Source organism: Odontesthes bonariensis, chromosome 8 (assembly GCF_027942865.1).
Source record: "Odontesthes bonariensis isolate fOdoBon6 chromosome 8, fOdoBon6.hap1, whole genome shotgun sequence".
Taxonomy (NCBI): domain Eukaryota; kingdom Metazoa; phylum Chordata; class Actinopteri; order Atheriniformes; family Atherinopsidae; genus Odontesthes; species Odontesthes bonariensis.
In genome coordinates, this window is record NC_134513.1 from 18,036,702 (window position 1) to 18,180,880 (window position 144,179).

At 40.0% G+C, this 144,179-nt stretch overlaps 1 protein-coding gene across 2 annotated transcripts; it reads right to left on the reverse strand.

The window, feature by feature from the left end:
• Positions 1-12,956: 12,956 nt before the first annotated feature.
• lmo3 (LIM domain only 3) lies at positions 12,957-69,014 on the reverse strand. 2 transcript variants are annotated; one of them, XM_075471996.1, is made up of 4 exons: positions 68,864-69,014; positions 61,442-61,655; positions 17,773-17,898; positions 12,957-14,841 (listed from the first exon to the last, which is right to left on the reverse strand). In XM_075471996.1, the coding sequence occupies exons 2-4, from the start codon at positions 61,645-61,647 to the stop codon at positions 14,736-14,738; spliced, it is 438 nt and encodes a 145-aa protein (XP_075328111.1). In that variant the 5' UTR covers positions 61,648-61,655; positions 68,864-69,014; the 3' UTR covers positions 12,957-14,735. The 2 variants fall into 2 exon arrangements, with proteins under 2 accessions (XP_075328111.1, XP_075328109.1); XM_075471994.1 differs by lacking the exon at positions 68,864-69,014 and adding an exon at positions 66,271-66,574.
• Positions 69,015-144,179: the final 75,165 nt, after the last annotated feature.

Here is a 144,179-nt window from a genome sequence, read left to right on the forward strand (position 1 = left end):
CCTCGGGAATTTCCGTGCATGCTGAAATGTACATGTTTCTGTGACGTTCTGTTCAATAAATACCCCGTAAAAGGCTGACCACGACGATTCCGACTACTCTTTTCTCCACAACAGTAGCTAAGTGTCTCAGGCAGCAGAAATCCAATAAGGGAGAGGTGGAACCATCAAGGAAGGATAAGCCCTGCCACGACACATACAACTGATAGATTGAGTGGCTAACATGAAAAAATCATAGCCGCCAGTTGAGGTATGTGGTCCCCCTTCCAAAAGTTTGGTTCAGTTGGTGGTCTGGTCACCACCTGCAGAACCACTCCTTAATAGGGTTTGTCTTGCTAATTGCCTCTCATTTCCACCTGTTGTCTGTTCCATTTGCACAACTGCAGGTAAAATTGATTCATAATCATTGTTGCTTCCTGACTGGACAGGTTGATTTCACAGAAGTGTGAAGTGTACTGGGGGTGGAGCTCCCCCATCTGTGTCTTTGAACAAACATACAAATACACAGGAATGTTGATGGGTCTCCTAGCAATTGAGCATCACTAAGAATGCTACACTTATGAGACAAATTAGTTTATTTTTTTTTACTTTCTATCTTTTTATATATATACACACCTGCCTGTACCAGTATATATATATTTAAATATATATGTACTGGATATATGGCCACCCTTAACTCTAAGCTTTATAAAAAATAAAAGTTTTAGGCCTAATCTTTAAGGCAGAAAAGGTGTCTGCTTCCTGAACCCATACTGTCAACTGGTTCTATAAGAGAGGGTCCTGAGTCGGCCTCCCATTCTACTTTTGGAAACCCTAGGAACCACAACGCAGACTCACCTACAGCTCGTTTGTCCCTCCTGAAACTGCTCCTTATAGAGTTTCAGGCTCTGTGGGAGTCCCTGGAGTTCAGCAGCTGAGAACGCTGCTCTCAAGGAGTCGGTCCTTACAGCGGAAATGACCCGACTCCGAGAGGAAAACAAACAGATCAAAGAGACAGTGATCTCCAGGCCCACAGCATGAGAGACAATCTTGCTTTTTTAAGATATCCTGGAGAAGGCTGAGGAAGATCCAGAAACAACCATAAAAAAATAAAAAAAAAACCCATCCAGAATCACCTTAAACTTCCGAAGGATACAATACCGTCAAAAATATCAATTTTTTCAAGCTCTCTCTTTTCCTCTCTCTTCAATCCCTCTCTTTCTATAATTTCTCCTGTCAAAAAAAAAAAAAAATGGTGCTAGAAGCTATGATGAGAACACTGGCACAGTGGGCTTTGGCTTTTCTGATGACTTGTGCAGCAAAAAAAACCCAAAAAACTCCAGAATGGTTTTTGAGAGGTTTTTCTGCACTGGTTTAAAGCTGTGCTGCTCTAGTGGATTTTCCTTGTATTTGTGACAATTTTCAACATGTTTTATGATGAATTATAATTATGATTATAATCTATTATGATGAGTTAACATGCCAAATGGGAGCGGATGGGTGTTGACAATGCCATCATCTACCTGGGTCAGCAAGTCCACTCTCATCTGGACAAAGTATACGAAACCATGAGGATTGTGTTCTTTGATTTCTCTTGTGCTTTTAATACAATTCAGCCTCTTTATGTAAGAAGCTGCAGAAAATACAAGTGGATGGCTTCACAACCACTAGGATTATTGACTACCTTACAAACAGAACACAGTTTGTGAGACTGAAGGGTTGTGTGGGACTGAACTCTCACTATTTCTTCTTCTAGAGTCCCGAAGAATTGCTCAGATGACTCTGCAGTTATTGAGTGTATCAGTGATGGACAAGAGGACAATCTGCTTTGCTTCTATCTGTTGGGGCAGCAGCATCAGACCCAGAGACTTAAAGAAACTTAACAAACTGCTAAAGAAAATGGACTCTGTGCCAGAGACTGATCCGGAGTCCCTGGACCTGATTGGACAAAGAAGAATGCTGCACAAGTTAACGAATAATCAAATTATAAATTAAATTACACAAATAACACTCTCCACAACACAGTGTTATAGAATGTGATCACTAGGCTTCTTCAGCTATGCTGTCACACAGAGAAATCAGTCGTGCCAGCAACAGTAACAATACAGAATGAAAGCTTATAATCATTGTTAAAAAATAAACAAACAAACAAAAAAACTCACTGCAACAATATCATTTTTCTGTAGGATAAATAAAGTATTTTTCGTTCCATTGAATTCATTTAATTTCAAGATCAAGGTGATGATTAAAAGTGAGAAGGTGTGTGTACATTTTGAAAAAAGCCTAGTGAATCCAATATAGAATTAAAGGCAATAGTTAGTGTGTTATTTTAAACATCTACATGAATGTAAAAGTCACCCACTACAATGATTTGATCTCTAATCGGCACTGAGATAAAAAAAAAAAAAGGAAAATTCTGACAAAAAACAGGTGGATTTCCACTGATTTCCACTTTAGGTTTAAAAAAAGGTGAGTCAATCTTAATCTAGGTTTCATTAGTAACCCAAATTCAAAGATAGACTGCCTGGACTTCTTTTTTATAAGATTATGCGGCTGTAGATGTTTAGAGACCCCAGTTATTTGCATTTGTTTTATTTGAAATGTATCATTATCATTATTATTATTATTATTATTATTATTATTATTTTGAGTTGGATTTAGTAAATTGGATATTCTAAAATTATCATCACAAATGGGCAGTTTTACCAGATAAGGTATACTTCCTTTACTATTTAAAGCAACTCTAGAGAATTAAGCAATTTCGTTGCTCTTTGGCTCCCCCTACAGTTGTGAGATATAACACCATCCACTATCTCCCGCTTATTCAAGTTCTGCTCACAGAGGAAACAGGTCCAGGATGAAAACCCTGACATCTCTCTCCCCAGCGACACTCTACAGGCTCCTTCTGAGGGTTCGATTACCACTGACACCACTATTGCCTTTACCTCTTCCTTTTTTTTAACTTCTTCTTTTAGCCCTGGTCATTTTCAAGCATCTTGTGTCCCTTCTTCTTGATGTTGCTGTTGCTTTGGATCGCTACATCTATTGCTACTGCCCGTTTTGCTAAGCTAAGAGACAAAATCATCAAATGTTGAAATTTAGGCATTTTATTTTATTTTATTTTATTTTATTTGATACAGTACATTAGATCATCAAGTAACTCCAAGTAACTGGAAGTATCTCTGTGTGCAAGGGACACAGCTGAAAATCAATATTGGATGGCTGGGATTCTCATGCCCTCAGCATTGAAAAAAAGGTAAAACCCTGTCACAGAAAATACAACAGGGGCCATACAACACTTTCAGATATAATTCTCTGTGAACACAGTTCTTCGTGGCATCAACAGATACAGGTTGTGGCTCTGTCAAGCAAAGAAAAAGCCATATGTGATTATGATCCACAGATGCTGTGGTCTTGTCTGGGCTATGGGTCCTGGGTTTTCTATACTTTATTGTGAATAAAAATTTGGTTTCTGAAATTGGCAAATCTTTGCCTTCTCTTTTGAAATACATTTTACACAATGCCACAATGCATTTCAACAATGCCATTTACACACTTTTTAAACAATGGGACCAATATCACCCCTAATGGAACTTCAAATTCAAAAACAGTTTTTATAGACAAAAGCGCTGATGTGTGTTGGGTTCTCTGGTGCCAACCGTTGTGACCATTTCATCCTCTTGTTTTTCCTCTTCTTCTTTTTTTGATACAGTCAATTTACCTTTACATCCAAGTCTGTGGTTCAGGTGATCGGGTCGTTCTCCACTCAGACAGTCAGCATCTTAATCCTAAAACAAAATATTCTTGGGCAAGTAACTGAATGACATATTGACTCCGATGTGGTTATCTATGTATGGAAGCCTGTTTCCGCCACTTAATAAAAATAAATTTAGAAATACTATCTCATAATTATGAGATAATAAGTCGAAATTATGAGATACTAATTCATAATTATGAGATACTAAGTCATAATTTTGAGATAGTATTTCTAAATTTATTTCTATTAAGTGGCGGAAACGGGCTTCCATATCTATGTGTGCAAGTGATTGTAAAAAAAAGCCCCATTTCACAATTTATGTTTATGTTTATGCATTTAGCAGACGCTTTTATCCAAAACGACTTACAAATGAGGACATAACATTACAGCTAACATCAAAGCTAACAATAAGCTACATCAAAGTCACTCAAATTTATTTGTATAGCACATTTCATGTACAAAACAATTCAAAGTGCTTTACATAAAATAAAAGCATTGCAGCAGGGAGTGGAAGAAGCATTAAAAATACACAAAAGAATATAAAAAGAAAGAAATAAAATAATTAAAATGAAATTAAGATGATTAAAAACAAGCAGCAGTCTAGATAAGTTCAAAGATACCGTGCAGATTTCATGCATAGACACATGAGAAAAGAAAGGTTTTTAACCTGGATTTAAAAATGTCTACTGTGGCGTTACTGATGCCACTGCGGGTTCTTTCAGCAACAGATACCGCAAGACTTTCAGACGGTACCTCAACACTTTTATTTATACAATTAATCCAGTCTTGCGGAGTTGTTCACAGGCCTTCTCCCAGGGTTTGTGCTTCCGACTCCACATGTGCTTGGCTCTCCTTCTCTCTCTCCAAGGCAAGGCAAGTTTATTTGTATAGCACAATTCAACTACAAGGCGATTCAAAGTGCTTTACAGATACCTTAAAACAGTAGAAATAAAAAGCATGATTTAATTTTTAAACAAAAAAGAAAGAAATAAGAACAATAGATAAAATCAGTAGTTAAAATGTGATTAAGTTTTGAAACTCAAGCTTCAGATTTTGAGCTTTATTCAAATGCAGCTGTAAATAGGCAAGGCAAGGCAATTTTATTTGTAGAGCACAATTCGTACACAAGGTCATTCCAAGTGCTTTACAGCTACATAAAATCACAAGAAGGCAATAAAATCATTAAAAAAACAACAACAAACAAACAAACAAAAAAAACATAAAAAAATTATCATTAATTAATTAATAGGTGTGTCTTCAACCTGGACTTAAACACACTGAGTGTTTCAGCTGACCTGAGGCTTTCTGGGAGTTTGTTCCAGACATGTGGAGCATAGAAGCTGAATGCAGCTTCTCCATGTCTGGCTCTGACTCTGGGAACTGATAGAAGACCGGATCCAGATGACCTGAGGGGTCTGGAAGGTTCATACTGGGTCAGGAGGTCACTGATGTATTTTGGTCCTAGACCATTCAGAGCTTTCTAGACAGAGCTCCAGATCCAGCACGCTACTGTGTTTTAAAAGGGCTGAGTGATTAGACGAGTGGATGCTGGTGTACTAATCACTCACCTGGTGCTGCTCCCCTGAGCTCTCTCCACACCTCCCTCCTGCAGCTGATGCACCACGCCCCCTCCACATCTACATTTGGTGAAAGTTTAATCTCCACTGGCAGTTTGTTCCACTTGTTTGCAGCATAACAGCTAAATGCTGCTTCTCCATGTTTAGTCTGGACTCTGGACTGGACCAGCTGACCTGAGTCCTTGGATCTAAGAGCTCTGCTGGGTTTATATTCTCTGAACATATCACAGATGTATTTTGGGCCTAAACCAGTCTGGGATTTGTAAACCATCAGCAGGCTTTTAAAATCTATTCTGTGACTGACTGGAAGCCAGAGTAAAGATTTTAAAACTGGTGTGATGTGTTCAGATCTCTTAGTCCGGGTTAAAACTCTAGCAGCAGCGTTCTGGATGAGCTGCAGATGTTTAATGCTCTTTTTGGGAAGTCCAGTTAAAAGAGCATTACAGTAATGGAGTCTACTGGAGATGAATGCATGGATGAGTTTCTCCTGGTCTGTTTGGGAGAGGAAACCTTTAATTCTGTTGATGTTTCTGAGGTGGTAAAAAGCTGCCTTGGTGACAGCTTTGATGTGGCTGCTGAAAGTCAGATCTGAGTCTATCAACACTCCGAGGTTACCAACTTGGTCAGTGATTGTAAAGGCCCAAGTCTCAAGATATTTACCAACGCTGACCCTCTTCTCTTTGCTACCAAACAGAACGATCTCAGTTTGGTCTTCATTCAATTGTAGAAAATTCTCTCTCATCCAGGTGTTTACTTCTGGATGAGAGACAGACTGTCAGAGGTGACAGGTGTGACAGCATAGAGACAGAGTGCAGGCATAGAGGGAAGAACAGAAAGATAAAGGTGCAGTAGAGGGGGTAGGGAAGTACAGAGTAAGTGCTAGGATAGGAGATGCTCTCCGAAGAGCTGGGTCTTCAAGAGTTTCTTGAAGATAGACAACCCTGTTCTGGTAGCGCTCGGTAGGTCATTACACCACCGTGGAACGAAACACGAAAAGAGTCTGGATTGTCTTAAGCGTGGTGTAGGCACTGCAAGACGACAATCCTTTCTGTTTGTAAATTGTGAGAATGCTTAAAACGTTCAGCTCTTTCAGCAGACTCCTGCTATCATTTTTGGTGTTTTTAACTTTTAAACTTTTTAAGCTATTAAACTTTTATTCAAATTTTGCCATCATTCAAATGAATGGAAACTGCTTTCAGCTCTTCCAAATCATCTTCCTCTTTCCAACTATTTCTGCATGCTTTCAGCTAGAGACACCATTCAAACTTTAAATGGGTCGCAAGACATTCAGCTATTACTAATTGTTTCAGCTTTTTCAAATCTTCAGCCAATTTTGAAATATGACAGTTTCAAAAACATGAACATTTGGCTCCTCCTTGATTTTTATGAATGAGCACACAGTTGAGTGCGTGCTGATAAGTTTCAAATTTTTCAGTTTCTTCAAACAAATTCCTCTAACTTTCATACAGTTTAACTTAGAGAAACAAATTATACCTTAAAATGTAGGAAAAATTGTCCTCTTTCAGCCAATGTAACCACTAAAGAGCTCACATTTACAGAATTTCAGCTATGAGCCTTGAACCGAGATCAACCTCTCAAATTCTCTGACTAACTCCAATGTTAAGTTTGGTAGTACACAAAAATCACAAAATCCCTTCAACCAATATCTTAGCAACAGTTTTTACTGCTAAAATTGAACTATTTTCAGCTTTTTTAGCATGGTCAGCTGTCCCCATTCAGCTCATAAGCATTCTCACTGCTGTTTCGCAGGAACAGCTCTTTCTAGTTGTGATTTCAATTCATGTTCAAAGTGAGATTTTTGTGTCTTTGTTGTGCACTGGTGTAATGTTTGGAGGTACAGAGGTGGAAGGACGGTCAAAGTTTTTGTGCAGGTGATACACATCCTGATACACCAGAGCTGAATTATTGTGCCTGTTTAGTGGGAGGCATTAGGGCGTAGCACGCAGCTACACTCAGCTGATTCTATGATGGCAGTTAGCTATGTGTAAGCAAACACTAATCTAATGTTGAGCCACCTATGTTTGGTCCATATTAATCACCAAAGGTTATAATGGCAGCTTAACAAGGACATCTCTTCTGCTTTGGTTTGGCATGAACATTGTGTGAAAAGAGCCACAGCAAAAACCCCAACAAAATAAAACGTGCTGTTTGTATAGAAGAAGAGGTGCTCCCTCTCTCTCCCTCCCTCTGTATGTGCGCATGTGCATGTGTGGAAGGTGAATTGCAGTAATTTTCTTTGCATGGCTGAGTTGGTTTACTGAGGCTTAAAGACCTAAATGGGCATCTGTTAGATGTTACCCTGCTACATCAAAAAGAAGACTTCTGAGGCTCTAAGGTCTGAGTGGCTGTACAATCCTCGTCCCCCGAACAATTTTCCTCTCGCTATGCATCTTGATGGCATTTAGGTTAATGACAACCAGATTCCACAGCAGTGATAGCTCACCAAATATTTTTTTTCACTGGGTCAGGTCTGAGACATTGTGTTGTTTAGATGAAGTTGCACAACAAAAGCTGAGCAACTGGAGCTTAATTGTTTGGCTGAGACATGTTTTTGGCTTTTCTGAAATAAACTAGGATATACTATATGGCAGCCGCGGCTATTCAGAGACAACACGGGAAGCCGGACAGCCTCTCCCATTCTCTGGCGAAATTGCTACATCTTCAATGTTAAATTGACGATAAAACAGTAATTCACAAAACACAAGATACGCCCAATACTGCATTTACTTTCATAACTACAACATGTTGTCCTGTAGCTTAATGAAGTGATTTGTTCTGAAATCGCCGCCGTTTGCTGAGGAAATCATGTTATGAAGCCGCCACTAACAGCCAGGCTTCCGAGCCGAGGGCTGCCCGGCTTCAGGAGGGGGCGGGAGAGTCAAGTTTTTTTCTACAATTCTAGGTCATCATTGGCTAAATCGACAAAAACTCATCACTTCCGAGGAAGCTCGGCGTCTCTGGGGGTAGATTAGACGTGGGCGTGTCAATATGAGGGGCTGTGTCGTGATGATTGGAGTCAGTGTTTGTCCATCATGAGAGATTTTGTGGAAGCCGAATTTTTAACCGGGGAGAAGCACGCTGGAACTTCAGTCACAAAGCGGATACAAAAGAGACTGGTTGGCTGTGAAAGTGCTGTCGGAGTTTCACTCATTTCCCATCGTTTCCATTTCCATCCTCACACACCTACACTTTTGTAAATATTACACTGTAAATAAGAGACACATCCTTGTTGTTTAGAAGTTTAGTCAATCATATTCCTGTTGTGCATTTGTTTGTCGTTTTAGCTAGTAGTTTTGTCACAATGGCGTAATATGGGCTTCCCCTGTTTTAAAAGTCAGCAGCCGCCACTGCTATATGGATATATATATATATATATATAATTATTACTGAAATGACATAAGAAGCTCTAGAGCAGTGATACTCACTATTTTTTTTCACAAGAGCCACATTGGCAGACCAAAATCAAGGGAAGAGCCACTTTTACGACAACATACTAAGTTCCCCTTTTGCAAATATGCATTTCTACATATAAAACATCCCACAAAAAAAGAAACAACACAGCCAATACATTTTCAATTAAGACCATATTTACCTTTAATACTGGGATGAGCGGAAGCTGGCATGCATGTCCTTGACTTTCTTCATGTTGTATTTCTAGTTTGTTGTTGTAATCATAGTGAGACATTCAAGATGAGCATGGTTTTTGTGCTGGTTTTTGCCCTTTTTTAAATTAAAAACCGATCCATTGTGCCTGCATCTCGCGCTGGCTAAAGGAGCTAGCGTGCACTGCGGTCAAGTGTGAGGGTGGTTTAAGCGGGCTGCGTTGCCAGGTTTAACAGTGTGCCCCCTTTAGGAAACACCATTAAGCCTTAATTAATACTTAATAAAAATACTTAAAGGGGAACTCCGGGGCATTTGAAGCGCATTTCCAATGCTAGAGGTTGTCAAATACTGATAGTAGGACACAGACAGGTGCAAATCTGCGCTCCCTGTGTGGAGATCGCGCTGTTCGCTCAGCCTGTCATGCGAGGCTAATACGTGGTGGCTCAACAATATTACAACAATATTACTGGGCATGTATTGTTGTAATGTTTTAAATACTTGAACGCAGTTTTTCTAGAGAAGATAATTGTTTTGTATATGGGATTATCGTCCATCGACTCTTTTGGGCTTTCACATGCGCGAGCGTACAACTAACCGGTGAGTTACATGCTGTTTATAAAGTTGTTTTGTAACGTCCCCATGCCAGTAATGTGAGAACCATGCATACGGTTTTGATGGTAAGGCTTGTGACTTCATTGTCGGATGGTTTATAAAGTGGTGTGACGTTTCTGCAGTGTGCAAGTTGTTGTTTTACGTGGAAGGGTTAGCGCTTGCCCCTAGCCACCACGTATTAGCCTCGCATGACAGGCTGCGCAAACAGCGCGATCTCCACACAGGGAGCGCAGATTTGCACCTGTCTGTGTCCTACTGTCAGTATTTGACAACCTCTAGCAATGAGATTGCGCTTCAAATGCCCCGGAGTTCCCCTTTAATGCTACAAAAATGCAAACTTAATAAAAATACTTAATACTGTGCAGTATTCGCTGTATATTATTTGAAAAAAAATATTGTTATTGTTACCATATTGTTATAAGCTACTATGCGAGTGCGAGCCACCAATTAGAGCTTGAGGAGCCGCATGTGGGTGTAACTTGATCTACATTAGTTCATCTAGGAGTTCAAGTACTTTTTTTCAGAAAAAAAAAGCCATACATTTGTTTTTTTAAATTCCTATAGTCAAAAGTTTTAAAGGTATCCTCTTCCCTATCTCTGCTGAACATATAATACCAAATGAGAGATAGACTGGTCCACAAGTATATGAACTCTTGTTCAGGAAACAAAATCTAATACTTTTGGCCAGAGGTGCAATTTATTACACTCCGATTTACTCATCGCAGCCTGTTAACCTCATCTGCCTAAAACTTGGACTGTTTAAGGCATTGAGTTTTTTCACATGGCATGGCCTGGCAACTTGGCATAGGTCGACATCTCACAAAAAGGAAAAGCTGTAAATCGCACAAATGTGGTCCTAATGTTTCACATGCAGTATGACAATCCTGGCCTTCAAGTTATATTGACAGTGCCACCCGGCAGCAAAAGGAAGTTAAACCCAGTTAAACACTAACAGTAAATCTTAATCCTTCGCCATGAAATAGGAAGTTGTTGTTAAGGGGCTAAGAATACTCAAAAGCTTATCAAATCTTGTGGAACCAACAATTTAATATAGTATTTATGACAATTTTGTAAAAAAAAATGGCTTCGTATTGGATGTTTCAGGATCACCTGAGCCATAAGCTTTATCAAAAAGGAAAGTTTTAAGCCTGGTCTTAAAGGTGGAAAGGGTGTCTGCTTCCCAGACATTTACTCCACTTATTGTAAGTCGCTTTGGTTAAAAGCGTCTGCAAAATGACCGTAATGTAATACTAGAAGCTTGTTCCACAAAAGAGGGGCCTGATAACTGAAGGCTCTGCCTCCAAATCTACTTTTAGAAACTCTGGGAACCAAAAGTAAACCTGCAGTTTGGGAGCGAAGTGCTCTGTTAGGAAAATATCTTACAATGGGATCTTTAAGATATGATGGAGCTCGGTCATTAAGAGCTTTATATGTGAGGAGAAGAATCTTAAATTCTATTCTGAATTTAACAGGGAGCCAATGAAGAGAAGCTAAAACTGGAGAAATATGATCTCTCCTGTTAGTTCTCAACAGAACTCTGGCTGCAGCATTTTGGATCAGCTGAAGGCTTTTCAGAGAATATGTGGGACAGCCCAATAATAAAGAATTACAGCAGTCCAATCTCCAGTTTTAGCTTCTCTCCATTGGCTCCCAGAGTTTCTAAAAGTAGAATGGGAGGCAGAGCCTTCAGTTATCAGCCCCCTCTCTTGTGGAAGCAGACATCCTCTCTAATTTTAATATTAGGTTTAAAACTTTCCTTTTTAATAAAGCTTATAGTTAGGGATGGCTCAGGTGATCCTGAAACATCCCATAGTTAAGCTGCTATAGGCTTAGACTTCTTGGGGGCCTCATCTGTCACACCTTTCCTCACTTTACTCTCTTCTTTCTCCCCCATTTCATTTCTCATATGACATTAAGTACATTATTGTGGTCATTAAGTTGTGTTTTCCTGTCTCAACAGGATTCCTTTGAATGGCGTTACGGTGTTTGTTGTCCCCTCTTTTCTGTCTTCTCAAACCCCAGCTGGTGGAGGCGGATGGCCACCCTTCCTGGTTCTGGTTCTGCCAGAGGTTTCTTCCTGTTAAAGGGAGTCGTTCCTTTCCACAGTCGCCTCAGGAACGCTCAGGACGGGAGATTGGACTGAAGACAAGTTTCAGTGCAATCTGTTGGTTTCCTTAGCTAGGAAATTGTTTATGAATCAACTTTGTATGTATGAATTGGACTAATTTTGAATTTAATTAATTGGATTTGATTGGATTATGACTACAATTAATTGGAACTAATTGGCTTGAATAGGACTGTATTATTGAAGTGCCTTGAGATGACATTTGTTGTGATTTGGCAGTATGTTTCAAATATCTATTTATAATATATTACATATATTAATATATATTAATATTAATTTTTTATATATTTTTCTATTCTTTTTTATAAATATATAAGTATATGGATGAGAATTCTCTCTTTGTTTCCAACACTTTCTTCTAATTAAGATCTCTGTCTTGGTGCGAGGATGAACAAAATAACTTTCAACAGCTTGAGCCAAATCAAAGACCTCCTTAATCTTCTTTGCGTCTCTGCAGAAAGAAATTAAATCAACTTAATTGGCCTGTATGTTATCTTCTGTATTTGTGATTTAAGCATAAGTGTTGGAAAAATTCACAGGGGGCCCTCAGAAACACTTTGCTAATTAGAGTAATACATGTAATCCATGTTTTGCCTTGACAATCCTGGCGAGTCTAAATTGAAATTAAGGTTAATACTTGAAAGAAAACTTCATGGTAAAACACCTGGAGCTGTGTAGGGTGCTAATGAAAGCGTATGATTGAAGAACTGTTTTTTTTGCTTGTTCAATACTTACGACATTTACCATACAATACTTTTACACACTCTGCTCTCTTTTACTCTCCATGTATATCACTGCGGGCTGTGTAAACTGTGCAACTCCATAACAGGTGCGGCTATCGCTAGGTGGCTGAACGCAGTTATATGAAGGGAGGCAAAAATAGCGCCAAGCGATTGTGAGGTCTGACTTTTTCTTTTGAACGATTTTGTGATGCAAATGTATTAGTCTTTTGAACGCATATTGTTTTGAGAAGCAAGACGCTTTATTTTCGCGACCCTAGCTAACTAGCCGGACTACCTTCGTCAACGCCAAAACTCGGCTGGAACTCGGCTCACAGGACGCAGCGGGGGGTAAGTCAATGTTCATAAATGATATTGCTAATATGGGATGTCATACAGCTTCATGTCAAAAGAGGCGAACTATCCCTTTAAAGAGGTCTTTACCGAATGCAGTGACATGTAAAGTATACATAATCTCTTTAAAGATGATTACAACAACTGAAGTAACGAGCAAAATAAGAGACCAAACCTGCTGGTAACACAATAAAACTGTATTACATTTGTGCTTAAAATTGTTACAGTTATAGTATTTACAAGAGTTGTCCTAAAAATAAACATTTCATGCTGAATGACACACAAAAAAAGAAATCCTTGTAAAATAGCAAGCAAAAAATGAATATTTATTTTTATGTACACCCACAATTTACAAATGGAGTAAGAATTGATGCAGAATGCTGTTGCTTGCTAAGAAGATGACGTTCACTTCAGGAGGATGAAAACTGTTTTTTCCTCTAAGCTGAAAAGGACTTCCTCTGCAGCAGGTCGCCATTTTGACCAAGATGAGCCTTAATGTGAATGACTATGAAAGCTGTATTGAAAGATTCCACGGTTTTTCGACAAAACCCAAACGGTGATTGGGAAATCTTCCAATGGATTCAAGTATCATTACACGAAACAATGCCAGACTTTTGGACAACAGAAGATGGACTGGCGTCTAATCAAATAAATAGTGTACAAAAAAGTAATCAACCCTCACCATTCCCACCCCCGAGTGATTCTTACATCTTTAAAATGTGTACAACAACCTGACTCCCCACACATATTTCCTGTGCCTGTCAAAACAGTGTGAGCGCAAGGTTTTTAATGAATAGAAATGAAGTATCCACCAAAAAGTATGTAGCAGTCCTCCACAAGAAAGGAGCTCTGAGTCAAAGTCTACCTCCAGGCTTGCCACTTATTCTGACTTTTCAAAAGAGCACCAATCATTTTAGGAAAGGAAGTGACTCTTGTTACCCAATGACATATCTATCACAGCCTGGTATTTGTTTACCGGCATTAAGTCCGATACAAAATTCTTTGAGCTGTTTTGACAGATTTCTGGTCACTTAACGCCTGTAGAACAAGCTTCTTACATACTGTACTACCCCTTAATAAAGTTTTTTTTTACGAGATAACATCCATATTTACACATCCAGCTGACACAAACCTTAAACGTAAATTGTTGTTTTTGTCCATCCAATTAATCCAAGTCCAATATTCTCTCTCCTTTTTGCACTTTGTCAGTTCCTGACAACATAATTGACTGTTAAGATGTTAAAAGCTCTTCTTCGTTTAAGAGCCGAGTAGGAACGAGGTTGAAATAATTGAATCGAAAGTAGGGTGATGATTTACTGTATCTTCAATACTACCAGAGATGTCTTTCAGCATAATGAAGACATTCTATCTGCCATACAACTTTAGAAGTCGCATACTTTCTAGAAAAAGTCTTTTTACTAGCATTAAAAGAGCCAATTGCACTTTTACTTTACAGCTGAGAAATTGTGCTATCAGACAAGCAGATATCTGACACTAAGTTAGGGTCACCAGGACTCCGTGGTCTTCTGTGACATATTCTTAAATGTAGTTTTTATGCTGTGATTGATTGTGAGAGATTAATCCAAGAAGATCTGAGACGTTCTCCTAAAAAGTTCTTAGAGGCATACAGATACTCTGTGATCAGTTTGAGAATCGTAACCTTCATCAGCAATTGGTAAGAAATTGGTGTGAAACCAGTGTTTGCTTGCCAGGTGGTCAGAGGCAGCATGTGGTATTAACAAATAACTAAATATACAAACATTTGTGATTTGCTGTAGGCTCTCTGGACCTTTCTTTGCCACATTGTCTCTATGGCTATTCTGTACAGTAAAGTGTGTCCCTTCTTCAGGGAGGCGAGCTTAGTTATATACACGTGGGGTACAGGAGTCGAACCGGAGGCAAATAGTGCATTTTGTTGTGTGATTGCATGCTCTCCTTTAGTCTCTCTCTTTCTCCCACTCCTCTGATTCCTCCGCACTGGCTTGTGAGGGTCAGCGAACCTGGGGGGCATAGCCCTCCTTCATCAGCCCCTCTTCATAGTCAGTTTGGCACAGAATCATGTTGTTCTTCAGGAAAAACTTGTCCCCGACACAAAACCTGCGGAACGGAAAGAAACATAGCGGTTAGGGTGCTTGCAAACACATCAAAGCAAGCTTATTTACCAGAAGCTTGGTCAGAATCTCTCTGTACAACTGCAGTGCTAGTTGTCTGCTTTACAAGCATATTATGTTCTATCTATCTATCTATCTTGCTACTGGATGCTTGAATTTCCTTCGGGATCAATAAAGTATCTATCTATCTATCGATCGATCTATCTATCTATCTATCTATCTATCCATCTATCTTGGTACTGGATGCTTGAATTTCCTTCGAGATCAAAAAAGTATCTATCTATCTATCTATCTATCTATCTATCTATCTATCTATCTATCTATCTATCTATCTATCTATCATATACATTTATGATGTAGAGTTTTTACAGCACACTACCTACAAATACTCTGAGTTCTGAATAGTAATCATAGAGAAAACGATTGCCTAATTTTGTCTGAGGCCCCTCTCTAACAAGGCTATTTCGCCCCAGTGAACAAGCTTTGCTGTGCTTTACCAAATTGGTGTCAGTATCTCCTTCAGAGGCTCCACCATGGAAGTCTTTTTCCTTTATCATTACTGACCTTCCTCTGCACTGTCACCCATTGCTCCCAACTGCTCCCATCTACTCTGGCCTTCCGCCAACCTCTGTAGTCTGTGGCCTCCAGCTCTTAAGGGATGAATTGGGCAAGCACTGGCTAGATGATGAGGCTGGACGACAGCCTCATCGATTAGCTGTCCCCCAGGGCTGATCTGTGGCTAACTGCTTGTGGGATGGAGTCTCATATCTCCTTCCTTATTCCTCCCACCCCCCTTCCTCACCAACATCCCCTGTGTCCTCAGAACCAGCTCCATGTCTTTGGCTCTAAGAATGTGGTAGCGCTTCCTTTCACTGCTCACGTGGGGAAAATAACAAGTATTGCTGGTGGGAAGGTCACAATGGCAGATTAATGTCTCTTTGAACTGAGTAAAGCCACAGTGGGTGCAGACAGATCACCCATAAGATCCTATATGAATAGGAGTTGTTCACTCCATTCAGCTTGATACAATTTCAAAGTAATGAACAAGGTGAAAAAAAAGAGGGTTAAGGGCTTTGGGTTGGGAAGTGAGAGATTATTGCCAATTCCATGGTGAAGATGATAAAGAACAGGTAAGGTGTCACAAGTTACATCCGCTATTACCTAACAGACTAATCTTTAATCTTCCCATTTATGCCTTCCTTAATCGGCCTGTGACTTAAGCAAAACTCTTAACAGCTGAGCACAGCAACGCAGACTAGAAACTTACAGTGAGTTTTTGATCAAATCTAAATAATTACTTGCTTTGAGTTCCCTGTTCCCGATCTGTGGGATACAGTAAGTACTTAATAGCAATTTTATACTGTATATAATATATATATTTTCAAAATAATAGTCTATCCCTAGTATATATACCACCAATAGTCACAAAATAATTAAACATACAAACAAACAAATGAAAAAAACATTTCAAACATGAACATTGGCTGTGATGAGTGATGAATAAATTCATTACATGACATCCTCTTATCTTGTGATCACCTGGTATTTCAGAGTTTTCATGTCAAAAAAATGACATTACAGCAAACATCACAATGAGTGTTCGCTTATAACAGGGTTTGGGAAACACAGTTTCCTGGTTAGGTTCAGGAATCAAAATCATTGGCTGTGTTTGAAGCCGCATACTTCTCCTACTACTCCCACTACTCATACTAACTTTTTGAGTTAGTAAGCGAGTTTGAGTAAGCGAGAAGTTCCCGGATGCATACTAGATTCGCCGAAATGTTGGGCATGCATCATGAGGTTACTACTCATACTCAAACTACCCAAGATGCAACGTAACGTGACATCACCGATCGTCATTTCCTGTCAAAACGGCAGTTTTAAGCTAGCTACAACGAGGGTAGGTTCCCTTCCTGTTTTCAAAACAAAAGCACCAATTGTATCGTAATGGCTTTCACTATGATAAAAGACAACGGGTATTTTATTTTGTGAAAATAACCGGAAGTGCGTTGCTCACTACGACTAGCTTTAGTAGCGCCGAATTCGTCAGAACAAAATTGTAAATAGCTTAAGCGAAATCAGCTTCAGGCCGGCTGATTTCGGCTTGGGCAGGAGCTAAATGCATTGTGGGTAAACGCTCTGTATACTGTCTGATCGATCAGTATGCCGTATGCAGAATGGAAGTATGAAGTTTGCAAGTATGTAGTATGTAGTATGTAGTATGCGGTTTCGAACACAGCCATTGTTAAAGTGAGGAAATAATTATGATTTAGGCCACAGTTAACAACGTGCCATTCTAATGGTTGCTTTAGTGACATGTTAACAGGAGTCTTCTCGGTTATTTGATGACACACCTGCTCGAGGTTGCGTATCTTTGAAAATGTGAATATAGATTGCAATACCACCTTACCGAAATTGACTAATTGATCATTTCCTGGCTGCTCTTATAGAAATACATGAAGAAAATGAATGTATGAAGAATATTTATTTAGCTTTTGTGAGCCAGTCCAATTTAAAAAACTCAATCACTTTTCATTAATCTAATTCTCTGTTCCGTTACAAAATAAATGAGCAGACAACCCACGAGAAGGGATGTAACTATTGATACATTATTATTCATCAGTCTTAATTATGGCACTCACATCCCCTCTAAAGGATTTAGGTGGAGGGTGAGAATTTAGGAGTGATTGAGAACATATGTAAAAAAAATCCCTGTGCCGAGTCTAACGAGCATTCCATGGTCTTGGATGTGTTGACATGGCTTAGTAAGTTATACATTCCTTTGGCGAAACCTTTTTAATCAACTAGCATAAGAATGGATTATTTATGCAGCAATCTTGCTTCCCTCCTCAGCCATCTGCATGGACACAGGTATGACAGTGGAGTAGAAGAAGTGTGGTCTGGTCCAGCGACTCACCTTTGATTGCAGAGCTGGCATGCGAAGCAGTCCAGGTGATAGACGTTCTCTTTTGCCCTCATTACCATCTCAAATGCTGGAATTAGCTTACTGCAGGCTGCACAGTTGCCAGTTACACCAAACAACCTGAATCACACACAAGAACACAGAAGAAAATACACTTGAGTTTTTAATATAAGGCATAATTAAAACAACAGAAACATTGAAAATTACAAGTTGAACCAGTTTCCAGTTTCCCACTGATATCCAGCTTGTAACTGAAATTGGCTAAACAATTCCCAGATACACTTGTGTACACAGTTGAATTACATATTTGAATGTTTTTTTCCTAAACGTTTTATGTCTATAATTGTATCTCATAACTGTTTCACGCTGTTCATATTTCTCTGCATATGACACAAACAGTTGCCATGAAAACACTTCAATACCAAGACCATCACAAATTTCCAATATCTCCATCACATATAAAAAAGTGACAAACCCAGACTGATAAACTTGTCAAATGAAATGTCAGTAATGTGTAATAATAACCTATATTTATTGATTTTTTCTTTTCTATTTTAACAGGATTTCAATTTTCAAGACACCATATTGTAATGAACATATATATTTTGTGTCCGTAATTTATTTGTGCACTACATTAAACACACCAAAGTGAGCTGCTGAGATAGATTTTGCCTAAATCCCGGTCAAAGAGTAGCCTAAACATAGTAGGGTCACAGCTTCTACCATAGAAGAAGATGGAATATGGCCATCACAACTGCCCAAGGAAGAACCTATTATTTCATGGTCTGCTCCAGGGACATTAATGTGAGCATTCATTAGGAATTCAAGACTGTTACTAAACAGTGACCTAAACTAGGCTACCAAGGGAAAAAAACGTCTGATAACAAAAAGATATAACAGAATAACCTATTAGGTAGACTTCTTGAGGCACATTTAGCAGTCGTTGTTAAAATGATAAAACGGCATGCCACTCTCAGAGCCTGTAGGAGATCGCAATCTGATAAATTATCTCAAGGCTTGGGATATGCAGGATTGTTTATTAACCCTCAGAAAGCATGTTTCCCACAGGCAAGGAAGAAGACAGATTGTGCGGTCATAAATTCCTACAAAATTAAAGACCACTGTCAACACACCTTAAGACAATGAAGGATATCTCTTGTAACATGGCAGATAGGTAAAAGCAAAGAGGAGCTAGGACCTATACGGATAATTAGAAGTGACTCAATCAAAAGAATGAAACAGATTAAACAAATAAACTAAGAAACCCCCCAAAATAAATAAATTACACCATGCATATGTGATAGCTGTTTCAAACTGCTATTATTTATTACAATTTTTTACAAATTCTGTATTGTGTTCTGTTCTTTGGATAAAACTCAATGTAAAGAAAAGTTGTAAAAATTGGACTTTCAACTGTAATTATATAATAAGTTAACCACACAAAAACAAAAATATGAATGGAAAATGAACTAAGCACAAGCCAAAGTCACAACTCCTCGGTATAAGAGTTTATAAGTGTGAGATAATTGATATAGTTCTCACAATCTCTTAAAATGTTTTGCATCTCTTAATTGACAGGATACTCATGGTGGGCTGTTTCAGTATTTCAAATACTGTTTCTTCTCAAAACCAGTACTTTACAGACCTTTGATATATAATGTTTACATAAAACACTTGCAAGTAAGTACAACAATAAATGCACATTTGTAAAGCAATGACAATTTCAGGTTTTATACCCAGATAACGTCTTGCCATCAAAATCTGCAGCATTACAACCAATTCAGGCTCCTGAAATTAGGCTTAACTATTAACTTTTGTGAAGTGATCAATTTAATTTCCATGATATTAAACTCATAGTGGGTGGAGAACAGGGACAAAAAAAAAGTAGAACCTGTCAAAAATCGAAAGATCTTGCATTACTTTCTTTCTTTTCTAATTTGCTTTAATTCTATGGCACAGAACCATGAAATTGGTCTTTCATTTAATGGTACTCCACTTAGTAAGGTTAAAAGACCCTACAATATTACAGTGAGACACTCAAAAATCCCCCCTTTGGACAGCACATGGTGGTAGTGGGATGGATAACCTTCCTCATCACAGGAGTAAACCAGAATCAAATTCAGGGTAGGTGACCATTTACATCTACGAGTTGAGGAAAAAAAGAGAACATTTTATTCAACCAGCATAATACCAAATCATATGTAAATTTCCTCTATTTTACAAAATAAGTTGCTTCCAACAGTGATCAGCTGAAGTGACCAAAAATTCTAGAAAAAAGCGCAGCGGTTAAACTGAATTCCTTTTGTAAAAAGACATGCGCCTTGAATTTCCAAAGGAGATTGAATTATTTTAAATTACCCAATTATGATACAAAATTGAGTTGACAAACAAGACATCCCAAACTTTTGGCCGCTTATATCAATTTGTTTGCTGTGTATCTTATCTGTCTTCATTATTATTTACTCCAACAACTGCTTAAGAGATGAAATGTCCCCTCCCAGCCTATGCTTGCTTGTGAAAACAGAAGATACACCACCTCGTCGGGGGCAAACGATTTTTCTACTGTCTCCTAAAAACTAAGCCAAAGAAGAAGTGTGGCTACTTTAACTCCTCTGTGGGAGCACCAGCACCTTACCAGTTGGGTTTGTTGGGTTTGTTGGGTTGGCAAAGTCTTGCCTCACATTTAAACCAACAGGAAGCCCTTGCTCAAACCACAGGGAGGAAAATCGGCTATGCCACTCATAGCCAGATGTTAATCACTCTCCAGGGATGAGGCAAACTAAGTAGGATTTGATGATAATTGACTGAAAAACATAGGCTCCAATACAATCAGAAGATTGTAATGCATTCATGTTTCTAATTGTGTTTTGCACTATTATTGTTTGTATAATTTGCCTTTTGCTGCTGCCTCTTGGCCAGGTTGTCATTGCAAATGAGAACTGGTTCTCGGCCGACTTACCTGAGCAAAAATGAAATAAAAGATGATGGTGTACAAGCACCACTGAAATGTAATTAGTAATAAACAGATATACTGTAGCTGTAGAAAGTGGCTAAATGTGGTTCTGCTAAAATAGAACAGCACGTTTGACCTAGACTTCATATCCATGGCTGATATGATAGCTTGTATATTAAAAGAGCTTGATAATACCATATGAAATTGAAATGCATGCATTTTAAAATGCATCACTGTGCATTACAGCCTAAATTGCATCAATAGTATATAAGCTGAATGAAAAACAAAGACATACTGTAAATGTCAAAAGTCTTTGGAAATGATGTCACAAGTCTTTAGTCCAATGAACTGTAAAACACACTCTGCGGGATCTAAACCCTTTTCAAGAAAGGGGAATGGTGACTCCTGCGTTTTTTCTGCATGACAAATCTGAGAAAAAATATGCTCTGGCATATCCCATAAAACTATAAACCAATGTACTCAAGGAGAAGAAAAAAATGAATAAGAAATACACTCGGATCGTTTGGTGACATGGCTGTTTAAATCTAATCATTAAAGAAAGTTTCGTATTGTGGGTCAAGTGACTCCTTCATCCTTCACCTTGGGCATCCCAAACATCAAGGGCAACAACTGAACCCTTTTTAGACTTAATCTATTCAAAGAGTAGGGGGCAATCTGATAACACCAGTCTTTCAGTTGGTAAAGGAAGAAGAAATTCTATTGATGGCTTTATGCTCCATTTTCTCCCCAACCGTCATCTCCTATCCCTCTCACCACATCAATTGCTCTAACCTCGGCATGCATTCATCAGCTTCTGGATTAGAATTTGTTTCCTCACAAATCATTGATCATTGGCCTATTACTAGGCAAATGACAGTTAATTACCCACTACATTAACCACCGGGACCTGGGGACCGACTCCCTGTGCCATCAGTCAACATGATGAATGTGGCAAGTTCAGTGATGCATGACCGTTCCCTCGTTTGCCTGCCATACACAGAACAACCCACGGATCTCACTTCAAGGCATCCAGGGAAAATCTATGGCAATCTGCATAATTACAGGCTCAGGGTTAATAACAGACAAATGATTTGTTGCATCTCAGCACAGGCGTTTTTAATGGGACTGTTTTTGTCTATTTGATGATCAGCCCTAGTTGGCACCATGCTGGTGTCCCACTTGGAGACAACGATTAATTCTGTCTGTAAAAAAAAAAAGGGAGACCATGTAAGAAAGACTACATATACGTGTTGTGACAACAACATTTTGACATGAGCAGGAGAATGAAATCACAAATGTGGGGTTTTAGATATCACAAAGTGCTAATGTGGGCGGGTGGAGGAGGGTAGAGCTTTACCAGTGGCAGATGTAATCAGACTCTTGCATTTTTCAATTTACCCCCCCACCGCCACCCCCCTGCATGTGAGATTGTCAGTGATTAAGCAACTCCAGGGCCAAAATTATTTCAATTACCACAGGCATGACCCGGGAATTGTCACTGGGATAAGATTTTCCTCCTTGAGTGCCCTTACTTGCCTGGCTGCCAGCTCTATCACCTCTCATCTGCACCTGGACTGTGATATCCAAATGATGAATTATGGCACGCATTTCTGAGAGACTGCAGACCATATGGAGGTACACACCACTGAGCCTGTAGAGTAGCTACTGATTTCTACCTAATTAGCTCCTATAGAATCTCCTTAAAAAGGTTGAAAAACACTTGCTATTCCACATAATTGGTATTTAAACCTGTGAGGGAGAAAAGATAAAAGCATTTTGTTGCAGTCACAGTCCACTGTTACAATTAGAAATGAGTTAGATTTTATGGAGCCTGTTAGTAGCCACAGACAGGAAAAAAAAACTTATTTTGCGGCCATGATTCACGACATTGAGCACACGGGATGCAATTTGACCTAGATATTCTGTTAACAAGTTAATTATTTTTTATGTTAGGTTCTGTTCTGGTTGGGCAGGGTGGCGTAAAGTTACCATCTGCACCACTGTGCCTGGAACACATTAGACTAAGCCTCCGAGCTGGCTAATGAAACTAAAACACAGCGTTATTTAAATAGATCTACATCTAATACTTAGAACAGTCACAATTATCAGTCAAATGTCTGCCAGACTGAGACTGAAGTTCTTCTATTTGTCAAATCATCTGGTTGCGTTTCAGCTACAGGAACTTTACCCTGGTCGACTCCCTGACCCCATCTACACCTTTCTATCACAGGAACCAAGGACTAAATAAAATGTCTGGGAGATATTTTAACTCCCAAATCAAGCAAGGGTGGAGCAGTGATTTTAAATGTCGGGGTTTTCCAGGGGTGGCACATGAGCGCCACATCAAACCCATAGAAATGACGCTGGCGTTGGCATCCGATTCGCGAATTAAATGGATGGGCATAAAGGGCCATTTCACTGCATTTTTGCATTTTGATCGTCCTAAACTAGGTCCTGTATGGAAACTACAACAGTTAGACTGCTCAAATCTGGATGGAATTATTCTAAAGAGGCTATAGATTCATTAAAACCTTGTTTGGGATTTGTGAAACCTTTTACTGATTTGTGAAAATGCAGAACAGGGTCATTTTACTGCCTTTTTTTGTATTCTCATCACCCTAAACTAGGTCCTGTATGGAAACTACAATAGACTGCTCAAATCTGGATGGAATTATTCTAAAGAGGCTATAGATTCATTAAAACCTTGTTTGTGATTCGTGAAACCTTTTTCTGATTTGTGAAAATGCAGAACAGGGACATTGTACTGCTTTTTTTAAATATTCTCATCACCCTAAACTAGAAGATGTGATATTATCACTGGAAACTACACTAGTTACACTGCTCAAATCTGGATGGAATTATTCTAAAGAGGGCACAGGGTCTTTAAAACACATTGTATGTTGGTGCACTATGAGGGTGGGCAAACCGTTAATATAATACATCCATGGGGCAAACGGGTTTACCTTTGGAAAATGTGGGGGGGTGAAATCATCTTGCTGTAAAAGTGGGGGTGTCGAAACACCCCCATCCCCCACGGGTGCGACACCCATGAAACCAAGTACCCAATTACCTATTAGACAGCATTTGTACTGTACATATCTGATTGATTGTGTGCTCCCTGCATCTTATTTAAGATTTTTCGTTTCGGTCATAATATCGGTTTAATATCCACCATAACTGGTAAGATCAGTTCCACTCGGCTAAACATAACGAATTCAACACCAGCTGTGATTGCCAAGCAAGCTTGAGACAGAATAAGAAGAGAGAGTATGATTATGAGAACAAAGCAATGAGCAAAAAATATTAAATCTAACTATTTCAAAGCAGTTACACATTCCCTGACACATTTCAAACAACCACACCTCAGTAAATCCTTCCAGGATGGTGAAACATACCAGAGTGAATGCACCTGAAGTGTCCTTCTTTTGCTGCTTTGTGTCCGTATACTGTAGACAGCCAAATGCAATCTCAATAAAGCTGTTTTTTCACACTTCAACAGACTAATTTGCCCAAATCCTGAGTGTACTTTATGCCTCCATGAAAGTGCATAACATTAATATCTAAAGTAACCTCTTAGTTCTAAGAAAAAAATGACATGGGCGTTAAAGTAATTGGTACTTTCCTTGGCTTTAGAGTGTTGCTACTTGAGTCACTGGAACAGCACATCTGATTTACACATCAAACACCGAGTAAGATTATGATTATGAAGTATAAGAAAACAGCAGTGTACATGCAGGAAAACTATAATGATTTTCACTTTAAAGCTGATTTTTTTGGATCTTAAAATGAGAAATGAATGTGAAAACAACACTTTTTTCAGAGACTTCAAGTCATATTAAAGGGACAATCCGGAGTAAAATGCACTTTAGATCAATTTACGGGATGTTGGGAGTACATACTTTGAGTTGACATCAAAATCATGCCATTCGGATGTGTTTTGAGAATTTCGATTTGACCGTTTTTAGTCAAAAGTCGTTAGCCTGGAAGTGAATGGGGCAAATCATGTCACCGCTACAAAACGCTATTTTATACCTCTTCTACAGCTCCAAACAACATAACACTTACGTGGTAGTGAGTAGAGGGTCCCTAAAGCCAAACAGAAGTGTCCCGAGGTCTTCATGTGGTCGGATATAGAGTCCAGAATGAATTTAATCAAGCCAGTACCTCTCCGAAAATGTGTCTGCTGCAGCTGCCGCTACAGACCGTGGTGAAGTTGGTTTGATATTGGTTTGAAAAAAAAGACACCTTATTTCCTTATTGTGAATATCTGTCGAATATCCAATATCAATATCCGGTCCCCCTTTTTAAAGAGGGGGACCGGAGGGTGTCTTCCAACTATAGGGGGATCACACTCCTCAGCCTCCCTGGTAAGGTCTTTTCGTGGGTACTGGAGAGGAGGATCCGCCGGATAGTCGAATCTCGGATTCAGGAGGTGCAGTGTGGTTTTCGTCCTGGCCGTGGAACAGTGGACCAGCTCTATACCCTCCGCAGGATCCTGGAGGGTGCATGGGAGTTCGCCCAACCGGTCTACCTGTGTTTTGTGGACTTTGAGAAGGCGTTCGACCGTGTCCCTCGGGGACTCTTGTGGGGGGTGCTCCGGGAGTATGGAGTGCCGGACTCCTTGATATGGGCTGTCCGGTCTCTGTATGACCGGTGTCAGAGTTTGGTCCGCATTGCCGGCAGTAAGTCGGACATGTTTCCTGTGAGGGTTGGACTCCGTCAGGGCTGCCCTTTGTCACCGATTCTGTTCATAATTTTTATGGACAGAATTTCTAGGCGCAGCCAGGGCGTTGAGGGGGTCGGGTTTGGCGACTTCAGAATCGGGTCTCTGCTTTTTGCGGACAATTTGGTTCTGTTGGCGTCCTCAGGCCGTGACCTTCAACTCTCGCTGGAGCGGTTCGCAGCCGAGTGTGAAGCGGCTGGGATGAGAATCAGCACCTCCAAATCCGAGACCATGGTCTTCGGCCGGAAAAGGGTGGAATGCTCTCTCCGGGTCGGGAATGAGATCCTTCCCCAAGTGGAGGAGTTCAAGTATCTCGGGGTCTTGTTCACGAGTGAGGGACGAATGGAGCAGGAGATTGACAGGCGGATCGGTGCGGCGTCTGCAGTGATGCGGGCTCTGCACCGGCCCGTCGTGGTGAAGAAGGAGCTGAGCCAGAAGGCGAAGCTCTCGATTTACCGGTCAATCTATGTTCCTACCCTCACCTATGGTCACGAGCTGTGGGTAGTGACCGAAAGAACGAGATCGCGAATACAAGCGGCCGAAATGAGTTTCCTCCGCAGGGTGTCTGGGCTCTCCCTTAGAGATAGTGTGAGAAGCTCGGTCACCCGGGAGGGGCTCGGAGTAGAACTGCTGCTCCTCCGCATCGAGAGGAGTCAGATGAGGTGGCTCGGGCATCTGGTGAGAATGCCTCCTGGACACCTCCCCGGTGAGGTGTTCCGGGCCCGTCCCACTGGGAGGAGGCCCCGGGGAAGACCCAGGACACGTTGGAGAGACTATGTCTCTCGGCTGGCCTGGGAACGCCTTGGGGTCCCCCCGGAAGAGCTGGAGGAAGTGGCCGGGGACAGGGACGTCTGGGTCTCTTTGCTCAAGCTGCTGCCCCCGCGACCCGATCCCCGGACCAGCGGAAGATGATGGATGGATGGATGGATATTCAGTGTAAGCAAATTTTCCACGGCAAAGGATACAGTTTGCATGAAGCCATGCTTCGTGCTTGCTATGTCATGTCTCTGGGGCATTCTAGAGTATTTACAGTAGTGAGAATGCATGTCCAGTGGAGAATCTCCTGCTTTGGAGTGTGAACTAACCTGAGCTTAATCTTAAGTAATTCTTCAGTGTTGTCAGATGGACTTGAGACAGTGAAAATGTTTCATGTAGATTCAAAATAATGCAATTAATACATTTTGATCTAAAGGGAAAATCCACTACATTTGTTTGACAGTTTAAGTTTCCAGTTAATAGTTGTCCTATTTTATTCACAAGCCTGTGTGAAAAATAATGTATCACCCAATTTGATGATTTTAAATTTTTTGATCAATTAAGATTAAATGTGCTCCTATGCAATAATTCTCAAACTACTTATGTAAAAAAAAAAAAAAAAAAAAATTTGAAAAACTGTAAAATAAATCGTCTGGCTGTTGTTCCAAGGTGATGTAAAATTGACTTTTTGCAGGATGGGACGGTGAAGTTGCACATATATAACTATCTCACTTTGAAATATGATGCATTGCTGTGCGGATGGAACGAAATCATAAAATAAAATAAATTCAAATTCAATTCAGCTGGACTTTTACTGATGGATACTGCAACATACTTTGGTAGTCTTCGGTTATTTACTACTGGAGAAATAGTTGGCAACCTGACAGCTGCCTTAATGTTCATGAATCGCAGTGTTATGAAGAGGACATATACCCCATTCTGAGCAGAGGATGCCTGACAAATAGATTATATGTCATGTCATATATGTAACAGACTAATATCTAATAATAATACCACCACTTTGGAACAAAAGTAATGGTGAAATGAATGGTTCCTTGGTGTGCTCTTATATCGGTTGCATGGATGTATGGATGAAGAAACACAGCTGCTTCAAGCTGAGTTGGAGTGTTTACAAAATATGAAGAATCATTCCAGATAAGGTAATACTTTACACCTGTTACTATTAATATAGAAAAATATGTCTTCTCTTTTTTTTGGAGGGAACATGAATGGCTGGCCTTTTATGTTGAATTTTTTGTTATGTCTGCTTCAATGTGTCAAATTGTGGTAGTTGGTTTTCTCTCTACTCCGGGAAAAAAATTCTAATTAATCATGTCAACACCCCCTCCCTGCTGCTGCAGTACTTAAACCACATTAATGTGTCAGTGCCATTGATTGAAACCAAAGAGGTCTTTATCATTTTTTTCTCCCCTTTTAAAAAAAACCCAAAAACCTTCACACCACACAATACCGTTAGAAGCAAGGTAACACATTAAAAGCTTCACTTCTTCTTATTTTTTCATTTGAATTTTTTATTTAGATATTCTTTTTTTTAAGCAGAGCTGCATCTGGGTCCATTTTGAAGAGGGTACAATGAAATATATTTAAACTGCTGCCTTCAATAGTTATCTCTGTCAACAATTTGGGTTTCACACTGCTGCACTAGCCTTGAAATTATCAGCACAAAACATGTACATGAATCATTGCTTTTCATAGCTAATGTAGCTAATCTCAACAGGAATGAAAAGTATGTCCATACAGTTTTAATCCAAATTAAATGATCAGCACAGTACTCCATTTAAAGATAATGTAGTGCAACAGTCCAGGAAGGAATCAGTGTATGAATTTTGGAACAAAACTCAATTATGTAAACTCACCCACTACATAATTAAGCCAGATTGAAATATCATTTTGGAAAAAATCTAAACTGAATCTAATTCAAGAATGATTTTTTTTAGTTTTATCAAAAATGTAAAACTTGAAGCTGTAAAAAAAGAAAAAAAAAATCCTGTAAAAAGAAAATGTTGGTTTGCGTCACAATAGGAAAATGCTTAGTAACTCTCTTAAAATTCCTCACCTCTAAAGTTTAAAAAGAATGCTGATTCAACAAAAGAAATGGCTGGTTGGGGACTATTTTTAGACGGTTCATCCACATTTGATACTCGAGTATCTCGAGCAACAGAATACCGTTTCAGACTCAATTTATATATTATTTCCAGTTCATTCAAATCTGTCTGCAATCTTCTTGAACTCAACTGTATCCAACCTACAAACCAATGATATTTTTTACTGTCAGCAAACCCCTGTAACATGAGTAGCCAACCAACTAAAGCGGAAAACCAAAATGGTGTTTTTATATTCCTTAATGGCATCCCTGTGATGATTAAAGATCAGCTTTTTCGGTATAAGTGTTACTAAATGTGACCCCTGTCAACATAACAGTTTAGCCTTTGAAGGAAACAGACCTCTTCACTACATACTACCTTTGACTTGTAAGTACTGTTAGCTCGATTCTTTCATTGGAAGCTCAAGAACAAGCCAGAGGAATCTCAAGTTAAATAAAGTGTTTATTGGTAGTCATGAAGCATATCAGCGCTGGGCTCAGTGGAACAGAGCTCCCGCAGGAAATCCGTCAGAATCCCTCGATTTTCGGGTATCTTTTGTATTTATATGACACATAGGTTGGACTCACACTCGACCGAGTATGATTGGACATGAGTAGGTTCAACATGGTTCTTCATATAAGCCAAACAATGTGTGTGTGTGTGTGTGTGTGTGTGTGTGAATCTTGCACCTGCTTTCCCAGGCTAATTGTTTTGTCTCACTATGCCTGGATCATTTAAGGTCATCGTGGAACAGTATAGCGACTATTTCATTTATAATGTATAAGAACAAAGCCAATTTTAACAGTATTCTTGGATTACCTAAGTAAATTAAACACAGTAACTTCAGAATGCACACATTTGCAAGCTTAGATACAATGAAGTATTTGCTAAATACAGTGGAGTTGGCAGGGTAATGGCAGCCAAGCAGAAAGTCATAATTAGGGTGTGCAGAGCTTTTAACATCGATGTGGCATTACAATAAACTATACACTGAGGTGGAAGGTGCAGAAAGCACACACCTTTCTCTACATTATGGACCTGCTACCTGCCCCAGGTGCCATTGGACAAGGGGCAGGGTACACCCTGGAGAAGTCAGCAGAAGTTTGCTGCTTGTGGTGGTTAAATTAAATGTCTGTTGTAGTTCCATTAGTGTGTTTAAATTAATTTTACTTGAAAATACTGTATACAGAATTGGTCATCAAATGTCATAACGGAACAGGTCAAATCTGACTGACTGAATGGTTAAAACACCGACATGGGATGGGATACTTTGAATATTCCAATCCCTGCCTTGGGTCTATGCGTTACAATCTGTGGGCAGCAATTTCTTTTCATATGTATATTATCCGATTATTAACATAAAAGGACAAATATGCATAATCAGCCAATCCATACAAGTTATACTAACCGTTGTTTACCTTTTAGTTCTCATTTTCCTTGATCTATGAGTTATTTCATCCATATAATGTTAGAAAATATCGTAAAGAGCTCTGGTGTCCTTGTTTAGTAGATTGCATCAAATGTTCAACTCAGCAATATGTACAGACATTAAAGCAGAAAATAATAACCTGATTACAATGAGTAATAATCTATTTTCATCATTCCAAAGAACACAATGATATATAATTAAGATGTGTCTTCTGAGAATACGTATGTTATACCGTCATGACATGATGTTAACTGCATGGATGATAATGCATGATAATGTTTTATGAATTTTATATTCTGGATCAAAGTGCCTGAGGGACTAAATCTGAAATATATGTTTCTCAGTGTAATTTAATGGATAAATTGAAGAATACAGTTACATACGGCTGCTAAAGTCATGAGCAGAGATGACATGGCAGTTGACACAAATGACCAAAAACAAATGTAAATTGTTCCATATTCTGATGGTAAGACGGTACTTTGCTAAGAGTAGAAGAAGATTATAGATCCAGGCTAGTAAAGGCAGCAAACCCTCTATAGTATATATAGCCAAGCGATTGTGAGGTCTGACTTTTTTCAGAGCAAATGTATTACTCTTTTGAACACTAGCCGGACTACCTTCGTCAACGCCAAAACGAGGCTGGAACTCGGCTCACAGGACGCAGCGGGGGGTAAGTCAATGTTCATAAATGATATTGCTAATATGGGATGTCATACAGCTTCATGTCAAAAGAGGCGAACTATCCCTTTAAATATCGCATTTTATATATATATTTTTTAATGTAGAGATCAGAAGATAAATAAACGATAAATAAAACAAAATTATTAATACATGTGCCAAATCTGAATAAAAAAATCATCAATATAGACTCAATCAATCTCGCATCCTAACACTAAAGAAGAAATTCAACACAATTGTTATTTTGGGCCTGTGTGATTGGTGAAGTTGTTTGGCAGGATGTTTCTGCCGCTACCACCCACAGTTAGTGTGCAGCCTTGCACTCTCACCCACTGATCAAGCCTTCTTAACGCAATCAAGGCGACCGAAAAATCACCACACTTGCACATGGATGCTGTTCTGACAGCATGCTTTCAGATGGCTTTGATTGCCTATTTAGCATTTCACAGATTAAAAGTGTAAAGTGGATGCAATCAATTCAGCACCCCCTCTGCAGCCACTGCTGTCTCTTAACCCCTATTGGCCCTGATAGACATCAGCATCAGATATAAAAGAAGGTATGACATCAACACATTGACTATTTGGCTTTGGAGGTATGGCTTCGGTACCCTTTCAATAGTGAGTCTTTGTATTGATTGACATGGTGAAATTTAGTTTCAGGGAGAATTATGTTGACCCAACCAAAATATATATTAAATGGACTAAACAGAATTATTTCAAGCTGAAAGAAAGCTGTATAATTGTGGGAATTTGTTTCATGTTTTTGATGGTAACTCGACAAGTAATTGTTTTGGGTGAATTCCCAAAGTGAATGGCCCTGGCCAAGAACAAAGCAGTATGTAGCATAAGCGTTCCTCTCGTTTTGTTATCTTCCTTCCTTATCAATGAATCTGAATCTCATTTGACTCAAACATGTCACTGCAGCTGGGACTGGCTAAGCTTGAAAACCTTGTCCCTCATTGCGATATGGATTATCGCTAACACTCAGGTTCACAAAACATCACACTCCCATATTTTGAGCTCAGTGGTTGTTATGAAGGGGTGCATGCCATGAATATCATCAATATTATGTTCACAAAACGTTGACAAAAACAACAAGAGCCTGATCATTTGCAGGGCTTTCCCACATGTTGGTGTATAAAACGTTTCCATTGTGGCATTTACTTGCCAACTCAGAATGGTAAGTGGGCTGTACTTATATAGCACTTTTCTAGTCTAGCTGACAACTCAAAGCACTTTTACTCTATATGCCACATTCATCCATTCACTCATCTATACATTTTTTTCCTTCCAGAGTGCTTTCCTCTATTACATACATTTATACACCAATAAAGATCAGCCAGGAGTCAAACCACTGACCTTCCAACTGATAGACTGCTCGTCCTCCTGAGCTACAGCTGCCCCAGAACAAAGTAACTTGGTCAGCACTGTTCACCGCAGAGATCTGGCTGTTGAGGTTGCAGCTGGATAACAGTGGGTGGGTGCACAATAGTGTCTGGCAGTTACGCTAGGCTGCCCACTAATTGAGAAGTCACTCAGGGGTTCAGCTCAGGCCTCAGACCTCTGACTATACTATCGAAATAACAGCTCTAAGTGGGACTGACACCAACCAATCAGTATTTTCAAATCCTGCTTTTTCCAGAGGGCTGCCCCAGCCCCTGTCCCCCACCACCTCTGTGTTCTAACACCTGCAGCCTGTTCCATTCTCCCTGGCTAGTACTCATCACCACATCTTCCTATGTCCCACTCCTACTTAATGTCCATAAAGGCCCCATTAACCAGGGTTACCACAGAGTGACTGAAGCCTGCCATGTCTACATACACCACCACCACATGCAGCATCTCTTATTACTGGTGAGTTGAGCTAACTGAGAGCCCCTCAAGCTCAGTGTAATGTGTCCAAACACGATTCTTCCCTACTTTCATAACAGTACTTGACTTCCAATATACTTCCATTAACAATATGAGTCAACCTCCTTAATTGAAAATAGTATTGGGCAAAAAACTGTGGCTGAAAGTGGCCACATTGTTTCATTACTTAGCTTCTTTTTTATTTTATTTTTGGCAATATTGGTACAACAATGGTCGTTAGGCAACTTAGTTGCTGAGTTCTGGGAAGTACCTTGTAGCAGTGAGCGAGAAATTCTTTTATTTTCCCTTGTTTTTTGGTGCCAACGTGTCCTTTTGAGCAATGAAAATCACATTAATGGCTTAATGAATGTTAAAGCAATGGCTTGCAATCATTCACATATTGGCCACTTTTCCATGAATGTTCCACAGAGCTTTATTCTGAAATGCCAGTAAAAGTTTTGTCATTCACATGAGATTAAGGAGTGCATTTAGTGAGCTATCACTTAAGTTCTCATAGTCATATTTTTCTCATAACAACATGCCAAGTCATTGAAATTGTCATGCCAGTGGGGCAGGCACCCAATGATTGTATAAAACGCAGTGGTGGTGGATGGAAGTAAATGAAAATGACATTTTCTTAACATTTAAACTTACTGGATAGTCACCATTATGATGATTTTAACTGTTAATTTGCATTAGTTTAACAGCACAACTGTTGTCAACTTGATAAAAATTTAGTTCACGCTAACAAACACAGCACTGTGTTAATAGTCAGGGAGCCACAGCCGGTAAAGTGGCCATCTTTCAGTCAGGAGACCTGGGATTCAATCCCCAGCCCTTCCACGTGTCAAAGGGCTGGGGAGACACAGGTAAGACTCTGAACCCAAAAGTTGCCCCAATATATTCATTGGTGTGTGATTCTAGAGAATGATGAGTGCTGCATATATAGAGCGCATATATGATATATAAGTGTTTGTGTAAATGGGCAAATAAAAATAAAAAAGACGCATTGTAAAGCATTTTGTAAAATCTAAACAGGTGCTTTGTGAGTGGAGTGTGGACTATTTAAAATTAAAAAAAAAAATGGAATACTGATATGCACTGAAAGACAGCGGAAACTGCAGCTATAGTTAAACATTTTCAATTTCTGTAGTTCAGTTGGCTGTCGAAAAAAAAAAAAAATTGTGTTCTGCAGTTATCGTAGATAAAACCATGAAAGAAAAGTTCAGCATTCAGCATTGTGCTTTATTTAATAATGCGGTGTCCTTGGTTCTTCTTAACAAATGATCATAAGCCAAATGAACCCGCTCACACTGTGTCTGATAATGTGACTGCTGCAGTCCAGACTAACATCCCAAAATGTTACAGAAAAGCACCACAGCCAGGGCTCTTGGTTTTGGCCTGCCCATGTTCCGGGACTTATTTGGGCTCTCTTACAGAAACAAATATTAATATTAAAAAAAAGTTTAAAAAATGTACAAAATAAAACAATAATATTCCAAACAAATCCCATGAATATAATGTTGTTTATTAAGATAAAACGACGTTATTTAAAAAGCTTGAAGAGCTGTTGTTGATGCACTGAAAACTACTGGTCATCAAACCCCGCTTCGCAGACAAAATCTTTTGAAATTTGCGGCATCTGGGGAGCAAGCAGCAGAGAGGAACAAAGAGTTACCTTTTCAATGCAAACATGTCAAAAAAACAGTTGAATTTACAGTCTTTTTTCAAAAAGAAGGAAGAGTTGCATAACGCTTTGAAATTAGTCAGAAAAGCCACGACAAGTGATGACAAGGGCAGTTGCAGCGGTCATGCTGACGAGCAAAACCGGCTACAGCGCCGCAACCGATGGCCAACTTCACCGACAGCTAGCTAAGCCAGGGCAGGAGGCCGGTACCGCGGCAGCAGCAGGTCAGGTTGCCCGCCAGCCTGTGCTGTGCAGTATAGCCTAAAATAATTGTAAATTATTGTAATTGTAATTACCATGGATATTATTTGAAATCAAGCTTGTAAGTCCAACAGCATTGTCAGTGGGCATTTGTATGTTGTTTCCAGCACCGTTTTCTGTATGCGTTCCGGGACCTGTGCCCGTCTCGTCATCCCTGCCCTGTCATATGTACTTTGCGTTCCGGCACCTTGTGATTTTACAAATGAAGCACTGACCACAGCACTCATTTATACATGTTTACAATATATGGAAATCAATTGCATATCTAAATTGGGCTTCAGACTACTAACATGTTCCTCTATCATAACAGATATATTTATACTAGTGGTGGGCCGTTATCGGCATTAACGTGCTGCGATAATTTGAGAGTCTTATCGGGCGATATAAAAAATATCGCTGTTAATCTATTCTCAAAATTGGGTTGGGAACTGGGTCAAAATAGGTAAGCAAACTGTGATGACTTTTACCTTGATATTTTAGCTCAGGTGTAGGCCGATGTACTTTGTCTGCCGTTATGAAAACAGAAGAACGCCACTTTGCAGAAGCCTGTGCTAGGCAGTTTATGGAGGTCGGGGATAGTTCAAGTGTCGTAAAATGGTGGGACATTTCAAACACAGTCCGGCCAACGCAGACGAGCTGAAAGTCCAGCAAACCTCCCTTGGGCAAGTTCAGGAGCCGCTCGTGCAAGATGTTCCAACACGGTGGAATTCCACCCTCGAGATGATCAAGCGCGTGTGGCGCAACAGAGACGCACTGCACACAACGCTATCTCAACAGCAGCACCACCTGGCCCTCCCAACAAGTGCTGAATATGAGAAGTTGGCGAAGCTAGAGAAACTGCTGGAGCCATGCATGTGAATAAGCTGGGTTAGTGACTGGTAGAAGAAGGAAAAGTAGCGCTTGGACTGATTAACAAAAAGCTACTGATGTAAACCTTGTAGGCTTACCGTACTAATTTCCATGTTTAACTGAATAACCCGTTTAACACGAGTACATTTTATTGAGCATGTTTTTTTTTTTTCACCAAATATCAAAGTAGAACAGCTTTCTCAAGCAATCATTGATGGGTTTTGGAAACAGCCCCTGGTTTAATGCACCCCCTGTATTAAGAAACCCTATCTCAAAGACTGATTTTTAGTCATTACTTGGGTAGCACGCATATTCTGAATGAGCCATTTTAATCTAGATTAATCTAGATTAATTTCAAGATTTCAGTGAGATTAATCTAGATTAAAAAAATTAATCTATGCCCACCACTAATTTATATATATTTATATTTTTTGGGGTGCAATCTTTGGGACAGCCTGCAACAGATCCTCCTAACCTTTTGCCTCACCAGCTCCAGCTGATCCCAGACCAGTACCCTGATTTCAGTTATTCTCTGCCCTAACTACCATCATCTTGGCAGCTCTAAAACTGAGCTGACAAGAACAGTGTTTGCACTGATAGATTCAAGGCTATACAGAGTGCCTGACTAACAGGTGTTCTCTCTCTCTCCTTCTTTATCCTCCATCGCTATGCATTTCTTCCTCATCTGCTTCATCTTCTGTCTCTATTCTCTTGTTGCTGGACACAAAGCGACACCCTCATCTGTGATCTGCTCCAGCAGAGAACATGAATCATGCAGGGTTGTATTTGATGCCCCCCAACGAAACATAACCGTCAATGTTTTTTTTTTGTGTTACGTAAAGCTATTTTGCATGGATAGTAGGCAGCTGTGTTGTCTTACCCCTCAAACATCTCTTCTACCACCATTCTAAACTGTCCTTAGTTTTGGGGATTTTTTTGTGTCTTCCTTTTTTACTTTTTTTATGGATTGACATGAGGATGTGTCATTATTCAACTTGAATACTATGGATGACTCTTAAACGCATGGCCCTGAAACAACACAAACACTGTTGTGTGCCAAACACTGTTGGGCTGTTTAGGGTTGATACTGCACCTTACTGTGTGTCAAACAGCAAGGCTGTTATCATCCTTTCACATGCCTGCTGAGTGGAAGTGGCAGCCAAATATGTGGCAGTTCTCCAGCCAGCGGTGTGTTCCAGGGAAGGCATGAGGCCTGTGCTGAACGGGCAATGATCACAGAGGTATCTTTTCCCACTTATAACTTTAAACAAAAAAAAATAAATAAAAAAAACACAACACCTCGGAGCTGTTACTGCTGCTGTAAACTGCGGATTATTAGCAGTTATTCCTTATTAAGAAGACTCAGCTCTCCTACAGACACAGAGTCCTTTTTTCAGTTCTTAGAGTTTTAAGTTATTGCACTGCATCTCAAAAGGGTAAATGCCCTCCGTTAAGTCGTTAGACCAGACTAGGGATGTCACGATACCAGACATTTAGTAGTCGATACCAATACCAGTGAAATGCCACGATTCTCGATACCCAATTCGATACCACGGTAAAAAAACAAGAAACAAAACAGTACTTCATGTACTTCAACATACTAATTCATTAAAAACATTTGAAAAAAACAAAAAAACAACAGTGGCACTGACATGTAGCCTTCAAGTAATGAACAAAAAAAGAATACACTATTAACATTATAAAAAAAGAACAGTAGCATGTAGCGTTCAAGTAATAAATAAAAATAAACCACTATTAACATTTGATCCATTTGAATTGGGATTAGGCAATATCAGAACCATGATAGTGGGATATTCTATGATTTAGTCATTTGAGAAAATATCTGCTTAGTGCCTATCGCGCATGTGTACTGAAGCTTAAGCTTTAACGGCGCACGGGTGATCTGCGCACGTCTTTTGAACACAACTTTAGTCTTTGCAATGTAAGCAGATATATTATTTGATCTATTTCAAAACCGGATAATTTGTGTTGTCACACTGAAACAAGGAGTACTTTCGGAAAGGGTACGTTGTGCTGTTTATTTTGATATACGGTGCATTTTGTAGTGATGGGGACTTGGCAACTTATTCAGCCGTACAAAGAAATAACTTTGTTCTGTTTGTTTGTTGTCTTCAGAACGTGATTATTTCAGTATGTACAGATACTCTTTGCAAATATCTGTTTCCGCTGTTTGTTGTGATATGTGTTTTATATCAATGTGATGGGGAGTTCGTTCAGCGGAGATAAATGGGTGTGAATTTGCCCAAAAAGAGAACATTAACATGACTTGAAATTCACTCACCTTGAATTCTATGAATAAATCTGGATGTCTGTCTAAATTGGAAGTGTTTCCTCCTTTCGTCTGAAAAGCTCTTTGGCACCATTTGCATATAGGTTTGCATGTAGGTAGAACACTTGTAGGTGTATATGGTGTGCACGTTACGTCCAGAGGAATTTCATTGCCGATACCAACAGTACCTATGGCACTGTAAAAAAACGAGTACCGTCATGATTTTAGAATTGTGACATCGACTTGGTACAGAAGTATCGGTTCTCGTGACATCCCTAGACCAGACAGGATTTATTGTTGGATGGGAATATTCTCATAAGACCAGGCATCTTCTTAATATCATTCAGTACCGAGAACCTGGACATAGTAGTATCCCACTATGCCCAAAAAGGCTTTGCAAGGGTTAAATGGAGGTACCTTGCCTTGGCAATTACCTTTTTGCTGGCTGAGGCTATTAAATGAATCACTGGTGGCTGCAGTGCAAATAAATAACACGCTGTTGCCTTCTTTCTGTCTCCAGAGAAGCATGAGACAAGACTGCCCACTTTTGCCACTTTTATAAAAAAGACAACAAAAAAAACAAGGTTTCTGACTGTGCTCAGAGGAGAACCTTCAAAAGCATCACACAGCATGTGGAGGATTTGCTCCTGAAGGTAATGATGGCAGACCTATAAGCTTCGACAGCGCTTCAAAGCAGAAACTACAATTCCGTTGTACAACTGCTTGGAAGCTTGCTTCAGTGCGGAAAAAAATCAAATGACATATGGCGTCCAACACAGCAACTGCCTCATTCCCTGAATGAATCACCACACTGCTGTGCGGTTCTGCTGTGGCAATCAGGTGATTCATTGGCACTGCCCCATCTCGATTCTGACAAGTCGAGGAAGTTTTGAATTTTAGCGCCTTCATCACTTTATAACCGCTCTGAAAAATGGACAAATTCTGGGTTTGTCGTAGTAGGTATGTGCGTTGTTGCCTTTAAGTTGTTTATCATTGCGCTTTGTATCGATTATCATTACGCCAGCTTCATCGGTTCCTTATGACAGAGTGTTCTCAAAGTGTGAAGATGTTTGTGAGCAAAAAGAGAAAACTGTCTCAATCCAGAAACTGTTGAAATAAACCATGTGCCTCAATACCAATCTTTCAGTGTTCCCCATCCCTCATAATAACCCCTGCCATAGTTACACAAGCACACCCAACCTATGCCATATTTTCACAGCACATCATTTGTTTCTCAGGCACTCTCCCCAGTAACAATACAGCCATCCATCACTCTATTTGTAAAAAGAACATGACAATAATATATATATCAAGACTGGCGCCCTGTCCAGGGTGTACCCTGCCTCTCGCCCATTGACCGCTGGGATAGGCTCCAGCCCCCCCGCGACCCGACCGACGGATTCAGCGGGTAAAGAAAATGGATGGATGGATCTATATATAAAGCCATTTAAGGAACATAACAGCATTATTTGTACCCTTGAATGTGTCGTTTATTCAGTAGTGATACTTAAAGCTATGGTAGGTAATCCTAGAGAGCTAGCAAGAGAGCTAGCAAGATTCGAAAGTGGCCCCTCCTCTAAGCTCCACCCCCCCCCCCCCCCACTCCCCATTCCGTCAGTGCGCACACGGAGCAGGGAGCCGACAGAGGGGGGCGTAAGCAGAAAGCAGAGGCATCTGATTGGTTTTTTGTAGGCGCTCCAATCCGAGATCAGGATAGACGGACCATTTCACCCAGTATTACAAAATGTGTTTCTGAACAGGATTACCAACCATGTCTTTAACATACCCAGGCGTAGCAGATAAAATACACCACAAATGAAAGAAAGCAAAATCTGCGCTCGTGACTCAGGGCTTTCATGCATTTCCAAAAGTGGACCTTCTCTCAGTTGACTTACTGATGAAAATTTTTAAGCAGGGTAGAGACATCGCTTTCATCCCTAAGGTCACTGTGAGCGTTCATAATGGCCAAACATTAGTCTCTCCTGCGTCATGGTGTTGCGCAGCCAGGTTTTCAGCCAAACTCAAACTCCTGAAAAAACTCCGGTTGTAGACTTTATTTTTCTCCTTGGTTGATCTTAAGGTACTAATCACTTTTTATCAATCGCTCGCTCACGTTCAGTCAGGATGAGGTGTTAAACCTGAAATCTGCTGCTGGGGCGATATATATTCAGCGCCCAAAGACCATAAATTTCTGCGACACTGAATGGCCAAATATTTATTAATTTGCAGTGGCAACAGTACACGATTGGCGGTTCAGCTGCACTGCATGACATAAACGATACGAGTCTGTCTGTGGAAATTCACTGGTGAATGAATGTCAGTAGGTGGGAAATGTAGTGTATATCATTCATATTGCAAGTAGGAACACACTAGTGTGTAAACCAACATTTTTAACTGAATTTTTAAAAATATATTTGACATTTCTCCTCCTCTTAATAGGGAGGGCGGTGCCCCAGCACCCCCTATGGGCCGACCATCACTGGTAAGGAGGCTGATGGGGTGCGGGGGGGATGGGCCGTACCCCTAGTTCCAACGTCTATATGTGTACGTATGTATGTTTGTATCTAAAAGCCTCCTGTCCACCAACTAGCTTTCCATTTTACTGCAGCCTTACAGGAGATGTCACTGTAACTGAAGCTTCAAGCGATTAACCCATTTTAAAACAATTGGCTCAAGTGGTTCAGTGGTTCACGAAAGCTTAATTTGTCCATCACTAGCTGAAGGTTTAAGAGAACCCAAATGCTGGATTCTTGCAGGAGAGTAGGCTTACCAAGTGGTAAAATGACAAAAAGATTTATTAATCAAACTGAAGCACTGCTGGAGGAGGTTAAAAAAACTAAACTGAAGGAACAAAAATGCATAAACAGCTGATGTAATGAGCACAGGCGAGTCAGGATTGCAACAAAGATCTGGCACTGAACAAAAGAAAATCTGGAGGATATATACTGAGGGAGGTGATTACAAACAAGGAACAGGTGTGGCAATCAGAAACAAAAGACCAGTCGCGAACAGGAAGTAAATACATCATAATTAACATGGGGTAAGTGCTTCAAAATAAAACTGGAAGCAAAGAAATTAAAGTGCAAAAAGTAACCAAGACACCAAAAGACAGTCAAAACACAAAAACTCATACACCGTGATAAAACCAGTTGGCTCACTGCCTTGTTTTCAGTATCTTGGAACAGTTTAGCAATCACTTTAGTTACAAACTCAATTACCATAAAAAAGAGTTACTACCAATAAACTCATTAGATAAGCACCTTCCACATTTTCCAACATCAATAAATTGGTCTGGTGAGAGATTTAGCTATTTGGGCGTTTTATCACAAACTTTTTACTCCTGATCAAAAAAACTGAGAAAGAGTTTTAGAGTTAGTCTATCTGATCACTACCCACTACCTTGTAGGTAAGCTTAGTTAAGATAGTGGTCCTTTCTAAATTTCCTTATTTCTTCTAAGTGATTCCCCTTCACTCATCACAAAGACAAAGACAACACAAGTCTTTGTCAAAATGTCTTTGAGGTGAGACACTGGCTGGAATCGGAAAAGCAATATCTCAATCTTCTCAGAAAAATGGCGGTCTAGCACTCCCTAACTTTAGGTGTTAATTTGCTAAAACTCCTGTATTGGATGGGTGACATATGTGACATCCAATCTGCGTGGGTGCGCCTGGAAATGGCAGCTTCACACTATTCGTTGTGCTCCAAACTCCCCCTCCCTTTGAGTCTGTCTTCCTTGAAATTATAGAGCCAAGTAAGGAGGTTTGGATGGCCCTTCCACATAAATTGCATTTATGTTTAGTGTTTAAAATAATGTCTTTAAACTTTCAAATCTGGACCCGTCATTTAAAACATTTGTCGTTTTGGTTAACAATATAATTTTTTCAAAATTTTTTCAAAATTTTTTTTTTTATTTAACTTCAATTTTTTTCTAATAATAAAAAAGAAAAAACATGCAACAATCCACTTGAGAACCGTGATTACCTCCATTTCTTATGCGATGCACACTGTCTAAATATGTATGCATTGTATAATATTTTCTTATTTTTCTCTTTCTGTTATGCCAAGCTAATTTCTGTTTCCTGATACCTTAATACATTCTAAAATTCAGACCAAATCTCCTTTATTTACTCTCATAGCGTGTCTTAATTTTGCTGCACTGACCAGTCAAAACACCTTCAAGAATGAAGGCACAAGGGGACCAGTAGGCTATTCACCGCTATCAAATGGATAAAAGGGAAGAAAATTTCAAATGCTTAGATTCTCCTATGATCACAAAATATCAGATGCAAAGAGAAAAGTTCAAACAATCCCCTTACCCCAGTTTCAGTGTTGTTCTTTTAATAAATATCTATTAAATAAACTTAACCAGTCACATTTAACTGCTAAATGAACATATTCCCATATCTGCCATGACAGCAGCAGCAGCTCAGGAAACACTCAATATGAATATACACCAATAATCTACAACATTTGTCAAGAAGATCTTACACATGGTGAAAATTTTTAAAGCTACTAATGAAGAGGCCGAGGGATTTCACCTAACATGTGAGCACACAATCCTAAAACAATAAATATTCCCTCGGCAATTAAAACAAATTGTAAAAAATGTTGCCTCTTCTTTGTCAAAGAACTTCTCTTTGGCAGATTGTAAATCAGCCATGCTCAAGACCTAAACTGCTCCCTAATCTGTAAAGCCTTGTGGATAATTTCCTATGAGGAAAAGGGAGGTGGTAAGCCATTAATATATGCATGAAAATGACCTGCGGCACACCCAATAAAGACTAGGTAGCAAAGGTTAAATCACCTCTAAACTGCACTTGAATTTAATTAAAAACACAAAGAAGAGAATAATTTTAAAGTGGACTGCCACAATTATTTTTCTAGTGCAAAGGACAGTTAGGCTTAGGCTATTCAGCAGGCCATATTCTCCTTCCTATAAGGCGCCATCTCCCATTCATTGATCTCAACGTAGACCATTTATTTGGGTCACAAAGGTTAATCTGGAGGGAAAGATGATATCAAATAGTTGGTATGAGGAGTAAAAACCACATGAGTGACCACTATGCAGTGAAGTTGGAGTTTAAAGTGAGCAGGTAAAGAAGTTTACACTTTGGTGCCACGATCAAAGTGGAGCAGATTTCAGAGTACATTTCAGGCATTTAAAAAGACTTGAAGACTTGAGGAGCTTGATTGAATTTAACAAAACGGTACACCGTTCAATACAATAAGGTCTGCTTGGTCTAAAAGGGTTCATAATTAAAGCATGAATATCAAATGATTTACAAAATTACAACTAATCTAAAGAGGATGGATGCGTTTGGCTGCAAAAGGTAACTGACTAGACAGTTTGCGCTTGCCAAAAACCTCTGATTTTTTGTGTATAAGGTGCAGTGGGAATTTAGTGCCCGAAAGGAGTGGACACAACGATATTTTTTTTGTGCTTAGTCCTATTGCACATATGGGTATAATGGCTATTTTCCTTTCAGAACACAAAATTTGGGCAGGTAAGTATTCAAATTAATACCAGTAATATGTTAATAATATGTTCGTATTTCAGAGCCAGTTGCACCAGTTATTTATTGCCAGAAAAGTCTGAGAAGCTCGAGGACAACAAAGCTAGACGGCTTGCTTTTGCTGTTTTAGCTGCTATTGCTAGTAGTGCTATAGTAGTGCTACGGGTCCATGATCATGCTCAGTGCCCGCATATAAGCAAAAGGTGACATGGAATGAAAAATGAGCATCCGTACTTGTGTTGAATATCCACATATTATATTTATATCTGAAACCACAACCAGATGCAGAAGTGACAAAAATCTGATTTGAAAATCGATATAGAATTAGGGGACTGCACGGTGGTGTGGTGGTTAGCACCGTCACCTCAATGTGAGAGGGTTCCAGGTTCAACTCCCAGTTGGAGCCTTTCTGTTTGGAGTTTGCATGAAATCGGTCTCTTTTCATTTATCTGGACTGTTACTTGTTTTTAAATTTCATTGAATAAGTTTTATTTCTTTCTCTTTATATTGTTTTATGCATTATTAATGCTTCTTCCACTACCCGCTGCAATGCTTTTATTTTATGTAAAGCACTTTTAATTGTTTTGTACATGAAATGTGCTATACAAATAAATTTGACTTTGACTTTGCATGTTCTTTGCATGTTGTGTTGGGTTCTCTCCGGGTATTCCGGCTTCCTCCCACTGTCCAAAAACATGCATGTTAATTGGTTTCTCTAAAATTGTTCTTAGGAGTGAGTGTGGTTGTTTGCCCCCCCCCCCCCCCCCCCCCCGACCCGACCGACGGATTCAACGGGTATAGAAAATGGATGGATGGATGGATGGTATTGGATTTGGACCACTTTTGCAACGTCAAAGCAGGCAAACCTTTAGGTTAACTTCCAAGGAAGAACTCACGTTTTAGTTTAAAAACACATGGAAGTCCATGCTGTTTGGTTTTTAAAAAAGTCTTTTACTCCCCTGACAGTATCCCCTTCTCTTTTTCTTTGTATTTCTTCTGTTTTCTTCCTCCTTGTGTCTCTTGTTTGTTCCCTTCTTGTGTATATGAGCAAAGCAGTGCTCCCATCTCTGTCCCTTCTAGCTCCACTAAAAGGCGCAATCACATATGTGGATCTTTAGCTCCCCTACTGCTATATATCTGCTAAAGTTCACCAATCATTCTCTGCCAGATTGTTCTTCCAGCAACTGCTTTTTTCTACAACCTTTGTATTGAGTTTTTCTTATTTGTTCTTCCTGTTTTAAAGCTGCAGTCTGCAACTCTTTTTCAAGCATAATGCCTGGAACTGTCCGGGGATTCTGAAAGTAGTACATTAAATACCCCAATACAAAAAAAAAAGAGTTCTCTAGGTCCCCTATATGTCCCGCTAGGTCCCTCCAAAGCCAGCAGGTTTGTTTACAAAATTGCAGACCGGACCGGTAAAAGGTAACCAATCAGGTTTACGAGCTGGGCTCTACTGCCTGTCAATCACCGATTGTGCACGCGCGATACAAAGTAGGCTCGTCCCCACGCTTATTTATCTGGACTATTGAACTTCATTACGGGCTAGTCTACTTACTGTGTCTTCCATGATCGCAAATGACAGGTGAGTTGATGAATGAGGAGTCGTGTAGGCGCATCTGGCGTGCACGTCTACGTGCACGAGTTCTCATGTGTTTTGAAGGGGCGGGACAGGAAGTTGAATGACTTTTTATTTTTCGGTTAAAAAATAAGCATTTCTTGCATTTTGCGACTACAGAGGTCACCGTTTTCAACTTCAAGCGTTCTGATAGATCATGTAAACTCTTAAAATGCCAAAAAGTAGGACTTTACGTATGACAACAACAAATCTTGCAGACTGCAGCTTTAATCTTGTAACAATACTTAAAATTACCACCTTGTATTTTTTAAGCAGGAAAATGTATCACTGAGATCAAAGATTTCTTGTGCAGGGGTGTAATGGCTGAACTTTACCGTGTTCATATTCCCTTTTGATTCCACACCAACTCTATTTCAACACCTTCACTCATTTATAACTCCTTTTTCCTGTCTGTCTCACTCTCCCCCTATTATCCATGCCTGGCAAACTCAGCCACACCAGGTACCAGTTCCCTACCTGCATGCTTAAAAGCTCACTTGGCTATGCTTTATCCTTTCAACTTCCTTCAATTTTCTCTGTTCAGATGCCAGCAATTTCAGGCCACTGCTTGCCCCCAGAGCAACATATCCGTAAAAAAAAAGAAAAAAGCTACACTTTGACTCTCTAAACTGTGGTATCGCAATATATATTAGCTGTGGCTGAGCTGTGGCTGCTGATTTAAATATACACTGCAAAAGCTTTCTTAATTCCCCTTCCCACATAGACGGTAGCCACAGCAATAAGCTGAACCAGCCCCACTGTGCATCTGAACACACATTGGAGAGCACTGTTTTCTCATATTTTGTACACCTCCTATGGGTCCAAGTAACTAATACATTTCTATACCAAAGCTAAATGAAGACTTCATCATCCCACAATTTATTATTTATTTATTTCATTACTTCACCATGTGCAATAACCCGGTCATGTGCAATAATAATAATAATTCGGTACTGAGTAGCATTGTAAATACTGTTTATTGTATTATTGTATATATTGAGATTTTCCTTATCTTATTCTTATTCATCCTGACTTAATCTCTCTCTTTTTTTTTTTTTTTTCTGTAACGAGGGCACTGCAAAAAGGGAATTTCCCGCGAGGGATTAATAAAGTAATTCTGATTCTGATTCTGATTCAGATTCAAAAGATGCAGGGCCTGAGTCCACATGTATGTCAAGTAAACGCATGCAGTCAGTTACTTATACACAACAGCAGAGACTAAAAAACTTAAGGACCTAACAAGGCTGAATGAGCACCATCCTTTATGAAACACTAATACAGGTGTTTCAGCTAAGGTAATTCATATAGAGCCAATCACCAATAAAAGCAATCTCATGGCAATTTAATGTAAAGTCATGACTCTTGAAATGATTGCACCAACCTTGGGGCTGGAATGAATTCAAATTTTGAAGTATCCTGGCAAAAAGTTTTAATCTCCTGAGACTTAAGAAATGTATGCTAAATTGTGCTTGTTTCCTTATGCGTATTTTAGTAAGTGTGATTAAAGTTGTGCGTCAGGTCCATAAGCATTTTAACAGAATCTCCATTTTATAACTGTGCAGCTGCCAGACCACCATACTGAATCTGTTTGTAACCTTAAGCTCTTGGGTTGCATTCACGGTATGTTTTGAGGCATTATCTACCTATTTTGTGAGGCAACATCTTATTTTTGCAGCATTTGAAGTTTCCAGAATTCACCTTAAGCCAAGTCTCTGGCAAACATATTCTTCATAACCCAAAAGGATTAAATGAATACATTTACAAAATGGGTTATTTATAAGATATCTAAAAATACTGGAATATTAACAATAATTCAAAACAAAACAAAAAACTAAACATAACAAATAAAAAATAATACAACTGAAATGGATTAACTCTGTACTTCCTACTACCAAATCTTTGGTACACAGGACTGTTCACAAGTTGATGCTTGCTAAATGTTTTAGTAGTGCTAGAAAATATGTCTGAGTAGGGTTTTAGTTCACACTAGTTGCTATTCTCAAAGAAAATAGTAAACAGTAAAGAAAACAAATAATGTGTTTATTTTTTTTATATATATATATATATATATATATATATATATATATATATATATATATATATATATATATATATTTTTTCATCTGGTAATCTTCTAGATCATCCCTCTTGTAGTAGTTTATTCAAGAAACCTAGAAACCAGGAATAATCACTACACCCTAGGACACACCTCTGTTTACTCCGAATGCCAAAAACCAATGCGAAAAGAAAAAAAACATGCAGCAATTTTTGGTTTTTAAACTGAGACAGGGAAAGCATGAAACTGTAGGTCTGATAGCTGTATGGGGAAGATAACCTCTTTCTATTCCTAAGCACAGATCAGATCAAATCACGACATAGACCACTATGTGAACCTTGACCCCACTAAAACCAATTTCATTTTGTGAGATTGGATGGCGGACTCGTGCCACAGTGTTAAGAATGTTAAAGCTGGATTTGTGATGCACACAAACTGAGTGAGGCCAAAAAAAGGAACCTGATGAAAAGGTTAGAGGGAAGAAATTGCAGTGACATATCTAAAAGAAACAGGAGCATGTGAGACTAAGATATTCTATTTCCCTAAGAGCGGTGCTGCAAATAAATTGAGAGAGCAAAATACTTTCCTGCATTGAGTGAAAAAAACAAGTCCAAGTTGCCATGTTTTTTTCTCATACCTTGAGACATGCTTCAAACCTTTATCACATACATACTGTGTTTATGCCCAAACCACGCTGTTAACCAGCACAGCTAGAATGCCATAAAACATTCAGGAATTTCACTGACAAGAGACATCTTTTGACTGGCATTTCCCATCTATCTGATTTGAATCTTTTATCCTCTGAATTTACCAGCCATTTGTAAAGCTGCCACCTGAAATTGAGGACAATGCAAAGATGTAGGGAAAAGACACAGAAAGACAGAGCTAAAAGATAGAGCCCCATCGTATTTATAATACAGTATAATACAGTAGCACAGATATATTTTTTTCCCAAGAGCCACATTGGCAGAGCAAAATCAAGGGAAGAGCCACTTTTACGACAACATACTAAAGTCCCCTTTTGCAAATATGCATTTCTACATATAAAACATCCCACAAAAAAGAAACAACAAAGCCAATACATTTTCAATTAAGACCATAAATGCCTTAATACTGGGATGAGCCGAAGCTGGCATGCATGTCCTTGACTTTCTTCATGTTGTATTTGTAGTTTGTTGTTGTAATCATAGTGAGACATTCAAGATGAGCATGGTTTTTGTGCTGGTTTTTCCCCCTTTTAATTAAAAAACGATCCATTGTGCCTGGATCTCGCGCTGGCTAAAGGAGCTAGCGTGCTCTGCGGTCAACTGTGATGCTGGTTTAAGCGGGCTGCGTTGCCAGGTTGAACAGAGCCCCCTTTAGGAAACACCATTAAGCCTTAATTAATACTTAATAAAAATACTTAATACTGTGCAGTATTCGCTGTTATAAGCTACTACGCGAGTGTGAGCCACCAATTAAAGCTTGAGGAGCCGCGCTATGAGTATCTCTGCTCTAGGTTGTGACATATTAATCTTTCATAGTACAAAAATATAGAACTGCAGGATTCTCCACTTTCTCCCACATGCATTGTTCTTATGTTAAGCAGCAAATCGCGGGTGTTGTTTTACAACAGAGCCAGCTGCGGCCCACTTGCCTTGCCTGGAGTTCTCTTGGGGAGTTGGGTTGGTTGACCCCTCTGTTAGTTGGTAATAATATGTGCAAAAGAATTGTTCATTTTGTATCACTAACTAGCTTCATACAGAGAAGTCTCCAAGAGAGTTGAGGCTGGTAAGGGAAAAGGTTTAGTGTGGGGTGTGTGCATATGTGCACACGCAAGTTTAACCCTTACATTAATGTATAATCAGGTATTCTTCTATGAGTTCACTTAAGTGATGAAGAGCCTAATTAGAAGCATCAAAGAGGGTTGAGACTTGGGAGGAAAATGGAGAAGAGTGTGTATTTGTGAAAGATGAAAGAATAAGAAGGTAAAGTGGCAAGGCTGACAAGACTAAATGCTGCATTCCCCACCTTCAAGTCCCATTGAAAGCTGGAGCAGGAGAGTATCTTTATGCATGTTGAGGGCTCTATTGTAAGAACAAGAAGGAGAGACGGGAATGATTTTGGGACCAGCATGAACCAACACATTCCAGAAAAAAATTCCCTCAGTCCTCAAGGGAAACCCACAAAATTGAGCTCTGCTGCTTTGTGAGGCCTATAAAAATCCGGTTGTTCCGACATAAAAGGCAAATATCCCGGCATATTAATTTAAGAAAATATAATGAGGCTTTGTTCTATTCAGATGGTAGTTCAATAAAGTGAAAAATGCACTTTATTTGAAAAATCTGGTAATTCTCTTCTGTCTGGCATGTGTGAATTGCCAAGAAGGAACCGTGATGGGTTAGCAATGACATCTTTTTTGACTGACAAGCTGAAACCGATATGTGATGAAGGTCTCGTGTTTTGAGTAACAGTTGATGGTGGCATTCATTTGCAGAGCAAGCTTTGCAACCTGTTGGAAAACTACAAAACCAACAAATAAAACAACAAAACAATAAAAACAAAATGTAGTCAAGGGAGAGAAAGACATATCCTTTGTTGCCATACAGTTACTGGAGTTGACCTTACAATCACTAAACAGAAGACGAAAGAGGACACATTGGGCCTCATGCAAGAACCGTTCGTACGCACAGATTTGTTCTTAAATCGTCCGTACGAGTGATTTAACAGAATTTGCGCATTCACCAATCTTTTTGTATTTTACGTTTTCTTTCAGGTACGAACAGAATTTACGAGTGATCCAGACCTGTCGTAGGAGTTTCGTAAAATAGTCCGCTGTTATTCAAATCAAGTTTGCTTGACTAATAGATTGTATATTTAATTACTTTGAAGCAAACATAAATAAATACATACATTATACCCCATAATGATGCTGACATTATTCTGTTTGACTTAAATTATGCACTAATTGAAGGTTAATTTGACTCTGGATATAACAAGGTCTATGGGAAGTGTAACCAGCGGCTGACTTGCTACTTTTGGATGCTTTAGCGCATCAGGCTCTTGGAAGAGAGCGTGTGTTCCGAGACCGTGTAGATATCTTTGCGGAGACAGATGAATGGCTGACATCGCGATTTAGATTTTGCCAAGGACTTTGCTGCTGCAAATATGCAGCTTGCTAGAGCCACAACTCCAGAGAGAAACACGCCGATCAAACCCAATTCCACCACACCTCCAGGTCCTCACCACCGTTGGATTTTTGGTCAAACCAAGCATCTGCCTTTGTGAAAAGATATGGACCTGTCTTAGTGCACAATGGAGTGAATTCAAAGCTGAGTATCTCTCAAAAACAACACTAACAAGATGACTAAATAGTGTTTTTGGTTGAGGTCGAAGCTGTTTAGACACAGCCTCGATCCCTATTTGACATTCTTGACTCAGACCTAACATGAGTGGTCCAGATTTTTTATGTTTGGAAACCTGCACTTGTAAATGTACAATTGCACAATCTGAACAAAATTCCATCACCTATGAAAAGTTCTGTCCTGAGTCACGGCACCAATCAATGTGTGAATCAAGTTTCTTGGTTATTTAACTATAATTTATGACAGACTGAAGTCATGTAATCATTGTGTGAAATTGCAAGATATCACTTATATTCACTCGTTTAACTGATATTTCTATATAAGGTCTTAGGAACAGTGTTTAAGCTTCAATATAGTAAGTAGCCCTGGTGTAATACATAATTAAGCTCTAAATTTACTTTAAAGGTACAAAGTACAAGCAGAATGTGCACAGAAGTGCATAGTTAAGACGGAAAGGTGAGTAAGGTTTGAGAGATTTATGTGCCTGTCGAGTTGGCGACTCTTCGAGGGATTCTTAAAGCTGCAGTAGGCAAGTTTTCAAAATAACGAGTCTAAAGTCGGAAAATTCGAACTGATACAACTTTCAGGTCCCTCCCCCAACCTCTAACAAGCTACGAATCGCCCCCCAAACCCCTCCCCCTCTGTGGACGAGGTTGTGCACGTGAGTTCACACCAGTGTGAGCGCACACAAGCCGGGGCAGACTCACGCTCAGCAGCGTGTGCACAAGCTGTGATTGACAGGTAGGATTCCTCTCACCCTAACTTGATTGGTTAAAAACAGCCGGGAGCGCTCGGTTTTTGCAAGCATAATTACAGACTTCAGAGGGAGCTACAGATTTCGTTATTTTTCCTAAACAGCCTATTTAATATTCTACTTCCAGAATCCCATGACAGTTCAAGCTAATATGACTAAAAAATAGTTGCCTACTGCCGCTTTAAACACAAACAGTGCTTCCACATTCTGAAACATGTTCAGGGCTTTCATGGCGCAAGCTGGAAGACCAGCAAGAGAAGCATTCCAGTGCTCATCGCTTATACCGAAAGTTGACTGGCACGATGAGCTTGATTTTTTTATGCTTTGAAGCACAAAATATGAAAACAAATTCAAAATGGTCGGAGAATGGTGGTAGTCAGTAATCATGACACCTTGGATTCGATTCACAGAACCTTCGTTGAGGAAACAAATGAAGAGGCACTTTTAGTAGTGATTTAGTCATGATAGTACAATGGATAGAATGAAAGGTTCAATTTAAAGACAATCAAAACACAATTTAAGTCAGCCTGCACTTATTAGAATAGAATAGAAAAAAAATATTTTCATCCCCCAGTGGGGGAATTCAAAATTACTGAATTACCATACAATAATAATTCAACGAGTTAAAAATGATGTTCAATGGCAACTCTGTCGTTAAAAGTAACAATATTTTTTGAGACTTCTTTAAATTTCCATGATAAATAAAGCATTACAGCAGCTGCACAGTGCCAGGAAGGTAATGGCAGTCGCTTTAGCAAATTACAACTAAGACATGAGTAAGGATATAAACAAACCAGTTTCCTATTTCCTATGTTCATGTATCTAAGGTTGCTCAGGCAATTAGAATGACAAACATTGCAACCATATTACATTTTCTATTACCAAAATGAGGAAAAAATAGGGCTCCCAATACAGTATTCAGTTGTAATCAAGTAAGAACTGCACAACATAGGAAGAATGTGGTTTGGTTTAAAAAATATCTGTGACTTAAAGACTCACTTTTTCAGCTCGCTGAGGTGGGACATTTCACTCAACTGTCTACGAAGGTGAGCGGTTCGATTAACATTAAAGTTTTCACATGGCAAAGCAGTGAAATCCCCATTTGGGTCTGATGCTCTTCGGTTTGTGAGTGAGTATTGTGAGACAAACTGCGGCAAAATGTGTCGGAATGGGTAAAAAGCCCGTAGTAGAGCACTTTGTAGAACCTAGCCAAGGTTAAACAGCACTACATAACAATAAGTGAGAATCATTTTAGCTTTGGCAATTTCTTAATCAAGACCACTATATTTGCAATGGCAGAGGGTGCAAATCTACAGACCTTTGCAACACCTTGAACTCATTCATACAAGGGATCACTAATTTGAGAATTGTCCTGCACAATGTCAGTCATTTTACTTTTCTTGTTGCCTCCTACTCACAACTCTTTTCTTTCATCCAGAAATGTTTTGGGTTAGGCATTAAAAGTCCATGGTAAGGTCCACTTTTAACAAAATACATGTAAAGTCAGTTGTAAAAATCTACCCGGTTCACGTTCACATTTTAATATTCATGTATCACGATTCCTGTCATATCACGTGAATCGTGTATCTCACTATTTACAACCATGTATTGGTGGACAAATGTAAGAATTCAATTTTTTCTGCTGATAATGGGCTGAAATCGCAGTTGAAAATCTGAACGAAACAGCATTGTTTAGAAATTCTCAGGAGAAAGACCTTTTTTTGTGACTCTTCTTTCAGAGTAGACCCTTCACTGCAGCTTGAGGAGAGGTGCAATAGATAAGTAAGCTCTGGTATCATTAACCAGTGGCCTGGCAACAGATGTCCTCGTGCCTTTCAGAGGAAGTTGAGAGAACAGCACAACATCTGTGCTAGTCATCAGAAAAAGCGGGGCTGGCCTGAATCTTTCAGCCAGCAGAGAATCAGCGGGGAAAGAGCTGATGACAAACTACACCCAGCTTCTTGCAACTGTCCCAGGAGCACAACCGTTGCCAAGTGAAGCCTGTTCACTGTGGACGGTTGTTAAAAGAAGAAGGGAAAAGAAATTCAAGATAAGCTAACATTTCAGATGAAATGTGTCACTTTCAACATCTTCTATACCTGCTAAATCCAAGTCAGGGGGGCTGGAGCCTATCCCAGCCGTCTTTGGGCGAGAGGCAGGGTACACCCTGGACAGGTCACTTTCAACATTTAATAGGTTTTTTTATATGTTCTATTGAGAAAAATATTGATTATCCAATTATTGCATTGTGTTTCTTAATTACATTTTAAACAGCATCCAAACTTTTTTTTAGAAATGGACTTGAAATGTAGACGAAACAGTGCTGTACTGTTAGCCATATATTCTTCCTGAATGACCATTTAATCATCAATTTATTTGAACCGTAACCTATTTCTGTTCACTCAAATTTACACAAGCTAATGGACAGTTTGTAAAATATTTATTCCTGACAGGAGCCTGTAAAAAACTTTTAGGCATAAAGAAAGATTAAAGCTAATTGAGATATTTGCAACCTGTTAGAGATTTGTAACCTGTTAAATGTGTTAGACCATAGTTGCTTGACACATTTTAAAATAGGGAACTTTTACTTTTACTGAATAGTTGAGTTGTACACTTAAAATATCTTTCAACTATTCTCTGTTCTGGACTTTTTTGGGCTAAGTCTAAAATCACAATTTTTAAGACAATGGGATTGAGGGGTTTAATGTGGGCAAAAGCCAAAGCCACCACTTTCAAATGAAGATTTCATACAGTCAACTACAATGCATTATCCTCCGACTTTCAACCAGCTAGCAAACTATTCTGTCTAACATGGATTTCAATATTTATTAGAACTTAGGCTGTCATTTTGAATCGCAGTAGAACAATGAGCACAATAATAAACAGGTGAATTTTGTGAAAAGTGAAGCTGAAATGCGGCGCCACTACAGACCTTGCGGGGCTCAGAGAATCAGAGTCGTGCAAAGTGGATTGAAGGGGCAAGACAACAATCTAGGACCGCACTATTTCTGGATTATTTGCGTAGAATTAGTGGAACTACTACACACTGTGGATTTAGTTTGTGAAGAGCCAACACCACGCCATGGAGGTCAGAGTACTGCACATATACTATACATATATACCCATGGTCTGTCGACGTTCAGTGGATTCATTTTCTGCAGATATGGTGGTAGAGTTGAGAATTTTTTCACATGTAGCTAAACAAACTTTTACCCAATACACCTGGGTTCAACGTTTACACCAAAAAATGTCTGTGACTGCTGGACTGAGTTTAGAATGTGGATTCATTTCATATTTGTGGCCATAACATGAATGAATGTACATCTAAGCAAAGAAAATTATGCACACTGAAGGTTTTTTTTTAAATCAAAGGTATGACATATACTCATATGAGGAATTTGAGATATTAAGATATTTGAAAAGAATAGATGCATTTTTCAGGGCTTGATTAATTTGGCTTTACTTGCTTTTCACCATGCCAGGTGCCGACATACCAAATAACAATCCTTCATAAGCTCCATATGAGATAAAAAAAAATAAAAACAAAGTCAATTCCAAGGAAAAAAGAAATGAAGTTACAACATTGAGTCATTTTGGTTGTCTCTCACTGATAGCCGGTACAGAATGTTAATACATCCTGCCGTGTTGAGGGCTCTGAGTTTGCTTGCTTTCACAATCTGAGTAAAACCAGTGTAGAGGAAAATTGAAGTTGGATTAGAAAAAAAATGAATGAATGGATAGATAAATGAATGCGTTCTCCTCATGTTGTTTTGAAAATGGATGTGTGGAATTTACAGTTTTCCATTAACTGATGCCCAACAGCTTTTTCACAGCAGCACCCGGCCTTGAAGTCGGGACCGGTGTTGTTAAAGTGTGCATAACTGCGGCCTACTGAGTGTCACCAGTCTTCTTTTTCCTCAGCAATGTTTTTTACTTAAATGTGTCAGTCTGACCACCCTCCTCCCTCCTATCGTTCTATCCTCTGACAATCCCACATCAGCATAAGCAGTGGAATCTGTTACCGGCATCATTAGCAGAAGTGTTGGCTTCAAAGCGATCATTCGTTGATAAAACAAATGCTCTCAATTTATTTCTCCATCTTCAGAAAGAGCAGAAATCAAATTCTAAAAGACAAAACCTGTGATCGTGTTTGCAGTTGCAAGTTTACGAAGCAATAGCTTGGTTGCACACACACACACACACACACACACACACACATTGTGTGTGGGGAATGACTTGGAAAATGGGTTCGGTTGTATAATAAAGGGCTATAAAATGTACTTTGTCAGTAGTATACAAAAACTGTGTTAATCTTTTTATGTAGCTAAAGATTATATATTTCAAGTTGCAATTGATTAGGATAATGTGTGTGTGTGTGTGTGTGTGTGTGTGGAATAGTGTTAAACTATTAGCCCTGAACTCCAAAAGAATAACAAATTTACTCTGTGTTGCAAACTAAAAACAAAGACAAGTCTGTGCATGTGTCACATGACATAACACATGTTTTTTTATTTCATTTTGACTGTTAAAAACAGTCAGAATAAAATATCCTGGATGGCCTATATGTGAAGAGCTCTTTTTATACTGGTCAAATCACCTGCCGACACTAACATCTGGCTCTTGAGAGCAATGTGAAAGTCTTTTATCAGCATTTAGCCCTGTGTGAAATGACTGTGGAGTGCATGTAAACATGCTTTAATCTGCATAAGCTTGGCTCTCTGTCCGTGGGAACACAACACCTGGGTATATGCTATCATTTTCACTGAGGATTCTAGGTCAGGGCAACAAAAATGGGCAGTTTCACATTGAAAACTGCTCGTAGACTAAAAGAGATTGATCGCCAATTTTTTTTCTTCCTTTCTTTTTCTTTACTTTCTTCTTCTTTACTCGTTGTCAAGACAGCTGGCAGCTCGTTCGCTTTCACCGTTGCGTGGTTGCTGCTGTCCGCAGTCCAGTCAAAAAGTAGTAAACTAGCCTGATAATCTCACAGTCGTAATTATCAGAAACAAAGCCTTCAGGATGCAATGTGGTGCCCTACCTCGGCGTTGTCATAGTGACACAAAATGCACAGCAGGGGAAAGTCCTTAACAGACTTGTTTCAGTGGTTGCACTGGAATGTAACACACTTATTTAAACATGCTGCCTCTGGTGTAAAATGGAGTAAGTGACAATTTGCTTGTCTAAAGTCAAAGACAACTATATGCCCTAAAGACAGAGAGAGATTAATTGACTTTGTAATCTTATCTGCAAATATGTGTGAAATCACAACTCCAGACAAAACGGTTAAACTCTCTCTCCCTCTGCCCTGCATGGCTGAGCTGTCCTCATCGCTCATAGACAACACAAGCATGCACACTTCTGAGACCCTTAGGAAATAATTAAACAAGCATATGTATGAGCATCGTGTCCTCCCTGTCCCCTCCCACCACTGCACTGTGTAAAAAATGGATCACTTTATGATATTGCAGCCACTAATGGTGTCAGTGAAGTCTGGCCTTCTTTCTTGGTTTCCAGATCACATGTTGAGTGCTGCGGTTTTACTATATTTGCCATGAATGAGCCAACAGCGAGAAGACGCCAGCACATCTGCAGTGAGACCACCCACATGATAGTGCCAATAAAATCAATGCAGTGACCTTAAAATTTTATGTTGAAAGCATATTTACACTTTCTGTTGGACAGCGGCGTCAATTCAGCCAAAGCTAAGGTATGGCAAGGTCACTTTAGTCACATGACTACAGTATCAATCAATAAATATACATGCCCAGCAAATAATCACCACAAAAGTCTGCTATGTAGCTTATCTGTGTGCAAATGCAGCCTCACTCACATAGCCGCTAACATAACAATGGACTCGTCTCCGTCTCCCTGTTAGCATTAGCATTAGCGGCGGAGTTGCTGAAGTGGACAGCCTCGTTAACAGCCTTCACTACCTGGTCCTCCTTCCCCCGCCGCTGGGGCAACATTGGACCCATCATCATCTGCCCTTTTTTTTGTTGGTGATAAATAAATCTAAAGTTTTCTGTTTACTTTTCATATTTTACATTAATTAGCAAACAACAAATCCCGCTAATAACATCAGCTTTGACCAGGCTCTGTCATCTCGTGGGAGGGAGGGGAGGCTGGGAGATACCACATTTCAAAAGGGGTTGACACAATTGCTTGGCGCTATTTCTCTCTCCCTTCGTATCACTAGGGGCTGTGTAAACCGTGCAGACCGAAGTGCAGACCGAGCAGTCCCCTGCTTCCGAGCAGTAAACACCGTAACAGGTGCGGCTATCGCTAGGTGGCTGTACGCATTGATATGAAGGGAGGCAAAAATAGCGCCAAGCGATTGTGAGGTCTGACTTTTTCTGGAGGGACGATTTTGTGATGCAAATGTATTACTCTTTTGAACGCATATTGTTTTGAGAAGCAAAACGCTTTATTTTCGGGACCCCAGCCAACTAGCAGGACTACTTTTGTCAACACCAAAACGAGGCTGGAACTCGGCTCACAGGACGCAGCAGGGGGTAAGAAAATGTTCATAAATGATATTGCTAATATGGGATGTCATACAGCTTCATGTCAAAAGAGGCGAAATATCCCTTTAAGATGTTCTTAAAATATTTGGAAAAACAAATATTGCAAGTTCCGTTATCTGAAGATATTCAATATTCTGTGATTGCAATTCTGATGCACTTTACTTAACAGCAAAAGTGTCACATGTGCTGTACAGCAACACCTGACACACACTCTAACACTCGAACGTCATTTTTGATCATAAAGCTCAGGCTCAGAGCCTTTTCGTTATTCTCTGGTACAGCAGCTTCTACACAAAACTTCCAGTCTGGAGCCTCAAAGGAGGATCTCCACCCTGCTATGTCTTCAGCAGTGTGGGAATGGCACAAGCTGAGCCAAGGCCTGCAGCTAGCACACAAGGACGTGCAGCCCACAGACGGGCTGCATAGATGTTCTGAGTACTATGCGCTGACATCAAAACAGAAATACTACACTGAAACTTTACTTTTTTAATGTTGTTTTTCTATTTAAGTGACATCTCTACCAACGTCAATGTTGGGCTGTCTTCATATTGGTCGACCTCATTTTTAAACGGTGTCAACAGACATTAAATGAACTATTAAAAAAACAGTATGACAAGAATATTCAAAAGGAAATTAAACAGATTATGGGCATTAACCTCCATCTGGAACCAGAACTTTATATTTTGGGTATAATTCCTGACAGTATGACAGATAAGAGCTCTAAATATTTCCTGAGAATCCTGCTGCTGATAGCAAAGAAGACTATAACAGCTTCCTGGTTGAAACCACTGCCTCCAAGCATAGTGCAATGGAGAGACAGGGTAAAAAAATGTGTTTATTATGGAAAAAAATCACAGCAAGACTACAGTTGAAAACAGACATGTTTGATAAAAGATGGTCATTATTAGTACAGGCAATGCCGGGACTCTAGTTACCTCTATATTCTTGTTTTTCTTATTTTTTTTTAATATATATATATATTTTTAATTAATTACAGGAGAGTAGGTGCTTTCTTTTTCTTTTTGTATTGTTGTTGCTCTCACCTGTAAAGGACTCGTACTCTGTATGCTTGTTTTTCTCACTTGTAAAGTACTCATATTAACGCAGAATGCTCGTTAGGGCCTATCGAGCGAAGAAGAGGATTGGATTAGCGGAAATATGACGTAAAGGTGCAAAATAGTGGCTGAAATGTACAAAGATCTAGTCAGTGGAAGAAAAAAAAAGAGAGAAAGGACTTTTAAAGAACTTTAAGCAAGTATAACTGCATATAATATACACCCCCTCTGTGTTTGTATGTATGTATATGTCAAATAAAAAATCTGTTATAAAAAACAAACAAAAAAACAGTACGACAGTTTTGGGGAAAAGAAATCTTGAATGAGATGATCTTGCATTACAGACCACATTGTACAAGAATACAATAAGCTATCATCTTTTTTTTTTTTTTTGATGAACCAATCACTGATTAAACTGCGGTCATAGAATAAGTGTAAAACATATTCACAATGTCATGATGTAAACCAGCCAATGAAAACATCTGAGGCACTAAATTACAAATTAATCTATAATGTAGACAGCAATCTTCAAGTTTTTTAGGGTTTTTTTTCACAGGAAAGGGATCTTGAGATTTAAAAGTTATCTTTTCGGCAATCATGTTAAACCTTTAGAGGGGAACTTTTGTTCCCTCTTCCGGCAGTGAGATTAATCACACATTTTTTTCTTCTTCTTCTTCATTTTCTTTTTTTCTTAAAGCCTCCCAGAATAGCCAGGAGATGATGACTTTTTAGAGTCATTTAGAGATTTTAAACCTTGTAACACTTTTCTTTGACAGGCAGAAATTACAGCTGCAAGTGGTATAGTGCTTAGCTTCCTGGGAAAAAATGGAGACCTGCTCACATTGTTAAGGTAAATATAAGTTCGAATAACATGTAATGTTTGGAATGCACTTATGCTAAAGAAATATATCATTAAAAAATCAAAATACAGGGTTAGGGTTAGCCTGATGCACACATGAGTAAGCACAAGTTTCCCTTCAATTATCTTCACAGTGGTTACTTTCAATAGAAAAAAAAACATGATGAACACTTGTTGATTTTGTTGACTGATTATCCTGGTAGTTTCTTTTATTAGAATACCTAGATGTATATTTATTACACTGGTCTCTGAGTTTAATTAAAAAAGGAGCGAAAAGCAGACAGTGTTCCTGCTGACAAAAAGTGCAGTAAATTTAGTGTCTCCACATCAAAAAAATAAGAGGTAGGGAGGAAAATCCAGTTTGAAAAATAATCATCAAAGTCGATTAAAGCATGTAAACACACTGGAAAAAATCTAAATCTTACCAAGTATAGTTGTCTCATTGAGTATCTCATTACACTTGATATAAGACACAACTGCCTAACAAGTACCATTTCAGCCAGATATAGGGACTTGTTTTAATACAATACATCTGGAATATCTTGTTAAGTGAAAAAGTCTTGAAAACATCTCGTTTTGAGTCATATTTCACATGTAACAAGCTTTTTTTTTCATTTGAAGAGGTTTTTAAGCTAATTTCAAAATCACTTTTATCTCAAAAGTCCCTAAATATCACATCTTATTTCAAGAAATCTTGACAAGCCGGTTTTCATTAGTTCCATTGGCAGATTTTTTTTTGCTTATTTCAAGCAAAAACGTCTTGTATTTGTTGTGTTTTTACTTATTTTTGGAGGGGCATTTTTTCCAGTGTGAACTATTCCTACACTGGAAAAAAAAAAATCGAAATTACCAGATACATTTGTCTCATTAGTCATCTCATTACACTTAATATAAGACACAATTGCCTAACAAGTACCATTTCAGCCAGATATAGAGACTTGTTTGAAGACTTGAATATCTTGTTAAGTGAAATCTTGACAAGCCGATTTTCACTAGTTCAATTGGCAGATTTTACTGCTTATTTCAAACAAAAACGTCGTGTATTTGTTGTTTTTTTAAAAATTTTTGGAGGGCCATTTTTTCCAATGCAAAAATCTGTGTGGTTCAAATAAAGCTTGACATGCAGTCAAAGCAGGGTCAACTTTTCACCTAAAAACAGAAGTATTGTACCGTATAATGGCATTGATGATGAAATTTCTTTTGAATCTACTCGCACTCTTTGAGAAGCGAATTAATGGCATACAACAAAATATTAAAAAGGGGCAAGCAAGGTAGATAAATAGATTAATAAAACTATAAACAAACAAAGACAACAAAACATGAACAGATTGTCCTAATATTTCTTAATCGTCCTAATATTTCCTCTTAGATGAAAGTTTTTTATCCAAGTTAAATAATAGATCTTAAAATATTCCCATTAATTTATAGACCATCGAACGGCTTTTTAAATGCTTCCTCTTAGAGGAAAGCTTATCCATGTTTCTGATCTTATTAATACTTCACTAGGAGGAAAACTTAGTCATATTCAAATGGTCTATTAAGACCCATTACCACTATATCAACCTTAATATTTCCTCTTAGATGAAAGTTTTTTTTATTCAAGTTAAATAAGACTTTAAAATACTCCCATTCAATTTATAGACCACCTTTATAGGCTTTGTACTTAGTATAGTAAAGATTTGTTATCATTCATTATATCAACCGTTCTGTTATTAGCTATATTTTTAAATGCCTCCTCTTAGAGGAAAGTTTATCCATGTTTGTTACTTTTTGTTAGTTTACTCAAATTACCTGTTATAGTTATAGCAATCCTACTATTAGCTAAATTTACTTTTGCTCAGTTATAGTTATAGCAATCCTACTATTAGCTAAATTTACTTTTGCTCAGTTATAGTTATAGCAATCCTACTATTAGCTAAATTTACCTTTGCTCTGTTATAGTTATACCAATCTTACTGTTAGCTAAAATGACCTGATTGATGTTCTGTATCTGTATTTCTGTGTAAAGCACTTTGGATCGCCTTGTTGCTGAAAAGTGCTATATAAATAAATTTCACTTCACTTCACTAATCTAAAATTTGGAAGAAAAAAAACAAATGAATACATAGCACACTAATTCGGGGCTGGTTTTTTCCAAAGCTCAACTGTGACACCGTTCTGTGCTGTTTCGTAAATGAAAATCTTTCTCTGCTCCTTTTCACAAAATGACAAAATTCCAAAACAAGCGTTGAGTGGATTTCAGATACTCACTCATCCAGCACCTTTTTACACACTGTGACAGTAACAATGTTTGATTTGATAGGAATGCCGCGTTTGCTAAATGTTACAGTGAAGCTGCAAAGGTGGCCGCAAACTCTTACCGGAGGTAGTCTCTCCGACACAGGATGAGGTTGGCCTTGGTGTAGAGCGTAGAGCCTACTTCGCCCAGCCTGCAGTCACAGCAGGCACACTTGAGGCAGTCCTCGTGCCAATACTTATCGAGGGCCTTCAGCAGGTAGCGGTCCTTGATCTTCCGGTTACAGCCGGCACAGCCTTTTGGCTTGGTGTCCGGCTGGACGGAGAGCATTTGTATACCTGGAAGAAACACAAACGAGACTCTTTGAATACTCAAAACAGCAGCGAACAGGTTAAGGAGAGGGCAAAAAAAAGGTTTTATCTAAAACCGTGAAAGAAAGAGAAACACACAAGCATAAAAAACAGGGACAGATTAACCCTCATACCTGATTTAAAACACAACTTAATTTCTGAAAAGGGATATTTTTGTCCCCTTTTAAAACGACCTAAAAACATCATGTGTTAATTTTTTTTTCTGCTTTTTTTTCCGTAGATCTTTTATTCCACTTCAGTTCTGATCATAACTACCAAGTTTTCAATTATTTTAAAAAATCTAACCCTTTAAATACTGGTTTATATGACGTAAACGTCAATTTCTGTAAAAAAAAAAAAAAAAAAAAAAAAAAAAAAAAACGCAAAAACTGCTATATTTTCAAAATATAGAATGCAAAGTGGAATTGTTGAGCGGGGATAATTATGGTCTGGGATATGTCAATGATCAGCAACAACATTGATTTTTAGGGATTTTTAATTCTTTTGCTATGTCTGATGATCGGAACTGAAGTGGAATAAAAGATTTATGACAAAAAAAGTGGAAAATAATATTAATATATGATGTTTTTAGGTTGTTTTAAAAGACAAAAATGTCCCTTTTCAGAAATTAAGGAGTTTTTTTTCTAAACAATGAAAAATTGCATTGTATATAATGTGTGTTTGAAATTCGAAAAAATTGTCAAAAATACACAACTGGACCAAATATGATGAGTATCACTATCTACAGTGTGAAATTAGAGGAGAAAGTACACCCCAAGTGGACAAAAATGTCCCCTATCAGGGATTAGGGTTAAGCTGAAGCCAGGATTATAAAGCATTAAAAATACTGTGGTATATATTGACAAAACATTTAAAAAGTTCCGTTGCAGTTTTGTTTTAGACAAGAAAACTGAAATTATAAGATGTAACATAAAGATGTTATTATTCTTTTCTGCTCACTGTGCTCCTTAATCTTTAAGCTACAGTAGAAGTAGAAATAGGACAGAAATATATCAAATGAATGTAAGAGAAAATATTCATTAAACCCTATATCACTACACTTTCAAAAACCATCAATTTAACATTGGGGGTATTCCACTGAAAAATTAGGAAATGTATTGATGTTTCATAATCTTACATGTCACAATAATTATATTTTTTTTTTATCACTCGAATGCACAAAAGCTCAGACCAGCTCAATCCATATAGAGCTGTGTCTCTTTTCCACACTATCATAAAAGGAAGAGTTGATGAAATTTATTGATATGTAGAAAGTTCATTATAGAAGAGGAACGACTGTAAGAAAACCCAAAAGGTCAATGTGCACAATGTTCCCTGGTACAATGTACGAGGACTTACAAAAGGAAAGGACAGCTGCTCTTAGATGTGTGTGTGTGTGTGTGTGTGTGTGGGAAGTGGATGATGATGAAATGCATATATGTCACATATTGTACCAATTTCTTAAAGTATTTTGGTTTCTTGTACAGCACCTGCAAAGTCAGCGTTCCACTTACTATCACAATAGTAAAAAAAAGTAGGCAAACAGTAGTTTCTATGTGGTCCAAGCCTGTTTTGAATATAAAGAACATTTGTAGTCGTGAAAAAAAATGACTATCGTGGAAATTCAGCAATGTGTGCCTGAGCTATGCTGCTCGCAAAGTCGGTGCTTTAACTAACTGAGCAGTTGAAGAGAAGAATGCGGTATTTAGTTTGCGAATTAAGTAAATACTGCTAAATAGTTTGTGAATAAACACAAACTCCTTACTGCTCACTTTGAATGGAAAGTAGTTTGAGGAGCACTTGCACTACTCTAGCCTTACCGACATTTTTAAACCTATATGTTGCTATTTTCCACCAAAGCTTAACAAGTATGGAGGCAATTCTGTTGATTCTCAAAAACAAATGAATAAATAAATAAAAATACAAAATGTTGGTCTAGACAATAACACGTCCAAGTAGTCATTCAAAGTATTAGCTAAAGTATATGTAAGCAAAAAAAAATCTTCCTCAACATCAGTGAGGGATGGAGGTTGCATGTCTCTTTTTCAATGGAAGCAGAATGAATGATGTATTTATGACACTGTACCCCTGTATGCCGCGTTTCTGTCAACTTTCTTTCTCTCATGTTGATGTCCCACACTGAAAAAAGTGACTTCTTGGTGAAGTAAACTCCATTAGAGTAACTGTCATCATTTCTACCTTGTATTTTTAAGAATCAGTAAGAACTAGAGCTTAAGTAAAAATAAACATTTAATTAACGTAATGCATGAATTATGGGGGAAGAGTAAGTTTTACTTAGGTTTACTCATACAATTTAAATGTTTAATAGTTGTATGTACATAAACCTAGAAATACTACATAAACTTTACTAAAATCTACTAAGTTACTTCATAACAGCAAATACTACAGATATATAAAATTTACTTAATTTTGAGTAAAATGATGTTCCTGCCTATGAAAAACAAGTAGACTTTACTTCATTTCTTTAAATAAATATAACTTAAAACTTAGATGTAATTCAGTAAATGTTACTTAATATCTTCAAAACTGTTATGTTTTATGGTAAGTAAAATTTACTTGATACTGGCAAGTGAGTGTTACCTGATATTGCAGCATTCAATATTACTTAAATCATTTGAGTGCAAATACTTACAAAAGGGTTTTTTAAGTAAATCTTGTGAGTTGTTTTTTTCAGTGGACCTAAGAAATCATTCATATCAATTGCTGATTAAATAACATTTGAGTGAAATAATCCAAAATATACACGACAAGAGAGAAGGCAAATGTTGTTTGTTTGTTTGTGCGATTCTTAGAAACACCACATCCACTGCACAGTTTAAGTGTTTAAGAGAACAAGCAAGCGCAGACACAAAAGCCACTGTTTCACTTTTTTTCCTCATCCACACTTTAAGCACAATTTACGTTGACCTCCTGTGTGTGTAAAGGGGCGTGGTTACAGGCAAGGAGCTTTGCAGCGCACCGTATTGTTTGGCCTGAGATGACTGTGGAAAAGCCTTTGTTGGCCCTCTGGGTGCCAGGGTGGGGGGGAGGGGGGGCTTGACAATTGAGGCTTCGCAGCGGGCTCAAATTAGTATTCTCCTTCCATTCCCCGAGGAGAGGCACAGCCTCACTCCCCTTTGTCCCGCATTCACCACACACGCGAACACACACGCAACATTTCTTAAGGTGTAGTTTCAAGCTTTGGTCATTTTTAAATTCAAAACTAAAGGATGTTCAACCCATTTACTCGTAATGGGTTTTTTTTTTTGTTTTTCTTTTTACTTTTTATGGATTTTTTTCTCTCTTTCTTGGAGCAAAGCGCTCCCCATTAAGCTCTCTAAAAAAAAGTGAAAAGCATCTTGTCCATTGTTATTACCGTGAGTGAATGCAGTTGTAAGAGCATGGCTGCTTCTAACTGCCCACATAAGACTTAACTTGAACAGATGTTCACCGTGATGGATGAGGCATGGAAAGCATGTTTTTTTTTTTTAAATAAAGGTTGGAAATAGCATTTAAAATTCCGCTTGCAGACAGAGGAAAACTAGAACGGACTACTTTACGCGAATTCAATGGGTTTAAAAATGCAAAACATTCGGCCAACAGTAAAAAACTACAGTAATTGTTTTTATAAAGTGTGTAGCATAAAAAGTTCATTTACATAGCCTGGCTTACAGGGAGTGTATCTAACAGGTTGTACGAGTGGAGCAGGATTTTCATTGAATTCGGTCCCGTGCGTCGGGGCTGTTGATTTGTTAATTGGCCAGATTTAGAGAGCGCGCGGCGCAGCGGCTGCAGTCCCGTTTAAAGGGAACTGATCCGTCCGCCCTCGTTAACACTACAAAGTCCCTACAAGCCTATTCAATACCAAGCCAAAAAAAAGAAGAAGAAAGAGTTTCGACTCCCCCTTTTTGCTGTGCAATCAAGAGAGGAGGAGAAGCGTGGAAGGAATTTGGCCACTTTGGCTTTTATGATCTCCGGGGGGGGGGAGTTTCCGCGATAAAAGCTTCACTTTCCCCGAAAGTCGGGGACATCGCAGCTGCCCAGAGACCTAATGATCGCCTATAATATTTATTTTGCTCGCTCGTTTTCTCTCCTCTTTTTCTACTCAACTCAGTCAGGGCTGTTCAGGCTGCCCGATGATGCGCGTTCCTCGCAAACATCTGAGCCCAGAGCGCACAGATAAATACACCTTTTACTGTTCCAGCCGCGGCTTGACTGGCAAGGAGATGCTGACATTTCATATCGCCGGTTTAATTACTGTTGCTATGGCAGCGCACTACAATAAAAAAAAAAAGCCAAGATGTAAGGCGATTTAACGCTGACTCAATCTCCCGATACAGTTCCACGAGCACAGAACAGAAGTCGTAATGACCTCGGGCACACAGCTGTATGGTCGCTTACATAAACTATCATACCCAAAATGAAGGGTTATCGGTGGAATTATAGCCCTTTAAAGATATCTATTGGATAAGGTTGGAGCAGAGGTAGGTCACGTTGCATTCAAAGCAGAAATGCGGGAACTTGGTCCCCAGGAAAAAAAAAAAAACACTTAATACATTAAACGTACTGCTCGTGTAATCCTTATCTAAAGAAAGCGTCTTACCGAAACTTTGTTCCCTTTTCTGCATTTGTTGAGCCGCTGGAGCAGCCGAAGCACCACCATGCAACCCGGAGCCACCTAGTTCGGAGGGAGAAGCTGTCTGCAGGCAGACTGAAAATCAGGCTTTTGTTAGAGACGGAACAATCCAGCACGGCTACCGAAGGAGGAATGAAAAAGAAAGGGGGAAAACCATCGGCCAAACAAAACGCAGGCGGAGAGGAGCGACGGCGACGCGTCCGCGGCTGTCGGGCGTCACGTGGCGTGTGAGAGCACGTTTATCGCCGATCAGAGCTGTAGCCTATGTGCGGAGAGATGCTGGCAGCGAATGACAGGATGACAAAGAGATGCGTCCCCCCCCCCTCACACACACACACACACACACACACACACACACACACACACACACACACACACACACACCCCGCGACGCAGAGACCATCTGATCCGACTGGCAGCATAATCACAGCTGCTCCTACCGCGCGCTGCTTCGCCCATCGGCGCTTTGACTTATACCACCAGGCATCGGAACTTAGCCAAATATTTCTCCTCAATCCATTGTTTGTTTTTTTTTAACCTAGCCTACTCTTTTATGTTTTCAGTCAAAAAATATTTAGGAATACTCAGTCTTGCATTCCTGTTTTTTATTTTTTATTTCGCATAGGCCTATTTGAAAAAAAAAAAAGAATAGAAAGAGATAACGGAGGTTCCAGCACTATAGTTACAAAATGTGTAAAAAAAAAAAAAAAAAAAAAAAAAAAAGCCTATACTGTGACGCTTGACTAAAACTCATCCACCTTTCTCGACAAAATAAGCAGAAGCTTACAGACAACCCCCCCCCCCCCCCCCCCCCTCATGAGTAGAAAAAGTTAACCCAACTGGCATTGCACAACGTGGTCTATGGTCCAAGTAATATGAAAAAGAGCGCCTGCTTTAGGAAATTACCCGACCACAGGTGCTCATTTCCCAGCTGTGGAGCATGCAATGCCGGGCAAAAGCCAGTGTTATTCTCACCAGCGACGGAAAGGTAACGGGACAAGCCAAACCTTATTATCTCCAACTTTAAAATCTCCCCCAGGTGAGATTTACACCGCCACCGAAACCGAACAGCTGTTCCACAAAATAAGGGACAACATGCATCGCGGTATAATAGCCCACATTGATGACAAATGCCTTCTGGAACCCCAAAACAGTGGAACTCGATTGTTTTCCTCAGAGGTACTTGAGGAACTGCCATGTCTTTGGAGAACAAAACAGAATGCTTGAAACCATTAATAGCCGATTAGGTGTTTCTCTTAGTCACGTGGGCTGCTCAGACGGATGGTTTACTTTGTTACGTTTAAGTAGGCAGCTCGCTCCAATTAATGAAGCTTGAAACAATTAGCCTCAGATCAAAGTGTGCGAGTCAACGCTTTACACGTGTTTCTTTCTCTTCTTTTCTCCTTTCTTCCTTATTTATTCTATTTTCTTTATGTTGGATGAGCACATTTCCCTTTTTTTTTCAAGTTCAGCACAGATTAGCAGCCTATACGAGTACAAAATAAAAGTATTACAGTGAAAATAAAAACAGACCTTGATAGGATTTGTGATCAAGCCAATATCTAGGAAGGGTCACCCATTCATCTTCCGTTTCAGCGGTCCTCCAGGCCACCACTCAACAGTCTTCTCTCATTAATTTATGTAATTACATGACCTTTTATCTGTTCGTCTGCATCAATTAGAGACCCAATTTGCCCTGGATGAGGCCGTGACGAGGAACCCACCCACCCACCCACCACAATAACACCACCACCCTTTCGACTCGACTTTTGCGCACACATCACACGGTGTTCCATCACCACCAAGCCTGTGGTAGGTGCAAGCTATTCTGTTTTCATGCGGTTGGTAGGGAAGAGGAAGGAAATGGAGGGGACGCCAGGAGGAGGAGACACAAGTCAATAGTTGGCATGCAGCTCCAGCCTAAAACGCAGCGTTAATAAGATGGGTCATAAAATGCTCTCCGCCCGCCGTGATGAGTGATGAGATGCATTAAAGCTGACAGGGTATTACCTGCCAGTAATTAGGTTTTGTCATGGATTGAATTATTTCAAGGCTGCCCATCTTGGTAATCACGTAATTTGCTGCAGACTGTGCAGTAGCTATGTGTGAGTCTGCCTCCCCACTTCCCGATGCGCCCCCCCCCCCCCCCACACACACACACACCCTCCTTTCACTCGCTGCGTTCCGCCAATTAGCCTTCTCATTCTCCGTGTGAGGAGAAGATGGAACCAGAACGCAGCAAAGAAAGTGGAGAATGAAGACTGTCACAAGACCGTCATCCATCGGAAATAAGTTACAGCAGGAGGGGGGGGGGGGGGGGGGGGGGGGTAAGCTTGTTATAGGCTACTTATAAACATGACCCCAACTTTTCGCTTGGGGCTCTTATGAGGACACAAAGTCACAGCGGGGGTCTGCGCCAAACGCTGCATCCTTAGCGCTTCGTTATCCAAAACACACACGCACCACACACACACACACACACATATGTATATATATATGTATGTAGTAGCTGTGCCGAAGCAAAGCGCTGCGTCTTAATGTAGAAACTCATAACACGTACCTTGACTTAGGCTACAGCCAGGGATTCCCAAAAACAAATAATCGCTCCGCTGCAGCTGTTTTTCTTGACTTGGAATCAAGCTGTCCACCAGGGTAACTTTCTCAGAACTAGTTTCCTCCTGATCTCCTGCAGGAAACTTGGCGGCCAAAAGTTAAGAGGATAGTTGCAGAGCAGTTGTTAGGATGTAAAACCACCCTATAGAGTCTCTCCGTGGCTTTTTCGGGTCCGTTATTCTTTTTGTTTATAGGCTACAGGCGGTTCCTCTGCTTGCTGCTTCCTCACCTTCTCTCTCCCCCTGTATGTCTGCGTCTCTTTGGTTTTCTGACAAGGAAAAGCGGCACAGTCGAAGCCTCCTCTTCTATTTAAGCCCCTCTACCAGGTCCCCAGTCAGCAGCACACTCCAGCTCATCCAAGAAGCTGACAAGCACCGTTAGGGAAGGCAGCGCATGTTGCTCTAATGGACCTCATTAAGCACTACTTACAGATGTTCTCTTAACATAATTGATCTGCAGCGAGTTGAGAGGACGGCAACCTATTCCCCAGCCCCCAATTATGGCCCGGTAATTAGATCCCCAACCTCCTGTTCTTCACATTCACCCTTCTAACATTCCAAAATATCAAAGTATCTCTTTCTCTCAAAGCGACCGCCTCCCTCCCTCCACCATCTCACCTCCATGTCCCCCCCCCCCTCCCCTTCCACCCACAAGATACTATTGACAGTCAGATCTTCTAACCTTTGTAGTGTAGCCAGACTTAGCAGCAGCAGGCTACACTCACTCAAACTGACAGAGCTCACTCACTTTTCTATGCCTCTTTTCTCTCCCTTTGCCTTTTTGTCTCCGCCGGGACGGAAGGAGATGGATTAAGTGGCACAGACGGAGAAAAATAGAAAGAGCAAAGGAAGAAACTAAGTTGCATATCCCATGAAGGGTTGCAATAATAATACCCATCAGGGGAAACATTTTTTTCATAGCATCTTTTGTCTTTAATAATCCTCTGATGGAAATGGCACTTTTGAGCAGAAAAAAAAGTGGAAGGGGGTGAATGATGGGGGTAAAGGGAACTGATGAGGTGTAATAGTTATGTCACTCAGTGTAATCTAAAAAAAAGAAAGCACTTTTGGAGATAGTAATGTATCTGTGATATATAAAACTATTTGTGATGGGATCACTGAAGGAAGTGTTGCACAGTAGTACAATTCTAGGCCTTTCTGTTTGGAGTTGCATGAGTATGGGTTCTAGTGTTAAACTAATCTGGCTTCCTCCTGTTAAAATTGACTTAGTTCTTAGACATTATAAATGATGACCTTAAAGGGATAGTTCAACTCTTTTGACATGAAGCTGTATGACATCCCATATTAGCAACATCATTTATGAACATTGACTTACCCCCTGCTGCGTCCTGTGAGCCGAGTTCCAGCCTCGTTTTGGCGTTGACGAAGGTAGTCCGGCTAGTTGGCTAGGGTCCCGAAAATAAAGCATTTTGCTTCTCAAAACAATATGCGTTCAAAAGAGTAATACATTTGCATCACAAAATCGTCCCTCCAGAAAAAGTCAGACCTCACAATCGCTTGGCGCTATTTTTGCCTCCCTTCATATCAATGCGTACAGCCACCTAGCGATAGCAGCGCCTGTTACGGTGTTTACTGCTCGGAAGCAGGGGACTGCTCGGTCTGCACTTCGGTCTGCACAGTTTACACAGCCCGTAGTGATACGAAGGGAGAGAGAAATAGCGCCAAGCGATTGTGAGGTCTGACTTTTTCTGGAGGGACGATTTTGTGATGCATGTGTATTACTCTTTTGAACGCATGTTGTTTTGAGAAGAGAGACGCTTTATTTTCGGGACCCCAGCCAACTAGCCGGACTACCTTCGTCGACGCCAAAACGAGGCTGGAACTCGGCTCACAGGACGCAGCAGGGGGTAAGAAAATGTTCATAAATGATATTGCTAATATGGGATGTCATACAGCTTCATGTCAAAAGAGGCGAACTATCCCTTTAAATGATCCAGGCATAGTGAGAAAACAATTAGCCTGGGAAAGCAGGTGCAAGATTCTCACACACACACACACACACACACGCACACACACACACACACACACACACACGCACACACACACACACACACACACACACACACACACACACACACACACACACACACACACACACACACACACACTTTGTTTGGCTTATCCAGAGAATATGACAAAGCATGTTGAACCTACTCATGTCCAATCATCCTCGGTCGAGTGTGAGTCCAACCTATGTGTCATATAAATACAAAAGATACCCGGAAATCGAGGCTCGGTCTGACGGATTTCCTGCGGGAGCTCTGTTCCACTGAGCCCAGCGCTGATATGCTTCACCTGTGACTACCAATAAACACTTTATTTAACTTGAGATTCCTCCGGCTATGTTAAAATAATTGGTGACTGGTGATAAACAAATGACTAAAGAGCTGAAACTAACTTTGCCATCTTTATTCTGGCTGATTCTCAAAAGACACAAGTGCTTGGATTTAACAGGCCAAAATGTTAGATTTACCTGTGTATTTGTAGCCCGCTAGAATCAAAGTAGCTTTGTTCATTCAAGTCTGCCAATGGCCAAGCAACCGGTCTATTTGTCTAGGTGGAAGGTCTGACATAGAACTAAGCTAACAGCTGCTCTATACAGTGAAAGGGAAAGAGAATTTTCACCTTCAATAACAGCTCAAACTTCATGAACTAACAACGGTTAGACATAAAGTCATATTGGGATCAGATGTTTATACAAATTACTGTGCTATGAAAATGAGCACACCTCACGCATTTGTCAGTCCATGTGTACACTTGTTTTTATGGCAATGGAACCCTAAAATGGACTAAGAGGCCACATAATTTACCATAAAACAAAACAGACCATTTCACTGAGCTTCTGTAATGTTTTTTCACATTATTAATTCACAATATACTCTTGTTTACAGTAACTGTGGGTGCTATAAATCCCCATGTCTGTGCATCTTAAGTCATTGCTGTGGAAGTCATTTCACATGAAATTTAAAGAAGAAAAGAAGAAAAGAAACAGATATTTGGGGAGAACTCTGATTTCCTAGCACAGCTTTGTCTCATATCCTTCCACAGGGCTGTTAAAGGGAACAGAAAACATATCGTGATCCATCTGTACATGTGTGTCTCCCTCCTGATCATATCTAGCAGGACTACTTGGCTGGCTATACATTCATCTGTTGCAGATAAAATGGGGGCTGTCATTCCTTTGCTCTAGCCCTACTGTGAGGTGAGAGCTAATGCGTGTTTTGGCTGCTGGTTTATAATCCAACCTTCTTCTTTTTTCTTTTTTTTTTTTACCTCTGCAGGGCTCTTTGCACTGAACTCACAGAGCTTGTTCCTTGTTAGTCCCTTAGTTATAGCAGTTATCATTCATGGGCTGCACAGTAGTGTGGTTGTTAGCACTGTCACCTCACAGCAAGAAGGTTCCTGGCTTGAATTCTGTCTGGGGCTATTCTGTGTGGAGTTTCCATGTTCTCCCAGTGCATGCGGAGGCTCTCACCGGGTAGTCCGGCTTCCTCCCACCATGCAAAAACATTGATTAGGTCAATTGAGGATCCCTGTGAGCATGCATAGTTGTTCATCCTGTTTGTCTCACTGTTTACCCTGTGATGGACTGGCAGCCTGTCCAGGGTGCACTCTGCCTCTTACCTGATGACAGTTAGGATTGGCTCCATCCCCCCACTACTCTGTATTGGACCAAGCGGGTATAGAAAATAGATGGATAGAAGTTCTGTTCATGATTAAAAAACTAGGAGAAACAGATTTCCTTTTTTTTCTGCTTCAGTGATGAGCGTCTCAGTTTTAGATTTGGTAAAAAAAAATTGTGATAATTGAAATTTGTAAAAGAGAACCATACTCTGTTAATTGATTTGAGCTCACACTATGTTTTGTCCTTTGTAACTGTTACTGGTGACTGTTCGTGGTTAGCTGAGAGATAGAATCAACCAATACCTGGGGTGACAAAAGTTCTAATTTATTGACTATACTTGATGGTTGATCTCGAACCACCGATCATGTGTAATCCTTTGATGAAAAGGTTGATATTGGGATTCTGCACATTACTTTTTTCCCCTGTGAGTTAAACGCACAGCAACAACGAAAGCCTGCATGAGATTCCTGTTAAACCAAACACATCATAGCTAAGGAGTATGACAGCTGCCTTCCAGCTGATTTTATAGTGAGCAAAGCATTCAGGTTAGAGTTGACTGCTAAGCTTCAATGACAACAACAGAGCAACAGGTTTTCTACAGTCAACACCATAGAATTCCTACTCAGCCAATACTGCATATGACATTGGAACCATAACATTTCTCAGCCTGGGTCATCAGTGACTGATAACTGAACTGCCAGCTAATCTGAGAGCAAGCCAGAAATCCCCTTTCATGAAAGGATGGATAATCGTACACATAACTGCACAATAATATAGCACTGTGTACAAGGCTAAGCATAAGATTGCTTAACTTTCATTTTTTTTCTTAGATTTGTTTTTTTAAACCCAGGATTGCAGCAGCAATACACAGCGAATTGAAATGCTTTTAAAATGAAATGAATTAATTAATTGACTATTTGTCACCATGACATCCCAAACTTCAAATATCAGAAACAAGCAAACCCAAAACCAATCAATCAATTAGGTTTTATTTGTATAGCACTTTTCAGAAAAATGAAAGTAAGTATTAACAACACATTCCAGCCCAGCTCTAATGCACCAAATCACTGTATTCTAAGTACCTAGAATAAGGGTTCAAATGATAAAGAGAAAAACCAACAAAAACACATATTGTGATCATAACATGTACCAATATTGTTCCAGTTACAGCCTATAAATACATACTTAAAGAAAACATTCTCATTAAAAAATTGTATTACTATTGATGCTAAAAACCCAGCTTCCTAGTGTCATGGATGAGAGATTAGTAATTGTATGGTCCATCCGTCTACAAAAGTATAGTGTTATGGATATTAATACAAACAAAGTTCTACAATTAGCATAATCTTGTTATATTTATTTTAATCTATCTATCTATCTATCTATCTATCTATCTATCTATCTATCTATCTATCTATCTATCTATCTATCTATCTATCTATTTCTAAATCCGTTCCTGAATCCCAGTAAATCTGAGGGGTATTTTTCCACCGCAAGAATTAAATTCAGTTGTATTTATATAGCACCAACTCATAGGAAATGTCATCTCAAGGCACTTCAAAGATACAGTCCAATTCAAGCCAAATATAATCAAATTAACTGCAATACAAATATAATCCAATTGAATGTAATTCATTAAAGCTCAAATTAGTCCAATTCATACAATAGCAATTACATTTTTTTTATACCAAACTAAGGAAACCAACAGATTGCATCAAAACTTCTCTTCAAATTAATCCCCTGTCCTTAGCTTGCACAAGGCAACTGTGAAAAGAAAAAAACTTTTAACAGAATGAAACCTCTGACAGAACCAGACTAAGGAAGGGTGACCATCTGCCTTGACATGGGTGGGGGGTTGATAGAAGAGAAAAGAGTGGTCAATAAACACCACAACACCAGGCAAGGGATACCTGCTGAGAAAAAGAAACACAAGTTAATGACAACAACAATATGTACATGGAGAGTAAAGAGATCAGAGTGAAGAAAGGTGCATCATGGGAGGTCCCCCAGCAGTCTGTGCCCTGTTTCAGGGACACCCGCGACACCCTTAACTATAAGCTTTATTAAAATGGAAAGTTTTAATCCTAATCTTAAAATAAAGAGTGTTCTGCTACCGAACCCAAATTGGCAGCTGGTTCCACAAGAAAGCCTTGATAATTTAAGGCTATCCCTCTCATTTTACTTTTAGAAACTCTAAAATATCAAACTATGATATGATATATAACTTTTTTATTTTATTTTAATTTTTTGTCATTTTAATTTAATATTATTATTATTATTATATATTTTATTTATTTGTTTATTTAGTAATTTATTATTATTATTATTAGTTAGTAGTAGTATTTTTACTAGAATTGGTATTATTATTGTTGTTGTTAATATACAATCATTGTAAATATTTATAATTTTTTTGAGCTACTTGACTAATTTGAATTTCCCCCATTGGGGGATGAATAAAGTATTTTTCTATTCTATTTCTATTCTATTCTATGAGATATTCAAGATATGATGGAGCTTGGTAACTGAGAGTTTTAAATGTGAGGAGAACAATTTTAAATTCTATTCTGAATTTCATAGAATGAATTTAATCAAGCCAGTACCTCTCCGGAAATGTTGCTGCTGCAGCTGCCGCTACAGACCGTGGTGAAGTTGCTTTGATATTGGTTTGAAAAAAAAGACACCTTATTTCCTTATTGTGAATATCTGTCGAATATCCAATATCAAACCAACTTCACCACGGTCTGTAGCGGCAGCTGCAGCAGCAACATTTCCGGAGAGGTACTGGCTTGATTAAATTCATTCTGGACTCTCTATCCGACCACATGAAGACCTCGGGACACTTCGGTTTGGCTTTAGGGACCCTCTACTCACTACCACGTAAGTGTTATGTTGTTTGGAGCTGTAGAAGAGGTATAAAAATAGCGTTTTGTAGCGGTGACATGATTTGCCCCATTCACTTCCAGGCTAACGACTTTTTGCTAAAACGGTCAAATCGAAATTCTCAAAACACATCCGAATGGCATGATTTTGATGTCAACTCAAAGTATGTACTCCCAACATCCCGTAAATTGATCTAAAGTGCATTTTACTCCGGATTATCCCTTTAACATTTTATGCATTACCTTTATTCTCAGGAAAATGAAATGTGTATTATTGCATCTTCTGACTGAGCTTTTCTTAGTTCTAATAATCAATTGCATTTTTATGTTTAACATGTATTGGATCATAAAATGTGCTCTGAAAGAGCATATTGATTTTACCAAGCTAATTGTGTCAGGCATTTTCTATGTCAGTGAGAGAGTATGGGCCACAACATCAGTAGAACTTGGAATTAACATTTTTTGAGTGATCAAAATATTTTTAGGTATTGGTTTTGGGCTGGAGTAACAATGAAGTAATACGAAGTCATACAGAAAAAACAACTCCTGCTTGTACACCAGATCAGCGACTGCACCTGGATGTTATGAAATTGTAAAATAAATACCAACACCATGAAAAAAAAGTTAATAGCCATGCCATAAAAGATTCTGAGATGAAGTGTAATCTTAACAACATGAAATTGAATTAATAAACTAACAATACAGGTCGAATGTGGTTTAAAATGATGCATATCAGAATACCACCTGGAAATAACTTGTGTGTTTTTCCAATAATTTAACACCGTCTTGTTGAGATATGTTGTATGATGAACAGCTTAACTCGCAAACTAAATCTGACCTTTTCAATAAACAAATATTATATAAACACAAAAAGCCCTAAATCATGTAGAGCTGCATTTAACAATCATAGCCTTGTAGTGCAGCGATGACATGCAGCCAGGATCACGTGCTGCCACTATGTTTTTGAACTTGTAATCTGGCATCGATTCAGGCTGGTTTTGCTTGCTCTCTTATGGCCCTGTCACACTGTTGCGTATGAGAGAAGCGTATGAGTTGCGTATGAAAATGAATAATATAATTTTCATACGCACGAAAAGTCCTTGAAAATAAATAATGACTAGCGTATGAGTAGCATATGAACTGCGCATTCCCAGCGTACGTTTCAACGCGCCTATATCAGCAGCCTTTCCACATTGCTCCATTATTGCAGTAGACGACGCGCTATCAACATCTCTCGAGACATTCATCTCGATCATGCCTCCCAAGAAGCAATCGTCGTTTGCCCGGGCCCTGGGCCGAGGAAAAGGCAAAAAAACACAAGAATCATTCTCACCCAAACCTGCTGAAATGTCTGATGCACCTGCAGCTGATGAGTTACATGCTTCTGAGCGATCAAGATCCCCAACTCCTCCTCCTGACCGCTCCCGTGAATCGTCGGTTGCCTGCCGCCTCCATCTCCGCCCGTTCCGGAGATGGAGGCGGCAGACGGGCGGAGGCTATAAATACGCTAGCTGTACGGTACACCTTCATGGCAACATATGGCAATTTATGTCCAGCGTTCTCGACCTATCAGTAACGTACCTATATCGTCCCTCTAGCGTATTCAGCGTATGCCTAGCGTATGCCTAGCGTATGCCTAGCGTATGCCTAGCGTATGCCTAGCGTATGCCAAGCGTATGCTTAGCGTATTAACCATACGCACAAAAGTTTTGAGCATGTTCAAAAATTTATTTCTGCCTCAGCGTATGCCAACATATGCCAGCGTGCTTGAAACGTATACAACCAATGCCTAACGTTCCCCTGGCGTATGTCAGCGTATGTCAGCGTATACCAGCGTATGAGTGATAATTTTCATACGCAACTCATATGCTTCTCTCATACGCAACAGTGTGACAGGGCCTTTACTGACTGGACGGCCTCCTCTTCAACAACACCAAATCATCACTGAAATGAAGAGGTTGTGGCGGAAAGCACAGGCAGACACCATCACAGGCACATAGGTGGACTTTACCTACAGAACCATGTATGTGGGCCATGTAACATTTGAGTGTGAAATTGCTTTTAATTATCTGAAAATTTCATTCATTTTACCCATTTAGTTCTGATTTTCCGTGCGCATTAATAACTTTTTTTTTTACAAAAATGCTTTATCTTACGTCAACAGGCTTGATAAATATTTTTCTCCTGTAGGTCTCCATCATCACAAGTGTCCCAATTACCTGCACTGCAAAGAATTCCCTTAAAATAAAATAACAGTAACATACTGGCAGCAGGGACGCCAGTATTTTACTGTTATTTTACAGTGCAACTACTGTTATTTATTTTAACAGTATAATACTGTTTTTTTGGATTACAGTACATGACGGTAGGATAACTGTGTTTTAGTAATTTAAAGCGCATCTACCGTAATTTATTTAACAGTATAATAACGTATTTTGCATTTGGACATCAATTCATTACAAATACTGATTTAAATGTTAATTTAAGGGATGGATATTCAACAGTATTTTACAATTATTGTCAAATACTATCAGATACTGTTGTAAATCCACTGTAAATATACAGCAATTCATTACAGTGTGACAAAAACACCTCATACTGCTTGTCATGTGAAACTTCTGAAACTTCTGAGTGGTTTCCTGTTTTGTACAAAGGTGTGTGCATTGATATACTAACAGGATACTCAAAATGCAGCTTGTGGAAGTAAGGAGGAGATGTGGAACATTTTTTTTTATTATATTCTACACGTTGTATTTTCTGTTATGTATGAGTGGGGCTTTTTAAATTAGTTTTTACTCTGAGCAATTCCAAATTTGCATATTTTTGTCATTACGTTTACTTCATTGCTCTACTTTGTTTTTTGACATATATACACAACTAATACATTCGTTTTGGATTTGTACGTTTTTTGGGGGTTTGGTTGAAGAATGATACCTTTTTTTGTCACATGGACCTCATCTGATTAGTTAGGCTAAAATGAATATTTTGTCAGTTAAAGAACAGAAATCATCACGTTGGATGTGTTTATTTAAAAATATAAAGATGTCATAGATGAAAAACCAGAATTGTGCCAGCTGGAGTAAGAGTACTTAAAGGTTTCATGAAAAGATGATGAACACAATACACTGGAAAAAATGCCCCTCCAAAAATAAGTAAGAAAAACAACAAATGCAAGAAGTTTTTGCTTGAAATAAGCAAAAAAATCTGCCAATGGAACTAGTGAAAATCGGCGTGTCAAGATTTCTTGAAATAAGATGTGATATTTGGGACTTTTGAGATAAAAGTGATCTTGAAATTAGCTTAAAAAAACTCTTCAAATGTAAAAAAAAAAGCTTGTTTCATATGATATGTGACTCAAAACAATTTGTTTTCAAGACCTTTTCATTTAACAAGATATTCCAGATGTATTGTCTTCAAACAAGTCCCTATATCTGGCTGAAATAGCACTTGTTAGGCAGTTGTGTCTGATATTAAGTGTAATGAGATATTTTGACTATAAAGGAGACAAATATACTTGGTAAGACTTTGATTTTTTCCAGTGTACAGCCATCAAATGATCAGCCATCCTGACAGCGATTGGCTTTCATACAATACTATTGTTAGTATTATTATTATTACTATCGTGTGCTTTTGTGTGTGTTTACTGTGTGAGGTGATCAATATTGGCAAGTGATCCACTGCACCCAGTTAACCAGTAATCATCTGGAGGGGAGGTCATATGGTAAAACAAATGCACCCACAGGGAGGCAGTGATGTCTGTCGGCTGGGATTTTTGAGAAGGTTGCTTCACAGCAATCTAAGAGGGAAAAATTAGTGAGGGCACAGAGGAAGCCTGAAGGGCTCAGACTGAAGAGCAAACATTTGCATGTGTTGTATTTGAGGGTAAAAACACAGATTTGAGGAGAAGCAGAAAATATTTGCACACAAGTATAAAGTTTTTGAGAGGGAGGAGTTTTAAAAGTTTTAAGGGAGAGCAGAACAACATCTGAATTAAAAAACAAGGATGCCTGCACTCAAATAATAATAAAAAAATCTTGAATAAAGATAGCAATGTAGCCCCTTACAAGCTCTCCGTAAAAGACAGTAAGACGCCCGTTTTGAACTTTGCTTTGCACATTTTGGAGGACTGAAGTCTAAACACTGAAGTCTGTATACTGGAAATGTGTGCACATCGCTTTTTTGACTTACACCACCCACTAGAACACCATCAGAATTCATTACAACTTGGCTGAAAATATCACTACTAAGGACAATTAAACAAAAAAGGAACACAAACATTTAAAAAAAAAACAAAAAAAAAAAACACTCAAATCTGTGGATATCATAACTGGACGTCTGTGAAGTCAACAAACACTTGTGAAAAAAAAAAAACACAGCCTCAATTAAAGAAGACCATGAACAGGTGCAAAATTATTACAATTTCATATGTGGCAGTAGTGTCGGAGAAATTTATAAGGATCCTCTCCCAACACAGCATACTGGTTCACTTCAAAACCAACAACACCCTCAGGCAGGGACTGATGCACCCAACGGATCAAACCCCAAAACACAAACTGAGCAGTGTTTCATATGCTGTCCAGTGCAGCAAGGAGTCTACAGACTTTTATACAGAGGGAAGTAGAAGCAACTTCACAAGCACATCACCACACAGGAGAGCCAGCTCCTCAGGCCAAAACTCAGCAGCCCAACTACATCTCAAGGAAAAGGGACACCATCGAGGACAATAACAGAAATTAGCCACCCTTGTTAAACTGCAAAAAACAACTTTAATTAAAGAAGGTGGCAACCTATTACATACCCCAGGCAGTTTGACAGCCTGGGGACACCTTGAATTTTGACTCGAAAATATCTCTTAAATTGGTCAGTCAGGTAAACAACCTTCAGGTGACAATGATCCAAATGCCACAGGAATGCCACTGGCATGTGACTTCAACAACTCTAAAACTGTGACGGCCTTCACAATATCGTATAAGCCTGAAACTACATGTAAGCCTTTTTTAATGAGAGGTGAAAAAACAAGGAGGAAAAGTCTGGTTGTGTCTTTGTATATTTAAAGGAGCCATGGCATGAAATTTTCACTTTTTAAGGTTGTTTAACATTAATATGAGTTCCTCTAGCCTGCCTGCGGTCCCCCAGTGGCTAAAAATGACGATGGACCTAAACCATGCAATGGAAATTATTCTCCGCCTTTGGTAATGTGACCATGCAGATGGCCTGATCGGGAAAGCTGCCTCATATGACGTGGCGCCTCATATGACGTCGAGGTTGTTTCCCCCCAGAGCCCATATATGGCTATGCCAAAACTGCCTTTCCCCGCCCACAGCTCTTTGGCCAGCTCATTGCTCTGTACATGGATGTAAAAATCTGTTTAGAGCTCCTGCATCAGAACCTCTAAAGAGCCAGTGGACAGATTTAGTTTTTTCTGGGAAAGTGACGACAGAACCGAAAAGATTTGTGTATGTGTGCGCCAAATATTTCACCTACGAATGTTTCCAGAACTTGGGCCAATACCGAGCTGGCCTTGCCGAACATCTGAAAATGAACCCTGGATCAGTACCAACTCTCTTTGGCCCAACTACAGACCTCGGACAAGTAAGTAATTTAACACTCTATAATTGTGTTACTTTCCTGTATGTACAGTATAGTTACATAGCTTGTTACCACAAGAAAGTGTCTGTATCGTTAGCTATGCAGCTAATAGCATCAGGTATGCGTGTGTCATGTTAGCAAGCTCTTATCTCTGCCAACTGGGCTGTTGGAGGTGTTTGCATGCCCATGAGATGGTTAGCCCGCTCATTTTAGACCAAAACCCCCTACTTCAAGCTTCCTGAAGAACAATGAATCCGCAAATTCAGTGCATTTCATCAGGATAATGATTCATTCATGGTTCCAGAGTCAAAACGGTCAGTCTGTCTGTGTCGTTAGCTCTGCAGCTAATAGCTCGGTCACTGTCGCTAATGTAACGGTAAATAGCATGAGGTATGCGAGTGGACACCTCATTTACTGTAACGCGAGTGTTGTGTACTTATTTGTTGTTTTGATAGCCGTCCTGCTGTTGGTGTTATGGCGTGCATGATATCTGCCTTTCCCCTGATTGAAATGACTCGCGCTACGTGCATCTTTGCAAACCAGAGCAATCAGCTGAGAATGTCAAAATCCTCACTCCTGCTTTCCCCTTCACGCACGCCTTTTTTGTCGTCTTGCTGTGTCTTGTGTAGCACTTGCTTGATGTTTGACTGTGTTAGGAGAGTTGTTCACTAACTAGTTCGTCATATTGTCAAAGTAAGCTCATTTCAACAGGTTTTGCTAGTTTTACGGCATAGGGCTGCCGTGCCATCTACGTGCCATAGCGATTCACAAAACATTTGCGCATGGTACCACGGGCGTAAATAAGGCCACACCCTCACCCTCCGTTTTGCCCCGCCTTTCTCCTCCTAATTTGCATTTAAAGCTGCAGACCTTAAACAGCTCATTCTGAGGAGCCAAAGGAAAGCTCATTTTTGGGACCGGCTGTAATTCTGCACCAAGGCAGAATTTTGGGGAAAAAAACTCAGATATAGTATTAGGGGACCACTAAAGCCTATAAAAATATATAAAAGCCTACATTTATTTTCATGCCATGGCACCTTTAAGCACTTAATTTCACCATTGGAGTCTGGGCTTTGATGTACACAAGATAGTGATAAAAGGCCTCGTGTAGAAACGACTGCACACTGCATTCTCATATTGAAAGATCTGAGAAGTATACCTATGGCAAGAAATATCTGTAAAACCATGTGCATGCCTGGGCATCTTTCCGTTAGAAATCTCAATGAAGATTCCAACTGAGTACACATTGACAAGGTATTAACCCTGCCTTGGCCTTCTAATCATTGTCATTTAACAAAATATGTCGGGCATATTCCTGCTGTCAGAATAGAAGATGGTTTTTCATGTAAAACTTTACAATATTGGTTGCATACTTTGAAAAATTGTTTTTTTTTGTGCTTAATCCTTCTATCCTAATCTAAGTTAATTTAGGCTTCACTATCCTCGTGTCCCCATCTTAGTGGATTGTAAATCCATAATAATACATAATATATTGACCTAATGTTGTGTTAGAACTTTCTACCAACTAAAGTTTTTGGTAATTACTACTTTATCCAATGAATTGCATTTGCTATTCATGGCTTATAAGTGTCAGACCTGAGGTCATACAACTTATTTAAAAAAAAGATTAGAGAGGTATTATTTGACTATACTCCAATGAAACATTTTTTTACTGTTTATCAGAGAGTACTTCATTTCAGTGTTTATCAAGGACACTGTTTTGAAACCATTTCATTTTTGTATTAGTGGCATGAAATAACATGTTGTGTTCCCAATCAAAAGTGGCAGATATGATTTATTATTATTATTTATGCATACATGAAAACCTATTACAAAAGTAATATTGGAACACACAAACAACTTATTTTCTAATACAGCTCTGAAAGCAAACAGTAAGCCCCATAGTGTTATTCCAATGCTCCTCAGTGTTGCATCACTCTTTATTCTGTTTTTTTTTTTTTTTGCTGAAGATCAACAATAACAGGATCACAATTTATCAAGAATTATAACAAAACACAAAACAAATTCCTCAGTCAGTCATAATGTCAATCTTCAATGTAGTCATCACCTATTATTTACCCATTTTGTCATCCTATGCCTAGTTGGTCAATCACATCACTTACATCTATCTTCTCAAGAACATGTTGGGCAATGCATGTGGTCAATGCATGTACCTTACAAATGTATATACTGCATTTGTGACACAGAAAGCTTATCTTTAAATGTTGTAATGCACACAGTTGGCACATCTTCCTTTTACATCCTCCTTCTCCGGTGGGCGAAGACCTTGTTGCTGATGTTTGCATATCTCTCACCAATGAGGTATAGTATGGTGTTCGAGGAATGTGTTGGCACCTTTAAATGAGGGTTTCCACCGTGGCTTTTCCCATCTCTTCAAGGAATAGTCTAGACATGAAATGTCTGCAGTAACATAGTTTCATGAAAAATTGCATAACCAGGCACTTCAGCCCATAAACTGGATGTAGATCAATTCTGTGATATGTAGAAACCACACTAAACCAGCAAACCGATGTAGTCTTTAATGTTGATTAATGTCAAAATCACTACAACTGTCATCTCAAGACACAATACAATTCAAGCCAATTCATGGTAATACATCCATCCATTTTCTATACCTGCTTAGTCCGTTGGTTGGGTCGCGGGGGGGCTGGAGCCTATACCAGCAGTCATCGGGCGAGAGGTGCGGTACACCCTGGACAGGTCGCCAGTCCATCACAGGGCCACACAGAGACAAACACGCTCACACTCACTCCTAAGGACAATTTCTTTAGAGACCAATTAACTGAACATGCATGCTTTTGGACAGTGGTAGAAAGCCGGAGTACCCGGAGAGAACCCACGCATACACGAGGAGGACATGCAAACTCCACACAGAAAGGCCCCAGCTGGGAGTTGAACCTGACGGTGCTAACCACCACACCACCGTGCAGCCCCATAGTAATACAGTTATTATTAAATCAAATTGATCTTCCAAATTCCAAATTAGTTAAATTCATACAAAGCCAAAAACTTCTCTTTGAATCTATATGTGTCCTAAGCATGCATGAGGTGATGGTGGAAAGAAAAAAAACTGTCACAATCCGGCTTGCTGTGGTGTTTGTTTTGGTTTCTGAGCCCTCGGTGGGGTCCATGTTCCAGGAAGTCCGGGGCAGAGTCTGTTCAGCTCCTGCACATATCATTCATCTGCACTCATCAAGGCTTCCTCTTAAGGACCTGCAGGAGCAAGCAGACTTCGCCAGATTATCTCACTTCACACTGTGGTAATCCAGTTTTTATCTGTGTTCTCTTTGTAAAAAGATATCCTGCCGTGCAACCTGGATTATCCCACCACTCCCCACACCACTTCTCAATTTATAAACATTGTCTTAATTCAACCCCAGTTGTTACACCATCTGCTCTTAGGTCCTTGGGTCTTGCGACGCCTTCAAACCGTAAGCAGCTCCAAAGGTTTCCAGGTTTTGCAAAAATTTATCACAGATTCATCTGTAACCATAGCATCATCGCATAGCCACTAACCAGATTAACTTCTGTAAAAACCTTCTTTCACTGGACCCCTGAAGCCAACCTGGCATTCCTGGAGCTCGAGGCTGCCCTCCGCCGTGTCACATCCAACAACCCCTCCTCCTGGAGCCAGCATTTGGAATGGATGGCACGGGCAGCCGTGGCTCAGTGGTTAGAGTGGGTCTTCCAATAATCGGAAGGTTGGTGGTTTGATTCCCACTTTCGCCACTCAAAAGATTGGCGAACAGACAGCTGCCTCACCTCCTCTGCCACTGGACAGAAGACCTTCACTGCATCCCAGCCCCGCAGTACACTCCTGGCCGGCAAGTTTGGCTGGCAGCCAGAGACATTCCCCTGAAATCCACTTAAGAAAAACTGGCTGTGAAAAAAGTGATTGAGTCCATTATCAGTCCTTCTGCTGTTTGCCTCAAGTTCCCGGCCATCTATCCTTCATTAAACATGTGTCTTCTGGTCCATTGTGCCCTCCATCTGATCCAACTCCACCCGCCCGGTTTGTGGATAAACATCCATCTTACCACCTGCCGCATCCAGGATGTCCACCAACGGGATTGTGGCCTGGGGGACTGGGAGGGTTACGGTCCAGAGGAGCATTCCGGGGTTCCTCGTCAGTTCATCTTGGACCCTTCCCTCATTACCAAACAGATCCAGGAGAGGTGAGTCTTCCACCGTGCCTAGGGGCAGCTGTTGATCCTGCTTGTCACAATCCTGCTTGCTGTGGTGTTTGTTTTGGTTTCTGAGCCCCCTGTGGGGTGCAGGTTCCCGGAAGTCCGGGCAGAGTCTGGTCAGCTCCTACACTCATCAAGGCTTACCTGTGTTCTCGCTGCAAAAAGATACCCTTGCTTTGCTTACCCTGCCTCCTCGTGTCTCCAATCATCGTCTCTGTCGTTTCCCTTGCTCTGGCTTCCGAGTGTTGGCATTCCATGCGGTCGCTGCCATTATCCTCCAGCCTAACCTACCTACCGTAAGTACCTGTCTGCTCGCCCCTGTGGACTCAGGAGCTCTGCTCCACAGCCAGTCTGAGTCTGAGAGGAAGAGTTAGAAACAGGACTTTTTGCTAGCCACTTGGGATATGGCATATCTAGTTGTGCCTGTCATCCAGATGATATTTTCAGATGAAAGCCGGCCTCTTGTGGGGATGCAATCCACAAAAAATTTGCATTTTTGGACTGAAATGTCACAACAACCTCAGCTGGGTTTTTCTTCCTCATCACTGGATTCATCTTTATATCCTCCTCTGGCTTATACTCAATATCTGACACTTCCTCCTCTAAAGCCTCGCAATCAAATTATTGGCTTCTCTTCTCCTGCGTAGAGCCACAGTCAGAAATGTAGTCCAGACACTAATGCTTAGCCATTGTGAAGCTGCAGCAAGAACTGTGAGCAAGGCCTGAAGAAAGCTTTATATATGAAAGCTGCAAGAAAGTTGTATGTATGATTGAAGTAATGTTGCGTTTTTATTTGAATGAACTGCCAACAGGTGTGGTTTCCATGGGGTGAAAATTTGATTGAAGATAGATTCCCATAGGAGTTAAAAAGGAACATAAGGTGTGTGTGTTTGGTCAAAGAAACCTGCATGTTGTGGTGCTGTAAATGAGTGTGGAGCACAAGTTCCCATGGATGTCGCAATGGAAGCGAAAAAGGGGCATAAAGCGTGTGTTTAATGGCACCAGTATGGTGGGTTGTAGTCTTACTCATTCATTTCTAATGATCTTTTTTTACTGGGAACACCATGGGTGTTTATAACTTCAATAAACCAGAATTTAATAAAAAATCTTAAAATGTATTATGTGTTGAGATGCCATATGTAAACAAAGTAAGGGAACCTTATGACAGGCGGATCAAAATAATTGCATACTCCAGATTTAACTACTTGAAAATTGGTCAGATCTGTGTTGTAATATATCAAGGTTTTGAGGATAAAGGAAACAAATTTATTCAAAAGGGGTAACAAATGGTGCTGAAGTGACTCAGGTTGAGAACTCAGGATCTGCGTAAAGATACACAGGTAAGTCCGACAACTTCAAGGTGAAAAAAGGAGAAAAAGTACTGACTTTTCCGGTGCTGCATAAAAACAAAGGTAGGATCTTCCAGGAAAAGGGTTTTGTGCAGTGACAGTGGCAGAAAAAGTAGTGGCTTCAGGTATCTGTTGTTCAGTGTTCTAACACGACTGCATACACTGTAACAGGTGAGATGTCTGTTGAACAAAAAGAGATTACGCATTGACTCATTCAAAAATACTCTAGAGATTCAAATGCTCAAAAAACACAGTAAAAGGCCAGAGTTGTACCACGTGTAGGTGGTAAATGATCTAGTGACGATATAGCAGAAGACTGGGGCTTGTATACCCAGTGCACAGCAACCACCACAGGTGAGTCGAGTGAGCAATCAGACAGTCGTCACGGCCACCGGCAGGAAGTCCATGACACGGCACCGGGAACACAAAAAGAACTGAAATAAAAAAAGGGTGATTGCACATAGATTTATTTTGCAGATTTAAAGTCAGTGTGTTTTATTGTGAAGAGAATTTAGAGTGCTGATGGCTCTGGGGAAGAAACTGTCTGTGAACCTGTCTGCAGTTGTTATGCAATTGCTGAAGAATATCATAACATGGATGAACGTAGGGCTGTTGTATTGTTGTGTATTTCCCATTAGTCATGTCACAGCGCACTCAATTCCTATAAAAACATGTTTTATTAGTTTTATTATAGGAACCAACCATAGCTATATCTCTTTTGATTTACAGTCTACTCTGAGTCGAGGGAGAAATGATAATGACTGTTTTCTTTGCATGTGTCTGTCAGTATTTTTTTCTCAGAGCTCTCTTTAGCATTAAAATCCATTGTGAATCCCTTCTCTGCAGTTTTTTCCTTTTTAAACCTTAGTTGTAATGACAACAGTATTCTTTTCTCCCTAACTTTATTTGTAATGTTGACAGTGCATTCTTTCTTTCTTTTTCTTTTTTTTTTTTACTTTATGTATCTAGATACAAACAGACTGGACATACTGGACTGAAAACCAAGGTTCTGAAGATTAGTGTCAGTGTACACTATGTGTAAGAGGCACGTTGTCTCCAGGTCAGTAAAGCTCTCTTGAGCAGTTTTAAATAGTTTACTTCAAATGAGAAATAAATTAGCTATTAATGCTATACCTGTACTTTGTTTGATGTTTTATATCCCAACAAAGAAATTTAAGTCTAATTCTTAATCTTTTTTATCACACCAATCAGACGTTTCTAGATTATTATTTCCCATTTGTCATTAAAATCACCATCTGTACATCATTGTTAACTGCCATTACAAATGCAAACATCTGTGAAATCTTGTCTGCATAACAAGTGATCGAACTGAAATGGTCATATAGTCTTTTGTTCACACTACTCAATACGGCTCATGATGAAGTTTTGTATTGTACCATCCTACAAGCGGCAGGAGGGAAATAAAACTCAGAGCAGTTTCATTCTCAAGCCTTTCACTGAAGCAGCTATAAATGATGAGGAAGGAGAGATGGGCTGATGGAGAAACTAAGCACTGCGCTTTAAGCTCTGAGGGTTGTGCGATTTTTATCTCAATCAAGGTCTAAAATACATTCTTTTTACAATGCAACTGTTAGCATCATGGGTGCCATTTTGCCAGTTGCCTTGGCTACATGTAAACACATCATCAGTCTTTGAAACATTGTTTTTATACAATTTAGGATTTTCTCATGCATTTCTAGTCCAAAGGTTGGGGTCCTTATTTCTGGGTAGAGGCCTTATCATTCATTTGAAACAATAACCCAGAGAACAATATCAGCAGTCAATTAATAAAGTATCCACAGTTCAATTTGAAATTGATATTCTGCTTGCAGTTAATATCATGTGACTGCTTTGCTACAGGTCTATGTTTATGAGGTAATTACCTGGCCAAATAATCAATTGTTACAGTGTCGGTCACTGCTATAAAGCATATTTTTTATCTCCTAGGAGGATGGCTTAATGTTGCAGGAAAGAATAATATGAGAGGAGGATAGCCACATACTTGTGGAGAAAAGATGACTGATATCAAGACACTAAATGATTTTTTCACCAGCCAATATCAACAATTGAAAAGCGTATGCATTTTTTAAAAGTTCTGCTTTACTGCTGATTTACATAGAAATTGCCTTATTTTGGACTAAATACGAACCTCTTTTATTGACTTATCACGGTACTTTTTCCAAGGTCTGGGATAGGATATTGTTTGAGTGACTGAAAGTACTTTATATGTCCACTGAACACATGAAACAAATTTCAACATTAAAAAAAATGGGCCTTCACATGGAATTAACTGTAATATGGAGTGTGGAAACCTGTACATAATAACATAGCTTAAAATTAATTTCAGAATTTCTTGAAATGAATCAGAAACCATGGTTTTCTACTATAAAAGAATGGCATACCATCTTCAGGTGAAGATGGAAAGGCATCCCAGGTGGAGTAGTACATGTTCCTAATCTGTTCATAAGTGATGGGAAATAAGACCGTGAGGGCCACAATAATTGGATGCTGGATACGGGGAGGCTCGGGTGTCTCTGCTCCCTCTGTGACCTTGGAATGAACTAAGTAGTAGTGAAATTGGATGGATGGAAAATAGAAGTTTGGCATAACAATGGTGACAGTGGTGATGTCCTGCCTTTAAACAAATAAAGTGTGAGAAATTACAGATGCTTAAATTAGCTTTTGTTATTAGTGAAGCTATGCAGTGTGTGTGTGCGTGCATGTGTGTGTGTGTGATGTTATAGGTTGAGTTGATCAGTAGTCTACTAAAAATATGCACTGTAGACACAAGAAGACGAGAAAAGAACAAAGCCAGTATTGTAATGTGCTCCATCTTGAGATCACAAGTTGAGTGAGTGAACTACGTCATGCCAGAAAATATCTTATTCCTGTAAGCAGTGAGACTGGCAATGTGGACGAGATACAGCTATTTGGTTAAGAACCTACAAATTAGGACTGATGAAAACGTGATAGTGTGTCCTACGTCTATTGCTCAGTGTTGGCACGCAAAGACCATAAGAATAATTATTTCAAGAGAACAAATATTACCCCTTGGGCTCCAATTATTTTCATGCATTGGCTCCCTCGGTGTTTGATATTTGTTTTTAATGGTTAAATAAAAAACAGACAGTCTTGCTCAAATCATGTGAGAAACCAACAAGCTGGTAAGTGATGCATTATGAGATGAAGTCACACAGGTGTGGATATTGATAAAAAAATGTTGCTTTAAAATTGAGCCAATACCATACAGTGCAAATTGAATGATACTTTCATAAAAGGTGTAGGAAAGGCGACAACTTCCCTGTCACCAGCTTTCAACTGTTCAAGATTGAGAATCTGCACATAACTTACTCACTATCTGCAACCAAGTAGCTGAAGGGAAGCACGGCCAACTGTGACAAGACTTTTTAATCTGTTGATTTACTGTTTTTGAAGTGACTCAAGTTTTGTGTGCAACCCAAAAAGTAACTTTCAGTTGTTTTTGTTAACTCTGATTGCTTTGTTACCACCTGTTACAGGTCTTAATACCTTGCTACACTATTTCCTTTTATGATGTTGACTACACCTGCTGCTTCCTCTATACTGCTTCCACTGCCCAGCTGTACTTCCACCTCAATGGCAACCCGCATCGCCAAGCCTCCTCCTCCGCCTGACTGCACCTCCACCTCTGCAGCAACTGTCACCAACAGGCTTCTTTTGTCCAGCTGTACCTCCACCTCTACGGCAGCTTCCTCCACCAGTTCCTCCTGAGCCCAGCTTGCACCTTCACATTTGTGGCAATCCCACCGCCTGGCCTCCTCTAACTACACAGAGAAGGTTGGAGCAGAGCTCAGGAGACTAGTAAGGGAGATGGAGATGGAGTATGTCCAAGGCTTCCCTCTTCAGAGGCTCTTAAATATGAGCCTTCAGATTGACAAAGTCCCGGTATTGTGGAAAACTTCTTGTCTCATACCAGTGCCCAAATTAGGGCAACCAGTGGAGCTGAATGACTACAGACCGGTGGCTCTGACATCTCATATCTTGAAGACCTTGGAGGGACTCCTTGTTCGTCGCATGAGATTGCAGGTTGCTGAGGCTCTTGATCCCCTCCAGTTTGCCTGCCAGAAACACATAGGAGTGGAAGACGCGATTCTGTACATGTTGCATCGGGCCTGTGCTTATCTGGATGGGCCTGGTTCATATGTGAGAATCATGTTCTTTGACTTCTCCAGTGCCTTCAACACCATACGGCCAGAGGTGGCAAAAGTACTCATATTCTGTACTTAAGTAGAAGTACAGATACATTGTGTAAAAAAATACTCTGGTAAAAGTAGAAGTACTGATTCAACGCCTTTATTGAAGTAAAAGTAAGAAAGTAAAGGCTCTGAAATGTACTTTGCCTTGCCACTGCACACACCACATATTATTTGGGGTCAGAATGTTCTCTGTCAAGGTGATAATGGAAGATGTGGCAATCTCAGACACAGTGGTGCCGGACAGAGATTGAGTTTTGGCCACAAAGGAAGTATAAGAGGATCTCACAAGATGTTGTCGTCTTGGATTTCTGTTTATGCTTTATCTATATAATGTTGTTCCTGGTAATAAATTTTCCATAAAAGGCTGTAAATGTGAGTCCGGCTTCTCTTTTCTCCACAACGTAATGTTGACCCCGATGAATTTGACTTCTGGAACCCTGCTGAGTGAGTCTTCTGTACCCCGGCAGCTGATATCAGATGTAAAAAACCTGCCGGCAGGTATGTTTCTTCTAACCATTTAAAGTGGCAGATGTTTGCTATAGAGGTACAGTGTGACAGCTTCTGGGGTTCCTTCAAATTAAGAGCACAGGAGAAGGTGGTGAGCTCACCCTCAGAGTCTCTTATTTCCTCTGCGCAGGGAGGCTGCTGAAATTATTCCGGAAAATTGTTCAGCACAGAGGTGGTAAGTGTTTGAATTTGGACAATAATTGAGCAAACAGCAGCTTGTGAGATATGTCTGTGAAGCAGGTGGCTTTGAAGGAAGCCAGCTGTGCTGAAATGTGAAATGATGTGAGTACACTATGAATTGTGAACAAAGGACTAGTCGCTTGGACCTGGCAGGTTGTATTGTGTGAACCAAGACCTTCCTCCGTGATCTTGGGAACTGAAATCGTGGATACGCTTTTTTAGCGAGAAGTCAGAGGATGTAAATCCTCCACTCTTGGTGATATCTTGGTGGCAAAGGCCAACCTTTAGTGCACAGAAGGGCGATAACACACGGAACAAGACACACACTAGTTATTACTTGTATGTGGAAATTATTTTCACTAGACAAGGAGCAGACGGATACTGACAATTGATTTGACCTGAGAGCAAATAAGCTTGAAGGGAATCAATAAAGTATCTCAAGAATACTCTGAAAATGTATTCCAGTTCTATAGCGGCATTTATTATTTTATGTGTTTATATTATTATTTTATTATCTTAGAACTCTTTGAAGTTATCTTAAGCCTCGGTATAGAAAATATTTTAAGAAGAAAATTTCAATTTAATTATTAATTGGCCACAAGAGATATTACGAGAGGTCACAGGTGAGACTAATGAAGCACACGTCAGCTTCCTGTGATTCCCTGAATAAACCACAAGGTTTATAACGATAAATATTTAAAATTTCTGATGTTAGATACACATTTAGAAGTTTAGACAGTGTTGTAGTTTTGAGTCCAAATTTAATTGACAGGAATTAATTATTAGTTAATGATCAACAATGTTTCACAAAGTATCACAAGTGACATCCTTTACTGAATTGGTATGATTCATATGGAGTTGACCCAGGTTCTTGGTTAGCTTTCAGATGTGTAATGTCCATTAAATGTTCAAACAGATCAAACTGTTCCCAACTTGTTCAGGCAAATTCCATCCGACTAAAAAAGGTATCAGCTGTCCCAGAAAAGAAGAAACGATCAAAAATTTCATTCAAATCCAATGAACAGTGGATGTGAGCCACTGATAAACAGCTCAGCCTTTTACAGAGCTAACTGCTTAGAAAAAAAAAAAGAAAAAAGATTAGGAATTAAAGCTGGAGGCCCAGTCTGCAGCTTTCACTGTAGCCCTAACTGTAACTATTCTGACGACTGTCACTACTAACAGACCCACATAAAAGAAACAGAAAAGATCAACGGAGAGTTGGAAGCTTGCTCTGAGAACAAAATCTCCATCTCAAGATAAGCATCACAATAAATGATGAATCACAAAGCTTTAAAACCCCTGATAGTAAGTGTGAGAGAGTATGTGTGTGACTATAGTAGTGCTTGTGAGAGTATGATAGTAAATGTGATAGAAATTATGAATTATTTCCTAAACGGGCTCTCATAAAGATGACTTGTTGCATTGCTTTGCTGCTCGGTTTCTCTTTCGTGCAAACATTCATCCACAGGTTCAATTAACTGCACCAGCAACAGAACCACTACATGACTCAAAGCCAGGTGAGTGACCAGGTGCCCATCTGAAATTCTGGAAGGCGTGCCCATCATGCCAAAATGATGGTGGAACAATCACACGATCTTCATCCACTTGTGCACAATGAGGGCCCAAAGGGTGGACGGTAAAGCTATGCACTGCACCCCAACTGAGTGAAAAGGCTATTTAAATAATTAATTCCACCATGTGACCACCAAACTTTCAGCAATCTACAGCCTTCAACCACTGTCAGATGTGTCTGAATTCTCTCCTGAAATGTCTTATATTAAAGTAATACTTTGTAAATTCTCAAAAAGTCCATTATGGAGCTACCCCACAGGCTTGGAGGTAATGTACGGTTACGACACTATCGTAAATACAACACCCTTTCACGTTTCACATTTCATCAATGTTCAAGCGTGATATAGCAAGCTTGCTAACATCGCTAACGAGAGGTCTTGCTAGCGGCTAAACCTAGCGAAATCAGTGAAAATAGTTTTCCTCAGTTGTAACAAACTAGCGAGTCACTTTCCGAACACAGTGAAACATCAAGTAAATACAGCATAGCACAAAGCATGGCAGCAAATAAGCTACTTACTAATCCAGCAGAAAGGTGACTAGCTCTGAATCGAACTTGTATCCAAATGTTTCTTTCAGCTCTCGCCAACGAGTAAAAGCTGTTCCGAGAGCAACTCTAGTCCGGTCTCTTGCTTTGTCGGCCTCTCTCTTTCTCTTCCTTGCTTCATCAGTCAACGTCTTCTTCTGTTTCTTCGGTGCCTCTGCCATGATGATCGTACTGACAATGTTGCGCTAGCTTAGCCTTATACCTGGGAGTGTGAGAGGGGTCTATTTGTTTTTGTGGTAGGTGTGTCGGAAAGCAAGTCGAAGTACTTCCGCTCAGCTCCCGGGCCGGTCCAGCAAAGTTACATAGCGCAGTTATTCCAGCTCAGACCCCCGAAGGGCATAGGAGACAGGCCAATCGTAATATTGAAACTCATTCTAGCCGCACAATTTTTTTTCAAACTGTTATTTTAAGGTAAAAATGTTACATAGTATTGCTTTAAATGAAAGATGATTAATTAGGGAAAAGGAGAAGGGAAGTGCTCGTAACATCTCCTTCCGAGCTAACTCTGGATCAGACTGCTGCTGTCCATAGGTCAAAAGGAGAATTTACAAACAGTAAACAGAGTTATAAAATGGTAACATTACATTATTTTTTTAAGGTTTAAGTAGTGTATTATTGTGTTTTCTTTTTATTTATTTATTTGTTTTAAGTTGTTAGTTGTGTTTTATATGTTTGGTATTTTCTATTTAGTTGGCTTTAATTTCTTAGTTAGCTTTAATTTTTATTTTTTTAGTTAGCTTTTTAAATCACTGATAAGGGGGATATGTGGGACGGAGCAGGGCCTTGCCACTGCACACACCACAAATTATTTAGGGTGAGAATGTTCTCTGTCAAAGTGATAATGGAAGATGTTGTGGCAATCTCAGACACAGTGGTGCCGGACAGAGATTGAGTTTTGGCCACAAACGCATAGAATGTTGTCAGGAAGTATAAGAGGATCTCACAACATGTTTTCGTCTGGATTTCTGTTTATGCTTTATCTATATAATGTTGATCCTGTTAATAAATTTCCCATTAGAGGCTGTAAATGTGAGCCCGGCTTCTCTTTTCTCCATAACACAGATCTCATGTTGTGATATGAGCGGATCAAATGAAATAAAATTTCCATTCTGAATTATATGTTCAAGATTTTTTGTTCCTTTGTTTTTGGTGTGAAGTTTAGCATCTTTTTTATTTGACGGATGTCAGAGTTGTTCCAGATGGGTGTAAGTTTACAAGGGAGAAGTGAAACTTTGTAATTTTAAGAATTCCCCACCAGGCTCTCAGACAGTGGGGTTACATGGCACTGAAAGGATCAGATAATTGGCTAAATTACAATAAGAATGAGTTGAGCAAGGCTAATTATCCTTGGATATATGGCAGTGAATGAATCGGATCAGAGGCACAAAGCTGTCATACTCCGATACGATAGGTGGCGCTGTACCCATTTCAACTATTGCTAATAGAGCCACTTCGGGTTGACTTCTTCACCACCACCACCAACAACAACAAACTCAGGTATTCGAGGAAATGGCGAATGAAGAGCAAGATGAAGCTACGTCCCTCTACATTTAGTCTGTGATGAGCTGCTTATTGCACAAACGCGATGCCCAACGGCGCATTCTCCATCGCGTTGTTTTTCTTTCTGACGGCAACTACAACAGTAATATCGTCTCTTCCGACTTCCGGTTCCCGACCCCAGGAAAAAATCTCGAGCATGCGCGGAACGCAAAGTCTAATTCACCACGTGCTTCACCATCTACAAGCACTTTTATTTTGACTTTCAACAGAGTTATCTCGGGGTCATAATCCGTTCGCGAGTAACTCGATTCGACCCAATTTCTTGTCAAATTAAGGTGTCGACATGCACTTAATAACTCAATCTTGTTGGAATTTAGCCAATTATCTGTGCCATGTTACCCCACTGAGAGAGGTTCTGATGTTAATGCTTTCAAAACATTTGTGGTGTTTTGTATTTGCACTAATAAGTGGCAGGTCAGAGATTTCCAGGTTATCCTACAGTGCTTGTTCTGTATTTAGCCAAGGTTCATCTTGCAGGCTAGGTTTAAACCATTTTGATATATATTGTATATAAATATTGATGAAAATTAGGTCAATCTTATCCACCACTGTCTTTGGTCTTTTGTAGAGTTTTCAAACTAATATGTGGAGGTTTGATTTTCCACAGAAATTTTAAGATGTATGAGCTAGTGTGTACTTTAAATGGGTGGAGGGCAAATGGGGCAGAATCCTCTCCACTGTTGGACAGTGGAGAGACAGTGGACCTCCTCCACATGCCCCCCTCGCCCAATGGCCCTCAACTAGTGAGCAGTCACACCAACTTGAAGAGCCCTGCCACCTGATACCACTCGACACACTCATCCCCCAAAGCCTAGTGTGCGTGTGTGTGTGTGGTGTCAGTCTGTGATATGTAGTCATGTTCATCCATCCATCCATCTATCCATTTTCTATACCCGCTTAATCCGTCGGTCGGGTCGCAGGGGATCTGGAACCTATCCCTGCGGTCATTGGGCGAGAGGCGGGGTACACCCTGGACAGGTCGCCAGTCCATCACAGGGCCACACAGAGACAAATGAGACAAACAACCACCCACACGCTCACACTCACTCCTAAGGACAATTTTATTTTAGATACACCAAATAACCTAACATGCATATTTTTGGACAGTGGGAGGAAGCCAGAGTACCCGAAGAGAACCCACGCATTCACAGGGAGAACATGCAAACTCTGCACAGAAAAGCCCCAGCCGGGAGTTGAACCTGTAACCCTCTCGCTGTGACGCGGCGGTGCAAGTAGTAATGTCTACGGTGTAATTAAAACTGAGGGGTGTGTGGCTGCATAGTGCAGCAAAGGGGACCACCTAGGTGGCCCCATCCATCGCACCCCAGAGAACTTGCACGCCCCCCAAAACCCTGTGTGTGAGTGTACAGTAGCCAGAGGAGAGAGCGGTATTGGGATGTGTAGGACTGGGAGGAGACAAGCTCGCCCGGGAAAGGGCAGCCAGAGACTGGCTATAATAGGCATCCCCGTTTCCGACCCGCCAATGGAGGGAGGGCTTGATGTCCACCAGGTCTGGAGCCCACTGCGACATCAATTGGGAAGCCACTGCACACCTGGAAAGCACCCACCTGTCCCACCCTGGAGGCCCCCCTTCAATTAAAAAAAAAAAAAAAAAAAAAAACCCATAGACATGCAATCCCATCATTCGCCATCCTCCTCCAGGCCCGCACAAGCAGCCCCTGACAGGGGGAGAGCACCACCACACCCACATCCCACCATCCGCCACAACCCCGCCTCAGACATACCACCACAGGGGTGGGTCAGTGTGCGCCCTGGTGTCTTGGCAGTGCCCTGGCACCTCTGATGTGTCCACAGCAATCCTTTTTTGGGGGGTTGATCTCGCCCTGTCAGGGGCTGCTTGGGCGGGCCTGGGTAATGGGTCTCAGACTCAGGCCACTGTCTAATACGTTGTGGTTGTGATGATGGTGATTAAGTGTTGGGCTGGTGGGTGGGCTGTAGGATGTAGTTGAAATATCCAGAAATCACTTTGAATGCATTGGAATATTGTTTGTAGCCTGTAAACAACTGAGCTAATGACATAACAGAAAGTGTCAGCAGCAGCACCAGGTAGTATACTCTGCTGTTAGAGTAACATGAGTGAACTTTCTCAGTAGATAATATGGACATAAATGCCCATTTAACAGTGTAATGACCTTTACACAAGTCCTTTCTGTCACAATGTCATATCAAGGATTACACCATCTGTTGTTAAAAAGACGACAATACTTCCACTTTTGCATTTTCCACCACTCCTGTCTCTGTTGGCCCATAATGTTTTAAAGCTGGATAGAGAGGTGTAAGAGTCCGGTGTATGGTAGTGGTACCATGTCTCAACAAAACACATAACAATAAATTCTAGCTATTAATTCTGTATCCTCCTGAGTGCTCCATGTTTATCCTTATTATTTGTTATCTGACATTACCCATTACTAATGAGGTAAGACTTTTAAATTTCTTTGAACCGGTAACCCAAAGGACCCAAGCTGTCGTCTAGGGATAATCCTTTACCAACAGTAGGAGAAGTTGAAGGCCACTGAGTATGGATCACGAACTGCAGAGAGACGTCCCTACCTACATGGAAGGAAGGTCTGTGGAGGAAGGACTGTACTTGTATAGCACTCTAATCTAGATGACCACTCAAAGTGATCTTCCTCCTTAGCTATAATACAGCCAAGCTAAATGCTGTTGGACAGTGGGTGGGGGAACTCTCTGATTTCCAATTTGATGTGAAATACTGATCTGGATGGATCATACAAATACAAATGAAGACACACTGTTTCATGCTAGATACTGAAAGCTGTATGGCATTGTGCAATAAACTGTCCCAAGGCACTAGCCCATAGCCGGTACAGTTGTGCCAACCATAAATCATAGCCTGCTTGTCAGAGGACAGTTAAAAGAGCAGCCCAAACTAATTGGACAAGTCAATATATTTACCAGAAAGATCTTCAACAAACGGAACAAGCTGCACTTGAAAGATGGGCTTCTCTACAGATGGCCTTATGAGAGACGACTTCTCTCATTGGCATAAAATGCGTGGCACTTAAACACTTTCATGACAATAGGTGACATGTCGACAGTAAAAAGGTTTTCATCCTGGTTGAAAAGGTTTTAACAGCCTTACATGAAAAGAGAGACACTAGAAAGTATAAAACAGAAAAAGCCAGTCAATGCATGCAACCATGGGAAGCATTACCATCTTCTATTATTTAGAGATTGTTTGTGTCAACTACCTATATACTGAGGCCAGTAAATTAGACTGCCAATATATTCTGGTGATAGGTGACTATTCCATGTAATTTGCTCAGCCATACACAATGAAATCAAAGTTGAGCAGATTACAACAGAGCAGATATTTTTAATGACTGTACCTTGGGGTGGGTATCCTTCAAAACTGTGCTATGACCAGAGTTGTGAGTTTGAAAATGAACTGTTTAGCAAACTTTGACAGTAGTTAGGCATTGGTAATTCTGAGATGCTACCAGATCACCCACAAGGCAACTCTGCCAAGCTCTTCAATCACACTGGCAATCAATCGAGACACAGACAGACAAATAAAAAAAGAGTTGAAAATGCCATCTACTACAAACTGTTCATGCGAACAATTTCTCAAGGCTTTATTTCTACTCAGTGTTACTTATATTGTGCCAAATTACAACAAATGTCATCTCAAGGCACTTCAATAATATAGTCCAATTTAAGCCAAATTGGAGTTCAATTCATTGTAATCCTAATCCAATCAAATACAATTAATTAAATTCAAAATTAATCAAATTTATTCATACAGAGCCAATTCAAAAACAATTTCCTAGCTAAGGAAACCAACAGATTGCACCGAAACTTCTTTTCTGTCCAATCTCCTGTCCTGAGCGTGCCTGAGCTAACTGTGGAAAGGAACGACTCCCTTTAAACAGGATGAAACCTGGCAGAACCAGACTCAGGGCGGGTGGCCATCCACCTCGACAAGCTGGGGTTTGAGAAGACAGACAAGAGGGGACAACAAACACCATAACACCATTCAAAGGATACCTGTTGAGACAGGGACACACAAGTTAATGACCACAATAATGCCAAATTTACATCATATCATTTGAGAAATTAAATGGGGGAAATAGCATTTATACTACACAGTCGTCCTCCACCAATCTTTGGAAAAAAGAATGTCTGTGTCACACCCATGGACTCACGCTTTTTAGTTTCATGTTTTAGGTTACGTTTTTGTGTCAGTTCATGTCTTAGTTTTTCCTGCACCCTGTTAATTACTTCACTCACTGCACCTGTTTATTCCCCTCAGCTGCACTCACACCCCAATCACTCCCAGCCCTCTATTTAGTTTCCTGCCTCCCCTGTCAGTTTTGTCAGATCTTTGCCTCTGTTAGTGTTCATGACCTGTCTGTCCCAACCTACCTGGCTAAAGCTAAGTATTTATTTATTCCATGCCATGCCATGCCATGCCGTGCCATGCCATGCCATGCCATGAAAGTTCTTTGTTTGTTTTGTCCAGAGTTACGCTTTTTTGAATCCGGCTTTGCCGCGCCTTTTGTTTGTACTTTGTTTCTTTGTTTAATAAATCAAGCCTTTGTTTTTTGAAATCCGCATCCGTGTCCACCCTTCCCTCCTGACCAAACCTGACAGTCTGAAGCTTATCAAATTGCTCATGAGAACAGCAAGCAGTACAGGCAAGCTACATCATGTTTAAAAGATGAAAGGAGCGATGCTTCAGCCTGGAGACAGAGTTCTGGTGAGGAACCTTAGAAAGCAAGGGCCTGGAAAGCCAAAACAATACTTAAAGAAAGCTAATATATAGTCAAAGAATAGATAGCTTAAAACCCTGTCTACGTAATCGATCAAGAGACTAGCGATAAGGGTAGAAGAGGAACTTTCTATTGCAACTTGTTGCTCTGTTCAAGTGATCTACTTGTCGAATACCCAGGAAAGTTTGCAGATGATCGGGACAATGGCAAAAAATCTCACTCAAAAGTCAGGGATTTGGAGGAATCGAAAGTTATGAGTGACAACTTAGTAGAACTGGAAGATGAAAACATAAATGAGGCTACTGGCTGAGGACATCTATGGACAAACTTCAGAAGTATAATAAGAAGATTTGAATGCCTTCCTCTATATTAGTGAGAGCCAGATCTGTGAAGGAGAAAAAGTAACATGCGTGGCACATGAGAAATGTAGCCCTACTGAATCCAGGCGGTGTACCCAAGGGGGAAAAGCAAACTAAGGGAGTATACTTACCTGATCCAATTTCTACATCTCCAACAGAAGGATTATATGTATATGTGTGTGTGTATATATATATATATATATATAAACAAATACATATTTGGTTTTAGTAATTTTGGCAAGATTATGATTTGGCGGCCCTCCATAATGAAAAACAACGGGGGGGTTCTTGTTGTTTAATTTTTATGTATTTGTTCATTTTTTTTATTCCGAAGACAGATCATTAGGATGGATTGTCCATTAAGAATCACCATGTTTGATGGTGGTTCATAAGTGTACATGGTACAAAGTCACCTTAGGTCAAAGGTCGATGATCGACTTTGTGGTCATATCATCAGACCTGCAGCTGTACAGCTTGGACACTGAGATGAAGAGAAGGATAGAGCTGTCAACTGATCACCACCTGGTGGTGAGTTGGATCCGTTGGCGGGGAAGACTGCTGGAAAGACCTGGTAAGTCCAAACGTGTAGTGAGGGTTCACAAGATCTTCCACTCATAACTCTGGGATCATTTTTCTCATCTACTAGAGGAGATTGAGGAGATAGAATATGAATGGGTCAACTTTAAGACCTCTATTGCGGATGTGGCTTCCAGGAGCTGTGGCCTGAAGGTTGTCAGTGCCTGTCGTGGTGGTAACCAAAGGACCCACTGGTGGATGCCAACAGTGAGGGAAGTCAGGAAGCTGAAGAGGGAGGCCTTTCAGGCTTGGCGATCTCAGGGGTCACCTGAAGCAACTACCAGGTACAGAGTAGCTAAAAGGGCTCATTGTTCACTTCTTTTACATGAACCGGTTGACAGCATCCTGATGGCTACATAAAGCCAGATAACATACAGATACCATGGATATGTTGAATTTGCTTTGTAGAGCCAGCCTCTAACCATCCAATTTTTCATACCTAAACCTAACTACCTAATTTCTAATGCTTAAAGATTACCATCTTTTAAATGCCTATACTTAACCATCTTCTAATTGTATAGGCCTGCTATGTGTTGCTTCACAGGCACAGTAGTGGCTTTTAAGAACTTTTCTTTGTTATAACGGCTGCTCATCAAAGCAAACTGAGATGAAAGCTTTGTAGTTGAGGGGAACAGTAGTTCGTGATAATTATACTGCAATTTCAAAGAAAAAGATTACAACTACTTCAAACAACATCTGACATGATAAGATCACATTTGAAGTACTGTGTACCTTCTTTCAACAAATGATGGTAGGAGATATTTTTTTAACAATTCAATAGAAATATATTTATTGAAATTACAAAAAGTAACACTGTTTATCTTTCTGGTGAATCAAAGCAAATGGAAAAGCTGAAAATGTTTTGTCATTCTATACTTATATTACCATGATTTAGGTTTAGCTTCAAAACCTGAAGTTATGAAGCTATAACAAAGCCAAATGTGACTTAAAATGAAACAGCTGAATCAGTGATTGACCTATTTATTCCTACAGGACCAAATGCAGTACAGGTGACTCCAGCCAAGTTTTTCACCATTCATAGTTTATCATCAAAGACAGTAAAGTTTATTCCGACTAATTGGTAACAACATCAAAAGGGAGACTGAGCAGCACTAGAAGACAGATATGTGCTTTAAAATATTTTTCTTTCTTTTTTTGAAATTCATCTGTTCTGTTTTACAGCACAAAGCATTTGTCTGTTAATGATGAAAGAGCTCCATAAGTCCCATGTTGATTGACGATCACTGAGATGTATGACACCTCTCAACTTGTCATAGAGGAGTTATTTGTACTCTGCTGCGATCCATTCTGTGAGGAAAGACCAGATGTCCTGTCTTAATTAGGCCGGCAGTTATGTTTTTAATGACTTCTAGCCCATTATCGACGACAGAAGAGTTTTCAGATCTTCCTCCTGTCACTCCTGTGGGCCTGCTGATCTTTCTCTCAGGCTTGAAAACGAGTTTTGGCACATTTATATCCTCCACAGACAGTCACACAGAGAGAGAAGAGACACTTGTGTGTAGGCCCGCACGCATTAATGTGAGCTCGAGACAAAGAGATGTTGAATCTGTTGTTGAAGAATGAAACCAATTCTCCCTAATGTGCACTATGTTGTTCTGTATCATGCACACTTCATTTATGGGAAAGTAGACAAGTAATGTAAAATATATTTAATTCATATTATGTAAAGTAAAAAAACTAGGCCATCGTAGTTGATGCTTTATATGCTGTGTGTGCTTCTTAAATAATAGTGCAAAGAATGAAGGAAAAAAAAAACTCTCCAAGGAATCTGTGTAGTTCTCTCTCTAAGGTTTTGAGTTAGACAACACCTTCTTTTCTCTTTCTTCCCTCCTTCTTTGCTTCAGCTTCTGTTCTTCTGTTTGATTATTCTCTGGTTCCACTGCCTGACTATTTTTCTTTTTCTTTTTTTGGGGCAGACAAGACACCATAATTTTGTCAGGGAATGTCTTCCCTTTTCAATCGTTGTACATGCGTCATAGCTAAAAAGAAAATAGCAGGGAAGGTAGCTCATTTTGGATCAAATATGAAAATAATCTACTTGCAATAATATTCTGCTCTGTTGTGTGTCACTGCATAAAATCAGCAGAGCTGTGTTGGTGCAGTCTGAGTGGAACAGACAGCACCTTCCTGCCCAATATCTCCAGCACATGATCCACCTCAAGGTAAAGATAGGACCAAGTTTCTGAACAAATGTTATTGCTTGCTGTAATGAGGGTATAAAATGTTATTAATATTTTAGAACAAGCCCTATTTTTCATCTCTGAAACCCACTGTGGGGCTTCTTTTCAAAGGGTTTCAGTCAAAACCCAATGGGAGATTCAATTGACTTTAATCTTGCATTCGTTTGAAAATTTGAGCCCATTAGTTAACTTTGCCTTCTCTGTGCAGTTTTCATTGCATTTCAATGAAGCAGCTTTCCTGTGGTGTTAAAATACTAATAGTTGCTTCAAATAGCAAATGAGAGAGATGGAATATGAGCATAAGAGAGAATAAGAAAGGAAGGAAAAGGAGGCAGAGATGTGAGGAAACAGTTAAAACAGTCAAAAGTATTATTGCAAAACATTTTGAATTTGAACATTCTATATGACCTTTGGGGGTTAGAGAAAAATCCAATTTATTGCTGTGATTTACAGTTATGCTTCTGCTGTAGTTGAAAACTAGTTGAAACAGCATGTTAAGAGCACTTCTGCTGCTTGTCCAGTAACAGTATTTTTTACATTCACCCAGTGAGGTTAACTGCAGCAGCAATTACTCTAAGGTTGACCTTGGAAGTGAAATTATTTATACTGTTTATTTACTTTGAAAACTCTCTCTGGACATCTTTCAGATCTCAGTCTTTCACCTGCTGTAACTGTGCTCTGCCTCTACCAAACTCTCTCCACTTAAGGGTAGCTAAAATGGTTTTCACCTCATACATTAAATCCCCTATAAACATTAAGTTCCTAGCATTTTAAATATTTCTCTTAATGTGATTTAACAAAAGTGCCCATAGAAAGAATCCCAGCAGTCACCATGCTCAACAAACATTTGGAAAAATAAGGTTTTAGTGTCACCAAGTTAATTTAGCTTTCCATTCAATTTGCCCTTCCAAAGTATCAGCCCAACTAAAAACAGACAAAACATCCATTGGGATAGGTGGATAGGACAGCAACCAGTCTGTCCACTACCTTAAAGCAATTATCATCATGCTCTCATCAAAAACATCTATATCCTTATCCAAAACCCACATTCATAAAAAAACTGGGTCAAGTGCAGAGTTCCACAAGGAATGCCCAAATCTGCCACCCCTTCAGTAACCTAACCCTGTAGAAAAACATACACAGAGGAATCTCTCAAGTGATTTGTCATGCCTCTCAGCCTGCTCTGGTTCACATTAAATGTATATACACATCAAAGGAAATGATGAGAACGGCTATTTCCCTAGCAATCTCTACTTCGTTAGATTACTTAAGTACTTTCCCTGTCCGCAAGCAAATCTGTGTCAAAACAAAATGAGTCAACAGATCATGTTGAAGCCAAGGTATATTCTGTTTTTATAGAATCAGTCTATGTGCCTTTTGGATCCTTAGTGCAGTCCCTCTTTAAATGAAAGCTGATGTTGTCTTTGCTGCCTCCGTTTAATCAAGCTGTCCCATCCCCCTCCCATCATTGTGTTAGTAGCAGCCTGATTAATCCTGCACCCAGCTTTGGGATATGGCACCCACACAGTCAAATGAGCAAACAAAGAAGCTTAAGTCCTCTATATTGGATTAAGGAGGTATAGATATGATTGTGAGCAATAGATACTGCTAAGTATAATATCCAAGTCAGGTCTAGAATATGACTCTGGACTCCTACACATCCACCTTTTCTAAAAGAGGTCTTTTAAAGAAATATTTGAAAATATAAAGACAACGTTTTAGTATTTGGTGGAGTAAGAAAAGGAATAGATAATCCTCTGCAGAAAAAGACTAATAGCTGTACTGCTTCTTATAAATGTTCTAACTGGAAAAAGCTTTTAGTGAGCTCTACCCATTTTTCCACCTGACACCCTAGTCTTCTCTAGAAATAATAGTATCACAAGTTCACAGGTTAGTTCTCTTTTCCAATTGGGCTCATACTTTGGTCTGGTTTATCCTCTTATTGACTAATTCTTTTAGTGTATTACGAGATGACAGTCTGCATAGCTGCCCCTTAAACTCGTCTCTGGACCTCTGCTGATGCAGCGCAATGAAAGTAAAGAGAAAAGGCAAAACATGAATGGTAAAACTTGAAAAAAGGAAAGGACAAAACAGCAGAAATTATATGGCCTACAACAGAGCAGTAGCACCATTGGCAGTGTTTATGTCCTAGTTATGACAGTAGAGATCAAAACAGGCCTAGAATCCTTGGGATGCATGAAACTGCATGTAAGCAGAGAGCAGTGTAATAGGTAAATGTTGGATTTAGTGGATCTTACATATCGCATAAACTTGACGCTTATCTAGCTATGTGTGGTATTTATTTAAGAGAAAGCATCCATTTAATATTAGTTAGGCATAAGAGATCAGTTACAGGAACAAAGCAAACCTACCAGCAATGATATTGATAGGAATAGAAGGAAACCCACAATGAGCTGAAGAGCACAAATGCTTACAATAAGAAAATGTTACATAACTAAAACATGGAGTAGACTGTTGGGGATCAAGCAGGAGCTGGATTAGTTATCAGCAAATATTAATAAGTGTCCAGGGACAGTTACTGATATTCAGTAAAATGGAGCGGTCCTTAAATGGTTCAGGTCCTACTTAGAAGTTCGGAGTTATTTTGTTACAATCGGCAGCTATGAATCTAAGTGAGTGGCCATGACTTGTGGAGTCCCCCAGGGGTCAATTCTTGGACCTCTTCTATTTAACTTGTATATGCTCCCTTTGGGTCAGATATTGAAGGACTTTAACATCAATTATCACAGTTATGCAGACAATACACAACTTTAGTTTCCTTAACTAGGAAAATTGTTTTTGAATTGGCTCTACATGAATGAATTGGATTATTTTTAAATGAATTCATGGGATTTCATTGGATTATGATTACAATGAATTGAACCCCAATTGGCTTGAATTGGACTATATTATTTAAGTGCCTTGAGATGGCATTTGTTGTATTTTGGTGCTATATAAACAAAACTGAATTGAATTTAATTGAATTTATGTGTCTTTGTCACCAGACGACTGCAGCCCAGCAGACGACTGTGTCAGTGTCTGGAGGAAATAAACACCTGGATGAGAGAGAATTTCCTACAGTTAAATGAAGACAAAACTGAGATCATTCTGTTTGGTAGCAAAGAGAAGAGGGTCAGCGTTGGTAAATGTCTCGGGCTCTTACAACCACTGACCAAGTTCGTAACCTTGGAGTGTTGATAGACTCAGATCTGACTTTCAGCAGCCACATCATAGTGTAGTGGTTAGATTGCCACCTTTCATGTGGGTTCAAATCCTGACGCCCCTGCATGAAATGTACTACCTCCAGTAGGGGTCCTTCGGCAATACCCCCTTACCCTACCTGCCTACCTGGGATCTCGTATGCCACATACCTGGGATATGGTATATGAGTGTAACTCGCTTTGGATAAAAGCGTCTGCTTTTTAATGATTCTTGTGTTTTTTTGCCTTTTCCTCGGCCCAGGGCCCGGGCAAACGACGATTGCTTCTTGGGAGGCATGATCGAGATGAATGTCTCGAGAGATGTTGATAGCGCGTCATCTACTGCAATAATGGAGCAATGTGGAAAGGCTGCTGATATAGGCGCGTTGAAAAGTACGCTGGGCATGCGCAGTTCATATGCTACTCATACGCTAGTCATTCTTTATTTTCAAGGACTTTTCGTGCGTATGAAAATTATATTATTCATTTTCATACGCAACTCATACGCTTCTCTCATACGCAACAGTGTGACAGGGCCATGATGCCCATACATGTATAAAGTACTACCGATTCAGACTTGAGTAGAAGTACAAGTACTCTATACAAAAAGTGACTTGAGTAGAAGTAGAAGAGCTCTTTAAGCACCGTACTTAAGTGGAAGTACTAAAGTATTAAACACGTTTTGTACTTAAGTATTGCAAGTAGTTTATTTTTAAAATTACTACTCAAGTACTGAAAGTAAAAGTAAAAGTATTGTGTAGTGTAGTTATTAAAGAAATCAGTTGAAAGTTTGAAAATCAAATTGTTTATATTGTTCAAAATGTTTGGCTGTAACAGCAGTACAGCAGAATGTACAAGAGCACCTCAAAACATTGAGCTTAACTCTTTTGAACAAAAGAATATGTATTGGCAAGTATGTCCCTTCCCCCTTTAAAGCATCTCCCATCACTTCACACATTACACATTTTCTTTTCATCCTTGTCATTTTCTATCAACTTGTTAAAAAAATCTCAAGGCCAGTAGGCCACATACGAATACAAATGTCATGTAAAAACAAAAAGTGATTAGAACACCTGAAAACACTGGGCTTAACTCTTTGTGAACAAACAGATCAAGCATGTCCCCTCTCCATTTATAGCATCTCTCCCCTCTCTTTCCTGCTTGTGCTTTTTTTTCTCTACAACTTTTCCCCTTCTTAACCTGTGTGCATGCTTGTGTGTCTCTCTGTGTGTGTTTTTATATGTATGTTTGCGTGTTTGTATGCGTGTGGGTGTGTTTGTGCATGAATGAGTGTACGTTTTTATGTGTGTGTGTGCGTTTATAATAACGAGTAACGATGCAGCACATAAAAAATGTATCGGAGTAAAAGTACTGAACTCATTGAAAATATGTACTGAAGTAAAAGTGGAAGTAGGAGAAAAAAATAATACTCCAGTAGAGTACAGATACAGCATTTTAGTACTTAAGTAGAGTAGTGAAGTAGTTCTACTTCGTTACTATACATCTCTGCTAATGCCCAATGGGTTCTCTTGGAAATGCTCTGTCGTTGGGAAAAAGGTCTGGAAACGGTCCTGTGTACACTTAAGGTCCAGTCTTTGGTGCAAATTCCTTTTGCTCTCTAGAAGAATGATTCTGGTCGCTTCCTCTGGTCCTGTTGAAGTTTGCACTCAAAACTCTGTGTGCTACAAGGGAGAGAGACAGAGAGGGCTAAATGGAGGGAGCTCTGACCATGTAGGCTATGAGAGCAAATCGAGCAGATGTTAGCAGGCCTTTGTTGTCCCCCCCATGGAGAGTGGCCTGCTGCGAGGAAAGGAGTTTTGTGACCTATGTCCTTAGAGGTCTGGCAGGAAGAGAGAGAGATTCCAGTCACCAGGGGGTTTTACTGGGTGGATCAAGGGGTTGTGGCTACCTGAAAAGGAAGCCATTGACTTTCAGTGCAAAGTCCAGTTTCCTCCACAGATGAATGACTTCACTTTGTGGTGTCCCCAACAAGACTCATACCTGCAAGATGAGTGGAAAGGTAATGCAGGGCTCTCAAGTCTCACGCAATGAGCGTGAAACACACGCATTTCAACAAGTTCACACGCTCACACGCCACACACGCCATTTCTCACGCTGAGAAATGATCAACTTCGTCGCACAGAAATTCTAATGGCCGATACTATAAACGAGTCAATGGCAGGTTACTGTGCGCTGGTACAGCTCAGAACTATAGCTCTGGTGCAGCTGTCTTGATTTAGCAACCCATCGACAAATCACAAAATAGAATTTCTCAGCCAATCAGAAAACAGAATTTCTTGTTGCCGGGTGAGGTCTGAAATAGCTTTCAGCTGCAAGCACGCGTTCCATGAATGCACAGCGGACATAACCTATAATGCTCTGAATGCGTGCAGAAGTTGTAGAAGAGCTGGAGGTGGAAGAGAACCGTCAGGATCATCAGCAGGTCATATCTTCCTTTATTTGAATCTTTTATTAGTTACTATAATTTTCCTACTCCTTGTAAAAGCCCAGTACCTGCTGATTAAAGTGTTCGTTGGAGTAGTAGGCCTAAATACAGTGTTGTGCGTGAACGAGTTCAAAAGAACGTGTTCATTGAACACGCTCATTTTTTCGCGAACGTTGAACTGAACGCAACACATTTTTTAATAAAGAACTTGAACGTGAATTAGTTCACATTATGTGTCATGAACGGCAGACATCACTGTAAATGAACGTTGGAATTTGTTTTCCATTGAAAACTGAGTGACATCTGTTTTCTCTTTTGAAACGCAACGAGAGAAAGTTCCTCCCTACCTGTATCATGCTGGTGCCGCTTAAATCATGTATCACCAGACAGAAATGGTTTTGACATTGTGTGCGCAATGCATTGCGGGCAACGTAGTGTCCGGCTGAGAATAGTTGAATAACATACTGGCTTCCGAACGACGTTACCCGTGATGAATTGCGCGCGGAGGGCTGGAGGAGCGAGCGAGAGAGAGAGAGAGCAATGACGAGAGTGAGTGAAAGCTCTGCAATTAAAAAAAAAGGCTAGTGGAAGTGATGGCACGGAGACAGACACCGATTCTCCTTATGAACATTTAAAACAATTTTACACTCTTGCAAACCAAGCCCCCGACGGCAAAAATCTTACTTTTCTGTGTAAGATATGTCCACCTGCGCAGCAAAAACAAGTTAGGACATCAACAACGTCCTTCTCGAATTTGAAACGGCACATTGAGTTAAAACATCCCATCCAGTGTGAATGCATATATGCACGCCCTCGAGGGTCATAAGGGAGGAAAGGGAAAAAAGACCCCCTGCCAACCCCAAACGCAAACGACAAAGCCAACTGGTCTACCTTGTCTGTACTGCTGCAAGTTTCATCACCTGGTAAGAAACCCACAATTGCAGTGTCATGAGCAAATGTCTACAATGAGCAGTTTCAAAGAACATATAGTGATTTCTAGCTCGTAGTGTGAAAAAAAGTATTTATTTGAATATCTCACGAAAAAAGTAAAATGAACTGAACTTTGAACTAGTTCAGAATTAAAATTGTGAACTTTGAACGTGAACTGTTCACTTTGAGCATGTATGAACTGAACTTGAACTAGTTCAGAAAAGCTGTGAACTGGCACAACACTGCCTAAATATTCAGCACACACCCTTTGACATGAGCAACTTAATGAAAAATGAAAAATATGTAGGAGTGTAATTAGGCTTCCATGGTTAATTTCTTTCAAAGGTGACTGGTATGAGCAGATTCCCAAGGCTATCTACAATTGCCAAACTGGTATTAGTTCTGCCGCACTGAAATGCTGATGCAGAGAGGGTTTTTTCCATGGTGGGACTCAATAAAACCAAGACCAGGAACACGTTGGCTCTGAATGGAACTCTGTCATCCATCATGACTGTGAAAATGGCTGTGCTTTAAAAGGGAGCCCCCAATATCAGTCATCAAGCATCAAAATCTGCCACAAACACTTACAACAACACTCATAAAATGTTTTCGTTTGTTAAGACTTTGCATACCTAGAACAATTTATTTTAAAATATAGCAGAATTTAGTGTAAAAGTGAAGATTTGTGATTTTGGTATAAATTAAGCAATTTCTTTGTTCTTTAAGTTGCTAGTTTATGGCGATGGGATACTGCAAGGGACCAGCCCCCCCCAAAAAAAAAACTTAAAGAAACCCCCCGCGCCCGGCCCCTGCCCCGCCCGAATCTCACTCCAAGCAAACTTGAAAACTTGAGAGCCCTGGTAATGGGGTGTATACTCAACACTGGAGGAGAACTCAAAGCATGGTAGGGATGGTAACTGTTATCTACAATGTATACTATACAGGCTGAGACACAATTAGCTGGAAGTCTCTGCAATTAATAGGAAACATAAAATGCCTGTACTTCCTAGCCTACTTGTAACTTTCGTAAGTGAGAGGACTGGTAATTGACTTACTCTATATCTTGGGCCTCTATGTGTTTGTGTATGTTACATGTGTTTTTATGCGCAACTTCACTTTCTTTTACTCGAGAAAGGATCTGCTGGCCCTCAGGGACAAAGTTCATGCTAGCAGTCATCACACTATTCAAGTGGAGTTGAAATGGAAGTACTTGGGTCGCCAGGCCAGAGCTAAGCTAAAACCTTGGCTACCACACAATGTCCGGTGGAGATTTCAAGTCTCAATTCAGCCCTCTGTACTGATGGAGAATTAGGGTGACCATACGTCCGTATTTCCCGGGACACGTCCGTATTTCACTTCCTGTCCCGGGCGTCCCGTGAAATACGGACATGTCCCGGGAAATACGGACGTATGGTCACCCTAGGAGAATGCCAATTCTCAGACCGATGAAAGTGACCTCATGCTGCCTTGATTTGGAACCGTTAACCTGAGACCCTATTATCTCCCTAGATAGATCACACACGTGATAGCAGTGTGTGTTTACATTCTGCCACGGACCGACGCAGAGGTAGCTTGTGATTCTATCCACTCAACCATCACAGGGTTACAGAGTCAACACCCTGGGGCATTTATTGTCATTTCTAGTGACTTTAATCATGTAACCCTGGTCAAGACTGCTTTCCATTAGTGTGTTAACTGCCCGATGATGGAGGAACAGGGCCATTGTCCTCCTGTATGCTAATATAAGGGAAGAACTTCTACTGAATCACCAGCAAGGTGAAGGCTGTCCTGAACAGGAAGAAGAGGGCCTTCATGAGGGAGGAGATGAAACACCCACAGTGAGCTCCATCACACGCTGGGGAAGAAACTCCAGCTGAACAACATGCGAGAAGTTTGGAACGGCCTGAAAACCATCACAGTCTGTAACCAGACCACTGGCTGTGCTCCACAGGGGGGGGGCAGGGAGAGAGCCAACGAATTTAACACCTTTTTCCACCGGATTGACTCCACGCTGCCCCCCAGCCCCCTCCACCCACTCACCCATGGCCCTCCCTCCTCTCCCCCTCCTCTTCGGCCCTTTCCAACATCCCCTCGCCCAATGCCGCCCGCCCCACCACCTTCAGTTCACATACAGGGAGAAAGTGGGGGTTGAGGATGCCACCCTCTACCTCATCCATCGGACTCACACACACCTGGACCAATAAAGTGGCACAGTGAGGATTCTTTTATTTGACTTCTCCAGTGTCTTTAACACCACCCGTACCTTCCTCCTGCTAGATAAACTGACAAGGATGCAGTTTGACACCCACCTTGTATGCTGGATCACAGACTACCTCACTGACAGAACGCAGTTTGTCAGGCTGAGAGACAGTACATCAGACATGGTGACCAGCAGTACAGGAGAACCACAAGGAACTGTACTGTACCCCTTCCTCTTCAGGCTGTACACAGCAGACTTCCAGTTCAATTCGAAGTTGTGTCACATCCAGAAGTTCTTGGATGACACGGCGATCGTCAGCTGTAGGTAAGATGCATGCTCCTCAGCACAACTTGCAACAGAATATTTCCATGCAAGCTACCTTCATTGGTCAGGTTGGACGTGAGTGGGAAGGGCTCAGAAGTCAAGGCCTAATTGAACTGAACTGAAATAAATTAAAGTGATTTCACTCTTTTTTTTTTATATGGTGCCAACTCATGACAAAAATCATCAAAATGCACATAAAAGATACCCCAATTCAAAGATAGTCTAATTAAAGTGAAATACAATCCAATTCATAGAAGTGCAATTATAATCCAGTCAAATCAAATTAATTGAAATTCAAAATTTGCCCAATTCATTCAATGCCAATTCAAAAAATAGGTGCCTAAGCTCAGGAAGTCAACAGATTATCATTATTATTGATAAACCTTTATTTAACCAGATAAGACAATTGAGAACAAATTCTCATTTACATTGACGACCTGGCAAGATTGCATTGAAACTTGTTTTCAGTTTAATCCCCCAGTCCTGAGCATGCATGAGTTGAGGGTGGAAAGAAAAAAACTCCCTTTTATTAGGAAGAAGCCTCCCGCAGAATCAGACTCTGTTATGGCAGCCATCTGCCCAACCAGGTGGTTGTTGGCGTAGCAGAGGAGAAGAGTGATAAGTAAGTTTACACTGAAAAGCCGAATGGCCTGTCGTGGGAGATATTTTTGAACCAAGGGGACTCAAAACAAAGTTGTTGTTTTTTTTTATGTTATTGGGTTGATAGTGACTCCAGGCACCTAAGCTCTCAAGCACAGAATAAAGTGATTTTTGACCCTTTTAAATCCTCTCCTATAATAGTTACCCCCTTCGTCTTTTCTGCCTGTGTCTTCTCATATGGTGAATACAAATTCAAAATGGTTGAAGTTATATTTTCAGTTCTATCTAGTATCATGATGCTTCATCACTGTTCTTCCTCAGAGACTTTTTCTTGAGTAATGCATAGCTTTATGACGAAAAACTGCCACTTCACTTCTATCCATTTTCTCAGTAGATGCGGAAACAGTGTCCCACCCATATTTCTTTTCAGTTTCTTGTGCTCTTTGCCATTGAGCAATTCAGATATCATAAAATGGTCCATTAGCAGTTGTATTTTTAAATGATTTTTTCCCAGTTTTGATATTTTATGTGCTGTCTTGATTATACAAAGGCCCGTTAAAATTTTTTTTAAAAAATCAGCAAAAAAATATACTTTATACAGATCAATATTTTGAACCTTGTGAAACAGTAACATCTTTTCCATGTACACAAATCGGACATTTTAAGATTTCAAGATGTTTCGTGTGACTTGCATAGTAAAAACATGATGACTTTGACCACATTTGGACTTCTTACTTTGGCAGTTTCTGTTACAAAAAAAAATACTGACATGACATAAAAGCTTTAAAGGAGCACTAGGTAGCATTTTCACCTAAAATTATAGCCTTCAGGAGTTTAACAAAGGTTAAACAAGTCAAAGGTAAGCGAATGAAGCCTGTCTCGCTCCCAACAGGGGTCTGTATGCTGAAAATCCCATATGTAACTTCGGCAGGAGCGACCCGCTTCTGAAGTGTCGTGATGCGCGAGAAGAGTCGTTTGTGTTTACGGCACTTAGCTAGGTACTGTATGCTAGCTGTAGCTGTAGCTATGTGTTCGCTTGCGTTGAAGAGCCAACACCAAGCGTTTCATATTCTGCCTTTCACAGACTGAATATGAAACGTTCGATGTTGGTACTTCCCATCTTTGTGAAATTTCTCCAAGCGTGATCTTGTTCATCTACCATAGTGATCTGCGTTTTAGATCGTAAAGAGACAGGTGATGACGGTGCTCTAATTCCTTCTGAGTTCGAGACGTAGCCTAGCTTCAGAAATACACGGACTGACCTGATTAGAATAAGAATAGCGTTTTGATCCGAACAAGAATTGTTATCTACAAATGAAAATTGATTAATTTGTGATTGTAATCGGAATAGTGTAGAGCTAGTCTGCTTTTATTGCAGCGTGTGTTGGTAGTGCCTGCGCACATCTGTCTAAGATGTAACTTTTGTAAGTGTCTGCTAATACAAAGGAATCACTCCACGAATAGACCATGATGAGGGAAGAATCCCATTCAAGATCAGCAACAGTCCATCCATACATCCATACATCCATTATCTGCAGCTTGTCCGGGGGTCGGGTCGCGGGGGCAGCAGCCTGAGCAGAGAAACCCAGACGAGCTGTCCCCGGCCACTTCCTCCAGCAACAGTATTATAGCATATTATCTTGAGTTCTCTCTACAGAAAATCTCTGATTATAGTATCTTACGTGGGCAGTCTACACTTGTGAATTAGATGACCTAACTGCACTGACTAAATAACACAACGGCAGCATTCGCCACGATGTTTAGTTAGTGGGTGTGTACAGGTGGGCATTTTTACGACAGTGTAGAATTTCAGTTTGACCAATAGAGATCGCTATACTGCCGCTAAACTACCTTGTATCCCTTTAAATAACAACAACCGCAAAAATGAATATATATATATATCTATTAGAATGAATATTAAAAAAAAGATTCAATTAAACTGAAAAGAGAAGAACACAATAAACAGACTTAAAATAGAATAAGCAAACTGAAAAAGAAGGCTGACTCTGTACTGGGGACTGCTCTGGAGCCCCTGGACCAGATTGTCAAAAGGAGAATGCTGCACAAGTTAATGACCGTAAAGAACAACACTGCCTGTCCTCTTCATAACATTTTGTGAAAACAATGGGGTGTGATCAGTGCGAGGCTTTTTCAGCTCTGCTGTAACATGAAGAGATACAAGAGGTCCACCCTGCCACACTAGCAATAACTCTTCATCATGAAAACTTACGATGACAGTTAAAAAAGAATATACCGCAACAATATCATTTCTTTAAAATGGTGGAGTGAACTTGAGCTATTTTGAAAAGAAGAATGGACAAAAAACTGCAGTCTCTATTTGCAAAGCTGGTAGTGACTTATTCCAAAAGATGCCACCCTTTTTATGTTATAATTTTAGATTTTTATTTTGAACACAGTGTTATTTTTTACTTTTTTATAAATCCCAATAAAATGCATTTAAGTTTCTGGTTGCAATGTGGCAACATGTGGAAAAGTTCAAGAAGTATGAATACTTTTTCAAGGCACTTTGAGTGACTTAAAGGGACACTGTGTAATTTCTTCCCCCATCTAGTGGTGCAATTTTATTTTGCAAAGTCGAATGAATTTGCTCTCTAGCGCCTCGCGTTTTCAAATGTGCGTTGCAACTTGTTGAACTACGGCAGGCGTTATGTGTCAAGATTCTCTTTTTCGCTTTTTTGGCGACGAGGATCCCTTCTCCTGTGGCGTGGCAAAACTATGGTCTTCCATTGCGAACAAAAGAGCAGGCCGTTCAGGCTGCTTTATACCAGAGAATGTCTAATGGCGTAGACTGGCTCTGTTTATACCTGCGTGCAAACGTGACGTCAAAATGACGTCATTTCCACTTGCAGGCCTGACGTTGGGGAAAACGCGATTCGAAGTGCTTTATGTCCCTCTCGGCACTTCGTTCTTTTTCATAGACCGGAAGGACATGGCAGCCTCCATAGAGCTTTCCCGCTTTATGTAGATACAGACAAGTGATTCTTCGCTCAGGAGGATAAGTGAGATTGTTGACAGAGATCATTTTACACCAATGAGGACTAGTTTATGAATGAATATGTTGATTTGAGCTAATAAATTACTTAATATATTACACAGTGTCCCTTTAAGCCTCGTTTCCACTATGCAGTCCGACATATTACGTTTGTAAAAAGAACGGAAAAAAAACCCAGCCTCCTGGCAGATGCAGTGAAGAAACCCAAGACAACGCTACTCAAGGAATTAAGGAAAAAAAAAGATAAAGTACACAAGTAAGACGCGTTACAAAGATAACCATCAGATTGGATTTTACTGCTGGAGGGAGCTCAGAGAATAAGCAGAATGATGGACAAATGCAGAGTTAGCTTAGTGGTTGCTGGTGATAAGTAATAACTGATTAGCTCTTTTGTTCTGTTGTGTTTGCTTTGCTTTGTCAGAGATGTTGCCAACGCACGTGTTGTTAATCATGCAAAGAATATGATCGTGATCATTTGCTGTTTTTGATCAATTGTGACCCATTGTTATTGTCTCTGCCTAACAGACAAAGCCACAGTGAGCCATCTCAGTGTTGTTTGACTCATTTGGAAAAAAGTTCTTCTTTTTTCTTTTATGAATTGGACTAATTCATGGTAGAGTGGTAGGCAACCACTCTACCTTCTGAGCTATTGCTTCACCATTATCATTTGGTTTAAATACAGGATCAGAAGGAAATCAAACTATGACAAAAAAAGATTGTTTTCAGAATATATGATTTTTATGCTGTGCAGAGACGGGTAAGTGACGGGTAGTGTCACGAGAATTCACGACTAAACAAACATTTCAATGTAAATTCAATTGTAAATTGTTTAAAAGTTGGTTAATTATTTATTTTTCAAATCATATATTGCTATACCCCACACACACTGGGGCAAAACGAAGATTTGGATTTCCTGAAGAAGTATATCGATTGAGTTTTACGACAGGATCATCATGGGTAAATCCAACGCAGTCTCCACTCCAGCGGCATCTAAAGCTTCATCCTCCAAAACATGCCGTCATAAGGAGTCACCTGGAGCTTTTTTGTCCCCTGGGAAAGGAACATGGGATATTCTCTTGTCCATCGACAACCGATTATCCAGCTTTGATGGTCGCTTGTCCCTCAAGGAACTGCTCCATAGAGAGTTTCAGGCTTTGCGGGAGTCCCTGGAGTTCAGCCAGCAAAAAGTCCAAGCGCTGGAAACTGAGAACGCTTCCTTCAAGCAGTCGGTGAAATCTCTTACCGAGGGAATGACCCGTCTCCTAGGGGAAAACAAACACATCAAAAGGGAAGGTGATTGATCTCCGGGCCCCCATGCATGAGGGGCAGTCTTGTTTTTTCAGGACGTTGCTAGGCATACAGCTGTGGAGGGGCACAGGCCCCCAGCCAGATCACCACCACCAACATTACCTTACTGTATACAGAAAATGAGCCTGTACTGGATGTATAAGAACATTTATTCAAATTTGCATGAACCTCAACAGGTTAAACAGAGCCATAGGCTATCTAAGCTAATAAAAACACTTTTGGGTTCAGTCATTTAGCTTTTTAATTCCTCCTTCTGTAGCACATCAAACATGATCAAGTAAGCCTATTACAAGAGGCGATATTACTAAAAAACACAGTATGCAGTGTTACAATTTTCAACAGATCAACAGATACAGAATAATGAACAATATTTCAGTCCAGGTACTGAACATGTTTTAATCTTACTGTAGCACAGTCAATGAATACTTCTACAAGAGGGAATATCGCAAAATAAAAAGTCCAAATTTTAAATTAAGAGTACCTGATATGGTCTGAATTAGTAAATAGGCTGAATAGGATAGTGTCTCACGTTTTTCATATGCCATGGAATCAGACACTGTTTCAGCCTAAATGCAAACGTTGTGTATTTGGCGTAAGAAATGACGGTGGTCCATAGGTAGGCATGGGTGTGGACACAACAGAGACAACAGAGAAAACAAACCTCTTACCTCCCTCCACTTCATTCTCAGTTCTCCTTGTTGCTTCTCTGTCCCTGACTCTCCTCTGTTAGAATTTCCTGATGTCCATGACCAAGATGACGGCAATACATCAATATGTAGTGGTTCATACAGCCTACTACGCTTCGATTGGCAAAATGTGTGGGAAATAGGGAAAATAATGCCTATGTTATTCTTCCTTGGCACATCAGTCGTAGCCTAGTCTGAAGGATGTATATGGGAATTTTTACAGGAGCACAATGCACGTTTACTGGGGCACGTGCCCCGCTAAAAAGTGTCTGGTGATGTGCCTGGGTGATGCTGTAAATGACTTCTGTTTTCTCACTGTTGGTGATGCACTTAATTCACAAACACAACTGTTAAGCAAGAATAGTAACTCCTTGCCTGTCTCGTAAACTCGTGATGCAATATTTTTTTATGGGTTTATATGTTTTTCATTTATCGTTTTGTCCTTTTTTACCCCTTTCCTTTCACTTCACCTAGCTGCATCTTTGCTTCCTTTCATGATATTGATATAAACATACAGAGCGCCTCTAAACACTTGCATGGCACACACACATCGAAACATACACCCAACACTTTTTCCACTAATCTGACCGTGAGCACCTTAAGGTTTCTTACATGGAATATGCATGGAGCTCGTGCCAGGGAGAAGAGATTAAAGATTTTCACTCAAATAAAAGAACTACAAGCAGACATTTTCTTATTACAAGAAACTCATTTATCACAGGCAGCTATAAAACAATTTAACGTCAATTTAAAGTCACCAACTGACCTACCATGCATGTTTTCGGGTGGTGGGAGGATTCTGGAGAACATGCAAACTCCACACAGAAAGACCCCAGCTGTGATTCTAACCAGGAACCCTCTTGCTGTGAGGCGACAGTGCTAACCACCACCACACAAACAAAAAAAATGTATTCTAATTACAGCAAAAGTTGATTTAAGTTTAGATTCAAATTTCTTTTTATTTTCAATATATTTGTGCTTCATTTTTTTACTTTTTCAATATTTTTGTCAAATTTAAGTTTTTCTTCTTTACTTTCATATTTGATATTTTTAGTTTTTTTTTTTTTAGGAAGTTTGATTTTGATTTCAAAATTACATCACCCCTCAGGTTTACTCTACCTTTTCTGCTAAGCCTGGACCTCTGAGCCCACCTGCCCATATCCAGCCTGCTAGACTGATGAAGCCAACGTCCAACCTTTGTCAACTTCTCCACCAGAGAAAATTCCACATTGGATTTATTCTGTGCAAATATGAAACATGCATACAGCTTCTCTGCTTATCTTCCATTAGGAACCACAATCTGGTTCTCCTCACCTCCAACTATACGCCCATTATTCAGCGGCTTCCACTGAGTATATGGACTCTGACAAAAAAATGGTCTCAAAAGGCTGAAGAAGAGCTGTGGGAACGCTTTTTAGTCACACACTGGAATGCACTTCTCTGAGCCACATGGAAATGATATTAATGCCCTGAGTGTTTGACAGATTACACAGACTTCTGTGTGGAGAGTATTATTCCCACAAGGACGTTGAGGAGCTTCCCTAGTAACAAACCTTGAATCACCACTGACCTGAAAAAGCTGCTGAACATCTAAAAGGAAGCCTTCGGGGGGGGAAATGGGAAGTTATTGAGGACTGTTCAAAAACAGTTTATATATAAAGAATATAACAGAGATCACGGTGGTGTACAGAAAAAAGGCTAGGAAGAAAATACCCGTAGAACAGCTTGAGGGATATTTGGACAAGGATGAAAAAGATGACAGGTGAAAAGAGGATTAAACTGATGGAAGCCTGGTAAGAGCCGGGGAGCTGAACATGTTAATAGGTTCAGTTCAAATCAACACTCAGCATGCTCCTCCCCTGCCTCCAGCTGTGATGTCCTCATTAATCTCTATTCACATCTCCATTATGTCACCCTCTACACCCCCCCCCCCCCCCCAAAAAAAAAAAAATCTCCCAAAAAACCAGGAGCCCCACAGTTAACTCTCTTCACTCTGTACACCTTCCAGAACAACTCAGAGTCCTGTCATCTCCAGTACATCTTGGGTACAGTTGGATGAACCAAAAGTGGATGAACCAAAATTTCCTTCAGTTAAATCAAGAAAAAACTGAACTCATTGGCCCTCATTTATCAAGCCGTCGTAGAAAGCATCGTAGATACGAGTGGAGAACTTGTCGTACGCAGAGCCTCAAGTGAGATTTACAGAACATGCGTACCACACCAATCCCATCGTAAGACCGAGCGGCTGTTGATAAATCCGGCGGCTGAAATCCATCGTAATGATCCTAACCACGCCTTCTACAAAAGGGGGTTGAGAGGCCGCACCTCTAGAATTTGCGACATGGATAGACGAAAGGCGGCAAAGAAACGGGACGGCTGTCAACAGCGTTGGCGATGTAAATCGCAGACCGGACGAGTTATGTATTTTCCCCTACTGTGATGGTCAATAAAATGTGATAAACTCCAGATTAAATGAAATCTAAAATTGAACGATGTTTTACTTTTTCTCCAATAAGATCAGGAAGAAGTGGTCCGATATGAAATTTGCCACCAAAGAAAGTCGCAGCTCTCCGACGCAGCATGTCACAAACGGGGGGGGGGGGGGGGGTGATCGGAGCTACGTCTTTTTTCCTTGAATAACAGAATGCTTACCAAAAGTCAGAATCGCTGAATAAGTTCCTCTCTCCTCCTGAGCGCTCTTGGCTGTGCAGGCTGGTGGTAGGGATCTCTGGGTACGGGGTCCTCTGGATGTACATCTGGAAATGGCACTCCGCATGCAATAATAATATTTCCCTTTTCGGGCGTATATAGAAGGGTTCCCCCCGCAGCCGAGAGACAGATCCACCTGCCCTTTAGGAGCCCTGTACACCTCTCCACAGTGGCAAGCGTACTATGCGCAGTGTTAAAGCGCCTCTCCTGTACGGCTCATAAGCCACTCATCATTTTCCCGAAAGAAATCCTGCCGGTCCTGGAACACTCTCTCGCGCCTGATGCGCGTGTTCAGGTCCTCTAACAAAGCCAGATCTGCCATCGTTTCGCCATTACCGCGCCGCTAGAATCACCTCTTAAATAGGCGGTTGAATAATGAGCCATCACTCTTCCAATTACGGAGTTGTACTTGTTTCATTTTTCTATTTATTTAATTTGCGTTTATGTTTATATTTATGTTGAAGTCAAATACAACATGGGCCTTCTTTGAAGTGATAAGTCTGTAATTTTAACCTAGGGATTTGTTGCGACTCATGAGGCACGCACTAGTGACGCTGCTGTTTATGTATGCTATTGCAGTCACCACAAGTCAAAATGGAAAAGTGCGTACACGCCCTCAGACCTGTCGTGGCGATTTCATCTTTCCTGCGCTCACGATGGATTTGATAAATGCCAACCTTTGCGCAGAAAAGAACGTACACACGACCTACGCATTTTTTTCGTCTTACGCAAGTTTGATAAATGAGGGCCATTGTGTTTGGCAACAAAGAGAAGAGGTTTGCTGTCAGTAAACATCTTGAGTCACTGTCTCTAGAAACTAAAGACCAAGTCCGGAACCTCGGCGTGCTGATAGACTCAGACCTGACCTTCAACAATCATATCAAATCAGTCACCAAATCAGCCTTTTATCAACTTAAGAACATATCCAGAATGAAGGGTTTCATGTCCCAAACAGATCAGGAGAAGCTGATTCATGCTTTCATCTCCAGCAGACTCGACTACTGTAACGGTCTTCTGACTGGACTCCCCCAAAAGAGTCTCAAACAGCTGCAGCTCATTCAGAACGCTGCAGCCCGAGTTTTAACCAGAACAAAGAGATCAGATCACCCCAGTTCTCAGGTCTTTACATCGGCTCCCGGTCAGATACAGAATAGATTTTAAAGTTCTGCTGCTCGTCTACAAATCACAGAATGGTTTAGGTCCAGAATACATGAATGACATGCTAGCAGAGTATAAACCCAGCAGAGCTCTGAGATCTGCTGACTCAGGTCAGATAGTGGAGCCCAGAGTTCAAACTGGACACGGTGAAGCAGCTTTTAGCTGTTATGCTGCACACAACTGGAACAAACTACCAGCAGAACTGAAATCAGCCACAACTGTAAGCACTTTTAAATCCAGGTTAAAAACATTTCTCTTTCGGTGTGCGTATGGTTGATTTTATATTTTTCTTTTTCTTCTCTTCTTTGATTGCTTTTAAATGTGCTTTAATTTTTATTCTATTTTTTTTCTCTTTAAATTGCTTGTTTTTATGCTGCTTTATGCTTTTCTTTTAAATGCCTTGTCATTATGTAAAGCACATTGAGTTGCCTCTGGTATGAAATGCGCTATATAAATAATGATGCCTTGCCTTGCCTTGCCTATATCAGTAACGGACAAGAGGCTGAGTACAGGAACTCCTCAATCACTTTGTGGGATGGTGTGGAAAGAATCACCTCATTCTGAACAAAAACAAAACAAAAGAGATGATTATGGATTTTAGGAGGACCAGGAATAAGCCAAACACTGTCTCAATACTAGCTGAAGAGATGGAAGGGGTTGAGCAACACAGATACCTGGGAGTCTACCTGGACTACAGACTGAACTGGAAATGCAATAAAAAGGCTGTCTTCAAGAAAGGACATGACTGAGGAAGCTACGGTCCTTCAATGTCTGCACCAATATGTGGAAAACTTCGATAAGTTTTGGGTGGAGAATGCATTCGTCTTTGCAGCCATTTGTTGGGGGGTAGCAAACATTAGAGCCAGTGACTAAAGATCCTAAAAATTTGATAAAGAAGGCTGGCTCTGTGCTACATGCTGCTCTGGAGCCAACTGGAGCTGGTTGTGCAAAGGAGAATGAATGTGTGAATGAACTGCAGCACGTGTTTCATGTTAAATATTGTTGATTGGCATTGACGGGACGCAGCTTAACCTAACCTGTTTTAACAGGATGAACAGACTTATGTTCTACTGGTGAATGACGAAAAGTAGGGAGTCAGCCCCAGAAAGTGTGGCCTTTTCCATACACTATGTAGCAGGAAGTATTCAACACTAATCTGGACTGTTCAAAGTAGCAGCTTTGGAGAGGTTTGCATATTCCTAAAAGCTTATATGGCGGTGTGCATATCTAGTTGGTTTGCATGTATGTGTAGAGGCAATATTTTTGTTTGTATTTTTGTGTGGAGGTGCGTCTATCTGTGTGTTAGGAATGTTTAAAGTCTAAGTCACTGGACCCGATGGAAAGGGAAATGAAGGGAAAGGCACAGGCCAAAGTTGCTGTGTGGGGGTCTGTATCAAACCTGGGCCATCTACCCACGATCCCTGCTGCATCCAATTTCAGCACCAACGCTTCCTGTTAAACCCCATCAAACAGACACACAGCAGCACAAAGGAAAACCTCATCTCCACAGGAAACTAATCCGCTGGTGTATGCTGAAAGCCTGTCAGTTTTTTTCTTTTTTTTTTTTTTTTTCTTATTGAAAGAAGTCATCACTCATTTCGGTGAAGATTAAAAGTATGGCTAAATTGAGAAAATCCGCTTAGGAATTGTGAATTTAAATAGTGAATTGATGGGGCAGCTCGGACAGATGCCAAGTAAGGTTTATGGGGAGCACAGACAGGTATGCGAGGTAAGATAAATTGAAAATATACATATTTGTTTTTGTAGTTGGAATTCTCATAACCATCTCTGTGTGATGGTTATGCAGAGGGTGGAGGGGAGCTGAAAGCTGCAGCCTTCCCATTCCACGTACAGCTGCCATAGAAATTCAGTGGACCTTACTTCACAGTTTCCAGATTGTAGATTTCAGCTGCAGAGAAATGCTTGTGAAATTACATCCTGAGATTTTAATTACTTGCTGTTAACAACAAAAGGGTGTCAGCGTTTTAGGTTTTTCAAGTTAGTTTCACTTTGTTTATTGAGGGTCAAACAGGCGTCATTTGTTAGAAAATCAAGTAGTCCAGAGTAGTCCACGTCTTTATCCCAGGAGAAAATGAGAGTATTTTCAATTATTTTGTTAGTGAAGTTTTATATAAATACTGTAGTAATGCCAAATCATAAATTTGTTCATTTACCAATATTGGCATGTCAGAGGAATTAAAAGAACACCAACAGAAAAAGAGAAAACAAAAAAGATTTCATCATTGTGGCTGATAGCTGCGAGTGAATACACTGCACATTGTTTTTATTATTGATGGTACACCAACTTGAAGAGTTGTTTTTTGGTTGTCAATCTACTTTTATGGTATGTTTAAGGTACTCTGGGATAAGAGCAAACAAATCTGTAAGGAGAGAAGAGAAGACGCAAGTTGATGATGTAATTGTGGCATTTCAACACATGGAGAGTGAGAGAGAGAAATAGTGTATACACATTTTATGAAAAAGGATATTTTAAAACCCAATCTAGTCTCTGCTTCCCGAATGCATAGTGAGAATAGTTAATGCCTGATAGTTAAAGACTCTAATAATGTTGCAAATTGGAACTGAGATTCTGGGAATCTCAAGTAAGCTTGCATTGTAATTGGAAATAGGTTAATTGGTATAATAAAGTACTGTTAGGTTAGTTCTTTTATATTAGATAAGGTATAATTAAGCTTGGTGACACTGCGAGCTTTGTATGTGATAAGGGAAAATCTGAACACTCTGGCCTGATAATATATATTATTAAACTATATTTGTATATATATATATATATATACACACATATATATATATATATATATATATATACACACATATATATATATACATATAAATATCTAAGCACTTTGTGATGGCACATGTGAGTGCAACTGGGCGGTAGTCGTTAAGTCTGTTTGTGGTGATTTTTTTGGGGGGGTACAGGGATGATGATGGCAGACTTCAGACTGGCTGGGATGGTGGTCTGTGTCAAGGAGAGACTGAAAATTGTGGTGATGACCTGTGAGAGCTGGTCAGCAAAGGCTCCAAGTACCTTCCCAGAAGCACCATCTGGTCCAGCTGCTTTCCCGGGATTCACCATGCTGAGCATCCGGTTCACCTCCTGTACCCACACAGTCAGTGAATAGGAGCCAGGAGCTGGTTCCACAGCTGCATTGGTATGCCCCCTGAGGTTAGTGATCTGCTGGATCTTGCTGGATACCCTGACACACCTGCCGGGTGTCAATGTCAGTTAATGGTGATTTTGTATGTTCCTCCTGTAGTCAGACTTGGTTTCCCTGATTTCCGTCTTCAGGTGAGCTCTAGCAGCGCTGTACGGTTCTTTGTTTCTAGACCCGAAGGCGGTGTTTCGATCCTTGAGGCTGGTCATCCAGGGCTTCTGGTTGGGATTATACAGCTTCTGTGTGTACAGCCAGATCCTGATGTTCAAAAACCCTCCACTCGGTGTGAGTGAAACAGTTTAGAAGCTGAAGAAGTGCATCTTCAGGCCATGTAGTGATGGTTTTGATCAGGGGAGTAGTTCTTCTTCTCAGAGGTGTGTATGCAGGGGTAAGGAGCAGAGAGCTGTGAGTCGGTGGTCTTACTGGGCCAAGTGTGAGAGATGTAAGGCTCTGTATACATGTTTAATGTTTGTGTAGATATGATCTGATCTAATGTGTTTTTCCCTCTGGTCAGACACTTTACGTGCTGAATGCTGATAGAACTTAAGTAGGGCAGACTTTAAGTTTGCCTGATTAAAATCGCCAGCTATGATGTGCACACCAACGGGTGAGCCTGCTGTAGTTTGTTGATGGTATCTTACAACAGCGAGAGAGCTATGCTAGTGTTGGCATTGGGTTGTATGTACACAGCTGTGATTATCATGATTGTAAGCTCTCTTGGGAAGAAAAATGGACGGCATTTAACGGAAATGGACTCTAGTTTCTGTAAGCGGTGTATATGTATGGCTAAATTATCTTTAGACTAGTTGCTATTCAGGTAAATGAATAAACTGCCCCTGATGCTCTTACCAGAGTCTTTGTTTCAGTCCCACGATGTGGCCTGCTAGCTATATGTCTGCGTCAGGGGTCAGCAGATGAAGCCAAGTTTCAGATATTTTGAAACACAGCTGTCACGAACATTGCGATTTCCCTCCATGATTAGTTCTAGCTTTACATTACATTACACATTAGTGAGGAACACACTCTGAAGGGGAGGTTTGTAGGGGTCTTTCCTCAGTCTCGCTTGTAGTCTGGAGCAACATCTCCACTTTTGCTTCCTAGACATTGACTTCAACCTGAAACCAACAATCACCGCTCCTACAACTTCCCAACTGAAATAGCAAAACCATCTGGTGCTCTGTGGATTGTTTTTGGTGCTGGCAAGCGGGCAAGACGTGAGAGGAAGCAAAAGTGGAGATGCTGCTCCAGACTACAAGCGAGATAGTCTGAAGAGGACGTTTGTAGGGGTCTTTCCTCAGTGTCGCTTGTGAGACTCGTCTGTGATTGTTGATTTCAGGTTGAAGTCAATGTCTAGTAACTCCTGGCGACTATATCGGTGCTTAACATACGCACGGATATACAAAAAACAGAAAAATATTACCAAAAACGAAGAGCCATGAGCCGCTGCATTCGTATGCGCTGCCATTAGTTAAAACAAAATTCCACTCTACTGTTGAACAGATTCATTGTGAGTTGGTCATGAACATCCCAAAATAGATGACAGATGTACAAACAAAACCTTCAGTTGATAATGATTTTGCAGGGTTTTTTCTAACTGTTTGAATGTGAGGTGGACAACGTTGCTATTACTATTTTGAGAGATACAGGTGCTAAACTGAAAGAAAAATGTAATCTATTTCTGTTAATTTTTTGCCTGATGACAAAGATTTGTGTCTTACAGTTGACTGATTAAAAGATCAACAGGTTGATACTGCCTTGTCTGCATGTTGGTCTGCTGCGCAGAAACTAAATGATGATAACAGGTGGTGACTTCTGTTTAAGGATGGTGTCTTGTTGCAAAAATGGTTGCTAGTGTTTTGGAGGGAGGGTTAGGTGGTCACTTTGTTTTGTATTCAAGTCTGAAGCTTAGCTCATGAAGAAGACATATCAGATAAGATAAGGTTATGTCAATCTATCATGTGTTCAAAAATCTAGGGAACCAAATCAGGTTTTCCCTCCTGCTCCCTTACACCCAATTCCTGCTATTGGTGAGGGTTTTGAGCATGTTATTATGGACTGTGTTGGCACTTTGCCAAAAACAAATGCTAGGGATTATCTTGCCGTGATATGCGTTGCCACATGCTTCCCTGAAGCAATCCCGTGCTCATCAAAGGCAAAAGCTGTGGTGAAAGCCTTGATAAAATATTTTTCCACTTTTACGTATCCAGACAGATCAGGGATATAACTTCTTGTTATAGGTTATGTTAGAACTCTTGATCAAACATGAGGTCTCTAGTATATATCATACTGAGACCCAGGAGCCTGGTCATCTCAGATGATTCTACAGTTATGAGGTGTGTCGTAATGGACAAGAGGCTGAGTACAGGGAAAGAATCACCTTATGTTGCACATGACTAAGATGATTGTGGATTTTAGGAAGGATTTTTTTTTTTTTGGCTGGACTCAGGCATCAGCAAAGCCAAAGCAACAGTGCCAGTGTTCTCATCGTAGTTTGCAGCACCATTGCTTTTTTTGTTTTGTTTTTTTTAAAGGAGACATTAAAGAAAGAGATGTATTGAAGAGAGAGGAAAGGAGAGAGCTTGAAAAGATAAACACCAATAGCCAAAAACTGGGTATCCAACTGCTGCATCTGTGACGAGAAAATAAAGCAAACTGCTGCCATACATGGGATTGTCAGGAGCACCTGCAGAAACACACAACAAACAAACAGCAACCACATCACCAGCAGCAAGTATATGAGAAGGAAAATCACTGTAGGTAATGATTATTATTAAAGCCAAAAGTCACATTGTAATGGTGGGATGAGCATGTGAGTGAAAAAAAATGCTTGTGCATATGTGTGTGTCAATTATTGCCAAAGGCTCCACATGAATTGTGTATAGTGATGGGGGGAGGGGGGCGCCACCACAGACCACGGACCCCTGGCCCGGTCAACCAGTAACCCCAATGAGGTAAGGAATAGAAACCAGACATTATCAGAGAGCCATGCTTCAGCCCAGCGGACAGCAGAGGAAAGCCCGAGTAGAGCCCCCACAGCCATGGGGCAAAGGAGCTAGGGAATGTGCCCAAGGACCACACCTCCACCCGGGCCACCCTACACAGATTCCCCGGCTAGCCAGCACCAGCCCCAGTGCCCAAGGCAAAGGCGCCCTAGGAGCCCAGATGCTCCCGCCAGTGAGAATATCAGGGAGGAGCGGAAGCAACCCCCCCCCCCACATTCTCACAGATACACAAACACACTCGTTCAGACACAAAGACACATTCACGCAGATACAAAAACACACACTCACACTAAGATTCACAGATACAAGGACGCACAGATACAAAGACACACACTCATTGAGATAAAAGCTTGCAACTAAAAAATTTTAATGATTTATGAAGAACCAGATGCCATTATTTCTTTTTTATTGTCGTTCCTATTGTTGTACACCGTAATCACACTCTTACCTTGCACCAAATCATCTGGTTTGTTTCTGCTTCCCCTTTCCTTGGCTAAGCTAGGTTGTAACAGTCACAGTCAGTCAGCCACTTAACCGACTCTTAACATCACAATTGATCAGTAATGGAAAAAGTATTCTTAGGATTTACTTAAAGTAGAAATAATAAAACACTAAAAAATTAAAAACATTCACAATTAAAAGTCTAGCAATCAGTGTCGTGAAGTATTAAGAAAAAGTATGCATATTCAAAGGGTACTTTGCAAACTGTAGTACTGTAGAAAAATGGAATTACACAAAACCTACACTGATAATGTAATGAACTTTGCAGTTGTAATTAATGGAGGTGGGTCCCAGCCACACAAGGTTGCAACTCTTGATTATTTAAATTTTCTGCTTATGATTATTTTATCAGTTTGAGCTCAAACCTCATCTCAAACCTCTCAATGATGAAAAATTTTGCTGGAAAAGCAGCAATTTCACAGATTTTAAAGGATGGATGGTATTTTTGTACTGCATGAAGTAGTTTGTAATTAATTAACTAAAGCCATGCCTTTTAGCTCTAATATATTTCCATTTTTACTATGGTCAGTGGAATTTATGACGAAACATTGTACAATATCTCATATGATGTTTTTGAATTTCCCCCACTGGGGGATGAATAAATTATTTTTCTTTTTCTATTATTATTTTCTACGTAGCAAGAGAAGTAGGTATTAACTAAAACTCTCAGACAGATGTAATAAAGAAAATTACAATATAGATAATACAAACAGAGATAGAAAGAAATATAATTAAGTGGAAGTAAAGTAAAGCACTTGCACAAAGATTTTGTAAATTGATGCGATGTTTGTAAGTTTGTTTCCCAAAAATTTACCTGAGGTCATCATTTATGATGCGATTTTGTTCTTTGAAATGGATTACATTATTGTTGTTCATACACTTTTTATATGACCAGCTATCACTGACACGCACTGTTTTTACCTTATATGAGAGAAGTACGTGTAAAAGCTTTCACATGAACACATAGATTTTGAATACACAAAATATGGTTACTTAAATACACACAAGAACTTTAAGTATACATCTTGCTCATTAAATGTTGTACGTTATTTCCAAATAAGCTTTCTCTCTGCCATTAAGATATTGCATCTACTGACCAGACAGCCTGTGTCTAAGGCTTTAATTATATCAGTTCCCTGACCAAATAATGTATTATTTATTTTGCTGTAACTCAGTGCTCCCTCTTTCTCTTACTGCGGGCTGAGCTGTGTGCCCCTGGAGTGGTCATTAATCTGATATTGGGCTGGCCTGGGCTCAGCCCCTATGATCCTGACCCAATCTCAGATCCTAATCCAAGGAGGAAGACGACTTCAGGCCAGGATTTGGAGGCCCTGGCTATCTCCCTGTCTATAATTGATAGGTTTTAGGTGATTATACGCTTCATATGATTACGATCTATAACGATGTATTGATTGGACTGCACTGGGATCCAGTCAGGCTGGTTTCATGCCATATACAACCTTGCCAACCCCTTCCCCCCTCTCCAGCCAGTACATAGCTTCTGTATATTTTGGTTTGGAGCTATTTTCGACTTTGAAATGCGAATGACAGACATGAACACACATGCACATATATAAGTGATTATTCTCTCGAATGGGGTTAGTGCATTATATGATACCGAGGTTGGTCTTTTGTTACGCATGGTATTTCAGTGGGTCATTATCTTAAAGGGCTGAAAATGGATGTTTCTCCGTTGAACAGTCTCATAAAATCAGACATGTAATTAATGTTTTTGGATAAGACCAGACATAATCAAGTAGTAATAACAATCACACTTTTGACATAATCAGTCAAAAGTGAGAGGTTTATGGTGTTTTATTTAATTTAAGGCATTTTAAGATATACACATATTTCAGCCATGGGCTGGGGCTGGAATGGTATCAGGCAATATGATATCTGATATACCATACAGACGGGTCAATATTACTGTACTAAATAACAACAGCCCTTCCGAGTTCTTCCTATAAGGTTACTTTTCAGCAATACTATATGTGTAATCTGAGTCACGTCTCAAATCAATGACATTTTGTAATGTGAGCTGTCATGGGAGGTTAAATTAAAATATATATATTTTTTCCAAAACCTTACCAAGGAGCTCTGATGCATAAATATAACCAAGTCATTTTGGTGTCTAATGAAGTAGATTGTATGCCTAAACCTAACCAGTTTTGTGGTCTAAAGTCTAATTCCCACTACAAGTTTTAAAGCCTGGTTTTCATATCACTGACAAATGTTGGAAGTTGCACACAAATGGAGTAGACCTGAGACAAACAGGTTTAAACAGTGCTTGTAAAATTACTATGTACGTGTGTGTGTAAGTTCTTCATAGACATAATTAGAGAGGCTCAGAAAGACATCCCTATCCCAGACTGAATATCTAATGATCTTGAAATTTTCAAGGAGTCATTGTGACCCTGTTGCAGATCAACAGACGTTTGTGTACACAGTAGGCGTCAGAAGTAGTGTGAGCAATACAACACAATGATGGCACTGAAATTTTTTGTTGTGCCTATGCTTTTTCAAAAAGGGATCGATGATATGCATATACAATGTGCTCACTTCGGAGTCACAAAAACTCAATCACTTTGTCCAAGGCAGAGCTAAGACTCACACTGCACTCAAACCTGGAATTTCAGGATAAAGTTCCTTTAACATAAGGTGCCATCGTCTGTCCAACCTTCCATTATACCCTAAGTGAACACACTTGCATATTGCAGTAGCATTGGCAATCTTTGCCATGCTGTCTTTAGTGACCGGTGTGTCATGGAACCATTGCCAAATGTTCAGAAAAATGGAGGTCAAACATATCTGTAGTTTCTAGACACATAAAATGTTATGGGTTCATTCTTATGGCTAGATTGTGCTTTATACTGAGGAAATCGTTGTGATTTTTCCTTTAATGTGGTGGCCGCATACCATTTTATGGAATATTTGGATCATAACGTCAAAATCTTTAGCAGGTAATACTTTGAAGGACATTATACAGAACTTAAAACAATTAATGTTATTTCTGACCAAACAATGGTAAACTGACAGTCAACCTTTTAAATTGTTCCAATTTAAACAATTCAAAATTTTGTTAAAAAATTTTTCAATCTATTTTTATACTCTATTTCTACATATCTGTAAATGTGGGAGGGTTATATCTAATTTAATTTAACTCATCCAGACTGTTAACCAACTGTTACTTGGTTGACACCAGGTATCGTTGTTACTAACCTCTGGAAAGGGGCACTGCTAATAATGCAAAAAAGCATACATGTATTGACACCTCATATCTCTGTAACATAGATTTACACCCCTCTCTCTAATGTCTTCTCCAAGACTATCTCTGTTAGCTGCAAGCCATGCAGGGGAAAAAGAGGGGGAATTATTGATATTCTGGCAGAGGCACTTCTTACTCATTTCAATGGTATGACACATTTAGTCTTTCTTTTTTTTCCCTCTGTTTTAACCTCCATTGAGTAATTACAGGAAGAAACGTGGGATGTGTCACTGACAGAAATTGATACACATTCGTAGTTAAATTATGTAAAACATTCTGCATTAAATATATTTTTATCCTAATGTTTGGTAAAAACAGTGACTCTCTGGGTTCAGCCAACTGATATTTTGTGCAATGGCAACCACAGACCTTTGTGCAATTTCATCTTCCTTTTGCTCCAGCGTGGGGAAGTTTTGAACAATCTTTTGCTGACTTGTACTGAAGTCATATTTTTTTGCTGTATGAAGCAGGAGCTCTTTAGTTCAAAATACTTTGTTTACTGGAAAGACTGTACGTTTGCAGACACGAGCATGTGGTGTCAGAGAGGGCTCCTCCAACTCTCATAGGACTGCAATAATCTGGGGTAGATTCTTATTTTAAATAAGAATCTGCCCCAGTGCCAGTGGGTGGACTCAACGAATCAGGTGGGCTGGATGAATCTCTGGTGGGGTGTGTCTCAAACACGAGCTTGTTAAAAAGTGCAATTGGTGTGGTGGGAATAGCCCCTCTCCCCTTGGGGTTAAGGAGACCTCCTCTCTAATGAAGCTGGAGGATGAGGCTCGTTATGTGCTGGTGCCTGTTATTCTCCAGGCCACTGCTTTCTCACTTTCACCCTTACATTTTCTTCTTTAGTGCAGTGACTACTGTGTGGGACCAATCAGGCAATCCATTTCAGGTTGTCTTTTTTTTTTTCCCTCGCAAACTAGTCCAGTGTAATAGATGTTTCAAAGGGAGTGATTTAGAAAAGATGTGGCTCTGCAAAACACGAGACAAATGGAAGCAGTCGGGGCTTACTGGTGAACATCCACACTTTGGACAGCTTTGGTGCTTAGATTGTGACGAGGACGATAAGACTAGACTAGAGGGTCATTAGAGCTTAAACAATGACAATCACTCAGACTCAGGCCTCAGACTTTTGTGGGATGCATTACAGCATTTTTGTTTGGCCAAAAAAACAAACAAGAAAGAAACCAAAGCTGACTACAATTTGATGTTTTTTTTCCCTTTTTTCCCTTCTGTCCTTCTGTATACAACATCACTTTAATGACTAGAGATCTATCATATAGGCATGTTGAACAAGTCGTACTTTCATTACGCCATTTCAGTAAAGAGGATGCTTTAAGCCTAGATTAAACTACAATAAATTGTGCAGATCTGAGGCAAATTGATCAGCTGTCATCAATCACTAGGTGTGAACACTTCAAAGATGTGATTTGGGGGGGCCTGTTGAGACTTCCAAGTCCCATACTGACTATCTTTCCAATGTAATTTGGCATAGCTTAAATGCGCACATATGGATTGTTCACATCCCTTCAGTCATAAAAAAAAAGATGGAGTGAATCTTTTTTACAAAGAAATAAAGAGACATGCTGTATCCTGTAACTGTCTCTCTGAGAGGTCGTTGTCGATGTCAATATAACCAAAATCCCACCACAGCCGTTGTGTTTAAAGGGATAGTTCGCCTCTTTTGACATGAAGCTGTATGACATCCCATATTAGCAATATCATTTATGAACATTGACTTACCCCCTGCTGCGTCCTGTGAGCCGAGTTCCAGCCTCGTTTTGGCGTTGACGAAGGTAGTCCGGCTAGTTTGCTAGGGTCCCGAAAATAAAGCGTCTTGCTTCTCAAAACAATATGCGTTCAAAAGAGTAATACATTTGCATCACAAAATCGTCCCTCCAGAAAAAGTCAGACCTCACAATCGCTTGACGCTATTTCTCTCTCCCTTCCTCAAATCATGAGTCTTAAGAGTATGAGTGATGTAGCACCAAGATGTAAGTTGGTTGCTGATAGTAAGCTTTCACTTTTATTGTAGTTTAATTGATATGGAGCTGCCAGAAATTAAACATGAAATGCAACTAGTTCTGTTGTCAGTGAAAGCAAGCCCTAAGTTGGAAGAAGTTAACCCCCACCGCGCTACTATTTAGTTTTGAATTTCCAACACTTCAATAACATGTTTCTTTACGTTTTACATTAGACTTTATGAGGAGAATCCGCCATCAACATTATAGCTGAGGATTTCTGCTTGGTATCTAGAGAAACCACCTGCAGGCACAAAAAGGCAAAGTCTGAAAGTCCTTGTGTTCCACTTCGAAGATTGGAGGAACCCAATCTGACAAGTTGCCAGGTGGGCTTTTTGCATGCTGGGAGGAACCAATGAAATGAGAAGCTGGTCCACCTGAAAGAGAAGGTAGCAAAAGCTAGGTGGATACGCTAGTAAAAGGGTTAGCCAAGCAAGCCAGACTTTAGCCAAGACTAATGCTGCGTGTACACCAAGGGCGACCTACGCTGCCTGGTAGCGGAGGTAGCTGGAGAAGCTTCGCTTGAGAATTTTTTAGAATGTTCAATTCTTAAAGGCCCCGCGGCTGTGCGGCACCCCCGCGGAAAAAAAAAATGAGGAAAGTGAAAGCAGGGACACGAATAAACGTGTTGTTATTTACAATTTGTTATACAAGATATACATCATGTTACAAATTATGTAAAACTACATTAGGTACACCTGAGAAGAGCAGGAATAGCAGAGGCAGCTGTGAAAATAAACTAAATTCGAAATAAAATCCGAAATAAAACTTAATTGCAGTGAGAAAGGTATGCGTGGGGTTACTACACTATTGTATTGAAGCACTCGAAACGGCAATTGCAACAGTCTCAACGACTATTGTTTGGATAGGAACCAAAGTTTACACGTCTGTTTCCGCGAACCCTGCGGATTGTCGGACCCCTACAATCTGTGGATTGTCATTGGTTTTCGCCAAAACGCGTCATAGCTCATTACCATAATGTTAGCTTGAGTTTAATCGCTGGAATCCGCTCTGGTCGCCCAGTTCGCTCACCCTCCATAAAGAAATAATGATTTCCGGCGCTCAGTTGGCGTAGGTCGCTCTTGGTGTACACAAGGCATGAGAGGTTCAGGAGGTCCTTTGTTGCCACAGCCATAAGACTTTTTAACAGTGACTGCTGAGTTCTTCTCAAAGTTATTTATTTAGTAATTTATTATTATCATTATTATTAGCAGTAGTATTTTATTAGTATTATTATTGTTGTTGTTGTAAATATACAATCATTTTAAAATTTATAATTTTTTTTGAGCGACTTGACTCATTTGAATTTCCCTCATTGGGGGATGAATAAAGTATTTTTCTATTCTATTTCTATTTCTATTCTATTGTATTTATTTACTGATGGGTAGAGATATGCGTAGGGTTTGATTATTCTATTGATAGATCCCCACACACTGAGTGTGGAAAAAGGCTTGAGTCACACACCCCAAGCCAATTTAAGGCCAGGAAAAGTTTAGTTTTTCTTCTTGTTTTTCTATAACGGCAAACTTATAAATGAGCACATTATAGGAACACAGTGAATTCTTTAGGGAAAAATAATGACCACGACCACAAGGTTGTGTAAAATGGAGTAGGCAGATCTAAAATTAGCTCCTAATACTTTTAAATGAATCATTATTTAAACCTGAGTAATTTCTCATCTACTTTGAGAAAAGATCTGAGTTTATGCCAGATTCAAGATGCTGGAAAATACTTTCAAAAATTGTGAGGGATCCAGTCGAAAAGCCCATGATCATTCATGCTCCATCCTAAAGAAGGTTAGTCTTTTCCAAATGAAAGAAGAAATACTGAAAGTATCATGCCATAAAGGGGGGCTTAGTTACAGGTAATTGATCTTTTGTCTTTCAGCTACAGCGTATGAATGCACGATGCAATTCACAGAACGTGAAAAAGTGAGGCATCCTTAAATCTCTTATCTCCAGTGACCCTTACTTATAGTAAACACCTGTTTACTTTAATGACTTTGAACACAGACTAATTGTGATACCATGGCATTGTTTGTTTACACGCTCCAATGTTTTTTTCTCTTTAATTTTCCTCAATCAAACAATTCATTTAGTTAGTTACTTGCTCTGTTACTTTGATAAATTCATGAAAATATGATCAATAATGGATAAGTCAATTTTTTTTTAACTGAGGAGCAAAACTTTTCAAATTTGGAGCATTTGCTGGCTGGCTGGAGTAAAGCCTGTTTTGCTTTGAGAAATACGAGATCTTTTAAAGGTAACTGGGAAACGGACAGAGGGACAGTTGATGATTTTTCATGTTCCTCTGTTTTTCGCTTGCTTGTCTTCTTAGTTAAAGACAGATTTTTTCTTAAAACAGGCTTGCACCTCTATTGCACAATAATGTAATCTGATATCTTCAATGACAACTCCATCTATTATTCCTTAAATGTTAGACTGCCAGGACGACTTTGTCAACCGAAATTATTAGGGCCTTAATCAATCTGTAAAGTGCACAAAAGTCCTCTCTCACTTTCAGCATCTGTGAAAATGTTGTATTGCTCCAGGAGACTGACTTAAGGGCCTTAGACCATTCAAAATTAAAAACTCAACAAGTGAGTGAGGTATGTTACTACAAATTTTATGGGGAATGCTGCACCAAAGCAAATTCTCATTTTCAAATCTACACACATTCATATATCAGGTTTGAACCGACAAGAGTTGTCAATATTTCATGGTATATCGTTTATTATACAACAAAAAAAATTTAAAATAGAGAAAAATTAATTGATAATTGGAAGAGAAATGGATTGTATTTTAGGTCTACAACCCACACAATTATAAAAATTGTGCTCTATCTCTGCAGTCACACTTAGAAGCTTTAGGAAGCGTGAACATGTGGTGTTTCTTTTCCCTTTCTGCTAGGCAGTATTCTATTTTCTTCCTGCTTCTTTTCCCATGCATTAACTACAAATTCACACAATTTTTCCTTCAATTTCTGATGTGATTATTTACACTTAGGTTATTGTTATCTGAAACACAAACATACCTTTATTTACTTGTTCCTGCCTTTTCATAGAATATCTCCAATAACAAAATATTTCAATACCTGAAATGCCCACAGTTGTAATTGGATGTTAACTGTGGCAAGATTATGTCTCTAAAAATGTGCCAGTCAATAGTTGATTTCCATCTCAGATTAATGGGTAATTTACTTTACGACAATTAGTAATGTTATAAAGCAGCCTTGGCATCTTAACCCAACTGTGGTCTTGCGGGTCAAAAGTGACCCACTACCATGTTTAGCTGTAGAAAAAATACCTTAAACTATCTTTTTCCAACTTGAAATTTTATGACTTTTCCTAAAGGGACCCCATCATTAGAAAAAGTCATACTTTATTTTTGTTTATGTTTCCATGTGGGCTGTACACCACTAGGGTACAAAGATTGTCTTATGGGTCATTTTTGACCCGTGAATTATAAAAACATTTAAACACCAGAAAAAAGTTCACTGTTTTTTTTCCCTTTCAATATAATTAATTCAGAAGTAATTACTTCACATTTATATAATAGCAATAATAAACCTTTATTAAAAGAAAACTGAGAAAACAAGAAAACTGTTGGTCCAACTGACAGTTGGTTTGTGGTAAAAAAAGAAAAAGTGTAATCCTGAAAACTGGTGATTGTCTTTTTGTATTGTGTAACAAAAAATACATGATAAAAAATGTATTGAATTGAGTTGAATAGATAAATAACAGGTGGTTTCATCATACAAAATGGATTTTGGATTTAAAATTCAATTAAGTTGCTTTATTTTGGCCATTTTTGACCCGTAGGACAAGGGGAGTAAAACAGAATGTTAAGACCGCCCAAGGGTTAAAGTTCACAGCCTTGAAAGAATGAACTTACACGATTCTAAAACAAACCAGTAAAAACATTTTACCAATATTTTACCTTTCCATCTTACTTTTCTATTGAAAGGGAGATTATGTTGGCTTGGACCAAATTCCTGTGTAAAATTTACAAAACATTTCACAACTTTTACTTACGTACCAAAATTATTTTACCCACATTTTTTTAATGTGATTTTTTTTCCTCAATGTAGGTAGTTGAGTCAGACAATTTATGTGTTAATGTAAACTTTTATTAAAGTATATGATTTAAGTTTGGGTCTAGGCTCTGGCCTCACCTCCTCTTGTGCATAGTTTTCTCAATTAGATTTTGGAGTAATAAGTGAAATCCCCCCCCTCCCTGGGGTCCCTCTTCTACCCGGGGTGGATGCTGGGGTGGTGGAGGGGCGGAGAAGAAGGCAGTGTGCAATATTGAAGGCCAGCGTGAGGCAGAGAGCTTTGCAGCTTGAATAGACCACCCAGATTGGAGGGGTGCATTTGAGAACTGGCATGTAGAGTTTGATGGAGATCACATGGGAGGGAGCAGTGCAGCTTGAGTTGCCTGCTTGAACTAGTTTATAGGCATCGCTCCATTTCAGTCAGACAAATTTTTTGTAAACTATATTATTTAAGTTTGTGCTTTAGGCTCTGGCATCATCACTCCTTGTGCATCCTTTTCTCAATTATATTTTGGAGGGATTAATGAAATGTTTTTACAGACATTAGTTCACGATAAGCCTCACATCACGTTGGTAGTCAGAGGATGATCAGCGCCCTTAGAATTTAAGGATTGCAGTGGGCAGGTGAGGACCAGTGGTTTTTTTCTGCGCTTAATGGAGGGAGAAGAATTGAGTTCAGGATATGGGCTGCAAGAGCAAAGTCATGAATTATTTTTTAAGGAAACTATGATCTTGACATGGGCTTGCAACCATCAGTGATGAGCAAGGGTGCTGGAAGTTTCGTCGGGGTGAAGATTTAAAAAATTCAGAGAAAAAGCAAAAAATACGGTGTTAGCTTTAGCAACGGTAATTTGGCTGTCTTGGCAAGATCTATCCAATTTACGAGTGTTTCAAGAAAAGGGTGCACATGTGTTCTTGAATGGACCAATCAGAGAGTGAGATTGTGCAAAGGATTACGTATTCTCACATCTTAAAACGATCTTAAACGCCATGAATGAAACTGCTTCCAAGAGGGCAACAACATAGTAAAATAACTCTGTCTTAAATGGTACACTGACTATGCACAGTGGAAGAGTGAGAGACAGTTTTTGGTATCATTGCCTGGGGGCGTGCTTTTTATTAGGCACAAAGATCTGAATACCTGAAACTGAAGTGAGAGAGCATGAGAGATATTATTCTCGTGACCAGGGATGAAGCAACTTGCAAACAAAATGATCCAAAATGAAAGATCAAATCATAAGATGCATGCAACTTGACATGTGTAAACAGATTTATTATTCACCGTAGCCGCATGTTGCAGAATACTACCATTTGGTTCCTGAATCACGTGCTGCCCTATAAAATGTAAATGACAACAATAGAGTAATATCTCAAAACTGCTCAGCAACGCATTCATGATTGTAAATTCCCCAAAACCAACAGAAGAGACCGCAGCTGCAAACCTGAATGGAATCTGAAGATTCTTGGAAGTAATGGTAAAAGACTTTCTGGTAAAAGAATGAAACAGAGCCCAGAACCTTATATTTGACTGGTAGACTAAAATCTAGAATCTAGATCTCGAATTAAAGTATCTCTTACATTTCCAACAGTATTGGCTAAAGCTAGCAAGCATGATATGGATTAGTGACCAGAGGAATGATGTGCATCGCAAAGTTAAGGTACCTTAAAGGGATAGTTCGCCTCTTTTGACATGAAGCTGTATGACATCCCATATTAGCAATATCATTTATGAACATTGACTTACCCCCTGCTGCGTCCTGTGAGCCGAGTTCCAGCCTCGTTTTGGCGTTGACGAAGGTAGTCCGGCTAGTTGGCTAGGGTCCCGAAAATAAAGCGTCTTGCTTCTCAAAACAATATGCGTTCAAAAGAGTAATACATTTGCATCACAAAATCGTTCATCCAGAAAAAGTCAGACCTCACAATCTCTTGGCACTATTTTTGCCTCCCTTCATATCGATGCGTTCAGCCACCTAGCGATAGCCGCACCTGTTACGGTGTTTACTGCTCGGAAGCAGGGGACTGCTCGGTCTGCACTTCGGTCTGCACAGTTTACACAGCCCGTAGTGATACGAAGGGAGAGAGAAATAGCGCCAAGCTTAAATTAGTGCCTGCTCTTAAAAAAAAAAATTAGAACGTCAGCCTCATCAACTTCTAATTTGAAAAGACATGTGGAGTTGAAGCATCCGTCGAATGTGAGAAAATATCTGCAGGTCCTTGACAATCAAAAAAAAAAGTCATTAGGAAAGGGCAAAACCTCCTGTCAAGAGCCCCAAATGACCCAGATCACACTGCCTGCAGTCTGCAGGGGTGTGATTTCCCAGCAAAAGGTAGACAGATTAATAATGGACTACATTGCTGGAGAAGAAGTTATCAGATAAATGAAACAAAAAATACAAACAATTTTTATCCTTTTTTGGTCCCTGTGCATATCCATTTTGTGTGATAGAATTTAAGGTTCTAGTATATTTGATTTCATTGCATGACGCAACGCTATAATTTCTTCTTTTTCTCAAGTTTAGTCTCTCGTTCTCACTTCTAACCTAAATTTTTTTTAAATGAACTGAACTTTGAACTGTTTTGAAATTGAAATGGTGAACTATGAATGTGAACTATTAATTTTTAACCTGTGGGAACTGAACTTTTGAACTAGTTAATTGAAAGCATGAACTTGCACAACACTGTCCTTTGGAATGGGCAGGTGAGTCAATATATTGCCAAAACTGTCTAAACAGGATGTAAAATCTTTTGAGAGCGTTATGCATAGACATTATAAAGAGTAAGAGAAAACACATTCTTTATATGTCTAAGGTATTATGAATATGGATGCCCCAGCAGTATTAAAGTAGGAGACTAAGAGCTTATAAGTGTCACAACGGGTGAGTAGGCAGGACACGGAGGCAGACTCAGTTGTAAGACAAGAAACTGGGTTTATTGACAAGAAACGAAGTTAAACAAAAGGCACGGCTGAGCCGGATGAGAAAAACTACACTGTGGAACAAAAACATGACTATGGAAAAACAAAACAAGGAACATTACTTGGAATAACACTTAACTTTGACAAGAAGACGTAGCGTGGCATGAGGGGTGAAAATCAGGTATCAAGGTAGGTAAGGATATAACACAATGACAGGGGAGCATGGAAACTAAATAGGGAACTGGGAGTGATTAGTGACAGTGTGCAGCTGGGGACAATGACAAACAGGTGACATGAGTGAAGCTAATGAACTGAGTGAGGGAAAAACAATGGCAAAACCTAACTAAACATGAACTCAAAAACCAAGACATGATAAAACACAAAACTAAAAACATGGGGAAAATCCCATGGGCGTGACAATAAGGTCTGAAAATAATTTTCAAAAGTCTGGGTTATGTTTCGGCAGTGTGTATAGCAGCTAAAATAGTGGGAGTGGGGCCATAGATTTGCTGTGCACTTCAAACCAGTTGTGAGCCGTGACACAGAGAGGGGATATCGTGCATCTGGACCCCCACGTCCAGATGCACGAGTTTGACCAGTGTAAACAAACCCTCGTGGGTTGGTCAGATTGAGGTTGGTGGAATCGTCAGGCCGCTGCCATGTCTCAGTCAAGCAGAAAAAAAATCGGATTTATGAACGTTCACCCGATCATAAATGAGAGACCCCTTTCCCTGTTAGAGAGCGGACATTTAGAAGCCCGATGGGGACGCTGGATTAGCCAGGTCCAGAGCAAGGATTTCTGACTAAAGCCGCATTCGGACAGAGCAGTTCTAAGAATGCTTCTAAGAATTCTAAGAATTCTAAGAACGGTCCTCCTCGAATTTTGTTCAGATAACTGTCCTTCCCTAGGGGAACTGTTTCAGTTTGCATTCGCACATGAGTCGGGACCTGATAGAGACTGATGGGACGCAACCGTCTGCGACAGTGACGTGTTACTTTGGCGCCACATTCAACAACAAAACAAAACAAAACCCGGTAAAAGTAAGGAGAGAAGAAAAAAACACCACCAAGATGCTAATATGGAGAGCGGGGAGGCCACCGTGTTCATGGTCTGCATGATGGTGATATTAATCATGGACAATGACATTGGTCGTCTAACATCGAGGCTGGAAGAGCACACAGAGAGTCAGGATCGAGCGCAGGCGATACTTCTTCGTTTCATGAAGATTAAGATCCGATTTATTTATTGGTCATGCATGCATGCATACACACGAAATTTGTCCTCCGCTTTTAACCCATCCAGGTTGGCACCTGTTGACACACACATGGACAGGGTCACACACTCAGAGAAAGATACCAACCTGGAGCGGTGGGCAGCCATGAAGCGCCCGGGGAGCATTGGGGGTACGGTGCCTTGCTCAAGGGCACCTCAGCTGTGAAAAGGAGGTGGACTGACACCCCTCCAGCTGTCAGGTTCACCAATCTTTTTTTTTTGAGTGGCAAGAGTGGGAATCGAACCGCCAACCTTCCGGTTAGTGGACGACCGACTCTAACCACTGAGTCATGGCCGCCAGAAGGAGAGGAGAGCAGAGCGCCGCAGACAAAGGAGACAACGTGTAAGTTTAACTTATTAAACACGTGCAGGTTGTGTCCGTGTCGTACGAGTAAATATTTCAGCCGTGAGAACATGACATGGGGCGTAGCTACCGACCACCAAACACCTATGTCAGATGTGTTCCTATAGAACCCAGAAAAGACCCAGCTGAGGAGAAGGAGCTGAAATGGTTATAGGAACTGAGGGCCGCGGTCCCGAGTTCCTGTATGTGCGAATGCGGGAAAAAACAGCCCTGTTCCTGAAAAGGTTATAGGAACTACCCAAGGTTCTTACAGTGGGAATGCGGCTTAAGCTAACCAGAGCAGTGGCGTCAAAAGACCGTCCGCCGGACTTTCTGGAGGGGCGGCCGCAGGAAGACCAGAATGAGAGAAACAGCAAGCTGAAATCGTGGCAGGGGCAACTAGTGATGGCACTTCCGGTGTTGCAGCCTGAGTTGCCACAGTTTAGCAGAGGCAGCTTCCACAGGCTGCCAGAGGGTGCCAGAGAGAGAAGACCGCTGCCGTTGTTTGAGGACGCCGATCATCAAAAACGGGTTGCCATTTTCCAAGTATCGTTATTAGTTATAGCCTGTTATTCAATCAGTACAATGATTACTTTAAGATCATGATGTAGTTCTTTGACAAACAGTCTTAAACTGATAATACAAAGTCACTGCATTTACGTAAGATAGAAGCCATGTCTTACATAACGTTACCTCGAGGAATTCACCTACTCTTCCTTGACCTTGCAGGGTGGACAACCAAAGCATGAGAGACTGTCTGTGCACTAGGTACACACAAGCATGAATAACAATTAGGGAATGTGCATACATTCACTGGAATGATGCAGACAGGAGTTTTACAGCCAGAGGGTAAACTAACCTGTCGCTTCGGGGTAGACAGGTGGAAATTGGCATTGGGATCTTTAGCTGAACAGTTGATTCAGAGCAGTACTTTGACAAAGAGATGTGGAACCATGAATGGAGCAAGTCCCATACTGATTAGGTACAAGTCGATAAAAGACCAATCTAGCCTTAGATTGAATGGCTAAACACACACATAGCAGCTTTGGCAGGGATGGATTTATGGTATTTACAAAGAGAGAGCCCCCATAAGAGAGCAGGATTTGAGATAATAGCAAAATAGGTGTCAAAAGGTGTTAATGAGTACAGGGCAGCTGTAGCTCAGGAGGAAAAGCAGTTGCCTGACCCACAGCCCAATTGGATCACACGTTGAGCATCCCCAGGCAAGACACCAAACCCCAGTGCTGCCTACCGCTGTGTCCATCTGCATTTGAATGTACATAACAGAAAAGAAAAAGCAACAGGCACCCTACAACACTTAACAGACCAAAATGTGCTGCATGAGTTCGTGTAAATGATTGAATGTGGCCTGCAGTGCAAAAGCATCTAAACGGTCAACCAGACCAGAAAAACGCTGTAAATATAGTACATTTACCATTTACGCCAACAACAATACATTTATATGCATATATACATTATATACTGTAGCCACAGTTGACAAGTTATTTAGCAAATGCAATATGGATATATATGTATATATATCTATACACTATATTGCCAAAAGTATTCGCTCATCTGCCTTTACACGCATATGAATTTAAGTGACATCCCATTCTTAATCCATAGGGCTCAATATGACATCGGCCGACCCTTTGCAGCTATAACAGTTTCAACTCTTTCAGAATTTGCATCTTCCGCATTTGTGAGGTCAGACACTGATGTTTGAAGAGAAGGCTCACAGTCTCCGCTTTAATTCATCCCAAAGGTGTCCTATCGGGTTGAGGTCAGGACTCTGTGCAGGCTAGTCAAGTTCTTCCACACCAAAGTCGCTCATCCATGTCTTTATGAACCTTGCTTTGTGCACTGGTGCACAGCCATGTTGGAAGAGGAAGGGGCCAACCCCAAACTGTTTCCACTAAGTTGGGAGCGTGAAATTGTCCAAAATCTCTTGGTTGGCTGAAAGCATTCAGAGTTCCT

Coding starts and splice junctions, on each gene's coding strand:
- lmo3 (XM_075471994.1), bottom strand. CDS start 66,295: ATGCAGAAAAGGGAACAAAGTTTCG. Junction 61,656..66,270: donor GAAAAGGGAACAAAGTTTCG/GTAAGACGCTTT, acceptor TGTTTCTTCCAG/GTATACAAATGCTCTCCGTC. Junction 14,842..17,772: donor TGCCAGCTCTGCAATCAAAG/GTGAGTCGCTGG, acceptor TCCGTTCCGCAG/GTTTTGTGTCGGGGACAAGT.